This window comes from Uloborus diversus, chromosome 3, assembly GCF_026930045.1.
Source record: "Uloborus diversus isolate 005 chromosome 3, Udiv.v.3.1, whole genome shotgun sequence".
Classification (NCBI taxonomy): domain Eukaryota; kingdom Metazoa; phylum Arthropoda; class Arachnida; order Araneae; family Uloboridae; genus Uloborus; species Uloborus diversus.
Window position 1 is genome coordinate 163,304,520 of NC_072733.1, and position 120,109 is coordinate 163,424,628.

At 32.6% G+C, this 120,109-nt stretch overlaps 1 protein-coding gene across 1 annotated transcript; it reads left to right on the forward strand.

Annotated features, from left to right (window-relative positions):
- The first annotated feature begins 33,955 nt into the window (after window positions 1-33,955).
- Window positions 33,956-103,411, forward strand: LOC129218329 (uncharacterized). Its single transcript, XM_054852564.1, has 3 exons — window positions 33,956-34,042; window positions 92,174-92,396; window positions 98,700-103,411. The coding sequence occupies exons 1-3, from the start codon at window positions 33,979-33,981 to the stop codon at window positions 100,267-100,269; spliced, it is 1,857 nt and encodes a 618-aa protein (XP_054708539.1). The 5' UTR covers window positions 33,956-33,978; the 3' UTR covers window positions 100,270-103,411.
- Window positions 103,412-120,109: the final 16,698 nt, after the last annotated feature.

Sequence of the window (120,109 nt, forward strand, 5' to 3'; positions counted from 1 at the left end):
CAGAACATACAAAGACCCCACTGACTTAAAAATAAGAGTTGTTATAAATGATAAAATTTTATCATTTTACATACCTTAAATTAAAACTGTTATGCACATCAAGAAGAAACTTAATCCACTTTTCTTTCTATACTAAGAACAAAACGCATTCTATGAGAAAAAATATCTGCGCTTTTCTGTAGCAAAAAAGTTCGCCTGAGCAACAACAACAAAAAAAATAAAATAAAATAAAATAAAATAAAATAAATAGAATCATTCTATTTATTTCATTTAATATTTTGTTTCGACTACATTTTTCATTTATCGTTTGCCAAATTTAGCTTATGTTTAATCCGAATGTTATTTTCTTGCAATGCATTGGAAACAAAATAATATTCACCTTTTTGCTTTTAGAACACTGATGAGAAAAATCAAGTATGTACTTAAAAGTTGAAAGTTGGTGTTATACGGGGAAACCAAACTTTTGAGCCCAAAACAGACAATTTTTCGTAAAAGTAATAAGTAAAAACTTATTACAGTTGTTATCATACATTTTTTAACAGTGTATTGAACAAAAATTGAATTCTTTCCTTTAAAATTCGTGTTCCATCAAAACCGTGTAGTTATAAATTAAAGTTTTGTACCGTGTAATATCGAAACCGTGTTATAATAATCGCAAATTTGGTACCGTGTAATATTGAAACCGTGCTGTAGAAGTACCGTGTTATACGATGGACGCCTATACATCATAGTTTTATCAAAACTTTTTATAACATCAACCTCTGAAGTACATCAGTCTTTGGGACAAACGTGAACAGTGGTGAGAATGCCTAGAAGATTTCGTCTTTTTGCTGTTGGGGCAGATGCGTATCAAATCAAGAATTAAAAAAAAATTTTTAGTCTTAAGAAATTTGTGGCTTGTCCAAGGACGAAATATGCATTTGAAACTCAAAGAACCTGTTCTTCCAGCGGTTGAATCTGGAAGCTTGGTTTTCAAGTCCACACGATCCATTTTATTGACATCATCTCACTGAGGGTAAAAAGAAATGTGTGTCTCCATATTTCTTTACACATATTTAACAATAGGAGTTTACCCATGAAATTCTGTTAATTTTCCAATATGACCAAAGAACCTTTAATCTAACCTCTACTACCCTTAAGCCTACTGTACTAAGTCTTTAAACCCATTGAACTTTGTGTGCAATCATAAGATCTACGCGTCTTAAAGGGTCTGTTTCAATAAAGCAGTGCTATACCTACGCTGAATGTTCTTTTTAAAATGATTTCAAGGCATTTTCCCTTCTGAAAAGAAAAAAAAAGTTTCTTGGTATGGAAACTGCGAAACACTTTTAGGAGGAACATCGAACGCAAGAGTTAAGAATGTAGGAACCACAACATCATTAGGGTAAACGTGTACTATCATACCGATTTTCCCCGAAAATGTACACAATAGCCTCTCGACATGCAAATATGCGGGGTAATTGTGTATTCAAAAATTATTTAAACATACAATTGCTGGTAAAAAAAATTGCATCACCCTCGCATTTTCACAACAATGGGATTATGTGAGAAGTTTTGGTCGACCGATTAACGATGAATGTACGTGAAATTCTGCAAAACTTATGAAATAAACATTTAACAGCAGGAATCCGATAATTGTTTACGTAGATCGGGGCTGTTTCCGGGCTAAGGTAAACTGCTAAACTCATGCTCATTTTTCCATTTTTGAACCTGCGTGTGAATTTAGAGAAAAAAAAAATACTTAACCCCATATCAATTTAAGTCTAATGGCAAAATAAAGGTTTTTAAATTGTTACTTACCAGTCTTGCCCTATGGCACGGATAAGAATCGTCCGGGAAAATGACGTTTGGAGTTGAAGTAAAGTGATCCCGGATAGTAGGAAGCAATTTCTCCTCCAAAATGCCAATATACACCTAAGCGTTTACTGTTCCTTGCACAAAGTGAAGCCCACCAACTCCTTAATCAGAAATACATTCCCAAATCATCTGGAATACGGGATGCTTAACTGTGTGTTGAATGCAGTCGGGATGATATTCCTCTCCTTTGCGGGGCGAGTGATGCAATTTTTTTTTTACCACCACTGTAGATAAAAATTTAAACTGTTTGATACCTAAAGATAAATAGAGCTACTCACCTTGAAGTGATTTCGTCAAGTACACACACACACACACACACACACACACACACACACACACACACACAAAAAAAAAAAAAAAAAAAAAAAAAAAAAAAAAAAAAAACGAAATTTAACTAACCAGAAACAGCTTGACAAATTTCTAATCACTGCTAAATTCAAAGCTATAGAAACAAAAAAAGGTTGTGTAGCCTTTTTACCTGAATGAACAGTACTGCCATCTGAGACGTGCTCTTAGTACTACCAAGCACTTACAAGACAAATACTAAAGGAAGTCATCATATTTTCGCACTTTTCCAGATGAGAACACATTTACCCTTAGTATTTATTTACCTCACTCCACCCTACATACGAAAGTAAAATTATGTTTCGAAAAGTAAAAGTTCAAATTTATTCACCTGATAGAAATTAAAGAAATATGCTCTATTTTTTTTTTTTTTTTTTTGAAATGAGAGCGCACAGCATTTTAGCGTCTCCATTATCCTAGCTGTTTTTAAAAGCAAGGGGACAGGTAGGTTGATGAACTGATTATAAAATGATACTTTTTTTTTGAAACTAAAAAAAAGTTTCACACTTTTATTTTAACTTAAATTATCTATCCGTGACGGAAAGTGAACTCAGCAGTGTTTCTTTACACATTGCTTTTGCCAGTTTAGTATTTTGTTTCGGCAATGTGATTACATTATATCGCCAACTTCTTTCTTTACCTAAAAAATCCTTTTAGCCTCCATCCGTTTGTTTTTAAAGTAGGCAATTAAGAGGAGATATTTATCTAGTTGATGATACTGCAGTATAGTGGTTCGCAACATTGTAACGGAAAAACTTGCCTCATTAAGGAATAAGATATTTTTTCTAGCTGTCATTTTTATTTACATGAAGGTTTGAGAAGGTATCCCGCTCGCTTCTGAATAATGAATAAGACGTAAGAATACAGTTTGTATTCCCTTATTATTCTAAGAAGCTGATTTATATACAGGACGGGCAGATTAGACCGAGTAATAAGGGTTTTAGTGCTTGAATTTACTTTCCACCTGAAAATAAAACCATGAACTGTTTAAAAATGAGTTATATAAAACAATGTTTCGCTTTCTTTTCAGCATACATTTTAATCGCAGCTTTGCTCTTGTGACAAATGAAAATTATCCAGAAAAGTTGACATTGAAAAAGATTAAAAATAGCTTGAGAAAATCTCTAAAAAGATTTTAAAAAATTTTAAGTTAGTCTCTATTTTCACTTTTTATAGTCATCGACAAATAAATAAATAAATAAATAAGTAAATAAAAATTTACGAATATTAAAAAAAAAACACTAAAACACTATTAAGATGATTATTATTAAGACGCATCAAGATGGTATCAGATATAACCAGAACTTGCGAATTATGAGATTTCATTAGATATTAACAGATCTTTGTTTTAAGAATTAAAAATAATATTTTTTTATTACTAAATGACGTGTTTGCTATTTACAGAAGAAAAAGCTGGCCGATATTTTGAAGCAGGTGTATGAAATTAATTGCTACAGTTTGTACCGATAGGTGTTTTGTTTTCTGTTTTAACACATTTTTACTTGCGAATATTTTACGTTTAAGTATTGATCTTCATGAGTTTTCCTCGTAGAACGGTAGTTTATGCTGAGTTTCCCACTGAGGTAACGTGGTTCCACGAAAATAATTCAAAGTTACTCAAAGCACGTTATTCAGTTATTAATAAAATAACTTAAAGCAATTTCGTAAAATGTGTGTAAGTGAAACTATTAATCTGTACTGACCAATATGTTTCAAACAGAATTTTCACTAAACGAGACTCAATTATAGTTTTCAACCTCTCCTATTTCATCTGTCCAAGCTGTCGAAGGAACACAACGTCAAACGTCAATCTTTATGTCAGTTTTTAACGACCTAAATTTAAAAAAAAAGTGCAATTTTTATTACCTAGGTAATTCTTTTTTTTAAATTTTAGTCTTAATAACATATATATATATATATATATATATATATATATATATATTTTTTTTTTTCCGGGTTTTTAAGACATATCATATATTTATACCTTAAAGAAGTTATTTGTAATACTTTATTTCGCATTCTTTAAATACCTGTTTCTAGATGGTGAAAATGTAATTCAGATTTCTAGTCTGTTGAACATGTGAGCGTTATTTGCTGAAATACATTTCAAAATAATATACTGTCACCTCCGAAATTTGGGGGGTTTATTAAAAGAAACACATTATCAATACAACAGCAACTTCGACTCTACGGGAGTTATATAATGAAGAGTAAAAATGTCATATTTCGCTTCCCTTAAGGTTTTGGCTTCAGAGTACCAGATGTTACAGTAAATACCCCCCCCCCCCCCCCAAAAAAAAGAAAAGAAATACTTGAACCGATTATTTCAGAAAGGGCATATGTCCCAATTTTTCCCAAAATTGAGTTAGTTGTGGTTTTACCATATTTTTAGGAAGCGACTATTGTAAAAGGGAAGTGAATCCTTGTACAACAAAGCACTTTATTAAAGGACCAAAAACTCTTTTTAGAGCAGAAAGGTCACAAGTCCCGGACTTGCCGTTTCTGTTCGCAACGCGAATGGAGGAATGGTAAGACGCAATGTAAATATGGCATGATCATTGAAGGACTAAATTTTTTGGCGTAATGAAGTAAAAGCAAGTAACAGCTTTATTTTAGCATTATCACAGTAGAGGCACAGATCAGCCATTAAAGGGGTAAGGGGGAATGCTCTTTCCCCTGACTTTGAAAAGTTAATTCTTTTTCCTATAAGTGGGCGTCGTTTTCATTGCTTTTCCATAAAATTTACGCCTTTTTCGTGGAATGGCCCGGCAGGATGAAAGCATCTTCTAAATGTTTCCCATATACCTTACTTTCTGCAATTATTTTCCGTTTTGCTGCTGAAAACTACTATATCATTTTTCTCCAACGACACCTTGGACTCTTCTTTGATCTTTTCTTATCTCTTTACCCAATACAGCACTTTAGTGGTCCATCTTTTGTCATTTATTCTGGTATGGTGCTCCGCCAAGTTTCATTTTTAACCGACTTCAAAAAGGAGGCGGTTATCAGTTCATACCGTATGTTTTTTTTTTTTTTTTTGTTCATTCATAGCGTCTTACCTAGTGAACCGATTTTGATGATACTTTTTTAATGGTTAGGGTATGATCTAACTTAGGTACCATATCTTTGATTGACCATATTTGTTCTTTAAAAAATAAGTTATGGGCAAAAAATGTAAATTTCATGTAATTTCTCTATTTACGGAACTCTATTCATGGATGGCGCTGACGATTAAACGTCAGCGCCATCTAGTGGGGCTTTTGCTATAGTGCCTAGAAAAAGTAGTGTGCCATTCGCTTATGTTTTCCCATTCTATTCTTGAAGTCAAAGCTGTGGAATTCCGCTAAAGGGCAATGCGACCATAGAGCACGTTACTTTTGACGGAGTTTAGATTAAAAGATGCGGGATTTACCTGTAGTTATAATTCAAAAGAGCTTTAAAAGAAATTAATGGATTTATGAAAGTTAAAATTTAAGAGAAGAATTGTGTTTCATACCTGAGTGCAAAAGTGGGTGGATCAGGCAAAGAAAACATTTCGCTTTTCAAAGCTGTGGAAGATAAGGAAAAACTAAAGATATGGAACTCTTTAATTCCTTTTCTAAAAATGTCAACGATATAGTTTGGAGAGGTAGGGGTCTCCACGTAATAAATAACATGGCCAAAGTAAGAAGAAATGGGATTTTTATCACGAGTAACTTGTATTGCTGTGAAATATAAATTAGTTAAGGAAACCATTGAGGAAACCAATAATACTTAAACGGTTATAGTTACATTGGCATATTTTTTTTAAGTATAGGGCATTTAGATACATGACGCTTAGATGTTACATGACGTTTCGTAACATCACACTATTTCTGAAATACATTTACACTAAAAAGAGTAAAAAAAAATAAAATAAAAAAAATAAAACCGACTTCAAAACTGCAGCTGGAAATTGCTCTAAAAAGTGAAAAATAATTTTATTTTTTGAACTCCATAGACACTACTTTTAAACATATATTTTTATGCCGGTGAAAAAACAATCGATAAAATCATGTTTAACCAACCTATGTGTGTAGTGGTATAAATGTTACGTTCTTAATTTTGACTGGTTTTCATGAAAAATGCAAACGTAAAATGGTTGTACATCGTTTTCATTTTCGTTTTTGCGCCGACTTCAAAATATATGTTTAAAAGTAGTATCCATGGTGTTCGAAGACTAAAATTATTTTTTACTTTTTAGAGCAATTTCCTGCTGCAGTTTTGAAGTCGGTTCTATTTTTTATTTAATTTTTTTTTTTTATCTTTTACTTTGAGTTAAGAAAAAAATCTCTGAGATCGTGTTTACCATTCCACTTTTAAATACAGAGAACCACATCCGATTACAAAACATCGAAGTCAAGGCAGGTGTTTCAATGAAAATATTGAACTAATTTTACTGCGATAGTTACGGCTGCCCTGACATACATTTCATGAAACCTTAGATCAGAACAATGCTTTTTTTCTGTGATTTGATTCTTCAACATATGCTTACGACTTAATATCAAGGACTTTGCCGTGATTCTTTCAGATAAAATTTTTCGTGCTATAATTTAAGTTTACTTTCTGTAGCATTGAACTTACTCCAAATACATAAATAAGTTCTTACTTTATTTCTTTTGTTCTAATCTTTGTAATTGGTGAATAATATGTTTATTTTCTAGTACGTGCTCATAAAATAAAATTTCAAAATGTATCAGACGCAAAACATCATATTCCTCTTCTACGCACCATTTACGTCGCATTACCCATTTATATAAAACGTCGAAAGCTTTTAAATACTAAGTTGAGTTTAAATATGATAATTACTACAATATCAGATGCAAAAGTACACTCTCTGTAGTTAAAACTACAAATCTGTACCTAGGGAGTAAAAGGGTAATGTGTCCATTTTTTAAAACAAAATCGAGACCGCCACCTTACTCCAGTTATTTTACTCTATTCAGATGCGTTAAGCACCTAGATTTTGATTCAAAAAATTTCATTTTATTATCCCGTAAATACTAATCTAGAAATACAAATAACCATAAAAGAAAAAGTTAAAACTAATCTCCTGGCTAACTTTGCTTTTGTGACTTACAAGGAGAGGTTACGGTCTCGGAAATTCAGATCGGGATGAGATTTGGTAGATTAGTAGTATCCCTTAAGGGTACTGTCAGGGCAAAGTAATAAAGCGCACTAGCCATAAAATTCCGAGAAAACAGCCTTTAAAGATTTACGCGTAACTTATAAACTAGTAGAGATTGTTCGTAAACAAGCGCCCGGTGGTCATGTGGGCAGCGCGCTGGGGTTCCATGCGGCCGATCCGAGTTCAAATCCACTGCAAGTTTCTTTTTTTTTTTTTATAAAGTGACTGTTACCGCTGTTTGCAGTTTGAATTGAAGGTAATACTTAATTTTAAAAATATGATATATTTTTAATGTGTGATAGTACATTAAATTTCTATTTACTATTCTCACAAACAAGTGATAACACATTTTTAGATATTATAAACTTTGACGAAGTAAATGATTTTCGCAATAAAATCATAATCAGTTTCTTTGTGGATGAGTAAGAATGTTGTTTTATTGCATATAAGCAGGTAGTCAAATTTTAAAAACCCTAACCGCACTTATCGAGCAATGGTTTTGCTTCTTGATTCTGTTATTTGTAAATTTGTCGTCTGCTGTATTTTACATTGAATATTCAACTCTTTATTTTCCATCTATTATCGTCTGCAATGTTCATGTTTGTTTTCATCATTAAATTTATTTATCGTCTGTGCTGTATATTAGACTGGAAAATTCTATACCGTGAAAAAGGATTTGAGGTTTTTAAATATTCTGAATCGAAATGGTCGGTTATTGAATTACTTCAATTGAAACAAACGTTGAAACGAATAAAATCTATTAACAAAATGGATAAAAATTCATTGCACTGTGAAATGTTGAAGCAGAGATTAAAAGATGCTGTCGTTTAATACGAGAGCTTGCTTACTGAAAATCATTTGATTGCATCAGAATCATATCAAGTTCAATTTCTCGCGTCCATTTTTATAGACAGGTAAATAATTTAATAAAACGTATACAAAATTGCGCGTATCTCGTTGAAAATAGAGAAATGAATACCCGTGAAGACTGCATAAAATACAATCAATTGTCCATCATCAACTGTCATCGCCAATTTTTGATAAAATGATTCGATATGCCTGGTATACTTCTAAACTTTCTGACAAAAGAGAAATTTTCCTGAATGTAAATGAAGTATGTTCCAACGTCTCTTTTACAAAGAAGTTGCTCCTGTAAGCAATCTTCCTTTATAAATTGTGCGAGATGTCAAAACAGTTTTTGTTTTCCATGTTTTTATGATAAATATCATTCTGGTGTATGTATATAAATAACTATATTGTTAAAAATCATCTATAAATTAAGCTCTACAGTGATTTTGTAGCCGTTGTAATTCAAATATTAACCTGTATCGATTTAATTTATCTCCATTTTCTCTATTAAAGTGCTTTACGTGTTCAAAAATTTCGCATTATCTTGAATTCAAATTGCACAAAGCTGTAACAGTTACTTTATAAATGCACAAAAAAGAATCTTGCAGTGGATTTGAACTCGGATCGGCCGCATGGAACCCCAGAGCGCTGCCCACATGACCACCGGGCGCTTGTTCACGAACAATCTCTACTAGTTTATAAGTTGCGAGTAAATCTTTAAAGGCTGTTTTCTCGGAATTTTATGGCTAGTGCGCTTTATTACTTTGCCCTGACAGTACCCTTAAGGGATACTACTAATCTACCAAATCTCATCCCGATCTGAATTTCCGAGACCGTAACCTCTCCTTGTTAGTGCCCTTTACCTCCCACATACAGAAATGAAAATGACAGAAATTAGCAGTGTTTCTCATTTATTGTTAATCAAAGACATTAAGTATCTTTTTTCAATTAATTTTCTTCTTCTGCAGCTATGAATGAAAACTTGCTAGATGTGGGATTTAAAAAATATGATATACAATTGCATACAAATAAATAATTTAATTCTGCATACAGATTATTCTTATAATTTAAGAACAACGCAAAAAAGCATTTAAAAAAGTTTTTAAACAGCTAAATTTCTATTCAGAACATGATCAGGAATCGCTATGGCGATGTAAAGTTAGATATATTTAAAATAAAAAAATATCGTAAATTACTTGCTCAATTACATATCTATCCTTTGTATATCGTTGAAAGATCATGTTGACTGTTCAAAATGTAACTAAAAAGAACTGACATTTTTATAAGTGACACAGATAAACAAAAACACTTAAAAATAAAAAGCAAAGAAAGTTCAATCACATCTGTAACAATTACGGCATTTATTGTAAGGAACTTATAAGACTGCTAATACAACAGCTAATACATAGTTAATTCTGGATGGTCTTATGCCAGAGTGAACTACGTTATTTTCTTAAAGTAAGACTTTAACATATAAATACGTGGCTAATGTTGCTTTCCGTCTTAAATTAATTAAATATAGACATGTCAAGTATTACTTGGTAGTACTGCCTTCCTAGTTTTTTAAATAGAAATCCGTTTTGTGTGAAATTTTCTATATTAATTTAAATTTCTTCTTATTGAAAAACAAACATTATGGTTCATGGTTCATTCTGGTATAAGATCCTCCATATATCTTCCTATGTCCATGACTAGTTACAATTATAACGAACCCTGAATTTATGATCACTCCAATGAGGAAATCAAAAATACTTGGTTGGTACGAGGTTAGGTGTACGGAAGCACAACTCGCTTTTAACGAGTAAATTTTTCCCGAATATAGCGAGCAATTTTTTTGTGATTCTTAGAATTTTTATTGACTTCCATCCTTCCAGCACAATTAATAATTCCTTGGGGAAATTCTAAGTGAAATGACAGTTTGTGGTAAGTAATAAATTCGGAGAGCAAGTGATGACGACCTTTACTTTTGCTTTGTGGAGTAGAGAAATGAAAAATTGAAGTTACGCGTAGCGGTAGCCATATACTCTCAAAGATTCTAGGGGCTGAAATTCTATCTAACAGGTGAAAAAAATAATGAAAAGGACGGTTATAACGGCGAAAGTGTAACGAGTTTCAAGCTGATCACCCGTCGCCTAGTGGAGAGCAGGGCATGTTGTAATATTTTTTACTCTTTGTTCTATAACTTAGTAAATTAAAAGTATTGGTATATAAACATAGGCTTATCCTATACCTGCGAATGTCTGCTAAAAGTTTAAATGAAATGTGGAAAAAAAGCCATATGAAGGAGAATAATGAACGCAAATGAAACAGTAGACAATCTGTTTCAAGACCCCATGGCGATGCATGTTGGAACAGTGCATAGTTGGAGCACAAGGCAAGCCTTCTTTAATAATATCAATATGGTTTTTGAGAGATATATCTGTTATTTGGTGTAAAAAATACCATGCAACATTACTTTCACTCACTTATATTTCATGAAACTCTCTTCTTTAGTTTAAACATAACTAAATAAACAGTTATATATATTTTAGTTAGTTTTATAACAGTTTTTTTTTCCTTTTAAAGCAATTGATTTAAATCAGGTTGATTTAAAGCAGCGAATCCCAAGAGCTAATATTAATTCAATACACCATCCTAAGTAAGAAGGGATAAGAGAAGGGGCATGATAAACACAGTTTCAACATGTTTCTTTTAGAGTGTTTCAACACGACCCATGCTATACTGTAGTGTTGCTTTTATTTTAAGTCTAACATAACTGTGGCAAGATAAAAGTCTCTTCTGACTGATTTTCAAGAAAAATGACAGCATAACTTCGGATCAGGCTAATAACTTCCTTTAGAAGTAAATCAATACTTGAAGGATTATGAACAGTTTATTTAAAGTGTGACCTCGAAGAGTTGACTCTCGACTTTGCCTTTTTTCAAAATGTCCCTTTTTGTGAAATGGCGATATAGAGAGGAAAGTTGAAACGGAATTTGCAAGTGCATCATTGATTCTAAAGTTTGACTGCGTCACCTTGAAATTTTAGAAATTAGCCAAAGAGGTAAAACATTTTAATTTTGTGGGTCAAGGCAGATTTCTCATTGGACAAGTCAAATCCTACGTCAGTGGAAGGGTCTTGGTTTCACTTCCGTCATCAGCTATTGGTCAGAGATAACAACGCATTCTGTAATTAATTTCAATTGACAATTAGCGAGAGTAGGGTAGCAATAAAGAATCCAAAGCTTGTCATTTTTACGTTTTCGCCAACTCAATGCAGTTATTGCTGCAACTTAATTTTTCATATCGCCAAAACGTTGCTCAACTCCAAATTATGGCAAGCGTCATTTCTTCCTTCTCTACCTACTTTAAGGGTTGGACTCGTTTTCCAAAATGATTGACAAGGGTCATTTGTTCGTGGTCGAACTATACACTGTTAAAACTACAGGATGCGTTCGGCACCTTTCAGGGGTGAAACGCTTGTTCACCGGCGGCACCCAATACGGAGCCGAATTGGCACCTCTAAATAGGGTGAAAAACAGGCACCTTTTAAAAAATAGGAAGCCGAGGTGAAAAAAAAGGAACCTTCAGAGAGAGAAATGGCACCCTTACTGTAGATCCTCCTCCCCCTTTTCCCGTATTGTGTGCGTTTTTGAATACAGTTGTGTATTTCTTTTAAATAGTTTCCTTTCGATTTATGATATTCTACGTTTTGGACATTTTTCACATTGAACTTAGTACTTGAAATGATCAAAACTTGTAATTACAGCATTACATCATGTTTCAGAATTTTCAACATATAGTTAAGAAAAGCTCATTGCATTAATTCATCTGAGCGTGCTCTAACTCAGTGTTTCTCAACCTCTTTTGACCCACGGGCCGGTAAAAGCAAATGAAAAACCTTTCAGATCAGTGAAATCTTAATCGTTTTCTTAAAAAATCATAAAATAAATAATAATAATAACTCGGTGGCCGATAAAAACGTGTGGAAAAATTCGGCGTTCTGATGGTTTTTTTTTACTAAGTAACGTTAAAAATCAATAAAAATTAATATCTACCCCTTCACTTGGTATCAAAGAGCTGTCACAAATATGTTATAATTTAAAGACGAGTAATTATTTAAATAATGTGAGAAATTATACATTTACTAAAACATGACCGTGTCGAAAATGAAGTATAGAGGTACTTATGGATTTTTTACATGAAGAGCCAAAAATATTCTGGGATATTACAGTTATCGAAAAACAAAATCGTTTCATAAACTTTAATCAAGATTATGAAGTTTTTCCATAGTTTAAAAACCAAAAGAAACTTATAACGCTATCGAGACATTAACCGCTAACAGGAAATGATTCAAACACTTGAATGAAAAAGGAAAAGAAAGCCAGACGGAGAAAGATTTTTTTTTGCTGTTTACTTTTTCGCATGCTATTCTGTTATATCCTACGAAGTACAAGAATCATTTTTGTTCTGGTCCTCACTTGTTGATTATTGATAATCTTAGCTGGTTATTTTGGTGATTAAATGCTGCTTATCGAGTGCTCAAGAAAATAATGATAGATATTTTTGGTAGCGTTTTGAATGATGGAAATTTCACGAAAGTAACAATAAACTGAAACTAAACGACAGTAACGGTAACTGAAAAGTAGTAAATGCACTTTTATATGCTTTTAACTATGTTTGAAAGCCCTAAAAGCTACAAAGTGATCAAAAGCTGTACTTACTTGTTATTTCGGATAATTAATCCTAGAAAAGTTGTGTTTTAATCCAATAGTGTACTTCATTCAAAGTGAAAAACACATAGATGCAACCATCATTTGTCCGCCATATTGAAGTGGTTAAATGCATGTCTAAGGCAAAAGCGCATGCGCAGCAAGTCTTTCTGTGATTGCATGTTGTTTTGGCTCCTCTGCTCTATTTCCTGTCCAGTATTGCACCTTAGGGCACCATGCTTTCACCTTAGAGGGAATATATTCACTCGTCTGGAACCTCTGGTTATAGCAGTGTACTTTGCTTTAAATTATAAATACCTATCTTACCGCAAAGATTGAATATCTAGAGTTCTGAAAACAATATGAAAAATAGCTGTATTTATGATATTTCAGATAAATATTACCAGAGCTTTCTCCTTCTTAAAATTACTTACCATCTTAACTGTTCCAACACATCCCATATTTCAACACGCTCCACTCTCCCCTACTCAATGGGTTTTTGAGGAAGCAGGTTTTTTTTTTCTTCGAAGTTTATTTTTCGGAGCAGATGTGCAAATGACGCTATTTTTTGAGCCTTGAGTAGTCACTAACCTTGAGCAATGATTTAACTAACTTCTTCTAAGCTGTCCAAAAAACCCCCCAGATAAAGTGGATGTGTGGATTTTTCATGATTTTTTTTTACGAACCCGTTTTTTTTTTATGAACTCCCGAATACAACGATCAGAAAGCACCGCACCGTCCCTTTTTTCCTCATTATAAGCGAGTTCAACTGTACTGTGCTTGAATCACAGCTAGAACTTTGAGTCTCGATGATCTTTAACTTGCATTTTTTATTATATTACACGAAGCTCGCTTGAATAAAATAAATACTGTTTTACACATTTTATGCTGGAAAAAATCGCGGACAGCAACAATACGTCGTTATGTTTTATTTCAGTTGCTAGCACAAATTGTCCTTGTAGATGCATTGAAAAAGCGATAAAAATATTTATTTTAAAAACAGTAAAATAACACCCCAACTTTATTTTTAGTAGTATTTTTGAAATCTCATACAAGTCGTGAAATGTTGCTGTACTGAAGTTAGTTTTAGCTAATAAAACTTAAAACTTCAACTCAGAGGGTGTAAAGTAAGTCCCTTTACATTTATACTTTTAAACTGTAAACTGAAAGCTTCCACGTTTTTTTTTCATATCTAGTTCTGATATTAGTCATTTATTCTACAAAGAGCGGTGTTAGAATTGAAACATGAGAACCAAACTCTTATGTTTTTGTCCAGGACTTACGTATTGCAAAACTGCTTCCCTGAGCTTGATGGGATAGCCAAAGAAAAAAAAATATATATAATTTACCTGCATATACTTCTCACTGGAATACCTGACTGTGCGTCACACCTTGAAGTTTTCCTGGTACACATCAAGAAAAAATGTGGGACTAATATTAAAATTAAAACACATGATGAACACACGTAACTGTTAACATACGTGCTGAACATACTCATTTGTTTTAATTTACATGATTGGCACTAATAAGATCCAGGTTTTACCAACGAATTAAACGAACATAAATGTAAAAACGATAATAGGTAAATAGGTAACTGCTTGGGAAAATCCCTTTTATAATAGAGTCATAACCTTAAGATTAATAAGTTCTGAATTTGAAAACTAACATTAATTAATCGACAATTGATTAAAATTATTTTGCATGATCACTGAAAAAGAAGATGAATCAAAGACAACGGAAAATGGAAAATACTCTTTTGAAGTAAAAAAAGAACTTTCGGAAATAAAATTAAGTCAAACAAACAAATCTTAGCAGTAAGTTACCGCCCCTAAGCCAGGGCTAAGGTAGAAACACATGTTCATAACCGAATCATGCATTCTGTCTCAAACCATCTCCCTCACTCAACGTATTAACACCGAAAATAATTCAGATCACAAAAATATGTTCATGCAGATAACAAAAATCATGCATTAAAAAATCATTTTGCTATTCCGAAAACGCGGCAGAAGTGCTAAATAATTTTTACAACAATTGGGTTCAACATTGTATTAATTTTATTAAATGTATGCCAGTGAGATTTGAAAAAATACGTTCAGTTGATTTTCCCGAAGAGCGGTAAAAATTAGTGATGTTCTGGACATCCGTATGCGTAACCGCGGATATCCGAGGGAAAATAAAGACCTGTATCGGTATTCGTATCCGTTACTTTTTTGACGGATCTTAAACGGATCTTTTCTATTCTCAAAATTCTTAAATATTTGAATAAAATACTCTTAAATTACGTTTAAATTAGGTTTTATTCCTGATTTAAATAATAAGGTATCATTTCAGAAGCTACTTTGCACCCTCTGTCGCAAAATGGAAGGGGTAATAAGTTTTAAAAGTGTGTTTCTGGGTGTCTTTTTGTGGCATTGAAGCTCCTAAACAGATGAACCGATTTTCTTTTTTCGTTCAAAAGGGGCTTGGATCGAAAGTGTTCTTAGCTTGGCCTCGTTTTTGTAGAACTTTAATTGTCAGAGATATCAATTAAAAACCGGCTTAAACATTTTTCAGAATTATGGTAGTAAAAACTTATCCGTACATTAAAAATATTGGCCCTAATTGAAAGAACGAAGTTTTCTGCGTTTAATATTTGTTTGGAACTTCCGAGTTATATGCAGTAGGGGCTATAATTTTGTTAAGTAAATTTTAAATGTAATTCTAAGCCTTTGTACGCATGATTGGTAACGACTTCATAGTCGGAAGATAAATAGAAAAAGCTCAATGATTTAAAATTTTTAACTGTTGTCATTTCATATTTGTTAACAATGTGTGTTCTGACCCGCGAAATTCATCTTTATATCTTCCTTCTGGGACATATTTTTTTTAATGTTACATTTAATATTAGTTTTTGTTACTGATTTGGGGTTTTGAATTCTAAATTTATTATTTGTAAAGGGGTTGCCGCCTCTGTTATTTCGTCGGTCGGCGTATGTTGGGTGGAATGGGTCAGCGCTGCATTTTTGCTGAAATAAAATGCGAAAAATTATTTCTAACCTGTCTAGTAGCAGCTTTGCACTCTTGCTCCGGTATCCTGTATGTTATATTCACATTCTAAGCATCAATACAGAGCTGACCCATTCCTTCCAACTCTCCCTCAATTTTAACGGAGATTTCTTTAATGAGTAAATCATAGTCTTGATTATATTTTCGCCGTAGATGACATTTTTTGAAGAAACAGTGCCATTACTCTGACGGGAATACCTTTCGTAACAAATTTTACTCTTTGATAGTTGAATCGGGTATAAAAATTTTGAGATCCGTATCCGCGGATCTTGACGCTAGTGATCCGTATCCGTATCCGCGGATCTATTTTTTTTAACGATCCGGCACATCACTAGCAAAAACAATGACTTTTAAATTATAAAAAAGCAAATTGTTCGAACGTAAGTTCATCTTCAATGTGAAATAGTGCTACATCAGTCCAATAAAAATTGCCTGTTAAATAACACGTGAGAACTGTTATCCAAGAAATAGCAATCTTTGAGGCATTTTTCGGAGTTTTCTATCCGCGAAAGAAAAGAAAAGGAGCGAAAAAGAATTAAGATCAATGTGACCTGATTTGACTTCGATGGTTGTTGTGCGGAAGCGTTCGGCAAAACGAAGCTGCTAATTACTTCTAGAAGCAATAACGCTGCGCTAAATTGGAAATCCTTTGAGAAATAAATTATTTTAAATGCTTCACTTGAATTCTTTTTTCTTTGTAATTAGCATCAACATTTCTTTTTAAATGAGAGAGCTAGCGACATTTCGCTCACATCAACAACGGTCATACCTCAAAAAACGTGATTTTTCAGGAAAACGATTTTAAGATATCATGAAGAAAAATATATGTATTTCCAGTGATTGAATTTATTTGTCATGCATAAGGTCTTTTCCAATGAAATATTATGTTTTTTGTGTTTCAAGACGATTAAGTGTAAAAAGTGTAAGTTTTAAAAAGTTGCATTTCACATATTGCGTTCTTGCTCTAAATTTCAAAAATAATGCTTGAAATATCTCAAAATATGTCGTTGTTGTTACTAATTGTTCGCCTTACAATACCGACAATAATGACATAAAAGCAAATAGTGAGTTCTTGATTAAAAAATAAGAATGAAAAATGCTCTTTTTTGTGTGCAGTTCTGTTTTTGGAATAAATAATATCATTTTTCACAAAACGACACAGATATTTCATGCCTAATGGATCAAGCACAACCCAAGATGTGACATACTTGAAATGAACGTTCCGAAAATAATTGAAAATGCAAATACGACACTTTTGCTCTCTAACGGCGAAATATTAAGTTATAGAAATACAGGCCTTGCAGAGGTGTGCTACTCATTTATGGCCGTTAAAAAAAAAGGCATAACTCAAAATCGCTAATTTTTGAGAGATGATGTTTTTGAAAGAAGTGATTGATTTGTTCTATCAAAAAATAAAAGTAGGATAAAACTAAACATATTTTAATTTTTGGACGCGTGGTGTGAGCCAAATGCCACAATACTTGAAGAAACTAAACAAAACGAAGCATTTTGGCTGTTATTTAGCTTAGTCCTTTATGTTTTAATAGTACACCAATTTTTTTCTGCAGAAATATTACAAAAAAGTGAATATCTCTTTCATGTTACGTAAGGAATCCGTCAAATAACTGCGGGTCAAGTGTCTTGATAGCAGCTTCATTGAAACTTATCTTTTCTCGTCCTGTAAATAATTTCGGTAAAAATACAGAAAAACAGAGCGATTCTTTATTAAATTACGTAAGTGCTCATTCAAAAGCTTTGATTCTAGCTAAAAATGCCAATTTTTCCTTGCACTTACCCGTACAGACATATGTTTCAAAATTTTAATATTCATTTTGCATGAGGATAAAATTTTAACTTTAAACAATTTAAAAAACTTTCTTAAATTAAACTAATTACTTTCTAGTCGCCCAGTATTGTAGGCGGTAAATTCGTGCATAAGACTCCCGGGCCGGGTTCTTTTTCCGACTGCGGTAAACATGTCATCGATTGGTTTAACTCTTCTTCCATCATGTCCTAGTGGTTCGGAATCCACTTTAACTTACAGGGCCTAGGGATTCTTAAGGGCATTTCGTACTCGGTTTGCTTCGCCACATATTGCAGTACAAGATGTTTGGTAGTTCGGTTGCCACCAAGCACTGAGGAAGGCCTAACACCTGAAAAGGCTCAGGAAGCTTGAACTTTCCCTCAGAATTTTCAGAGGGGCCTAAAAATGACTGAAAAACAAGGACTAAAAATCCCCTTTTCAGCTTTTAAATGCATTTTTAAAGAAGATGCAGACTTTAAAACCTGTTCAATAAAATGCTTTGGAAGAATTTTAAAAACAGGGACAAATGGTAACACATTTCATAAAACGTGGCACACACAAGCTCTTGTTAAATGTAGAATATGGTTGAACTTTGTAACAATGTACTGTTTTAAAATTAAATTACTTCTGTGAAGGGCATTGTGAGATCGTTATGAATCTGATTCAACTACTAGCTGTAGAATTGCAATGTAACCCTTTACGGATGATGACATAGTGTACAAAATTTCTATTTAACAGTGGGGGGGGGGGGGGTCTTGAGATTTGGCTGAGCTTCCCTACCTACAAAGGTTAATCAAGACCTGGAATTAAAGGTACACTTTCATTCAAGGATGGCAAAAAAAAAAAAAAAAAAAAAAAACGATTATATAATGTGATATGAAAATAATCTGAATGGGAAATGTGTAGATGTCGAATTAATGAAACTGCTTTATGTGCACAAGTTCCGAGTTTGTAGGAAACGAGTTCCTCACTTCCCATTTGCGAGTTCCTAACTTTTCTCATGTTGATCTTTGTAATTGACCCCTAAAAATACATTAAATTCCGACTAAAAGGGAGCATAAGATCGACTACTATCTTCCTCACAGTCAATTTGTATTTGAAATATTTTTGTATTTTCAAAATGTGAGCCAAAACCTTCTTTTATTTCCCTTTTTCTCTTTGACTCTTTTTGAATAAATTTCTGTAAGTATTGTATCGAAAGCAATGTCTTGAATGCCTGAAATTGAATGACAGTTTAGCAGCTGAAAACGCTGTAAGAGTAGGAAATAGCTGTGTCACTGAACCTGTTCTATTTTAATACTTTTGAAAGCAAAATTTCATTGTAGTAAATAAGTATAGGGTTGTAAAGATTAAACTTTTGTGTCGCCTAAATACAGTTTTTACAAGCAATTATCTTTTTTTTTTCGTAACAAACCTCGTAAGTTTTATACTGTTGTATTTTAAGTGATAAATATTTGTCTCCCTAAATTGTTTTAAAATACTGAAAATCAAGATTTTCTGTGTTTCAGGAAACATTGGAACAAGAAATATTCGACAATCTTTTAAGCAGAAGTAGTACACATTTGTTTAAAAGTTAAATGCTATAAACGAATCGCATTTAATATTTTTTCCCCAACATTATGAATTTAGAAAACGAATCTACCATGAAAATTGAGGTTAATACGTTGCAATAATATTAAGCACAAATATATTTCTTTCTAAGGGGGGGGGGGCATCGACATTTGCAGGCAAGTATGATGCGTTCTCCGAAATCTGATACCAAGAGCTCAGTAATTTGACCGATTTTACTTTGAGTTACATATTCATTTTTTTTCTTTGGTATTGAGAATCCAGGAAATGAAATCTGGTTCACTAACGTTTAAAATTAAAAATTTTGTCACCTCTTTAAAGTCAAATCGTTTAGAAACGAGGAAAGATTCCAAAAATATTCCCTGTATTGTACCAGTATCCCCTTTATTTTGCCATGATTGTGGTCTTCTATTCCAGGAAAACGGTGGAGTCTTCTATACATATAATAAAATAAGATGTTTGTGTGTGTGTGTGTGTGTGGCGCGCATCCCGAGAAAACGGTAAGGCCTAGAAAGATGAAATTTGGTATACAGGTGCAGTTTTTGCTGAAGATGTGCACCTCAGGCTTCGATTTTTGATATTTTAATTAGAAAAAAAGTTATTTAATGTTTTATGTGTTTTTTTGCACTTTTTACCTCACAGACCCCGAACCAATCGCACCACACAAATATTTTTTGCACTATAAGGTAGGAGATTTAATTTTAAATATGATGAATGAAAAAAAATTGAAGATGGAGCAATTTTTGTATTTTTAATGAATTTTTCAAAAAACCTTTAATTTACATTTTTCCTGGGTTTTTTTTTTTTTTTTTAAATATCATCCTGCGAGAAGTATCAAAGCCCCATTTCTAAAATTTAAGTTGGTAATAGTAAAACCATTTCGCCCTCTTCAGAAGAAAAAAGTTCTTAAAAATACGCATTAGTTTTTTTTTTTAAACAATTTTTTAATGCTGAACACATTATCTCTTTCCACGCATCGGTCGAAAAAACCGTTCTTCAATCTTCTATGCCTTTGATGTCACTACTTGGATTTCGATTCGGTATTTACGATGGAATCTTAATCGCAAACAATGTTTATCTTTTGTTTTTACTATGCAGCTTACTTCTACATTTTATGACATGATGACCGCGTGTTTTTCCGGCAGAGCTTGTTTTTTTCTTTCCTTTTTTTGTTTTATTTAGGGATTGCATTTATTTCTTTTTCCGTTCCCCCTCCCCCCCTAAGCTGCAACGTTTTGCTGCATCTATATTACGTTACATTTCATAGTTATGCACATTTAATTCAATAATAACAGAGATTTTTTTTTTCTTTGTCAAACGCTACTTTTTGCACACTATGGGGAATTTTGAACATAACTTCTTTTTTTTTTTTGCTCTACTTAAATAAAAAAAAAAGGTGTTTTTTTTTTTGAGTGATCTTTATTTTTATCAGGAAATGGGCGGGGAGGTTAAAATAAATAGAGATGGATAAGAAAATTTAGAGATAGATAGTAAAGGTAGATAGCCGCCGAAGGCGGCAATCTTGGCGTAAAAATGTGAATGGCACAACAAAAGATAGAGATATATTGATTAATACCGCTGCCAAATTTATTTAAACAGCCGCCGAAGTCGGCAAACTTCAAGTAAAAATTTAAATGACAAGTTAGCCAAACAGCCGCCGTAGGTGGCTGCCTGCATAGAAAGGCGAATGGCGTAAGAAAGCGGACCGGCTGGTCGCCGCAGGCGGCTAGTTTCAAATATAACGATACAAATAATGTTTGAAAAATCCTACCTTTTGGTTGCAGCTGGAAAAACAGCGTAAAAGACGTCTAATTAAAACATTTTCCTATTGTTAGTAAGGAATCCAATACGCGTTTCTTCAAGTATCTCGAAAACTCATTTCTGCAGATACTGCCGTTTACCTGCCCACTGCAGAATTGTCCTTCAAAACTATGACACTGAAGAACCACTTAGTATTCTTATAAGATTACCAAAAGAAAGATTTTAATTTTAGTGAAGTAATTAATCAATTTGTAAATAAGACCTTTTGCTTTTGGTTTGATATTGCCAACGACAATTTGCTCCTGATTAATAATTTAAACTAAACCAGCTTTGATTCCTCATATTACGTTTTGTTTTTGCTTAAGAATTTCCAGTTAAATGATATTGAGTGTTGATGTGTATTTTCTCTTTACTCATCGACTCACTAAGCTCGAACTGTGAATCAATGCTCCCGAGGTAAGAACTTCTAAAACTCTTTGGTAAACTGTCTCCCCTTTGAACATTAGCTGTCGAATCAAAGACGAGAAACAACACTCGATACCGAGTAACATCGGTATCTCATGATACTCACAATACTCATGATATACACAAGTATTTCGAACCTTAGGTTATGAAACAGTACAAAACATGTACTGACATGCAGCATGCATTTCCAAGTTAAATTAAAAAATACCTCCATTATTAGCAACAATTTCTCAAAGTGAATAAATAAATGAACGAAACATAGAAAACAGGCGGAAGAATTCCTTCCAAGCAAGATTCTGTTTTCTTTTATCTTCACCCTATGTATATGAAGTTTTCCAAAGACAGAAAAAACTCAACCCTATTGAACTGGTAAAAGCGCGAGTAAAATTTTCCAAGAGACCTGCTCTATTTCAGTTTTTTAAATCTACTTTCACATACCTCCTACACATAGAAGATATAACGGACTGGTAAATCGTGTTTCCCCTCATCCTCTAAGAACATGATACAAATTGCTCAAAATCCGGTCATATTTATTGCATTGACTTCAGCAGATTGGAATGTGTGATTAAAAGGTAGAACACTTTGAGCGTGAAGAAAGGTTTGATATTTTTCGCATTATTGCACGCTGGAAAATCCGTAATTGCTAAAGGGTAGAATTTTGAATACAGTATTTAAATTATTTATGCAGTGCCAAAATGACGTTTCTACTTCTTTCACATCGAACTGATTTTTCATGAATGTGGTGACATTTTCAATTTCAGTTTAATTTAAATATCTAAGGATTTTTAAAAAAATTTTTTTATTGTACGTCGAATTCGAGTTTCTCAAACTTTTCTAGGAGATCAGAGCTTCAAAAGAAAAAAATATATATATTATTAAAATTATGTGAAAAGAATAATTACAAACTGCTTAGTTGAAAATAAAAAAAGAAAAAAAATGTCTCTTTTTTTACATTTGTCTCAGAATTTCAGCTCCTGTTCTTGAAACCGATAATTTGAGTTCATATATTAACATCAATTAATTTAGTCCCTCTATTTTATAGAACCAATTATTCATGTTTAGTATTTCATGTTGAGTAAGAGTTTTTTCATGTGTCATAACACTTGTTTTACCCTAACCCCTTGGTTTACCCTAAAAAGAAAAAAAATGTATAGATAAGCATAAAAACGTAAGAAAACACTTATTAAAAACTAAATTAAGAATAAAAGAAATAATTTTATGTTTTAGCATTATACTTGTATTTTTAACTCCTATTTTTGATATCTACAATTTCAGTTCATATAGTAGCGTAAATCATTTGAGTACCTTTATTTGATACCAATTACCAGTTTTAATACTTCGCACTGATTGAAAAGCGTTTTCATTCGCTTCAACACTTGTTTTTTTTTTTTTTTTTTTTTTTTTTTTTTCACAATGTATTTTACAATGTATGTTTTTCAATTTCCTCTCTTAGATGTTTTATCTGCTAGAAAAACATGCATATCTACAAATATTTGATCTCAATTTAAATGAAGAGTATCTTAGTTTCTACTAATTCGTTAGTTTCCCTCAAAGATGATTTTCAAATACATCGAACCATTTTGGATGATACTGAGGGAAAAAGATGACAGAAAGAAAAATTCCACAGTTCAGATTTGATGTTTGAAAATTCAAAAGTTTGAATAATGGGACGGGCGATGTAAAAGGTAATTATAACCAATAGATGAATTTATCAAAAAGAAAAAAAAAGAAATGTTTTTGAGTGGTACAAAAAAAAAAAAAAAAAAAAATCAATTTACAGTCAAGTTAATATTTGAGATCTGCAAATTTAATGTTAGACATTTTAAGAAAATGACAAGAGTATGTAAATGGGTTTTATAATGCTTTATTTTAATACTTTTGTAAAAAATACGGATACGGATACGGATCATGATTTAACTTCGGTGGACAGCGTCAGCTCTTTTGCCGGGTGTGAGAGGATTGAGTCATTGTTGGAACAGATCATTGATGGTATGATCAGTGGCGTAGCTAGGGAGGGGCGGAGGGGGCAATCCGCCCCGGGCGGCACATTTCGAGGGGCGGCAAATTAACCCCTTTGATGTGGAAAAGAACGTATTTTTCAAATAAATAAATTAATAGTTTTAATCTGTTACTGCAGGCAAAAAGAAAATCTTCAAATTGTAAGTCTTTTGTGTCACTACCAGATTAAAATTATATTCTGATTTCTTTAAAAAGACTTTCAAAAGTCTCCCTTGATAACGTATCAGTACAATTCCTCGTTTTGTTTCTGAGGGGGCGGCAGTGGACAGTCATGGGACCAATGTTTCTTTAGACTGTAGAAGTTAACTCGAGGAGGAAGAAAACAATGAAGTTTTTCACTTTTCACTGTAAGAAAAAATTAACACTGAGTTTTAAGAGAGATTTTTGAAAACATCCTAGTGGAACGTAACCTTTTTTTTAACTTTAAGAAAATGGTGTCAAGAGTATGAAAGGGGGGGAATGAAAAATGGTACACGAAACAATTTATTGCTTATCACACGGGTGGCTTTATATGTTGCAGGGTTTATTTAGATTTCTCATTCATTATAAGAGTTCTCTATTTCGAAAGAAGTAAAAGGGATTTCTGTTTTTCGCTTTTGAGAGTAGAAAATCTATCCGACAAATTTGAATCACATATAGTCTGTTTCTTATGGAAGGTGAGCGAATTTCATTTTTTAACATTTGGTTTGGTCCCTCAACTTGGCCAAGCATAGTCTAAAATTGTTTTTTAGCGTATTCAGTTTCAAATAATTCCGGTTGGAAACCTCTCCTAGCTCCACTCTGTAGTCTAACTACTTGAAAGATAGCTTCAAAATGTTTTTAGGCGGGAGAGCTCTTTAATCTTTCATCTCTTTTCCTGATGTCACCAAAAACTGCTTAGAAATACAGTTTTCGACCTCAACGTTTAAAAATTTCTGGGGTTGAACCACACTGTTAAAAAATTTTCCTGAAAATAACGGATAAAGTACCGGCAGCAAAGTTGCCGTAAATATTACGTTTCCGTTAAATTATTTTCTGTGACTTAACAGAAGTTCCATTTCTCATTTCTCCGTTTAGTTCTGTTCTTCCATTTATAAATTTTCCGTGATTTAACGAAAATTTCATTTCTCTTCTTTCCGTTGATCTATTTTTCCGTTTTTAAATTTTCTGTATCTTTACAGAACTTTCGGATCTTGATTTTTCGTTGCGCTATTTTTTCGTTTCTCATTTTTACATATTTTACTGAAGTTTCATTCTCGTTTTTCTATCCTATGTTTAAAATAATATATATTATAAAAATAGTTAACCATTCAAAAACTATTATTTTTTGAATTTGTATTTATTACTTAAATATATTTTAAGTGAAATTTTTGCTTGATAACTTACCTTTCAAGCATCTATCTTGAAATTTGCACCTTCAGATGAATAATAATAATAGAAAAGTACCAGCAAGGAAATTAGTGGATTTGAATATAACACCAATTTTTGATGCTGATACTGCTCGATATTTCCTTCCACATCTCCTCGTACATATTCTGGCATGGCATGGAAAAGCATACATGAAAAATAGAATATTTTTATTTGCAGAATGAGTCAAATAAAATACCATTAAAAACCGGTTGACTTTATCTTGGAATAATATACCTGATGGAGGGTACCGCATACCAATTTACTGTGTTTAAAAGCAGAATCATTGACATACACGTGAAGAATTTTTTGCTCAGATGACGTATACCCCCTCCCCCCCCCCCCCCCCGGTTTCAGCATTTTTCACTCATTGGAATAGCAACATAGATTTTTAGTGCATAAGCATTATACTTAGGCTAAACATATCAATCAGTTCGTTTTACCCGAAATGTTTTAACAAGAAACTTGCAATAATCTCAAATGAGTTGTTGGATGAGATCCTAAGGAAATAACTTAAATAATTTATATTTTTTATATTATAAATGAAACATTAATTATAAATGATTATCTCGAAAAGAGTAATGAATGTTTCCAGATTTCTAAGTAGTCAAGAAAACTTATTCTTGTCAAAATTGTAATTGTATTTTCAAAGATTAACAATCTGCTATGCCTTTTTGCAAAAAATATAACAGCAAGACATACTTTTATTTAGAGATTCAAAATGTTTACTTTCAATCTGTCAAAAAAAAACAAAAAAAAAAAAAAAACTGAGTGACTTTTTCCTGTCTTGCTCGCACACCACGATAATCTCCGGTTGATACGAAATGTTGGCATTTAACGTTTTAATGACTTTCAAGAATACAACCCGTTAGAGCAAAAACAGTAACTTTATAATAGTTCTATAAATTCTAAATCATCTATCATCGGAATTCTATCAAATGCATATTAACAAGAAAAATACATTTGTATATTAACATGTACAAAGATATTCTACAATACTTACATGTGACCAGCGGTGCTAAATTTAAGTGTCTCCATTGCATCTGGATACAAGTAATCCAATAGCTTTTATCTTAAATGGATAACACGAGATCCTAAAACTATTCTCACCGCTAGAATACACAATATGACTAACGAACAGATTTGTTCGAAGTATTGATCAAACTAATACACCGCAATAATATTCTAATACTGACTCAGTAAATCTCACATCAAATCACCAGGGCGATCAAAACACAGCTGCCTGTCTGAAAATGGCGCAAACATTTTTCCAAACTTACAAAGTCCAAAGGCGTAAAAACAATTTCGACATACGAGTATATTACTTTCCAGACATGAAATAGCAAGCTATCTATTTTGTCTTCGACATCTGAGTTGTTATTCTAAATAAGCTTTTAATTAAAAAATGTAACAGTGCGATTTAATAAGCACTATCAAAAAGCGATGTTTATCATAACTTGAAGGCTAATCAGGATACTAACAAAGTACAGCACAGCGGCAACCCTAGAAATGGAAAAATTCTGTTTTCGTTACTTCCTTTCGTGATATTTCTGTTTTTGGAAGGAAAAAATACGTTTTGAAGCATTACGGAAATATTCTGTTAAAATCAGTCAGAAAACTACCTGAACTTTCAGGTTTTTTTAACAGTGCACGAATCCTGTCTTTTCCTCTAACGTAGCAAACACAACCAAAAGGTGCATGTTTAGGACTTTAATTCTGAAAATTTTCCTGGAGAAAACTCCTCTCTCTCTCTTCTAAGGTCTCAACATATAGCCTAAAATTACGTTTTTAAAACTTTGATCCTTCAATATCAATTTTTGAAAACAGCATTTGAACCTTGACTATGCTTTTTCTCCTAACGTGATCAATAATAGCTTTAAATACGTTTTTAGGACTTCAGTTTCGAAATTTTTCCGAGAAAGATGCCTTATTCAGCCCTCCTCCCCCCCTTGTCTAACATCTCCAAAGATTAAAACTGCGTTTTGGAAACTTCAATTTTGAAAATTTTCCGAGGAAGGAAAGCCGAACTCCTCAGAACTTTTACTAACGTCCCCAAAGATAGCCTAAAATTTCGCTCATAAAAATGTGCGTGGGTGAGAGAGCTCGCTAATTCTTCCTTTTCAAAGATAGCCTAAAATGAACTTCAGTACGAAGAAAGTTTTTGGGAGGGACGCTTCTCTTTGCCTCCTTTTGCTCCTAACATTATCAATATCAAACAAAGTCTAAAGTTTGGCGTCAATTATGAAAAGTTTCCATTAGAGAGCCACCTGGTTTCACAACATTTTTATGCCATTATATATTAGGCAACCCTTTAACGTCACGAAATGTAACCTAGAATTGCGTTTTTGAGACTTTGGTGCTGAACAAATTTCAAAGAAAGAAGCCGAACCTTCCTTAATCCAGTAAATCACCAAAGATGCCGTTAAAATTGACTTCAATTAAAAAAAATATTTCAGTAAGGAGCCTCAGCGCCTCTCACTAACGCTTACAACTGTCTTAGAATAAATACACCATGCAATTGCGTTGCCAAAGAAAGCGTAAAATTGCATATTTCAGAGCTGAAAGTTTTCGAATTGTGTATGCGATCATTCCCGATTTTCTTAACCTTTCCACAAAGTAGCCTAAGCTGCATTTTAAAACATTGATTTCGGAACATTTCCTTGCGGTGCCCACCGATCCCCTAACGTCAACAAAAAAACACTAAAGAGACTTCAGTTTTGAAAAAAAATCGAAAGCAAACCCAACTTGCCCTTTCACTACACTTTCCCAAAAACTGCCTCAATATTCGAAATTTTTTGCGCAAATTTAACAATTTTCTCCAAGTGTGGCCCCCTTCCCCCATCTTTTTTTTTTTTGTAAGTAGAGTGAAACCTGTCTATAACAATACTGTCTATAACAATAAACTTGTCTATAACGATATTTTCCATGGTCCCAGCAAAATGTTAATAATAATGTGCATAAATAATCAACCTTTCTATAGTGATAACCTGTCTATAACAATATTTTTTTTTAGATCCCTACAGTATCGTTGTAGACAGGTTTTACTGTATGTAGAAAATAATTACGCCTTTTTTTTCTTTAATTAAATTTCTAGTTTTAATTTCAACACTCTTGACAATTTCAAGTGTTAGCTATTCACAACAAAAGGGCGAAAAATTAAGGAACCGCCCCGGGCGGCAAACACTGTAGCTACGCCACTGGGTATGATTGTAAAAAATCCGGCTCCCTCACAATAAATAAATAACTAAATTCAAAAGATGAAAAATTGCTGTAAAAATAATGAATAAATAAATAAAGAAGAGGGAAATGTGAGTATGGTATCTGAAGCTTTAAAAAGAATTTTTAAAAATTGTTCAGAAACTTAGATCGTTCAGTAAACTTGAATTCAGTTCATAAACTCTAGAAGTAAACAGTGTTTGAAAGCACTGATCTTTAAAGCACGGTTTTCTTCGTGATTTTTAAAAAAAATCGCCATTTTTATATATCGAACAGTGATTGATGCAAGATTTATAAACCGAATAATTACACAGATAATAAAAGATATATTTGAAGCTCTTATGTGAAATATCCAAGTTTGTGTTTCAGTCACACAAAAATACCTTTTGTCATTCCAGTCAAATTTTAAATTTACCAATCGAGGCAGTGAAAAGCAAATGGATGTAAGGGAAAAATAAAAAATTTGGAGATAACCAGTATAAATGATGGTGAAACCTCTCCTCTGTCTTGGAGCAAGAGATAGTACTAGTAGCTCTGATAGGTGCTGCTATCCAGCTTGATTTAGAAACTCTTTTCAATGAAAGCATACCTAGGACCTTAATTTTCAACGCGTTGAAAATACCCACTTACATCCCTTTGCTTCTCACTGCCTCAAATGTTGTAAAACCGTAAAACAGGATGGCTTTGCCCACCGGGGTGACTTTGCCCGATTTTAATTCTAAGTTTTCTCCTCATAAAAGTAGTGCTTTAAAATTCCGCTTTGAGACTCTAAGACTGTCTAATACGATCTCTGCTTTGTATATAATGCACCAGGAATAGGCAGAATCATTCCTGATAAGTTATCAGTCAAACAGGTTGTTTTGTTGTCTGTAAGGCTATACAAGGAATTTTAGTGTGCTCCAAATTACATCTGTGATGTCCACGTGTTGAGTCAGTGAGTACTGTCTGTTATATTTCCCTGTTGCTCTTATAATAAGGAAGAAGTAGCTTTTTAATTTTTTTTCAAAACCATACCCAGTAGTTATAATCCTTGTAGGCAATTTCACCCTGGCTTTTACAAGAAATTTGGGGTCACTTTGCCCACATGATCTGTACAAAAAATGGATCCTTACATAAAAATATATGAATGAATAATGATTATTATTAATATATTTCAGTATTATTATTTGTTTCAAACAATTTTAGCGAAATGCCACTCACATATAAAGGAAACTTGAGACACCGCCAATATGTCATATACACAAATGCTGCGCTTGACAAGGCAATTTGAGATGTTGTTGAGCTGTGTTTGTCGATTTGGCAAGGTTGTGTAATTGGCTGGAAAGCAAGGGATTCACCGAATATCTTTTGCGGGCTCTTAAGGTAAAGACAGTAAACAACCTAGGGGAAAACATGTATATCAGTGCCGAGGAAAGCGAACTGATCAAACACATTTTGGTGTGCGCTGATTAGGAAATGCCTCTGCTATCAATGGATATACGGCTCATTGCTAAAGATTACTTGTGTCCAGCTGATAGAGTGTGTGAAGTTCAAGAATAATCATCCATGGGAAGATTGGTTTAAGTCATTTCTGAATCGTCTTAAAAAAAAGAGCTGTCACAAAGTAAATGTCAAAATCTATCCCGATCAAGAGCCGAGTGGAGGCCCTTATAATCTATATCTTCTTATTTCAATCATCAGTATTAATAATTGCGTACCGTTCCACCCGAAAACAACCTGAGCTACGATGAAATTGATCTTTCTGATGAACCGGGTTCCAAATTAATGATATTTGGACGTAGAGTGGATCCTGAAAGCAGTATGAATATCTCCAAAGGTAGTATCTCCTAATATTTGCTAATGTTATTGCTGATCGTACTTAGCTACTATTGCTGGTGGTACCTTGCTTTGTAATGATTTTCTTTTTTTCCCGATTTTCCAGTACTTTTCAATGTTTATATTCATTACCTGCACTTCTTTGTTCAATAAATATTTTTAATTAATAGACAGTATGGTTTTATTTACCCCTGATAAAGTTGACTTCGTCCAACAAAATATTTGGAGGCGTTTTCCTCACTCCTTTTAGCAGGTTGACTTCACCCACGTAGTTTTTCATTTTTTAAATATACATCAAATGAATCAAAAATTAAATGCACTAGTGATCTCGATTCCTTTTGCCTTCCCCCAAACCACAAAATGTTCATTATTCCAATGTTCATGCAGCAAGTACGAAAATATTGACTCTAAACTCGAAAATTGGGCAATGTCACCCCGTTTTACGGAACTAATATTTTTGTCAAATGTCTATGTTAAGATTAACACATCAAGTAAGATGCACTAAGTAAATTTTAAATATTTTTAGTTGTGCTTTTATTTTTTTGATTTAAGTTAAAAAAAAAAAAAAAAAAAAAAAAAAAAAAAACGAAAAAAAAACATTAAAAAACGAAGGATGTCAATTAAATGTTTTTGTCTGAAAAAAAAAAAAAAAAAAAACTAGTAATTAATCGTGTAATAGAGCTGCTCGGTAAATTCAAACTCGGATATTTGGTTTTGGCTGATATTTGAAAGTAGTTTTTTAAGAAATGGTTCTCTTAAAAAAAAAAAAAACACACACACACACAATTTTTCATCGTTTTGGTAGATTTTGATAAAAAAGTGATGTAACATGCACGTGGTCACATTGGTTTTGCGCATGCGTGGCATGCGCTAAACCAATGAATTTCTCATTGTTGTTTCTGAAAACACGAAATCATGTCTAACTGACATTTCATTTTACGCATTATCTTTTAATTAAGTAAAAAAAAAAACAACTATGCATCTGTAAGAGAGCGTTGTTTGTTTTCATTTATTTTCTCAAATAAACTTTTCTAATGCAGTTTCCAGTAAAGCGCAATGTTCAAGACCCCATTGTCTTATATAAAGAAAACGTACATCACTGTAAATGATCAGGTATAAGTTAAAGGAAATTTAAATTATAAGTGATACTTAGCATTTATTTTACTACGTAACTACCTACAATGACGAATTGGAAGAAACATGTGACTTTTAGAAACATTGTTCAAGGCACAAATACGATTGCAGTAATCTATTTAGTACACGATTATGAAGATTATATTAAACAAGCAACTCATTTATATTCAATACATCTGCATTTGAAATCTGAAGTAAATAATTTAAAGCGGAATTTGATTCGTAACAAATTAAAAAATTGACATTTTAACTCTTTTTTCAAAAAATGTCACTAATAGTGACTAATTTTAAAACAAAAGGATTGATTTTGAACTCTTAATAACTCACCCTGACCTGTGAAAGATGAATGAGAAAAATGTGCACAAGTACTCTTCATCTGAATTGTTCTTCATTCAGTTTTTTTTTTTAACGGAAAAAGGTGTTTGTCTGTTTTTTTTTTTTTTTTGAATTTACAGTAAGACTTTCAGAATTCTCGCATTCTTCGTATCCGTGAATAAAAAACTCAGGGCTATGAACGAAAGATCATACTCGCAAAAATGACTCTAACTGGTCTTGATGTAGATATTAAGGATCGATGTTAAAATTAATAAAGTAATTATTAAAGTAAAAAAAAAAAGAAAAAAAAGTTTTGAAGTAGATTTTGACATCATGCTGTCCATGAATGTCAGTAACTCAACAAAGGTTCAACTGCATCATCACATTTTTATTGCATTTCTGTCTACAGGGTGTTCCGTTTTAACCTGCAAGACCTTTATTTTCGCAACCGTTAGTCCTAAATGTATAATACTTCCCATTGAAAAAAATGTTCAAAATCAGATGCAGAGTTAAAATATTGAAAGTTTGAAGCAAAAATAAAAACTGGTCAAATAAAACAAACTTTAATTTTTTATACGGGTCCTAGATCCCCCAAACTTTTTTTTTAGAGAAATAATCTCCATTAAGAACAATTACTGACACAAAAAACTTGACATTTGTGTGACCAAAACTCAAGGAGATATTCCAGTTCAAAGTTTTAAGGGACATACTGAAGATGAGATTGGAACTTATCGCCCTTTCAGAAGAATGACAGGTCGTCAAAGTAAGAAAAACAAGGTATTTATATTTTTCATTGCTATTCAAAGATAAATACAAATGCTATGCCGTGATACGCAAAAAAACATTACAAAACCTCGAAGAACTTGAAAACCCACTCTATGCACATATATAATTTTTAACACTTATTAACGTCTATATTTTCCCCCAAAAAGTGTTATTGACAGCGAGTGAAAAATGGTGTAAGTCACAAAACGCTGCGTTTCACATCTCGGTGAATATTGGTCGTACTAGTTTCAAACTTTTTATGTTGGAATTATTTTTCAACGGAGATAACTTCCCAAACTATACGTTAAGGGACCTGGGGCCCGTATAAAAAGTTAAATTTTGTATTTTTGATTTATTTTTATTTTTATTTCAAACTTTTAATGTCTTCACTCTGCATCTGATTTTGAACATTTTTGCAATTGGAAGTATACATCTAGGATTAACGGTTGCGGAAATAAAGGTCTTGCAGGTTAAAACGGAACACCCTGTATATCACCTGCTAACCAATCACTCAATCTTACAAGCTTACACCAAAGTAACGAGATACTTTCGACTGATGAGCATGAGCATATCTTCGGCGTTCAGGCAAAAGTCACTTAGTCTAAGACAGTGTCAATTTAAACTTTCAAACCTCTGCAAAAAATAGGAAAAAATATCTTATAGACCACAAACTATTACTGTATACTTATCCATGTAACTTTTAAATTGAGGCGGTGAAAAGAAAAAGGATGTAATTGGATATTTTAAAGTTTTGAGCAAAACGCGCTTAAAGATAAGGTCCTAGGTAGGCTTTCATTGATTTTTTTTTCCTAAATCATGCTGTACAGCAGGGGTATCTCTTTCCTCAAAACAGAGTAGAGATTCCCCTATATTTGTACTGGTTATTTCCAAATTTTTAATTTTGCCACTTATATCCCTTTGCTTGTCACTGCCTCAATTCTGTCATTGGTTTACACGATGAAACTAGTAACTGCAAAGTCATTCATTGCAGAGATTCTTCATTTTGCTTTGTGTGCATTCAACTTTAACAGAATTCGATCGAATCGAATTCGATCAATTACGTCTATCAATTGTTCAGCCAGGAATTTTCTTTGCTCCACCCAAAAGAAAATTTCTCCTTACGCTACTGGTAGATCGACTTCGATCGAATCGAACAAAATTGAGTTGAATGATACCCTTAATGGCTTTTGCAAAAACACCGAAGGTATTTCATTTTCACCACTCCTGATCAGGGGGTGCACGGGGGAAAGGAGAAGGGACACCTGCTGGCCTGGGCGCGAGCTTGAAGGGGGCCCGAGATTTTCAAAATGAGGGTGAAGGATATGTAAAAACGTAGGGGTAAACAGTATGGGAGGGGGCGTAAAAGTAATTTGTGACAAGCCCCAAAATTTCTGTGCACGCCCCTGCTCCTGATACGCTTCTCCAAGCCGTTCAATGATCTCACAGTACATTCTGAGGCAATACCGTTATACTCGCTAATCGCCAGATCAGTCAAAGTCTCAGATACCATAACAATAGTGAGAAAGTTAAAAAGTAATTTTAAAAAACAAACTAAAAATAGTAATAAACATCGAAACAACATTCTTCCCTGCTTGCCTACACAATAAGAATAAAACAAACAGCCAATCTCGATAAAGCTCTGAATACTTAACAGAACGAAGCAGCGAGAGTGGAAACGAATCTGCGGAGAACTCGATTCTGGTCCGACAGGTTCGAGTTGCGAACGTCGGTAGCTCCAAGACCCCGATTCTTAATGTGCCAAAGTTGTATCTTTCAGACTTCTTATTCCTATCGCGATGGATCGTTCAAGGATAGCTTTGACGGTTCTGCTTGCTCTGCAACTGCTCTGGGATGTTACAGGTAACTAATTTCTTGTGCTATGGAGAAGAAAAAAAAAGACTTTAATGTTAGATTTTAGTTGATGAATGCATCTGTTCGTTGGCTTGCTTATCAATTAAAACATTCTTAATCGTGTAAATGGCAAAATCAATGCGTTGTTTTGATAAATATTTTTCTCCAAAACATGGCTTTCATTAGTTTTCTCTAAAACAGCTGATTGCTGCTTAAGATGTTATAATTACAGAAATCCAATGCTGTAAGACACATATTTGTAAGTTTGAGCATGCAATTGCAAAACTGAAAAAAAAAAAAAAAAAAAAAAAAATGCTTATTAGGATTATGAAAGTTAAGTGCGTTCTGTTTAAATAGAGATCCTTCTGAACTAATGCCATTTTGGTTTGCTACTTGTTAGTACATCAAAACAAAAAAGGTTTGTAAATTATTAGTTATAATTAAGTACCTTTGTGCCAGCTGTGGTGTCAAAGAAGTCCAATGCGATATTTAGAAAAAAAAAGAAAAGAAAACTTTCACTACAATTAAGTCAACTATTTGTTGTTAAGTTTAAAAAATCGAATTAAAAATGCAACTTATAAGTGCTATTTACTGAAATAAAGAATTTATCTCATTATCCGGCACTACTACCCTCACACGAAAAGATAAAACATTAGTATTTAAATGCTTTCAGGAGGCGAGTATGAAATCTCCCATTTATCGGAAAATGATGTTAATCAGAAACATAAGCAGTAGGTCGATAGGAGAGAAAAAAGTTAATGTTCTAAAAGAAAAAGAAAAGTTTAAAGTAGAACGTCTGGAGGATGCTTCTTGTTTGTGCATGTATTTCTTCAAGCTCAAAAGAATCAACAGTTACTTTAAAAAAAATATTCTCTTCAACTAAGTATGTCTTAACACATTTTCCAATCCAATATTTTAAATGTCTGTTGGACAAGTTTGCTCATTATTCAAGCATTTATGCGTTCACTGTTGTTTGATGTACGCAATGTTCCAAAAGAAAAAAAGTATTTGATGTACTTAAAACATGCATTTTTTTGTACGAAGGAGATGTACTAATAGTTTATTCAAACATATTTCAATATTACTTTCACAGCTCAAATTAAAAACTCATAACATCCATTTTAACTTGCGCTTCATAACCCATTCATAACTGTAACCGATGCCCTTCGATGTTTGCAATGGTTTTGTAAAAGAAATTGCATATTAAGCATACATCTCTTTAAGTGCAGAAATAACGACACTATAGTTAAAGAGTTCAAATTCATTTTCTGAAGGTCTTTGTTATGCTTTCAGCAATTCGAAAAATTATAGAAAAAAAATGCTCACTAGGAGCACCAGTAGTTAGTGAATATATTTTTCATATTACGGTGTTCATTTGATGACGATTCTATGTGTCAAATTTGCGCCATTAAATGTTATGTTTAAAATGCAAAGCACACTTTCTTTTGATCATTTAGTGATCATTAAAATAACTGCAATATTTTGAGTTTTAAACATTTATATTCCTTCCTAATTACAGAGCGTTTCGTTTTTACAATAACATAGAAAAGTTTATTTAATAAAATAGTTTTCTTTAGAGCTTGATCGAAGTACTACACATGTTTTTCATTTGTGTAAGACCTGAATGTGAATTTCGATTTTCATTTGTTGAAATAATCAATACACATAGACAAAAATTCCCTATATTGCTCAACCCCTGTATTAATCTTAATTGCTCATTTACACATTTTTTTCTTTGTGTTTTAAGTCCAATAAGAATAATTTAATTTTCATAACTCTTATAAATTATATAAAACTGGGGTAAAAAGAAAATCTAATTTTGAGCTAGTTGATCTATGTTTTTTTTTTATCCTTTCTTTTTGTTAAGAAAGTATACATAATAATTTGTGCCTTAACTTTAAATTCTTAAATAACTTAACTTATTTACTTGATTTTTCGATGTGTTTTCAAAGTTTTATTTTCATTTATCGCATGTTTTAAACTATATTCCTGTATATAAAAAATAACAAGTTATCAGAGTTTAATTTTTGTTAAAATTTTGACATCAACTGCATGTGTGTAAATTAATTCTTATTACTTCACTATACAAATCAAAAACTAAAGGAAAAGTATTTATTTTTTTGTTGCCTTTGAGTTTAATAAATACACATAAACTATTTATGAATTAATTGATTTTAGTGCAAGCTATAATTTTCAACGCTCATAATATCTATTCGAGACTTTTAAGATAAAGTTTAATACTTTGTTTCTACAAATACTAAATTAGGAATACTGGAGAATACGTTGTCTATTTATTGAAATTAATTGTTTACTGTTACTACATAACATATTTTGTTCTTATGCTCAAAACGTCTAGCCTAACTATTAATTTTCCCTTCTTATATTTAGTTTTAATGCTGTTTGTATTGCCTTTTATCTAAGACGATGCAATTATTTTACGCCTCACGAGTTTTACTTCAACTATTATTTAATTTAAGTAGGATTAAGTCAAAAGCACACGCAGAAAAATCATTCCGAAGTGAAGAGGTGCAGGTGCGCAAAAGTGCGCAGCAATTACAGAAATGCTTTTAAAAATTTATAATGGTTTTAAAAAAGCTTATGTCGTGTTAAAGAGGGTTGAGAATTTACAAAACACTTTGTTATATTGTGAGAGCGTAATATGATGTGTAAAATTGAAACTAGTACTGAACTTAATGATGTTACATTAAGCAAATTCATATGCATTTTTTAAAAATGCATTTAAAATGAATTGTAAAAAAATGAATAAATGATGTGCAAGTTTCTATCTGTTCAAAGAGTAAGTCATAGTCCTAACAGGAAATAGTTTATATGTAGTGAACAAATTCAGACAATAATTTCTGAAAATGCTTAGCGAATTCTGAAAAAAAAAAAGAAAAAAAAAATCCAATCACAAAGTTGAAAGCATGTAAGAAACTATAAAGATGAAATTATGCAAAAAGCAAATCAAGTCTTAGCATATGTTAATCGAAGTAAATCAATAGATCTAACGTTAACGTAATATGTTTATCGTATAATACGAATGATTATAACGATGTAGTATTGAACAAAAAAAATCAAAAAGGACAATCATTGCATTTATACAGTAAAAAAGGCTTGCAAGAATGATGAAGAAGGTGTCATTTTTAAAAATTATTCTCGTCACAATAGACGTAAAATGATCAAATATTCCCAACAAGATACCAAAATGTTTTTTTCGTGCGAAGAATTATTGTTTCTCTCTTTAAAGATATTTACTAGTTATAACTATTTCTGTTACCTACAGTATGTATTTACTTGGTATTATGAAAATTGAAAATATTATGAACTGAATCAGTTTACGTTTTTGTTCTGGCTAATTCAATAATCAGCATTCACATTAGATATCAGTTTTAAACATGGAAGAGAAGAATATTTTTTGCTTGATTTTGCTAAACTATTGCCAAAAAATGAACGGAACCAAATAATTGTATTACCTAATGCACATTTTGCAATTTCGTCTGTATAAAGGTAACAAAAAAAGTTTTTCTCTTCCATTCTGACAGAGCAGTGAAGTTATTTCTTTGAGCAGTTTTGGATCAGCTGAACTTTTTGACAGTTTAAGTACAATTAATTGATAAACAAAAAATACCATAATGGATAATATGTTCTAGCTATAAAAAATTCGAAGTTTCGATTACAGTTTTATTGAATTGAAACAAGATACATTTCTAAAGTGATTAAATTTCGAAACAACATTAAAAGTAAATTTTACGAAGAAAAAAATAAACTTGAATGTATTACGGCAATTTTTGTTGAACTAACAAACGTTTCACAAGCGTTTTAAGAATAAAATACAGTTATTAACGAAGATCTATTTCGCTTGACAAGCACGCTTTAAACTGAAATAACGTGCACGTGACAAACGGAAGAACACGCGAAGGCGATGAAGCATTTCAAGAGCTGACAAAGAAAGTAACCATTACGGATATTACACCGTGCACGTAACTTACGTTCCGCTGGTAAACCTCACTGGCATGGAACAAACACTGTCAGCCAATCCCGCTTGTCATACAAGCATAAATGATGAGAAGAAGATGTTTACGGTATGTACGCTGGTTTAAAGGATTTGATTTTCGTATTGATATGAAATACTACATTAGGGTGATTCCTCCGTCACGTATGAGCAAGCCCATCATTTCGAATTTTTCCTGGGAGGCTGGAGGGGGGGGCGAAGGGTGCAAGCTCGATGCATGTTTATTCGGAAAATGACAGAAACCACGTCTACTTAGATTTAAAAATATTTATATTTTCAAAAAGATGGGGCAGGCAATTGACCCCCTAAATGGCGAACTTGCGTGTGAGGCAAATTGGACTAAATTTTCCGGTCATTAAACTTATTTGCTGACTGAGTGACAGCACCTTTTTTTTTACATGATTTGTTAAGTAAAAAAAAGTTTCCTAGCGTCTTTTTAAATTGCTATTTTTTAAATTGCTATTTTTAAAATGAAGTTTGCTAGTCGCTTGCAGGACACTCTTTTGTGCATCAAATTTAGACTTTTCAACTTCAGAAAATGTTGCCAATTTAATTTTGACTTCTTTTAAAAATGTATATACTTCGCTTTCTTTTTAGTTATTTTTTTGCAATTAAATAATTGGTCATTCCGCACAAAATCAGGCATTTTTTCCGGAACGTAGTATCTCTATATTTTATTTCAAAATAAATATTAAAAAAAATGCCATAAACAAAAGTTTTTTGAATTTGAAATCGCTTGACTTGCTTGATTATTGAGGCAAAACCGTTTTCTTTATTACAGCTATTGAAATAAAGTATTGAGATGTCACGGGCATGACAAAATGTCTAATTTTCTGCATTACGACACATTATTCCGGTTTCTGCTGATCATATTAATTTGACGTTTAGCTATCACAAGCATAATTTTGGTTAATATTGTGCATTATGTTATTGCAATACATTGATAAGCTTTGCAGTAAAAATATATCTTAGTGGGCTATGATTCATTGGAAAGAGAAAATTATCTCAGCACTTAAGACAGCCCTAATAGTAATAATAATAATTTAAAAAAAAGCTAAGGAATCATATATTAGCACCCAGAATTTTCATTCCGGATTTTTTGTCTTACATGAAAAGTTCCATAAATTTCAATCCTCCAAATAGTAAAACATTGCCTGGAGGGAAAAAAATCTTGGTTTTGAAATACCCGTTACTTGTTTTGCTGATGATGGGGCTGAAACCAAGAATAACGGATGAAAGCGGATATTTTTCATTTTTATAAGAACTTCACAAAGTGTAACTACCAAAACAACTAAAGTGTTGACGATTTTTGAAAATTACGTTAGTATTTACTGCCGTCAGTAACTTATTTTTTTCCTCAATAATAATGATGAGAATAATTGGTTAACTTACAACGCTTAGATCTAAACGCTCATGAGCTCTTTTACGAATGATCATTAAAGAAGTAAAGATCTTCCTGAAACTTTCTCACAACAAGAAACTTTTAATGGACAAACTTTTTAGAATCGATACCAAATACCATACTTATGCGTGTGGTTCTGCAAAATGTTAAAAGTACTTTAACGAAATAAATTTAATAAATTTCTGACGAGAATTCCGAAGTTTACCAGTCGGTTTTTTTTTTTGGATAAATTTTAATGTTTGCATTAATTACACATTATACTCAAATACAATGTGCTGACGAAACTTTAAAACCATACTAATCAATCTAAGTTATAATGAGAAAACATAATTGATAAATTGAAAAAAGAAAAGTTTAATCCTGTTTTAATACTGCATTTGCTTTGGTGTTCGTTATGAACACCCATCTACGCAATCAGAGGTTTTCAAACAGACAGAGAAAAAATATTCTGATAATTGTTATTTATTTTCTTTTGTTTCATACGTGAAATGACGTTTTTTGAAAAAATATTCCCTCGATTGAAATGAATTAAATTGAAATGAATTGAATTCATATCATAATCTGATTGATGATATTCTGACCCCCAGATATTCCAAAATAAGAAAGCTTACGAAATATCCGTCATAGTCAAACAAAGTCATTTATTTTTTGCCCGGTATTGTAAAACCGGTTTATACAAATAAAAAAACTAAGCTAATAAATAAACAAATTATCAATTAAATAACTAAGCACATTGTATTTTAGGTACATTTGAATGCATGATTGCGCAATGTGTAACATAATGAAAAATTGCTGCACACCGTATGTGTCAAGTGCCATATGTGCTATTTATACTGTACGTGTAATCGTTTTGAGTCTGCGAAAACTTCTAATTGAGAGATAAACTTTTGCTAATTGTTCAAAAATATTTATAATGTATTATCATTATTATTTTTGCAATTATTATTATTATTGTTTGATAGCTATGAAAAAATGTGTTCTAACAAAGTCTTTAAAAAAATTTTAGAATTTTTTTATAACTGTATCTAAGCTGCGTTCCTAGACAATTTTTTTTCCTATTGAAAGCAGTTTTAATAGTAATATAATTTTAATTACGCAAATAATTGAACTTGAATGCTTAAGTCGAGAATGTATTTCATTAAGTACTTTTCGAAGGAAATTCTTGAATATTTAACGTTTTTCTTTCTGAAAACTATTTTGAGTGGCATATCAGCTAAAAATGATTGCATACATTCTTTAAATTTAACTGAATCGCTTAACGAAACGAATGTTTTGTCAATTTCAATATAAAAAGTAAAATGCAATTTCGTGCGCATTTCGTCAACAATCCGTGTATTGTAAAAAAAGTCTAATGTCATTGAGAAAAGAAGGATTTTCTCAAATTTCATACATTATATTGAGAGAAGTTATGTACTGGTAGTTAAAGAAAGTTGTTGAAATTATATCTGTACGAATGAAAGAGTAATAATTACTCAAAGGTGCCTAACTAAGTTTCCAATCTGTTCTCAAATGTGTCCCCAATCTGTTATGAAAAGTAGTCCCAAGTTTAAATTTAGCAAATATCTTGCGCAAGACACATTCGGAACAGATTTGAAGCACATTTCAGTGCACTTTTTTTTTTTTTTTTTTTTTAACGGAGCACACACAGAACACATTTTAGCGCACATTCAGGTAACAGGAACAACCTTCTGAATTAAAGTTTTCCAAGCGTGTTCCCAAAGTGTGCTGGGTATCTGAAGTGTATTCGTGCCTATGAAAAGCTGAAACATAAATGAATTTACAAGCGAAGATTTGGGCTGCGAATGGTATGTTCTTGATGGAGCTATAGTGAATGCTGCCAATAAAAAAATTCAATGGAGGAGTGATCAAAATGCAGGGGTTAGAAAGAGAAGGAAAATTTAGTGTAAGCATTTTGATATCTTATACTTTGTTTTTTGTTTTTATGCTATCTTTATCTAGTATTTTATCTTTAAAATCTTGAAATATGGGAAATATATATCCTTGAGTATAAATCCCCTTGAAATATATATCCTTGAAATATGCAATAATAGGTATGAAATGTGTTTCAAACAGATTTTTTTTGGTAGTATTCAGTTTTTATGTTTCTGAAAAATTTAGCTTCAATTTTAATGCAGGTATGAAATTAAATATATAAAAATTTTTATCTCTTATTTATTGCAAAGAAAAAAAAAAGGTTGAGTTCATTGTGAGACATTTCTTGTAATTTCATAAGAATAGCGGTAATTGTTGCATTGAATCACAGCCCTCTTTTTCTTTGCACCAAACACGAAACTCGCAGAATGATGATATTTAAAATTGATGATGCCTTCTTACGAAAAAGGAAAAACTTTCATTGTTAACCTCTGGCAAAATAAGGGCATTATGTCTTAGTAATAGATTTTCTCCGGATGAATCAGGTGCTAAAGGGAAGGGAGGTCTTTAAGGGTGACAGGGAGGATGACATCACGATCTGGAACCAGTGGGTGGAGAAAGTAACCAAACCGCAAGCCCAAACTAAAAAACATGCTTCAGGTTCAGCAAGTTTTTTAGAGGTCAGCAGTTAGTAGACTTTCTTCCTTTTGCCTGGTGACCTACTCCTAGACTGGAACTACTTTCGCATTCTACTCATGATCTTCCAAAGGGAAATCGTGGATTGAGATTGAATGCAATTAGCGAATACTCAAAGGTTAATCTTTTAAAGAAGCTGAGAAAGCCCAACTCTTTCTTTTCAATTAAAATATGCTTGTAAAAATATCTAGGTTACATGATCAGGATGTTTTAGGGTGTTCCTCACCTTTATAAGTTTCGTATAATAATCGGGTGAGCTATCATTGTTATTTTTCAGATGTTCAAAGGGCAATTTTCTTAGCCTTTTTATTTGAGCAAAAAGGGAGAGAGCTGGTGTAATATGGGGAGTATTATGGATTTTATATTTCCAAATAAAAATTCACGATGTTAAAATTGAACTGTCAAACTTCATTGTAAACGACTAAATGTATGAAATAAAAATTACGTATTAATTACAATACGTAATTAAATTAATTACAATACATAATTAATTACAATACGTAATAACTTAATTTCAATATATATATATAACTCAAAATTATTTTGGAAATAAATAGATCGCAGGTGATCTGTGAGCAGAAATAAAGTTAAGAGCATATTTCAGTTTTTTACAAATATGTTGCATAATATCCGAGGAACCAAAAAGAAATTTCATTTTTGCGCTTTTTTACTGTAGTGTAAACGTGTTTATTACGTTTTTCTTATACACGATATCCTTCATGCCGCCCAAAGGAAGAAATCGATGGTTGTAGCTTTTGGAAAGCTAAGTAGTCGTAGTTCTGGGTTTCCACTTTCAGTACGATGTACTGAAATTTTTTGAGCTGAAAGGACTAGTGACTCGTTGTTAAATATTGCCATAAAAAATCGTAATACAGTTTCAGTAAAATTAATGGCGTTCAATCCTGAAAAAAAAGAAGAAAACGTTGAGCACATGAAATTTTTTTAAAATCAACTAATGAAGACGCAAATAAACAAAATATGCGCAATTTTACTTTTAAATATGTTCACGCATTAGTAACTTTGAATTTCACGTGATCAAAAGAAACTTATAGATTTAATTCACAGAAGAATATTGAATACATGACTGCTAAATAGTTACATAACATACAACGAACAACTTCCGCCAACTCCAAACTCAAATATCAGCAAAATTAATGCCACTAGAATGAATAATTATACTCGTCACTTAGTTTAAACAATTTCCTTTTTCTTTATTTTTTACTAACAAGATAAAACTATGTCCGCTTCTTTCAGAAAACAGTCACGCGTCTATAAACTTTAAGCTAAGAAAAAGGAGGATATAAAACTTTGAACAGAAATACATCCATTAACAGTCTGTAAATATTACTTTTGTTAACTTAACAATCGTTAATATGATATTAGTTGGTTTTTAATAGCACAAATATTCTCGATTTTTCTTGCAACCTTTTTTTTACAACGTCTATGTTTCTGCCTTAACCATTAATCCATGGTAACTTGAGCTGCCAGCACCACCACTACTATTTTGCTTCATTAAACGATTGGAAATCCCCAGAAAAAGGTTTTCTTTAAGCTCGTAGTTCATTATGCTAGAACTCCAACTTGTTCGCTATAATAAAAGGAAAAAAAAGCGTATAAAAAGCTTTCCATTGTGAAGCTTATTCCGCTACACAAGGGATTAATTTTAGCACCACAAGTCCACCTTCATCGAACTAAGATATCAAAGTTTGAATAGGTCAAGGTGAAGAACATAATTTTGTTCACAGTACGAGTTCTACTGTCTTAGTGATTTTTTTTTTCTCTTACGTTGCTCAAAAAACTGATGCACGATTAATATGAAAATTGCATTTTCTTTTCTTTTAATTTTCTAAAGCAAAACCGTAAATAATGATTCATGCAAAACAAAATTTGGTAAAATTCTAGATCTTACAGTAGGGATATTTTTTGCGACTGATCAAGATAGAGACGTCTGTAAATGTTTCAAGGGCATCAAGGTTTGAAAAAGCTTCATGACCTTAATTTGAATAACGACTTCCTTTCCAAATGCAACTCTTTAGCATTCAGGCAATTAAATTCTGACCTTTGATAGGGCACTAGATGTAGTTAAACAATTCATGAAGTTGTTGACATACTTCATTAATCAAGTGAACTATTTTACACTTTGTAAATACTAGTTGTTTTTGGTTGTTACCAATTGTTTTCATAGGATCGATTTTCATCGAGCCCGAACGATGGAACGTCATTTTCTTTGATCAAGACACTTATTATTTCATTTAAAATTTAAACAGTTAATGTAAAAATAATTTTCTCTACTTTGCATTGGAGAATGCGAAGTATTGGATATGGAAATTTATTAATCAATTTCTCATTATAGAAACAAGATTTATTTATTGAAGTTCTGTGCAAAATACATAAAAGTTGACTGAAATTTGTTTTTTAATTATTGAAATGTTTGAGTTTTCCTCAAACGTGCAAAAATATTTTTATTAACCCAAATGGTTTTTATTTGAATGAGCTTTATCAACTTTCTGCTATTTTGTTGAATTATTATTTATGTATTTATACTGTGTTTTACTATTACTTTGATTTTTATTCCTTTGCTCTTTTTTAAAGTTAACTTTGTAAGCTACGTCCAACTCTTTTATTGGATTAACTAAATAATATATACCCCGAGAGAATTAATCGAAGCTACTTCCCTGTAAAACATCGACTCAGTGTTATATTTTCTAACTTCGTTTTCTTTACCAAACTTTAATCATAGTTTAAAATAATTAATTATAACTTCTTTTCCGGTAGGAAAAAAGAAACAAATTAATTTTTCAAACTTATCTAGTTTATTTCCTTTATTTCATAAGAATTAGATTACCGTATGATGTAAATGAAAAGACTTTTTCATCAAAGGAAATACTCGCCAAGCAATAAATTATGCGATAAATTTTTAGTTCATCTTATTCTTGACAAAGGGTTTTCTTAATGTAATGAAGCAAGAAGTTTTAAGAGACATATATGAGTTACTCGGCCAGAAATCTTTTTCGAAATTGAATTTGTAATTGGGTAAAAAAACGTTTACATATTTTTGCATTTTCCACACATTTTCACACATTTTTGCATTTATTTTTGAACTTTTAGTGCTCTATTTTAATTCTCCTTTCTGAGATCCCAAAAAAGGAAAGAAACTTTTTTGTTGAATGAAAAAAGATTTTTTTTTGTCTTTTCCCCCAAAAATTCAATTGGTAGTAATGCAGAAAAGTTACCTTTGTACCTTCGAATTTTTGTGCATGTTTAAAAGTCAATGCTCGATTTTTTTTTTTCATTTCATACTTGAATGATAAGTAAAGAAACAACACAATTATTTTTTATAAAATAAGTTATAAATATTACATAAACATTATTAGGTTTTTATTAATTTTTATCATAGATTTTTCCCCATCATTCAAGGGATAGTATTTCTCTTTTGGATTGTAGTTTTGTTTAATTACTCCTTTGTCATTAAACCTGTCATGCTAATGAAGTTAGTTTTTTTTTCAAAATACAGTACCGTCAGAGATAATATGCTTAACTGTTTAGCTTTTAGTTTCAAAGGCTTTGAGGACTTCTTCCCTGGAAAGTCACTAAAATTGGGTTAAAATCAGCAGTCATTAAATTTAAATTTTGGTATTGCTCCGTTGTTTTCGAAACACTCCAGAGAATCTCCGCTAGTAAATGGCTGAGCAATCAAGAAAATTAAACAAATGTCACGAGAAATGATCTTTAGCCTTAAGTTGATAAATTAATCTTTGTAGTGTGCTCTTCAGTTGGTTCTCTGATTGAGATATAATACCATTTTTTAATCCATTATGAACTCTTTTTCACCTACCCTGTACTTTTAATTAATCACTGCGAATTTAACTAGATATTGTATCCTGGGCAGTGTTAAAAATTAAAAACAGTCTTTTCTCGTTATTTTGTATTAAATTCAATAGAATTATTTTTATAGAAAGTTATAAAGAAATACATATTTTTCAAATTCAACCTCGTTTAGAAAGTGGTGTTACTCAGAAGATAGTGATTGAATTTAGAAACATTTATTGGATTGTTAATTACGGACTATAAACTTGAAAGTAAAAAAAAAAAAAATCACCGACATATTTTTATTCGCACTGTATCCTTTTTAAAGGATGGCAGAGGCTGAGGATCTTAATCTATAGAAACAATATTTAAGTTGATATTGCTTAACCGTTAACACACCGTTTTCTCTCTAGAACTAAAAATTTGAAAGTTTAAAAAGAAATCTTAATTTTTTGCTCTGTAACTTTTTTTCATAGTTTCCTTCCTTTTGGGAGTGGAAGAGGGTAAAATATATTCGTTTACAAAAAATATTAAAAAAATAATATTGAGTTATTTAAAAAAAAATAAAGACTATTTTTTCTCGCTAATACATATTGAGAATCTAAAGTAGGTAATACGAAAAGTTTTGTTACAGGCCCGTACAAAATAAAAGGTAAAAGATTTCCAGAAAGCGTAGCGGAAGTGGACGGGGGGAGGGGAGGGGGCTGTTATTTTCTCTTTCTCTCTTTGTGACTCCTGTCAAGTGATTTACCATTTCAATACAAAAGTATTCCACTTTGAACATAGTATGCTCAAAATTCTAACTTTGAACTCCGCTTGATGCAAAAATGTTATGCTATGAAGCTTTTAAACTCCGTAAAGTTTTGAATGGCATTCAAATCATACGATGAATGTTTACACTTATAATGAAAGTGTGTTTAGTTCTTTAAGTATTTCGTTACTCTAAACCCACAATTTTTCCTTCTGAATGCAACTTAATATTTTTTTTATCACATAATATTCTTCTTACAAGTACTTTGAAAAATAGTTTTATACCTAAAAAGCGCACTTGCCTTACTTTAAATAGTATAACATCTGAAACTCTATTTAACAGTTTGTTAGAACTTTTTCAGTTTCACAGCGTGGAACTATCAAAAACTTTGCATTCATTGAAATATTATTACTAATATGACTTCGCAAACCTTTTCATTTTAAGTTAGTTGCAGATAATTTACCTTAAAATAGCACTGTTACTTTCTCAATTTAAACAAAACATTGTATAATCTTTTCATATAATAATACTAAGTTTTACATGTCACAAGGCTTATCTTAATGATTTAATAGATATTTTACCTATAAATAGAATTACTCTGCATAAAAGGAAACATTTAATAATTAATTTTAATTTTTCATAAATTTTACTATGGCCAATTACAATAGTATTATACTTAAGTATAATACATTTTATAATACCTTTAACTGAATTATAAATGGCTAAAATTGAAAGAGAACACTGTTTAAATTTTAGAGTATTCTAAACAAATAAGTACTTTAATAAATGAAATGAATAAAACATTTAATAAAAAAATGCACAATGCACTAAAAAGCAAGAAATATATTGCTAAAGTTTCCAACTTCTGTGGAAAAAAGCAAGTAAGTCAATTAAAAAAAAAAGGACATACAATTCATTCTTTCACCCAGTCAGACTTAGACAGCATGTATCTGACTTTCAACCATTATTATTATTATATTTATAATTATTATATTTATAACTATTACATTTAAACATGAGTATTGTAAATTCAATTTTTTTTTTCAATGCGTAAGCGGATATAAATAGGTGGAAAAAAACTATGAATAACAATTTTTTTGGGTTATTCATAGTGTAAAATAAAATTTTAAATTATAATTGATTTTCAAAAAGAAAAAAAAAGAAAGAAAGAAAAAAAATGTACAAAAGGAATATTTTTTAATCAAATTAAGTAAGCAATTTCTGTACAGTACTTTGCAAAGATACAATTTTATTCATATATCAAAAAATATTTTTCCCCCTTCAGCTTTAACATAAATAAATAAGTATGGATTAAAATAGTCCAGATAAACTTTTACTTTAACTTTATGGTCGTTTCCGAAAACGAAAATAATTTTAATAGTAATTGTAAAAATTATCGGGAAAATCAAGATGTTTTAACATCAGTTAATATTCCTACCAAAAATTAAATCGTTTGTAGAGTTCTCGTGCTATGAGCTCACTTTGAACAATCAATTTTCCAGCTTTTGCCATTATAAAGATTACGAGAAACTGCACTTGGATTTTTCCTTCATGAAAAAAGGAAAATACTTATTTAATAATAATAATAATAATAATAATAATATAATAATAATAACAACAACAACAACAACAACAATAATAATAATATAATAACAACAACAACAACAATAATAATAACAATGATGATGATGATAATGATAATAATATTGATAATATTAATAATAATAATAATTTGTGTTTTCCTTAACAAATTTGAATTTCCCCCTTATGCTTTAATGTTAAAAATTTTTAATTTTTAAAAAAATACTCGTAAAGTATTTTTTAACATTCAAAAATCATCTCGTACATGTTCTTTGTCAAGTCCTTCATTCAACTAAGAAATTTTGAAGAAAATTCGCTTTTTATAGTTCATAAATGTATATGTGTCTTAAATTTCCCCGCAAAATTAAATATTGAGTTTCTCTTTTTATTAATTGCTCAAAATTGGACGAAAAATTTTTTAAATCTAAAAATGAATTGTCGGTATGAAATTTCCTGGCCGAGATCTTCGAATCAGAAATAATTTGTTCGACTATTCTGTTGGACTTGTCGAACTATTCCCTCAAAAGTTATTAAAGGAAAAACAGATAGATATACAAGCAGATTACAATGTTTTAAACCAGCAACAATGAACTAAAAAAATGAGCAGTATATATTTGTTCTTTCATGAAAAGAAAATTGCCTTTGGTTTTTCTAAATGATTAGTTGTAGCGATCTAAAGGGCCTTCTTCGTTCTTATTCTCCCTCCCCCCCACCCCGAAGAAGGTTTTTTATTGAAAAATATTCAAGCAAGTAAGACTTTTTACCATTATAACAACAGCGACAATAATAATAATGATGAAGAAAGCCATCTAAATGAAATTCGCTTCATAAGATCAAAAACCTCAGAAAAAATGTTTTTTTTTTTTTTTTTTTAATAAAAAAATGCACCATGCCGAGTTTTCCTTCCCGTCCCAACTTTGCAGCATTTCCTTAACTATAAATAAACTCCATGCATAAAATTCATTTTAAATTTATACTCTTTTATGTTATATCATACACAACTTAAGTGTTAAAAGCTTACAGTTATCTTTTGCGACCAATTTAATTAATTTGCGCATTTTTTAACCCATGTTGATATGTTTGAATCATTAGTCACATCGAATGTGTTCATATCAATGTCCGATTTTAAATGGAACAGTATTGATTTTCAACACTTAGCAAAAGAAAAATAGGTTGTTGATTATTTAAAAATTAGATTTCTCTCATAATCTCATAGCTGAAATTATTTATTAAAGCTTTAAAAAACGTACTAAAAACGAAACTGGAAATATTAGCAAATTTTTTAAAGTAAGGAATTTTAGCCACTGGAATGCCTTTAATGTGAGTACTGAAATTTTGCATATGTGTCAAAATACCTAATTCCCTGTTTCAAGCAAATAACGTTTTAATTTTAAATTTAAAATTCATTGGCATGTCTGTTATAGGACGTAAGTACCGTTTTCTTCATTAACTGCATTCACTAAGGCAAGCTCAGTCAGAAAACAGTTAATCTACTTCTGGAATTAAATAATTAAGTCTTACACACAAAATCACATAAAACAGTATTTTTTGAAACAGCTCTGTATTTTTGAAGTCAATCTATACTATTTTAAATTTGTTCGCGTCCGTCTGTCTGTCTGTTGTCTGTCCATCTGAAGCTAGGTTTTCTCGAGAATCGCTGCGAGTCGAGAGTCGAACGGGGTACCGATCGATTCGAAAATTTCCAAAGGAAACAAAAAGGCCAATCTCGTACTTGTAAGACTTTAATTAACGGATATATTAATTAAAACGTCAATTAGCATCACGTGTTCAAGAATTTTTATTTATTCCTGTTGCATTTTGCATATGGGTTAGTAAATAAATTTCTAATAATTGTTTTAAAAGCGGAGTTTTTGGCTGTTATCCAAATCTTGAAACAACTTTTCTATCTAGAATTTTGTTTTAAATTAGCTTCATTTCTCTTTTATTCTGATGCATAAATTCATAAACTGCTTTTTAAAACAATTTTTTCTTTTATAATTCTGTTTCAAATTAGCTTATTTTCTCTTTTATTCTAAGTAATGATTTTTATTTCTTTCTGTTTGCTATTTTACATAAGTGTTAACAAAAATCATTTTAATAATTGTCTCAGTAGGACTGAAGTCATCAAAAAGGTCAATCGGGTTAACCGGTTGCTCTATATGATTATAACCTTTATTTATCGTCTACGTTTTAGTTGGAAGCTGATTACTCGATATTAAAGGATTGCAACTATTATTGGTACTTTATGCGTCCTGATGTTTAATTTCGTGTAATCAGCCAAGCAACATGTGTGATTTTATGTAAAAAGTTTATTGTTATTTTACATAAATACTTTGGATATAGTCTACCATGTGTAACTCAGTTTGACGTGAGCACAGGCTATAGTTGATAATGCATACATTTTCATCTTCTGATCTAATTGAAAATACTCATAAATTGTATGATTAACAACTATTATTAACGTTAATGAGATTTTTGCCAAAAATATATTTTACTGGTGCTTTGCAAACCCTGCATTACACGCATTTATTTAATTCTTAACATGTTAGAAACTGATGTCAAATTGTTACAAAAATATCAACTTGAAATCTCTCCAATTTTTGAGGCAGCCGGGCGGCGCAGCTAGAAAAATATAATTTTCTGCATTTCCTCTAAACGATAAACTGTAATTTTTAGGAATGTTAACTTCAGCAGACTTTTTTCCAATCTTTCTTCATAAAATTATTTGTGCTTTTTTATTGACTATTTGTACAAAGATGTTGATCTGTAGACTTAAGTAGTTTGACTTAAAAAATTTATACATTTTATTTGAAAGAAAGAAAGAAGTATCATAAATTAGTAATTTTCAGCAAGTTTGTGGTCTACCTTTCGGTACAACATTTGTGCTGGTAAGCAAATTAGTAGATGATTAAAAATTAAATGAATAAAACAAAATAATGAAAACGAAAGAATATACGAAAACCCAAAATAATGTCAATACAAAAACAGTGAAAAAAATATGAGTCATGCAGATCAACTAATCTTGAGGATCTGCGAAAAGTCACAAAACCACGATATCTCTATCACCTACGAAATCTTAAACCATTTCCTTCCGCCTACGAACACTGGTAAATATTTGAATAAAATGTATCGAAGAAATGAATTCATAAATTTTGAGAAAAAGAAAATCTTTCGCCTTTTCTGCATTTTCGTTAAAACCGTGTTATTTAGATTTTACGTTATCAATACAATTTTGAGAAAAAAAAATGAGGTAATTAATGGAATAAATATGCAAAATGCTCGCGAGGAATAAAATTTCGCTTATAACATATTCCTTTATTTTTGTACTACATGTTTTTTAAAAATATAATTTGTCAAAGATTATGAAATATTTTCTTAAATTATAAACGTGTGCTTTGAAAAATGCTAAAAATTCTGTCTCTTAAATGGTAAATTTGCGGAAATTCCTTTAATCTTGTTTGGATTGCTGGCATAACACTTAGCATTTCAACGCTCATCGGCTGTTCATCATCAGTCAAAACTTCTTACAGCACACATTTTCTAGGTCAGTAATCCTCTAAAAAAAGATGTCAACCAACTCAACCGCAGATCCTTACCATGCTATTTTCTTACTGCCCTTTGCACAAATTTTTTTCTTCATTTGAAATAGATGCGCTTTTCTGGTCTCGTGACGTTTCACACGTCAGAGAATTTAGGTTTGTTTCTTGGCTATGCTCGAAGGTTTAGATCTCGGAAAATTCAGCTTTATATCAATAAGAATACTAGTATGCGTTTTTTAGCAATTTGAGCAGTGATATTTAAAGTTGAAAACGTATGTCTTTGCTTAAACTGAAAGCAGAGAGAATAAGCAATCGTAAGATTCAATTTTGTAGCGAATATTGTGCACGTGTTTCAAAGATACCAGGAATCATTCCTTCAATAAAGAAAAAAGAATCTAAATGTTATGAATAGAAGAACCACCTGCAGAGAGCAACTCATGATGAATACGGAACAAGAGTCATGCAAGTTGCCTTAATACGTAATTGTTTTCTACTAGAATACTGTAAATCTAAATTTTAATAAGCGATTAGAAAAATAGTAATAATACAATAAAAATCGGTTGTTTTTTAAAACTCTGACTCCAGGTCAGAAAACTAAAGCATAATGTAAGCAAACATATAAGTATCAGATATAAGATTTCAGGCTACAATGGACTAATTTTTTGTTCAGAAAAAAAATCGTATACTGAAATATAGATTCTTCTATGAAAGTTTTTGACCCTTTGTACAAATAAAAAAAATACTACCCCAAATTGAAATTACGCTTTTCATTTAGTTAAAGTATGAATATTTATTAGAATACGAAGTAAAACATTAAAATTACTTAGAACTTGATGGGTAAATATCATTTTTTTTTCTTCTTTCGGCAAAAAACAACTAGACAGTTATATGTTTACTACATTTGAAAAGCTACTCTTAAAAAACGAACTTAGTTCAACTGATTTTGTATTTTAACCGTTCGGTTTAATGATGAACACGTGCTGCCATCTAAGCCATAACGGTTCAAGCAGCCTGCGCTAACAAATTGTATAAATTTCAAAAATAAAAACACTGCAATATCTTATCTTACATATTATTTCTGTGGATTATTTTTCTGTCGGTATGCAAGTATTTTTTTATTTCTTGAAGAATTTCCCCCTTCATTTTAAAGCTTTCCGGGCCGGCTAATGACGGAAAATAGACTTACGGTCTAAAAATCAATTTTTCGGAAACGCCCCTTGCTGTTGCAAAACCTTGATGCAGCCTGAAGTTCTTATGCTGATTTTTTAAAGCGAAATTCTAATAAATTTTTCCAAATTTTTGCTTCGTTTTCGGCGAAAAAAAAAATTACAATTAATCTGCTTTTTTTTATTTTTTATAAAGCTTATAAGCACTAGACTTAGTTGTTCGGTTAAATTTATAAGCTTTTTTTCGGAACAGCATGCGGTTATAAACTAGCTAAACTACAGTTAGGGCCCTGCATGGGATGTCCGACATTACAGTTAATTTAGATTAATATTACGCATAGCATGTACTCATAACATACCGCAGATAACACACGTAAGGCAATAAAATAAATGCGACGGGAATGCTACTTGGCGTTTTGACACCTTTATGCAGGCTACAGTTATTATTCAGATAAGTTGACTAATCGAAGGGTGTTCTTTCTTTTTTTTAAAGCTTTGATTCCATTCAGATCACTAAGCATAATGTAAGCATAAAAATGTACTAGATTTAAAAATTCAGGCCTCAAGGGAATCCTTTTTGTGCAGAAAACCTCTTTCATTGTATGCTGAAATGTAGATTTTTCTAATAGCAGTGTTCGACCTTTTGTATAAAGGAAAAAATACTACGCCAAATTGAAATTACTAGCTGCACTCAGTAAACCTTTAACTATTTATTCGAGTACGATTTAAAACATTAAATTGTTATCAACTTCATTAGTAATCCTACTCCTCTGCTTTCGGTGGGAAAAAAAATGATTTTGTCTAAGCTCGAAAAAATTACACTTTGAAAACGGACTCAGTTCAACTGGTTTTGGTTTGTAATTTTAAATGTTCGATTAAAAGAAAATCATGTGCTGTCAGTCAAGCCGTAACGGGCTGCTACGCAATATTGTATCAATTTTCAAAAATAAAAACACTTATTTTTAATCTAATTTATTATTTCTCTAGACTGTTTGTTTCAAATGCTACGCGAGCTCTTCCTCATTCATTAATCAAATTCCATAATTCCATGTTTTGGGAATAATTTTAAAGCGTATCATGCTGGCTAATGACAAAACATAAAACATGGTCTTTTTTTCTTTTTTTGGCAAAAAGCTTTTCTGTTGTTTTTTATTACACATTGCTTCAATGAATAGCATTCGAAAACGGAGGCGCAACTACTCGGTTGTTTGGAGTGTCGTGCTGTTAATCAGAATGGCTCCAGTTCGAATCTGTTATTATAAATATCTCTTTAATTGTTCTTTTTTTCTGTCAGATACTCACATATTACCACAACCCGCTTTTTTACATGCACAATTACTGCTTTTTCACGAGTCACTCTGTCACACTTTTAATGATATTTATGTTTGCATTGAAAATACGTACAGCTAAAAGGTTAGCGATGATCACATTATCACAACGTTGTATTTAACGAGTTTTTGTTTCTGATGTCTTTAAATTACATGCCTTCTTTTGTGCATTTATTTTTTTCTCGTTTACTTTAATCCGTTTACTGTTTTCGATTCTTCTTCATAATGTTCTGTCTTTGAAATATTTCAAGAGCGAAATGCCACATGAAATGATTTGAAGCACAGTGCGGAGTTCCGCACGAGTCGTCTAGTTTTATTAGAAGTTTCCCTTATTCTGTCGTCTTTTTCTTACTAGTATTACAATTTTTATTTCTTAAGATTCAAAAAAATCCATTATTTTTTCCAAGAGAATAAAATAAGAAGAACCCATAGTTTTTTTTTTTTTTCTCTCTCATGTATTTTTAAAATTCCCGCTTCGAGAATTTTACTTCCCATGTTAGGGGAGAAACATATCTTTTTTTTTTCCTTTTGAAGAAGTGCACATACATACAAGTGTATTTAAAAAGATATACACCAAATGCATTTATATAATTCGTAAACGATAGCTGAAGGACATTTACATTCTATAGCAAATTACATTGTACGAATAATAAAAGCAAAATTTTGTCTGATAAAATAAAGGAATTTTCTAACAAGAAAGCGTGTGAACCTTATTGCTAAATAATTTTTTTCAAAACACTTTAAAATATACATTTTCGCAGACTACATAGATGACTGAATATTATATTTTTTCCCCTTTATGGTCTACGTGCTGGGAAAACAGTTAGCCTCAATTTAGCAAACAGGTGTTGCTTCTGTCAAAGTTGAGCGCCTCTCTCCCTCCCCCCCCCCCCATACTTTCGAAGTTTTAATAAATTAATGTTAAAAAAATGTTTCGTGTTTTAGGTGACTTTGAATAATTTTTTCCTCACAAATCCTCAAACTAGTTAGCCACAGAAATGTTTTTTCACCCGACAGGAGAAGGTTTTATTTTGAGCATGATTGGAAAGAAAGTTTTGGAAACGGACTAATTTTCTTTCTTATTTTTTGCATTCCTTATATTTTTATGAATTTTTAAAAATACCGTTTAAAACACTATGTTTACGCAATTTTAGAGCAGTTGATGTCAAATTTGGTGCGAACAAAGCTGTCACAAAATGTGCGCTAAGTCCGACTTCAAATGCCAATACAGCAGCGTAGTATGCAAGTACTTTCAGGAAAAGTGACATGGATGTAGCGAAAGAATGGGGGGGGGGGGGGTTGCAACTAGAGCCTAAATCTCACATTATAATTTCGAAAAAAAAGAAAAAAAAATCATAGAAATAGAAAATATAAATACGTTTTCCAAAAACATTTACTTTTTATGCGTATCTTGAGGATGTTTTGTAAAATGCATTTAGACAAAAAGTGCTCCTCAAAAAATCAACAAAAATTGACATTGACCACTTTTACGTTTTTCATATTTCACCCTTGTGCCGAATTTAGTGATAAATTTAATAGCGAAAAGTTTGCAACAATTCGTTAGACGAGTGAGACACAAATGTCCCACTAAGTTCCTTCACCAAATTAGTCAGCGTTACTAAGAAATTTCTGAACAGGTTGAGGTTGATTTTAGTAAAAACTGTTTTTTAAGGATCGAATAAATAGAGGATTTTGCATGATTAACCTTTAGCGAAAAGTGTTGAAGTTTTATTTATTTATAAATTTTATAACACTTATGTGTTGCAGTCTTCATTATGTGACAAATCACCAGTGTCTGTCGCTTTGCTATGTCAACCATTCTTCACGGCGTGAGCACGCTGAACTGTTTTTGAAGCAAATATTATAAGCTCAAAGAGGTCGTTAGTTTGTTTTAACATATATTTTAAGTATTTTTTGAACAGGAAAACTTACTTTACACGAGAAAAACTGCGTATTAGCAAGAGCTCGATGAAGTGTCTGAAAAAATACTTTGATCGGTTGTGTGATTATTGTCCTTTTTGCGGCTAAATAGTTATTGATCTACATTTTATATCAATTAAGAATTTAATACTTAAACGTGATTGTGAAGATTATGAGGATTAATAGATCACTACTCTATTCATTAAGACTATTAAATTTATCATTTAAACATGATCATGTAGATTAAACGGTTGGGTGTTTTTATTCAGTATCTTTAACGGTGTTACAGCCATTAAAATCGTTTCTTAAATACCAGCTATAAATCATTTGAAATAATTGAGTGGTGTATAAAAACTGAGTTTTAATGTTCATCTGCTTCTAATGAAATAGTTCAAGGTCAGCTGAAGTCTGGATTCACATAATAAAAAAAATGGAAAAGAATTGAAAGAGACAAATTGCCTTTCTTTTGAAGTTAGCTTAAACCCGTGAAGCATCATCCGTTTACAGTATGCAAATCGGTGAGGTATGAAACATTTTCTTTCCTTGGTTGGTTATTTATTAAACACAGAGAAATGAGAGTAGTTCACTGATGCTTTAAAAGATAAGTTAAAACGTGACATGAATTAAACCTAGAAGCATTTTTCCCCCTTAAAAATGATTGAAACTATTTGTGAATGATGGTTATAGAATACTTTTTTAAAAAATGCATAAAAGTTTTTTTTTCTCTAAAAAATCAAACTATTTGTGAATGATGGTTATTTTATGCTTTAAAAAAAAAAAAAACTCAAGAGATTGCATAAAATTGTGGCAGGGATTTCAAAACTTTTAAACGCTGCGACTCATTTTTCAGGAGCATACGCTACAGAGACCCAATGCACGAACAAAGGCGATGTTCTGATTTGTTGTTTTCAATGTAGAATAAACAAAATATAAGTAATTCAATACGCGAACTCAAACAGCTTTCGATACAGTTATAATTTGTTTAAATACCATTGGTATTTGTAGAGTTGTACGGTTACCAAAATTTTTTCCTCGCCGGAAATATTTTCACATCTTCAAATTTAAAAACCAAGATTGAAAGATACATTTCCAGTAAATGCAAATTTAATTTTCCTCCTTATTAGAATTTTTTTTAATAGTTTACGAGTAATTCATTTAGCGGAGCTCGAATTTGGTGTTATTTCCTTCATAAAATAATGTAAATCGCTTTCATTTAGAAAAAAAAATCCCGATTGGACACACTATTCACAGAACCACTTTATGTTAATATCCAGATACTCACAAAAATCACAGAATAAGATTCATTATTTTAATATTTTTATAATATAATTAATGGAAGACCGCCTACATTGAACCCCCTAAGAACAAGAGGCCCGTGTCGCTAAATGTGAAGCAAAACAAAAGTAAAAAATAGAGCATCTGAAGCCAAATTTAATTAGAAACCGCAACCGCCATAGGTACTTACATTTTTTTTTTAAATATGATGATAATTTTTAAAAAAAATATTTTTGACAAAGTTGCAAAAGTCCAATTTAGGAATATATGCGCCTATATTGAACCATGCGCTTCCTAAATTGGACCTAAATTGGAGTAAATGGTATAATAACTTGCATTTGAACTGTACAGTCTTTTTACAGGATTTTCAATGGAATTCCCTTTGCTTTGGGCTAACTTGGCGCAGTGTTAATGAATCCACTGATGGTATTTCATACACTAAATTTTTCTTTGCACTTCATCTCTATGGCAAATATTGCAAGTCCAGTTGTTTTGTGCGCTCTTTTGCTCCTTCTTTTGCGGCCTTTTTGTTCTGTGTCCTTTTTCTGCGGCAATGACGTTATAACGTTTGCCGAAGTAGGTATCTTTTTCTTCCTTCCATTTTTTATGCAAAGGTAATATGTGTGCCACCTTAACAAAATCATCAATAGAACCGACGATCATAAACTTGATGAGAACTAACCACTGATTCTTCGAACTTGTGTTAATTTTATCAGTACATTGTTCTTATGCTTCTTGAACAGCTGACACCGAACATGTAGCATGTTTACTTTGGTAGTCTCATCTCCTGTTATAGAGATTCCATTCACAAAATATTGGCCACACTTGCAGTTTGTTCATAAGACATAAGAATCACTGTTCTCTTATTTTATATTGGAACTTCATTGGATGTTCCCGTATCCACGTATCTCAGATTCGATTGAAATAGGTGGACAGAGGCAGGGCCCGATCAAGCCAAACTGGTGCCCAGGTCCTGAGTAGAATTTGGTGCCCCTCCCCCCCCCCCCCATGAAAAAATTCTTACAATTTTAAAGTCAATGTTTTATACTAGAAGCCTAATGTACTAGAAACTACATTTTAAAGGAACAATACTAGATTTAAAAGGAAACCTGGGATTTGAATACCAAACACTTGATAGTCACCAAACTAATCACAGTTAAAATTGCCTCTTAAGGCGAAAAAGAGTTAAAAAACAATTTAAAACTGAAAAAAAAATCTTACTAATTCTGACATCAAGTTTTAAAAAGGCTTCTTTCTGGCTTTAACAGAGGCAAATGTGTCTGTCAAATAATCAAAACCTATGTTTGATGTCACAGCATTTTCAATGGTCAATAAGGAAAACACCTAGAAATTATAATGAGAAACGCAGCTTCTCAAATGATTCTTGATTCTTTTCAAAAATGAAAAGTAATGTTCACTGGAACAGCTGCGGATAGGCAAAGTAAGAAGAAGCTGCAGGGGTGAATTCTTATTCGGAAATGTATGTGTAATGTTTAGTGATCTTATCCTTTTAAAACATTCTCCAGCAGAAGGGTTACCTTTTGCAAACATTTGAAAGTGTTAATTCTTCTGGAAAATGTTCATCTATGTCATCCGAGTAATTTTTTTGGAATTCCAGAGCTAAGGGACAACGACTTCTTTACGCGAAATTTTTTTAACTTTATGAGTTTTTGAGCTGATTTTTAAAAAATTTTGAGCCCCCGCTCCCTTAAAGTTGAGAAAAATAAAATGAGCTTTTTTTTTTTAAAAAAAAGGAAGTAAGTAAGTGAATTTAGGCTAGGCTATTTTGGTGCCGCTAAATTTGTGGTGCCCAGGTCCGAGGACCCGCCGGACCGTGCGTTAATCAGGCCCTGGACAGGGGCTTGAACAAGTCCACGTCAAAGGGCTGTAAACAATGCTTAGTGTGTGATGGAAGAGGAAGCATTATTACACCGTTGTCGCTAGCCAAGTTTATAGCATAGCCCCATATCATCATTCCTACAAACAGCTAAGGCTCTTTCCATTATTTTTCCCGCCTATGGACCACATTTCCCCTTTTAAACAACTTCTAAAACCAAGAATGATGGAAAATTAACGTAGCTTGTAATTAATAAAGAAATTAGCTTAAAAAATGTTAAAGAGCACAAATTTCAATCAAATTTAAAAAAAAGGAATTTTATCTAACAAAACTGAAATTGAAGCTTCTCTGGCTAGAAAAGAAAAGAAGAAAAAAAATCGATTTTATGAGGTTGCTTCTATGCAACTTACTAAATAAAAACCAGTGTGAATGCTTTAATAAGCCTTTATTTATATTTTAAGTAATCCTAAAATTTAGTAGCCCATTTAAATGTTTTCACTAAATTATTTTCTATATTAAAAAAAAATTAAATGTTTGTTTGAATTTCATGCTCTTAAACTGGACTACCGGTCCTTGTAATTAATATAATAACCAGTCAACAAATAACGTGAACGAGCACAAATTTCAGTCAAATTGAAAAACTATATTTAACAAAACTGAAATTGAATTTTACTGGATAAACACCTAGTTTTATGGATCGCAGCTTCTAGAAATTGTGCTTATAAAAAAAAAAAGTCAAAGAGAATTTCCTTAATCTGTGCTAAAATATGTTAAAAATAATCCTAACTACGTTATTAAGTTACACTAATCACTTATTTTATAACGTGATAAGTAAAACGCTTGCTTAATTATGTATTCTTAAATTGGACCACCGGTCCAATATAGGAAAATGTTTTCGGCCCAATAAAGGAAAACACGCCATTTTTTATTCTTTTATTTATTCCTTGTCAACAAGTTTCCCAATCGGGCATTTAAACACATAGCATTAAACACATTCATAGCATCCCCATTAAATACTGTTTGTAATACTATAAATACAATTTCCTCAGTTCACAAATTTTAGTATTATTCTACTAAATACAAGTTCTCAAAATAAGATCGAACACGTTTTCAACACAAATCACATCATAACTCAAGCTATGCAAATCGAAATGAGATGAAACTTCATCCTCAAAGGCTTCAGACACAAATCTTTGTATTTACACCGGCAGAGTGTAGCACAGAACTCTACGCTAGATTTTAAGCCCCCGGTCCAATTTAAGCAGTGGTTCAATATAAGCGGTCTTTCCCTACTCTTATAAGATTTTTTAAAATCCAAAGATTCCATAATTTTTATGATAGCTCATGGGAGCTTCTCTCCTGTACTTCATTTGCGCAAATTTTCACATACCGGACGAAATTCAAGTTATTTAGATATGGGAAATAGTTCTGAAGACTATAGAGAAACGGAAATGCTTTTTTTACTAACGTATCCTTGCATAAATAAGCATTTGAAAATTAATGATCATTTGTCTAACTATGGGCAATGTCGATAACCGGTCGTATCTAGCCTAACTTTGCAGGAAAACATCTTCTGAGAGTTCAGTTTTCACTGCGCCAATCTTATGTGGCTGAGAATAAAATAACATCTTATGCGACTTATAAATATATAAATACGGTAATTAGTCAATAAATATTGAAGAAAGGAGAAACAGGCAGGAACAGTGCTAAACATAAGTCTCTCTGCGCAAGATTTTTAATAAAAACAACGGTTATCAGAGGTTGATGACTCAGACAGTGTGAACAGAACGAGCAGTTCGTAGTTAAAGTACGGCTATTTCTCGTTCAGCTTCAAATCTACCTTTTTAGTGCTGGCTGGTGATATAGTTGAAAAGAAAGTTTAATGGAATTAAACTCAGAGCACGCAGATCAATTTATTCACGCTGTATCCACACTTTCCATCATTTTATCCTCAACATGTGGTCGATGTGATTTTTCATCATCATTCACAGAAAGGAAATCGTCATCCACTTCGGAACAAATATTTTCCAAAAAAATTACTTGTTGGCGACAGCCTGCTCCAATCACAGTTCCTAGAAAAGTATGAAGTTCGGTTCTGCCAGCAACAATAATGCTATTGTGCACGGGAACACCAGGATTACCCAAATAATATTTTAAAATCGTACTGAGAGTTAAAATTTGATTATCGGTTTTCATCAAATCGGTTAAAATCCAAATTCGTCCATGTACTGTAAAATCAGATCTATTGCTAATGTGTCTTATCCCTATGTCTCATATCATAACAGCATAAAGTGCGTCGCAAATGATCTAGGTGTAACGGTACTGACTTTGGGAGGACGGTTTAGGAGATAGTTTTCATGAAAGCTGCTTGTTCACATTTTGAGGGCAAATCTTGGTGTTCGTCTGCCTCTCACGGCTATAAACAATTTTTTTTTCTCTCACTCATTTTCCAACCCTTTTTTTAGCCTGTATTCATGCGGGAAAAATAATTTTAAAATACACCAAAAACACTGTAACTCATTTTCAGAACGCGCGCGCGTATATGCATTTCAGTTTCATATATAACTTGAATAATTTTCGAAATGTTTTTTTCACAAAAATTAAAATTTTCAAAATTCTAAAAGACTGCGTCCTTCAAAAAGTATGAAAAAATCTATTTCCTATGATATGCTTATGATTACATTCCACAACTTTCAGAGTGGGACAATGAATGGATCACTAGTTGCAGCAAATACTGTGGGAAAATTGTCACTTTTTTTTCTTTAAAATGTTATAATTCAAGTTTTGTGGAATCTACTAATTTTTATAATAGCTCATTTTAAAGAGAGTTACATGCACTGTAATTTGATATGTAACTTAATAATATGACGTATAACACATATATTTGTTTTACAGAATATTAACAACTTAAAATTTTAAGGCTTTCTGAGATAGTGTTCCATAGAAATTTTGAAATAAATATGACATTATGCATCCAACATTTTCAGAATGGGACCGCATAACTCTTGTGTGACGTAAGTGATGTAATTGGTTTTTGTGTAACGAAAAGTCATTCTCGCTTTCTTTCTTTCTCGTTGTCTGTGGTTGCGTGTTCTGCTCTGCAAGTATCGTTCAGTGTTCTCGTTGTTTATAATATTTTTTCTTCCACAAACTATACGCAAGTTTGTTGTGAATATGCCTGAACCCTCTTGGCCAAAACTCGTTCCGGGGTTAAATGAGTTTGAGGCTTAGCGCTCTACCGATTAAAACACTGTGATTGTCAGTCAAATTGCGCTGTGAGGCAATATAAGTATGTGTACGAAGATGATAATTTATCTTTTTAAGAAAATGGAAGATGGATCTATGCTATTCAAAAGTTATTGATAATTAATTAAAATGTTTCCCTGTAATACAAAAGTTTCAATTCTATCGTGTATCTTTACGACATATCCTGCTTTTTTTTTAGGTATGTACCTTTTTTGATGAAAAACATATTAAATATTATAAAGTTGTCTTGTTAACCCTGAGAGAACTGCATTTGCTCTGAATTAACTGCTTAACCGATTGTAAGCAGGGCCGTCCCAATGGGGGGGGGGGGGGGGGGGCAAGCAGGGCAATCGCCCTGGGCACCACGAAATGAGGGGGCGCCGCAAGGTGCCTCTCGTTTTCACGGAACACGACAGCATTCACACGAAAACGACATTTTCAGGAGGGGCGCCTTGCGGCGCCCCTCATCGTATAAAATGCCCCGATTGCATAACATTAAGGGCACCTTGCGGCGGTTTCAGTGTTAAGTGTTACTTTTAAGTGTTTGTTTTTTATCTAGTGCGATAACATTTTAATAGATAAATATTTGGATTTTCAACATTTCCATTTTCGAAAAGTTTTTCTGGCATTAATGTTTTACAAATATTTGAAACAGATTCATTGCTTAAGTTTAATTTGTATTATGCATAGTCCTCTGAATGTTCTGTTCATTAATATGTAAAAATGTAAAAATAAATAAGTATATATTATGCATTGATGTTACGACTAACTTGATTTTTTTGTGTGTATGGGGGGGGGGGGCGCCAGGAAACTTTCGTCCCGGGTGCCGCCACCTCTTCGGACGACCGTGATTGTAAAAACTATTAAAATAGCTTAGAGGTAAGCATAACTATTTCTCAAAAGTTGTTGATAGTGTCTGGGAAAGTCGGCCCATTTTGTTACAAATAAACTGCCTGTTGTACGTGTATAAAGCGCATACACAATACACATAAGCGTATCACACAAATTAGGGCAAGCAGATTAAATTCCTTCATACGATCTGAGGCTTGCTAACCCTCTATTAACCCTCTATTTACCGAATTAAATCTTTTGTTGTCCTCTTAAATGCCTCATTTCGAAATGACACAGCTAAGTGGAAAAAATGCAGTTCTCTCTTTAAATTTTGCACACCAGTGCAGTTTTCTGCTGAGTCAAGAAGGTTTTATTTTCTTATTCATTAAATATAATATATTCTTGTCATCTGCAGCAGGCTTTCAATTTAATTCTTTGCTTTTGTTTGTAAGCTTTTCCAACTAGAGGCAGGGACTTATTCTAATATTTAATTAGATTAACATGCTTCACAACAAGCTTCATCAAGGATGCAGAATGAAAACAACGTTCATTTCAAAACAAGGATCAAGCGGCTAGGCCAATTGATTTGCGCAACGCATTTTTATTACAAAAGGTATTACGTAACATTTTTTTATTAGCTTAATTGACAATTAATAAAATAAAATATTCTCAATATATTTAACATGAAAAGATATGCAGTATTTTTACGCTAAGAAATCTCGTATAGGAGCAATTGATATTAATGAAATAAATGTACCAATAATAGTGTAATGTATGTTCTAGCTCAGAAATGATTATCCTTTGTACACAAATCCGAAACAGTTTATCTTCCACTAATATAACAGTTTGTTTCAAAACCTATATTGTTTTTGTCAGCGATAACTTCCATGGATTAACAGGCGTTGAAGTATAAGCGATGTTATTTTCAAAGCTGATACTTTTCCGTTATGCAAGCCGTTGAGGGATTTCAAGTTCAACAACAAGATTTTGAGTGAACAAGATTTTCAGTAATTTTCCCCAGTGGTTTAGAAGGAATGCAGCTCAAAATCGAATATTTAACAAATTTGCTTCATACTACAGAAGCAGCCAAGCAACACACTCAATTTTACACCACATTCGCATGAATTGGATTGATGTTAAAACTAATTTCTGAAGGTGTGATTACATATTATAAGAAAAAAAAATGAATTGCACTACACTTTAGATCTCAACGGCTCATATTAAGGACAAGGTCTTCATGGTATAGCATTTTTGTTAGTAATCCTACGTTAGCAGCATTAACAATACAAGCGATAAACTGAGTTAAAACAGATTTAAATTCCTTAAAACCATATGTTATGCATGTGTACATCTTGAATAAAAAAGTGTAGAAAGCTCAGTACTTGTTAAAGTTAAAGAAAGATCAGTATATATATATATACACACACACACACACACACACATATATATATATATATATATATATATATATTATTCATTATTGGGAAAAAAATCTTACTAGAAAAGAAAACTGTTGTGATACCCTTGAAATTTAAATTTAAATCTGGATGTAGGTATTGATTTGAAAACGAGAAAATCAGAAATGTCCTATAATATGAAACTTTCATGCAAATAATGTAACACTAATGCCTGAAATATTTAATAAAAATACTTAAGTATGCGAATATAATCATAAATCATCACCAACAGCGATAAAGGAATGCAAATTTTGCACTGAAAGCAATTACTCACTAAAGGATTAACTCGGTTGTTTAAGTTAAGGAGATTTTAAAACAAATGCAAAAGCTGCATTTATTAGTGGAACGAATTACGCTTCGGGACTTGTTTTTCAACACCTTTATATTTTTTTACTATAAAGTAAATAAAAAAATAATTACTTACTTATATAATAAAACTAAACAAGCAGTCATGAGAATAAATAATACTGTTTTAATGTTTAAATAATGGGGTGCTTTAAAAATGAGAAAAAGAATATTTTCCATCTGAAGCACGTAGACATATATGTTTAAATGTTTAAATATAAGATGGTTTTAAAAAAATAAGAGAAAAATAATATTTTCCGTTTGAAGCACGTAGACGTATATGATAACAAAAACCCTTAGTTTAAATTAAATGATAATTTTGATGATACAGTGCACTTAAAAAATTCTGTAAATAAGTGTTAATAACTCTTCTGAAAAAACGTTTTATACTTCAAACAAATGTGCATAAATGCATTTAAGCCCTAAAAATTTTAAGTCCTTATTAATTGTAAATTCAGATGTTAAATTACACCTTCATTGCTGAGGTAGCAAGAAAGGCCTGAAGACTGAAACATCAAAGCTGATGTAAAAGTAGTTCATGAACAGAGAGCATTTAATCTGAGCTTAAAGAGTTAGAGGCGGACCCTTGGCTGAAGATGTCTCGACTTCTGTCAAAGGGCATTGCAGATTCCTGAAAGTAAATAGGAAATCTTAGACACAACACAGCTTGAAAGCAGTATTCACACACTTAACCTACATCGTACCTTGTAGCAGTGATCGCAAGGTTCATCGTTCCAATTTCTCCCAAAATAAATAGGACTTTCTATACTTCCTAATCTCCCTGCATCTCCTCATTTTCGAGCTTTTCAGCTTGCCAGTCCGCTGATGTGATTTTTGTCTTAACCATTTGGGTGGTATGCTCATAGTCTGGCGGGCTGATGGAAGGATAATCAATCAAAATGTGTGTCTCTGCCGCTTGTTCATTCTTACGCAAGAGACCGTAACTCTGATGATGCTATCAATAGCAGATTTTCAGGGATTAATTCTTTATCCGATTACACGCCTTATCGGTTCGAGCTGCATATCATCAATACCAGAAGCGACGGATTGGAATTAGTCGTTCGGCGACTTTTGGGTTGTGTTTTGATTTTATTTCTGCTCCCAATGAGTGTTTACATTTAAAACGATCGTTTCCTTCAAAAGTGGCACCTGAAATTTGGTAAACAATCTACCTAATCTTTGAATGATATATTTACATTTTGATCAGGACGGGAAAATAATTTAAACTGCAATTATTTACATTTTTTAACATATATATATATATATATATATATATATATATATATATATATATATATATATATATATATGAGAGCAGAGTAAAATATTACTAGGATAAGACCATTCAAAGTCATGCGATTAACTAATGATGCCATTGTGACCTTTAGTTACTTTGTGTTTCAAGGTCAATTACAAACAATAAAAATATGAATCAAAAATAAAAGTTCCAACTCTAAGTTTCGAGTTTTGTCCCAATAAATTTCGTTTTTTGACTGAAAGAAATATTATTCTCGTCTTAAGATACTGTTTTTTATTTTATTTATTTATTTTTATTTTACTTAAAAATTATTTCAAACGAAAAAACATGACTTGATACAAAAAAAAAAAAAAATCAGTAAATTTCAATTTTCTACACAAGCGTCATTTTCCAGTAGTTTTCAGTTTTATTTTATTCATTGTTCAGTGAGAACTTCTTTTATTGTTTTATTAGATATCCAAAATGATTTGAGGCTCTTGAATCCAAGTATTTTTTTTTTTTTTTTTTGAGTCATCAAACTCTTCTTTTTACACTCAAAATCAAAGGATTTGAAACTTTAGGTTTTTACTTTCACAGTAAGAGAAGTGGTCAAAATTACGTTCATCCGAGATGTTGAAAACACTTAATACCAGATTTCTAATTTTAGATGTTTCAAGGAGCGGTAAAAACTGTCCAGAAACTAAAATTAGATTATTTAAGTTAGTATATACAAAAATAATCTTTCTTCCTACAAGACGGCAATAGTTACTTATTTATGTATGAAAAAAGTTAAATAAATTAAGATAAATATTGTGTCAAAATGATACTCATTCGCTAATAGTTGAAGAACCAAAAAACAGAACAGAAGACTACAAAATTCAATTTTTCGTGAATAAGAGTTCTTAGAATTAAAATCAAGGGAAATACGTAACTTAATAAATAAGTTTTAAACTAGCACTCTCCTTCTGTGCGTTAAAAACATCTTACCTTAAATTTAAAAGCTGATGGACGACAAAAAAAAGAAAATCCAGTTGCAAAAAATAGCACAGAATATATTAATAACTCTTGGCAAATCTCGCTTTGCTCTTCCACGCCAAATGTGACAGCATTCTGATGTAAGAAAAATGACGTCTTTAAAGCTGCTGTGTGAGGATTTTTTTATTATATTTTCTTTGCTTTATAGATAGTAAGTCAGTGTTAAAATAATGCTTTCTCTAACGACAATTCCACAAATGACGGAATGTCCTTTTGAAATTTGAAACAATTATTTACGTAATTACAATGAAGTAATTTACGTAATACATGATATATATATATATATATATATATATATTTAAATTTTCTGCTTAATTTAAGTTTTTCGAAGAAAATACTTTGGTTACTCTTACTCTTGAGATAGTTTGTACGACAGGACCTTTATATGAATTATGAATTTGTTTACTTTTCCGACTTAGCATTTCTTTTTAGGTTAATGAGCGAAACAATGAAATTATCAATTTGGATGACTTATCTCGCATTGAAATTTTATGATTGCATCAGGGGCACCCCGAACTTAAATTTTTGGGAGGGCAGAAATTATCACTTTGTCAAATGGAATTCCAAATTTCGCCGAATGACGATATTTTTGCCTGATGGTGATGATTTTGCCGAATCGTCAAACAAAATATTCCGAATAAAGAAATTTTGGAGAGCTCACACTGATCTCTCGTGATCAACCATTGTGCATCCCTGGATTATATTTACAATATTTAAACTATTCCTTCTTGTTGATGTATTATCTTAACATAATTAAATAGCCCCTAAAATTTAGCACGTTTTTTTTTTTTTTTTTTTTTTTCAAAAATTCAGTTGATGTCATTAAGAAGTAGGCAGAATAGCAGAAGGAACTATTTGCTTCAACTAAATTGTTATAAATCTCTTTTTCTGTTTTGTAAAAGAAAATCTGTAGTGAAAGTTCTACATCTAGAGAGAATTCTGTTATAGGTATTTTTATAGGTATTTTTTATGCTTCTACAAGTATATTTCACGCATTAAACAAAATGGGAAATACATCTAAAAAATTTGGTCTTGCGTTTTCACGCTTTGGATAGTGTATAAAAGTTTTGCATCATGGAATGACGAAGCAACTATATTTCTGAAAATAATACATTTTGATACTATTTTTTTTAAACTACAAATGTCAAAGCGTGTGATGCAGTTGCTCTTTTTTTGGCCATGACTCACTTCTAACACGTGGTTGCCCTCTTATAGTCAGCTATACAGGGTGACACAAAAAACGAAACCTTTTTAACAATCCAATAAAACGAAGAATGATGGAAGAAGAATGTTCCATTAATATTAATTGAAACCTTAAAACTTGTCAGTTGAGAAGCATTTTAATTACGTCCTTTTGATGGCGTCCTTGTGTACGAATAAATTTTTGAAATTTGCTTTTGCTGATAAGATTCCTCATCGACCGGTGCGAAATGTCAGCTAGGATATTGTGAATTTCAGCCTGAATTTTCTGTTGTACCCCATCCATAGGGTTATTTTTTCATAAAACAGAGAATTCAGGATGGAATTCACAGTATCCCAGCTGAGATATTGCTCTGGTCAATGAGGAATCTCAACAGTAGAAGCAGATTTCAAGAAATTATTCGTACAGGAGGACGCCCTCTAAAGGACGTAATTTAAAAAATAAGGAAATTCTATTAATGTTTCTTAAATGGCAAGCTATAAGGTTTCAATAACTATGAATAAAAAAATTTTCCCCATCAATTTCGGTTTTAAGTTCTTAAAAAGTTCCGTTCCCCCTGAAGTGGGGTTCCGTGCTCAACCGTTTTGGGAAATACTGTTTCGTAGCTTCTTCTTTATCATTTCCATTTTATCAATGGAAATTACCCCAAAAACATTCGAACTTCGAAGGCAACAATTTCACCGCCGGCTAGTGTTACCTGTAAAAAGGTTATCTTGATCCTACAAAAATATTCTCTAGTTACATTATTCTTAAAAACACTGCTTCAAAAATTTTTTTCTTGCTTTCTTGACGTAAATATTTAAATTAGTTCTAACTGCAAAGCTACTAAATTTATGATGAACGGCATGGTTAATTTTCTGGTTACTAACTTACGAAACTGGTGTTCTCGCCTCATTAAAATAATTTAAGTTGGTGCTGTTGCTTCTCTATCTATTATTAGAATTTAAGAAATTTGTGCCTCTAGATGTGCTTTCATTACTGAAATACTAATGTTGGCAAAAATAAAAATTTTGATGATTCTTAAGTATATTTTTATTTCAAAAACTTCACTTTTAAATGGTAATTTTCTTCCTGTAATAGTTAATTGGTGTAGTTTATAGAATAATTTATCCCCATCCATTCATTTGGCGGTAGATTTTAAAAACGTGTGTAGCGTTCATACTTGTTACGCAATTTTTTGCTCCTAATTTAAATTTGACTCAAATTTTCTCAGAAGTAAAAGTTACTTAATACTTTTGCTTTTTAGTAAAGTTTCTGAAATATTTTGTCTTAATATAGAGAAAACTATTACGTTTTCACAAAATTATGTTTCTTAATTTTCATAAGATGACTAAAATTAATCATTTTTTCTCAATACATTGTTTTTAAATTCCTAATTAGCTTAACAAATGCTTATGTATTAGCTTAATATATGCTAATTGCACATTATCCCAACAAGTGATAAGCTAGTTAAACATTGCTTTAAGTCCAGTATGTTTCAATGCTTAAACAACAATATCTTAATCTGACAGATTATCATTTATGATTTATAAAGTGATAAATTTTTGGCGAGCTTACGCAAAGAAATGCATTCTTACCATCAACTGATGACAAAACTCATATTTCTTTTAAAGAAAACGTGATGAAGCATAAAAAATGACAAACAAAGCTGCATTAAAATAGAAGAAGCATTAAACAAAGAGGTCAGAAGGAAAAGAAGATTAAAAAGCAGGAAGTAGTCATTTAATAAATTCCAAGACAGTGAAAAGACAAACAATTGAATACAACGCGAAAGTTTTAAGTTTTTAACTTTCTACTTCTTTTGTCTTGAAGAAAGAGATTTTTTAACTCTTAGTATTGAGGGAGAAATCAGTTTTTCAGACTTTCATCTCGCATATCCTCATATTATTTAATGGTCAAACGCTGCCATTCGTGATTAATATTCTGTATCACTGAATTTTTTTTTTTTCAATGTTAGACTAATATTGTGGTTTAAATATGTGCAGCATTTAGTGGTGTTTACGGAAATGGTTAAATATGAGGAAAAAACTGAGGGGTGACATTATTTTTAGTTGGTTATCAAAACAACGAGAAATATGTGTCGGTTGGTTTCATTATGTTGCTACCTAATATAGTGTCAGGTTGCAAGTTCGGCCTCCATCGTAAAATAAGTTTTTGTTTGATTTTCTCATTATATTACATTCTAGCTGAATTTCAGTTTAATTAGAATATTATTTATCTTTTTTTGGATGAGATATGTGTTGTGAAGCTTCAGTTGACATTAGGGATGTGCCGATAAGCAAATTGGCTTATTACCGATTACCGATTAATCGGAAGGACCGATTAATGACCATGGAAATTTTTAATGGTACAATTTCTCCATTACCGTTTTTCTTAAAATAATGTTTCAAACTTTCGTTCAATTTCTTGCAGCACATTTTCATATTATTGTTAATACAGTTTTATTACGTTAACTATACATGAAAATACAAACATATTAAGAGCCAGTTTTTATAAGAACCGAACAGAAATGGGGTGTTCGGATATACACCATTTTTGATTTTGCTCAAATTTTTATGGTGGATTCTTTCAACGATTTTAGAAGACACGTATTTTTACTTTTCCTCCAAAACATTTTTTGGGGACCTGTAAAAATTCGTAAAGTGGAGCCAGAGGTAGAGGTTTTCCAAATCGGCGTTTTTTAAAATGCGCTTATTTCTGTGCATTAAGCATCAGCCAAAAAAATTCTTGTGTTGACAATATCACATTTAGTACCTAAATTGAAATACATCGTAAACTTTGTGACTGACCTTCAGCACAGCCTTTCAGGGGTAACCACACTTTGTCGAAAAAAAAAATGAAAAAGTGCCATGTTTCAGGCCCTTTGGTTTCCTGCATTCAGGCTCAACCATGGATTTTGTGCTTAATTTGTGTAAGAATATATATAAATTATTCTTTACCCTCGTTAGTTGCATAGCTCACCCTCTGCGCTGCCAAAAAATGACAGTTTTTGTATCGAAAAATGCTAAAAAGTGCAGTTTTCATGAGCCTTTATCTCAGTGCACTGAGGATTAGTGTAGAATTGGATTTCTGCATTTCAAACTAGAGTATGTGTATTTTCACAAACAAGTGACAGAACTGTGGGCAAATTCATTTAAGAACACAATACGTATTTCAAAACAGTAAAATGAACTATTCAGTTTTCAATCTAGTCAACATATCCCGGTTTTAACTTTCCTCCAGGGACTTGAGAAGAGGGTTGAGAACACTAACAATTGACACATTCGCGAGGACTTTAAAAATTCGAACAACCAAGAACGTATCCAGCTCAACCATGAAAGGAAAGGGGGGGGGGGGGGCAGCCGTAGGAAAGCCCTGATGGGCTAATTCGGGAAATTTTATTTGACGATAGGTCAAAAATATCATCATTCGGAAAGTTTTGCATGACGATATGATAAAAATATCCTTCGGCAAAATTCGGAGTTCCATTAGGCGAATTATCATCATTCGGGGAAATCTGGAGTACCATTCGGCCTATTGAGAGTTTCCATCCTGGTAATATTTTAAGTTCGGAGCGCACCTGAAAAATCCCATCATTTGGGAGGTTAGAAGACTGGTTTTTAGCCCCCCCCTCCCCCTACCTTTTTTACTTCAAGATTTTGGAAGCAATGAAATTCCAAAATGAGTGCGGTATTAACCCAACTAAACACCAATTACTTTCCCTTTTCAATGAGCTCCCAAAGAAGATGTATAACACACTTTCAAACTCAGAAACAAGTTACTACATATGAACTCTTTGATAAATTTAGAAATTGAAACAACCGTCAATTTAATTGTTTTTAAAATTCTAAATATTTTTTATTTTTGAAGCTGGGGGGGGGGGGAGTCGCCCAACTTTGCCCCCTCTGGATACGCCCATGCGTGGAGCTAGCTGGCTATCGCCTTCCCTGTCAAACAAATATTGTAAAGCACTAACTCTTTCATTCTAAGCAATCTTAAACAGATGGCAACCCCCACTTGCGGCCATTTTTGCATGAGCAACCTTAGTTTATCACGTTCAGAAAAAAATAGCTTTAATTTGATATATAAATGACGACTATACTTTATGAGTGCATAAATGTGTACCAATAGTACCCGTTTACATTTGGCTGCGAATAGGTTACGGCCAGTTGCGCAACGGCAACCATAACTTTTCAAGTTCTTTAGGTATCTTTCTTTGAAGTAGAGTATAGTTTATTTTAATAACAAATGCGTCATTTTTACCCCAAAATGTCAAACAATATTAATTTGATAAAAAAATACTTGCGGGCACTTCTTGCTAGACAACCTAGCCAAAACACATTGCCCCTTTTATTATGTAATATAAAAATTTGATTTTGACTTTATACTCGATGGGTTCAAAATTTTGCAGCCGGATCATAGATTATAAATGACATGATTAAACTAAATATAATCACTTAGCTGGTCCGCGTGAAGCTTTCGTAATCGATAACGGTAATTTCAAAATATGCAATGGGAATGAATAAATTTAATGATCAGAATACCACTTTTCAAACAAATGTGCTGTGTTAATGCTTCTTTGTTCATTAATAACATTCAACAATAGCAAACTTCAATCAGTTGCCCAATTCAATAAATCTGGATTACAAAATAAGAGGAAGTATCTTTTAATGCTTGCTGCTACAAATTGAAATGAGTCAACGTCAATAGTAAATTTCAGTAGCTGCCATTCACATCACGCATCCAGATACCATTTTCGTTGAACTAATCCAAGCTCTTACTCAAAAAAAAGTATGCAAACAGATTTTTTCGTATTCTGCAGTGCTTTTCTTCTCCTTCTACCAGCAGTATCATATGTTTCAACTGATTATATAGAGAAGAGTGAATTTCGTTCGTTAAAAAAAGAGGTACATCGCTACTATGGTGTGACAATAATCAAATTGGCAATTCCGCCGAAATTAACATTATGAATATATTTTATTGTAATTACAAAGGAACGGTACGGACTTGTTTAAAAAAATAAAATTGAAACATGGTTGTTACATAATTTGAGAACTCGGAATCCGACGGAGGGTGGAGGGGGTGGGGAGTCTAACTTTCCGCAGGGTCTTTTTTTTTTTTGCTTTTTTTTGTTAATTGCTATTTCGCTACTGAAGCTGTGTGCTGCCCATTTTCTTTTCTTTTACCGAATGTCTTCACAAAAAAAAAGCTAACAACTTTGAATTGATATGGGGGTTCTTCAAAGCCCTGAAACACGTGTATTCAGTAATTTGTTTATTTGTCTTCCCCTATTATTTTACTCCCTCCACAACGAGATATTGATGATTGCAAATTAGCATATTATAATACGTGAGTCTCGTTGTATCCAACAAAAATCGCTAAAAAATCATGGTATTATTTTTTAAATAAAAATTTGGGAACAAGATTGGCACTCTATTATGCATAGACTCCAAATCTGTGTTGCAACTGAAAACTAATAAAGTATTTAAGAGAGATCGGCTACCGAACAGTTATAAGTCCCACGCAGTTACTAATTCATTACCAAATGCAGAAGCGTTACGTTAGTAGTTCACCTACATCATCCTCTTTTAAAGACTGTTTAGCTGTCAAAATATATTTAGATAGTCTCTTTCTTGATAAAAGACTTTGGTTATTTTTTTTAATCAGCTCAGAATTACTGTTTGATATTATAGGGAAGAAATTAATTGAAAAAAAAAAAAAGAGCGTAAGAAAAGAAACATTAAGTCATACGCCTCGGTACTGGTTTTCGTGTGCTAATTTCACACGGCCAAGGAACAACATACACTATTTTAAAAGAAGCATTAAACAACATATTTTGGTAAATACGACTTAGTAAGCTGTAAATTTAACTCAGTCAAATTTAACGAGACATAGATGAGGAATTTTAATACTTTCTTAAAAAATTGTTTTCCAAATGAAACTTGTAAGGAAGGGGTTACGCAAAAGATTTTGGTGAAAAATACAATTGCACAGCTACAGCAACTTCACGCTTGCACGTATGCGTCTTATTGTCAATTAGCCATTCAATGTTTACGAGAATAAATTAATATTTGACATTTTCCGGTTTCTGTTTGATCACGAGACTTAACTAGCATTAAATGCTAACTTTTAATCTCGTATGTCTTGAATACGGGGAAGTTGTGAAAATTTAGACCGTAACAATCGTATTCAGCGGTCTTAATACATACAACAAGAACTTGTAAAATAAATTTCTGTAAAAACAAGTTCGGACTTTCTGCTTGAGTACATGGCGCACAAACTGCATTTGTATTTTTCAAGAGAATAATCCCACTAAAAGGTGCCGTGGTTGAATTTTCAAAAAATAACTTACCTACATTTTTCAGTTTCACCAAGTTTTATCTGCTTTGCCTCTGTTTTCAAGGTGCAGATGACATTTATACTTCTGAGTTAGAGTTATTGTTATTGCGTACTTCGGCTCTCCCATTATTGCTAAAATACTTCTTCGTGACACGAACTTTTTTTTTTTGCTTATTAATACCTTCATTTGATTTAATTTTTCAGTATTCATTTTAATTTTTATAACCAATTCTTTTACTTGATGGAATAAAATAAATCTTTCTTTCTTGTCACTTCTAGTCTCAGAGAATATTCAGCATGTTTTCCAGTTGGGTTTAGGATAGGAGCTCTACATTTCAAGGTTGTCTGCTAATGCCTAGAACTTTGAGGCGAAATAAGCGTCTGCTCTGATTTTGACTATGATTCAAGAGTTTTCCCGTACAGTAGCGTAACTAGGGTTGGCAGGAGTGGCTCTCGCCAGGGGAGCGGCATTTCGACTAAATTTTTTAAGAGTTTTTTTTTTTAAATTATAGAATTTGAAAAATGCTTTAAATTAAAAAAAAACTCGCAAGAAAAAGAGTGAGCAAGAAAATGTATATATAATATACTGAGAAGGAACACACACATTGGGCATCATTGAAAGCAATTATAAAAATAAAATAAGAAAAAAAATATAATGCTGCCTTCTATTTGTCGAATCAATAAATCAAAATATTCCACAAAAAAAAGGGGGGGGGGGGAGGGGGAGGTCACAACGGTGACTTCCTATAAGGGCGACCATGGGGGGGGGGCAATTTCTTTAGTTCACCAGGGGTGCTAGACATCCATAGTTATGCCACGGTTCTCGTGCCTAATTGTAATTTTTACGGGTCTAGTAAGAGTTAACAAATTTTAACACGAATGAGTTACAATGGCGTTCTTTTACATGCAAAATAATTTCACTCGGCGAAACATGTCTGAGTGCTTGGCTTCTTGGTAAGTTTTAGGGGCCGAGAATCTATGATCTTTAGAGCAAAGGAGATTTCTGATAAGCTTTATAGTAGCTAACACAACGTATCGGCTATTAAGGATAAGCCCAAAATGCTTGTAGCCATTGTCTTTTGACAGGCGTTTTTTTGGTTTTCGCCTGTTGATGAGCAAATGCAAGGAAATGCATCTTTCCTTCTAAGATTCAGTTTTCGTTACCGGAAAAAATAATGAAATAAACAATGTATAGAAGAAAAATCAGGAGAAAAGAACAACGATAATGAGAGCGCAATGGGTTGAGACGAACTATGATGATTGTATGGAAGATCAAACCTATAGTAAAATGAGAAAATTCGAAAGAAAAATAACTACAGTAAAATTAGGCCAAAAAATGGCCAAACCCAAACATCCAAAAAAAAAAGGTAAAACATGTTGCAAATTACTTACCCTTCCAGCAAGAAGGGGTAAAAAGTCCCAGTACTTTGCGTGTCGGGTTTTGGGGGGAAGGGGGGGGACGAAATAATCCTCTATTTAAATAAAAAATAATTTCTATTACTTAAAAAAAATTCTCAAACCTCGCAGAAACCACTCTATGATAGTAAAATGATAAACTCTCACAGAAAAAAAATTCCAATTAACAGGGGTGCACAGGCGGGGGGGAGAATGGGGGGGTCATGGAGCAGCTTTGCGTCATTGGAATTTTTAACACAGTTTTTTCAAGGGGTATTTCTTTCTTTTTTGAGGGCTTTTATTCTGAATGGATGCTCCGTCACACTTAAGGGGTGCGCCATCTCTTTTTTTTTGGGGGGGGGGTCCCTGAATTTACATTCTAAAATAAACTATTGCAGTGAAGTTCACGAAAAAATTTCCCTGATTTAAACTTTTCCGAAGTACAAAATGCCACTCAATGATATGATAATGTCAGAATGATAATTATAAAAGATCTAAGCGAGCTTAGTAACCAAACTATTTGTGACTGGAGTAATTAAACTGTTTAGAGCGCTGGAAAACAAAACTCCTGTGCAGCATAAAAAAAGTCCAAACTGACCAAAGTTTCCCTACTTCTTCTTGATTAACTTACTTCAACTTTTCTAAAATCTTTTGCCATCATCGTAAGGGGGGACAAACCGAAATTGCCAACAGTGAGACGGGCAATGCTGCAATTCTGCATCCTCTAAGTTGGTGGGGGTTATCATTTGCAAACATCGAGCTGCCTCTCTTTTGCGCAGGTAGTTATGTGAATTATGCTAAATATGCAGACATATACTTGCAACACTATCTCAAACTTTTGAGTACATTATGCAATAAAAAAAATTTGATCATATCAATATCAGCTAAAACCTCAGCTATCCAACGATGTAACGCAGTGACAAATTCAGGTGGTCTAGAACCTGTAGTGATTCAACGATAGAACAAGTCTTGATGAGAGCAATCAGTAATACAACAATAGAATGCTAAATATTTACACCTTTTTGTCTCCCAGTTTGGAAATCACAATCCGTTTCTAAAGCCCCAGAAGTTTCCTATCTCTCAAGTTGGTATTGTGCGTTCATGAGGAGAAGAGACTTCGGAACGCCTTCCCGAAAGCAAAGCTAAGTTTAGCGCGGGGGTGATCGCTACAGCTTTCAATTGAGACAACCCTAAATTTGGCGGGGGCATTTAAATTTGTAAAAATGTCTTTGTGTTTTTTCCTTTCGTTTCTAGCTTCGCGTAATTGTCGTCTACGGGGAATCTATACTTTTTAAACTGAAAATTTCAGAACAAAAATATTGTATTTACAAAAAAAAGTAAGGTATTTTGTTTTCCGAATGAAACATTTCTATTAAGGATAGGCTTTCTGAATTTTGAACGATATCCTTTTAAACACTAACGTCCTATATTCGAAATTGCAAGTGCGCTGATGAAAAAAAAAGGGGGGGGGACAGGAAAACTTCGTTGCCACACAGACTGTGGCATTGAAATGCTTAAGGGTTGCGTTCGTTTTGAAGACTTAATATCTCTCTCCGTCTCCCTCTCCCTTTTCTTGAGGGGGGGGGGAGGTGACTCAGTAGCTCTTACGGGTTGGGTCTTTTTGATGCATCTGTATGGATTGTACAAAATTTCAGATCATATAGAGCGGATATACAGTCAGTAGATCTACAGTAGCAGTTATTTTTGAAAAATGATGAAAACATTATTCGAACAAAAGTTGCCCCCCCTCTCCCCCCCAAAAAAAACTTGGTTGAACTAAAGGCGGGGACTGGGCAATTGTTCCGGAAGGGATTTACATGTGAGAAATAAAAGTAAATGAGAAAACAATAAAAAATCAATCTGAAATATTTAAAGCAATTGACTATTAAAATCAAGGCTATTTCTCTAAGCACTGCATGAATATTAATGTTTAGAAATATGTAATAATTTGCGATGCGTTATAAAAAGTGTCTTTGGTTTGAATACTGTTTTAAAATTATAGGTTCATCGGTTGGGCCGGCTTAAGAGATGACGACTACCCCCAGGGCGAGTATTTTCAAGGCGGGGGGGGGGGGGGGGAAGGTAACCAACTTCGTTTCTGGGGGGGGGGCAGAAACGAAGTTAGTTATAACACTTCAGTACACAGTAGCCTAACGTAAACACGGATTGTCCATAAAGGACGTTACACTTCACCTTAGCTTATCCCCTCGTCATATCTCACGCAATGTTCGATGAATATATTGCTATAACGAACGCTTTTATTTGGACCAAAATATGTGAAGTCATATTTCTTATAATCCCCTCCTTCCCCCTTGAGACTAACTGTCCGAAGTTCATGAACCCCGAACCCTCTCTCCCTACCCCTTTCAAGCGTGACATCATTTGTAAACGACTCCTTAGGTTTGCTCTAAGTCACCAAAATCGCAGTAACAATTGTTTTAAGGGAAAAGATCGGCTCCCCCCCCCCCATCCGGCAAGGAAAGTGACACAATTCAAAATCTGAGAAAACCGTACCGGCTATTGATTTAAAATCTAAATTTAGTGCTTTTTCTCGACACAAAAACCGCAAAGTTAGCTCACCTAAATGGTGCGGGGGGGGGGGGCGTAGAAACGATTTCATCAATAATGACACATCATTAAAATTTCATAATTTGGAAGAATATTTTTCGAGCTTAAAGTATGCATTATGTATCTATACTTCAAAAACTAATTAATAAACATCACATAATAAGTTGACTGCGTATATTGTAATGTTTGAGACTAAATCATTTAAAATTACTATTGCGTCAAACCTTGATTTTCTTCATTGCTGTTTTTTTTTCTTGTGGTTGAGTCAGTTTCCTTGCCAGTGTGGGATATGTTGAACAACTGAATAGGTTGACTATAGCAACGTTTCTTGATAAAAATAACGCATTTTACATTCAGAGCCAAGGACGGATCCAGAAACTATTCAAGGAGGGGGCGATTGATTTCACACCCTTACTCTTTTATAAATTCGCAAACCTCCGCCCCCCCCCTTTCCAAACACCATGAAATATCGTCTCATTTCAGTTATTTTGGGAAGGGGAGGGACTTCCCTTTCTACAAAATTGCGGAGGAGTGTACCAAACCCCATCCCTTACCTTAACGCCATCAAAGGTGTCCCATTAAAGTTCCTCTTTTTTTTTGGGGGGGGGGGGGGTGGGGAGACTTCAATTTTCCAAACTTTCCTGAGAAGAGCCCTTGAACCTATAACCCTATTTAATGTCATCTAAAGTCTTCTAAAATTGAGTTTTTGGAACTTTGAAATACTTCCTATACAAAGTTCTGATCTCTGTAATGTGTTAAGAATAAGATATGTGCTACACTTTCATTTTCTAGACAGCAAGAGCTTCGTCAAACTATTGAAGATAGGCTAAAACAATTTTCAACTTCAGTATCAAAGACATGCCGTGGAAGAGTTCTGCATCTCGACTCAAGGAAGGGGCGGTCGCCCCATTGCCCCTCCCTTGTGTCCGTCCTTGTTCGGATCTGTATTAGAATACGGGCAACAAACTTTTGCCTATTTTATGATCCCCACACGTAACGCTGTTCCGTAAAAGTACTGGAAGAACTGAATTACTTTTAGAGTAATCGAAAAGCTTGAATAAAAAAAGCATGTATATTTTTTCGTATTTACAAAAATAAATAGGTTAAAACAGTAACATAAAACGTTGTTTCATGCACTTATTCAATTATTCTGTAGATAACCATATTGACATGTGAAAAGCTTTAATTTTTGTTTTGTTCCTTTTTTCATTTCTGAAGAATAAAAGCCATATTGGAAAAAAAAAAAAAATAGTACTAAAGTATTGAAATGTGTCACACAGAGTGCAACTTACCTACTGAGGCTTCCAAAATTGCTCATAGGCTTTAAATGTGTATGGTTAAAAATGAAGTGCCTAGGAATCGAAATAGTAGTTCAATACTTTTTCATACTGTCTCTACCTGATTACATCAATTCAACATTTTTTTTTACAAAATATTGACTGTTTGAAATGGGCCAAAAATGAGGTGACAGAGAAATATTTTCAGAAAAATTCGAAATTAAAGTTATCGTCTGTCGTTTTCTTTCTTTCTTTTTTTGTTATTTTTTCAATGCGGTGATAGTTAAAAAATCTTTTGGCGTTAATTTTTGCTTGTTCACTTTACAAATCTACGTATTATTTTAAAAATGACTCGCATTCGCAAAGTAACAACAAACACAATTCGTAAACGCATTAATTCTTCATTATATTCGAAGTAAAACAGTTCGAAATATTGCAAAAGTAGTTCATTTATCCCTAAGCACTGTGTAATATTTAATAAACGCTTTAAAGAAGAAAATCGGATCGAAAATAAGGTGAGAAATGGTTGACCAGCAAGTTAACAATATGCGATTAGAGGTTTATAATTAGAATACCTGTGAAAAACCCACTTTTGAGAGCTGTGAAAGTTTTAGCAGAATAGAAGGAAAAATTTTCCTTCCAATTTCACCTGCAACTGTTCACCGTGTTTTCAGAAAATGTTTACTTAGCGTGAAAGACAGAAAGTTTAGGATTTCCTTCGCAAAATCAATGATAAATTAACCCAAAACGTATAGAAATACACAGCAAATCTTAAAATACTTTTAAGTCGAACAATTGTCTTAGTAGCACACCTTTTTTTCGGGAAAGAAGCTGGGAGGTAATTTCTTAGAAAATTATAGAACACTCGTCTTCTTACAGCGCGATAACGATGGCCAATTGCAACCTTTCTCAGTGTTGGTCTGAAGCCTCATCCCCAAAAGACGCATATAGAATCTTCCGATACCACGTGTTGGGGGCGTGGCCAAGTCTCAACTAGTGAGAAACGGACAATAGTGGTATTGCTCGCTGATGATAAGGTGAGTTGCGATGAGAACTTTAACGTTCGGGTAGTATAACATTAAAGGATATTGAAGGCAAACAATTTTGTGGCATTTCTTTGCAAAGGAGGTAAGCAGTTATGTCATTAGCATCTGTTACGATAGTAGTTACTATCTGTAAAGATGTGTAAGCCCAAACCATCTTTTACACCGAATGGTATGAACAGTAAAGATGGAATAACAAATTGTTAAAAACTTCTGGTGCGAGTTATGCGTTGATCCTCCATCAGTTTCCGATGAATCTGGTTTCTGAAGGAAAGAAATCTTGTATCGTTAAAGTGCTATTATCTGAAACAAAAGGTTCATCCACCATCACAGAACGAACAGCTGGTGTCATATATGAGGCAGTGAGAAGCAAAGGGATGTAAATGTACATTTTCAAGTTTTGAATAAAACGCGTTTAAAGATAAAATCCCAGGTAGGCTTTCATTGATTTTCTTTTCTAAATCATGCTGTATAGAAGCAACTACCAGGTCTACTAGTACCATCTCTTGCCCCAAGATAGAGGAGAGGTTCACCAACCATTTGTACTGGTTATCTCCAAATTTTTAATTTTGCCACTTTCATCCCTTTGCTTCTCACTGCCTTATATGTAATAGATGGAAGATACCTGCTTGATCATATTTTTGGTAATGATTTGTAAGCTTCAAGGAAATATGCCAGCAATGCAGGGTTAGGTAACTTGTAAGTATGGGAAAGCTAGTATCATTTTTGATGGGTGCAAAGAAAGCACCACAGAAATATAGTGTGCGTCCTCTTACAACAGCCAAGCCTTCTGCTCTAGAAGACTTTCTGCGACTCAAATCTTGTGCTTGCTCTGAGGGGTTCATTGGATATAGTGAATATTTGAAAAGTCTGAAAGTGGACTGAAGTGCTCAATTATATGCACAAACTGTGTTAGACATATCTGCAACAATAACGATTTTGCTGAGGATCTAGATTCCTAAAAACATCTTGATAACGAAGACTTTGTTACAAGCTTAGAAGAAATCACTTGAAAGCAAAACACAGTTCAGCGTAATTTTTCTGGCCATTTAATCAAATGTGCACCATCAGAGGGGGTGGGGGGGGAAGGATAATGTTTTAGTATATAATTTCGTTTTGGGAGGTGAGCTACTGTTCTTATGGGGTGGACAGTCCTGATTTAATGCATTTTAGATTTGCATGAAATAATACTTCTACTTGAAATAAAAGGGGGAGGGGTGAGGATTTATTTTATTTGGCGGATTGGGGATGCTGTAGCTTTGAGAGGAGGTGCACCATCGATCTTGGAGGATGGACACACTCGATTTCTAACTTTAACTTAGCATAAAATAATGTTTCCATATGAAATTTATGGAGGGGGTTCTGGGGGTAATGCTTCGTTTTACGGGGATAGGGGGGCTCTGTAGCACTGGCGAGTTATATCATCCCTCTTGGGGATCAAACGCCTTTAATTTCATGCTTTAGAATTTAGTATGATATAATATTCTCGCTTTAAATTTACTCTAAAAATTCTGGAAAAATACCCAAAACGGCAATTTTTAGATGCCCCCCCATTCCAAAACCCGACGCACAATGGGGTGGGACTTTTTACCCGTACTTATTGGGAGGGTAATAAACAATTTGCACCAGGTTTAGCTTTTTTTTTTTTTGGATGTTTGGGTCTGATCCCTATTTTTACTGTACTATAATGAAAGCACGTCGTGAAGAAGAAAGTTTTATTTCATTTACATTTATTTACTTGTAATTTTCCTGCGAAGAGGGAGAAAATACCAGAATATGCAATCCTCGATATTACGATACATTATCTGCATTCTACAATACTGTGCAAATTAATTAGGACAAACATATTTTTAAAGAACATTATTCCTTTCTCGGGGGATTTTCCGCCTCAAACAAGTTTCAACTGCATTTTCTCAGAACTCGAGACTGCCCTAGACAAATCTAAATCGATTTCTTTATCTGATCATGACATGTCAAAAAATTTCCCTTCAGGTTGCTGTGAGAAGTGGTCGATTGTATGAATTGTCTGCTTCTGATGTTTATCTTAAGAATGAATATCACTCCAAGGAAAAGGACTAAAATTGTTAATCTTAGCATGTGACGGAGGGATGTTGATGCAGCAGTTTTATTTGGAAAATCCAGTATTTCTAGGATTACTAATCAGCAAAAGAATTACAGGACAGTGTCCCCAAAACAGAAGAGTAAATGTGAACCACAACGCAAGACCACACCCCTAACAGACTAATTTCTTGTACGAGTTAGTAAAATGCATCCATAAAAACAAGTACCGATCTTCAGAGAGAATTATTCACTACTAGTGTGAGCATGGGTTCATCGACAGTTCGACGAAGGCTTATTGAATGTGGGGAGATTTTTATTAACACCTGCAACAGAGAGAAAACTTTTTGATTGGACCAGGAAATATCAATCTTGGACTGAACAAGACTAGAAGAAGGTTGTATTTCGTGACGAAATGCATTTTATTGTGTAAGGGTTTCGACCAAGATTTGTCACAGAAAGAGATGTTTGGAATTATTTTACTTCTGGAGGACCTGGCAGCTTAGTACTAGTTGAAGGAATGAGGAAATCTAATAAAAACATTTCTAATAATAAAAGGATAAAATTGTGCGTATGATACAAACGTTTGCTGGAAATGGTGGTATCTCTCACCAAGATCTTCCAAAGTTACTTTTTCAAGAACAGAAATCAACAGTTTTGGGTTGCAATGATATTTCCCCTGAAGTAAACACTAAAGAAAATTTGTGGAGCATGCTAAAGGAACGTGTGAGTAAAGTAGACTGCTCGACCAAGAGAAAAATGATTGAGAAACTTATAAAAGTTTCGTTTGGTGAGGACGAGATCAAAAATTAATGCTCTAATTTAGTGAAATCCATGCCAAACTGTGGACAGGATCTCATTCAAGCTAGAGGAGTATTAGATTGCTTCACCGTGCATGTAAATTAGCCTATACCCATTGAACAACAATTGTGAATTTTTTTGAGCTTGTCCCAATTAATTTGCACAGTACTGTACAATCAAGTCTACACTACGTATTAACGCACTAAGCTCTTCAAAATATTGAAGGTTAAGTTAAAGGAAAAGTCGTATAAATATTCCGTTTGTGTTGCATACTTTATTACGCCGAAAACTAGAAGAACCAGGAAGGTAATATTGCAACACAAACAAGGTGCATCGAGCGCTATTTCGCGAGAATTTAGTCAAGAAAAGGTTACCGGGGGGGGGGGATGAGAGTTGAGAATTATTAGTAATAGAACTAAGAAAAAAAGAATTAATACATATTATTATAAAATTGATGCGAATAATTGCTTCATCATCCGTTTGGATTCAAGCCAACATAATAAGATAAGATGTTAACCTTCATAATCTATAATTATGTGAGTTATTTTTTCCTATTTCTGTTCATATTTGGCAACTGAGAGAAATTTGTAAGATGCATATAAATATATCAGTTATCGGTGACAATATGAGCCCATTTAAATTAAAAATTAAAAAAAAACATGATAATTACTGATTTAAAATCTGAATTTAATGCTTTTTCTAGTCGAAACTCTTGCAAAGTTGTTTACATTTCTGGTTGGTGGCGGTGATGTATAAGCAGTATAATAAACAGATTACTGAATATATTTTCACTCTGAGTTCTATTTTGCCTTGTTTTTTATTTATTTATTTGTTTTGCTATTTAAGCTGTGTGCTGTTCATTTTCTTTGCTTTTAACGGTTGTCTTTACAAAAAACTTACAACTTTGAATTGAAAAATGGGTTCTTGGAAGCCCTGAAACAAGTGTATTCAGTAATTTGTTTATTTTTGCTAAACAAAATTGGATATTTTCTGTTTTTTCTCAGCACAAAGGTATCTATTTATTTCTCAGTACAAACTAGATTCACAACTTTTAAACTTTCCTATTTGAAAGGAAAATTTGCAAGTTTTAAATTTTAACTTCCTCTACAATACATAACCAGACCAGCAAACCCGACACAGGGGATTGTGAGACAAAAAGAAATAGTTACGATAACTTATGTTCTTCAAAATGAATAAATTGGATCTTTGGAGATAACTTTTTCCTAACTGGAATATACTATACTTATATTACTACATAGTTAATATAACATCGGATCGTTGACGATGAAAACAGGGTTAATATTTAATCCTTTCACTTTTTCCTGCTATTTCACTTTGCTGCATATTCCTCTCCTTTTAATTTTGAAGTATATTGTAGTATTTCAGTATGAATCAGTCAAAAGTTGCAAAATTTTAAACCTTGATATCTTTTTTTTTGTAATATTGTTTTTTCTTCTGCGGTTACAACTGTCACCTGCGAGCGATATGCTGGCTATCCATTCATTTATAAATGTGATAAGTTTCATAACTTCTTTCTAAGTTGCTGTCGGCCCTAATCATAGTGAAAATTTAGCCCTGTAAAACCAAGGGCACTACTTTTGTTGTTACCAACTAAAATATTAGCAATCAAACATAGTTCTTATTCAAACAACAACTTTTTCACACGTTTTAGACCAAACTTGAAGTACTACTTAAACCCTTTCGCTTCTCATTAGGCCCGCCACTGGAATTTTTTGCAAAATCCAAGATGATGAAAATGAAATTCTCAGAATTGAAGAAGAAAACCCAACATCATGTAAAAAAATTCTTTTCCCTTTTTTTGTAATTCCTGCAATTGTCGTTGGTCAATTATTAATCTTAAAACTTATAAAGTGAAGAGTTGTGACAGTTAAACTAAAATTGACCACTGCTTAGTTATTTATTTGGAACAATGTCTTCAACGCATTTCAACATGGCGTATAAATTGTTTACGCCAAAAAAACAAAACAAGTTTTGTTAATATCTTGACTTGATGGAATTATGCATTTGGTACAAGATTTGCAGTAATATTGTACAGCATAAAGAGTGAAATAATAGTCAGGATTTGAACGAAGAAGTTTTTTTTTGTACCTTTTTTTTTGTATTGTGGTGAAAATATTATATTTTATGGGTAAAATATTTAATAAATATATCGTTTTGAATAAACCCAGAACACGAAATTTTTAAACAAAATCCCAAGAACTTGCGATCTCTATTAAAAACCCGAAAACATTGGGGAATCCCCCCCCCCTTCTCTCAAGCCCTTCTTCTTATTACCTCATACTAAGATATAACTCAAACCACTCTAATTTTGACCGGTATAGCATTTGAAGATATTTTCCTCCTAGCAAAAGTTCACACGTGTCTGTAGCAAGTTTGAGAGGCCTTTATCGAGATTACGCATTGCTGAACTTTTCGAAATTTCCTTGATTTTGAAGATTAAGTCAAATCGTCTTCCTTTTAAAAGGGGAAGGGAAAAGGTGTGCAAAGGGCAGGTCGGAAGGAGAGGAATGCAGCAGCAAAAGCAGGTTACATCTGTTTTGACACAAAAGTCACGAAGTAACAGAGATAGATGTGGCAACGTTTTATTGCTATTGCGAGGCATAAATTTGTTCTTTATTGATCAAGTATTTTCCTTACTCTTAATTTTTTTTTATCTCCTAAAAATTATGCAATTCCATAGCACTTAATCTTGAGTCAAGAATTTCTGTTGCCGTCAACTAAAAATTACCAAGAGAAAAAAATTTTTTTTTGCTTTAAGTATTTTTTAAAACCCAGTTTTGAGGAAGTATTCTATTTCATCACATTTCGTTATTGTAAATCAAGTTTTTGATGATGGTTGTTAGAAAATAATGAAGTAATTAAAATTAATACTCGTTTTAAATAATTTTGTGGTGCAGAACTTTTTTATATTTATTTTGGCCGTTGGTTTTACCATCCTGTTTTAGGCTGGAGTAATTTCCTCATCAAACATGCATATAGACGCTTTATAATACAATCATTATGCTCAAATAATTTTAAGACTTGCTTTGGAGAAAAAATTATTCAACTTAAGTAGCTTTTTTTAACTGTCAGCCGCAGTGAGCAAATCAATATTCTTTCGCTCATCCAGGGTTCATCCCAGGTTTTATAAAAATTCGGTAAAAAAAGAAAAAAAAAGAAGAAGAAGAAATGACATCAAGTTAACAATAGCAAGCAATAACTGATATTTTTGCGATCTTAGCTTTGAAGTGTAAAGATATGCTTTGCCAAACTGTTTTGAAAATGTTAAAAGCATGCCAATTGAAAAGCTTATAAAAATTTATTATTAAAGATTCTAAAGAAGTAAAGTTCATATTTTTATAATATAAAGGTTTGTGAGGGAAACAAATAATTAATTGAAGCAGTGAGAAGCAAAGGGATGTAAGTGGACATTTTCAAGTTTTGAGTAAAACGCGTTTAAAGTTCTGGTCCTTGGTAAGCTTTCATTGAAAACTAAATCACGTTGTATAGTAGCACCTACCAGGGCTACTAGTTCTATATTTCCCCCAAAAACAGAGGAGTGATTCACCTACCATTTGTACGGGTTTCCTAATTTTTAGTTTGGACGCTTACATCCCTTTGCTTCTCACTGCCTCAATGGTAAGGCTCGTCCTCTTGAAGAAGGTAGCATACATCCAAACCTAAATATACGTGTTTGTTATTTTCTCTTGCATTTTTCTGCGCTTTTGTTCCTTTTTATGATTTTCAAAATTCATAATTGGGTTGAAGAAAAACAACGTGCTAAAGCAGAAATTTTCAATGAAACTTGCTTTTAAGTTTTAGTTACTAGAAATCGCTTTTTCGGTGCGTTAACAAGAAGCTAAGTGAATCAAGTTCAACAGCATTTACTTAACGCGCAAAGCTCTGTTCTCTTTCAGTAAAACAACGCGACAGTTTTCGCAGCGAATTTTCAGGGTGTTGAACGTGTTTTTTGGTCAAACATGTGACGTATTTTCAACGTTCTGCATAACGTGATATCGTGGTGCTGACAGTCACAGGATTAAAAGAAATGAACGCTTCATTGAAAATTTGAGCACAAAAAAAAAAAAAAATATATATATATATATAATTTTCTTAACTAAAATACATTAAGCGCAAAGATGAAGTTTTTAATTTATGTGTCATATGAGGCAGTGAGAAGCAGAGGGGTGTACGTGCCAAAACTAAAAATTTCGAGATAACTAGTGCAACTGTTAAGAGAATCACTTCTCTGTTATGGGACAAGAGATGGTACTAGTATTTTTGATAAGTGCGGCTATGCAGCAAGATGTGGTACAAAAATTCAATTCAATTCTACCTATTATCTTAACTTTTTACTCAAAACTTTTAAAAGTCCACTTACATCCCTTTGCATCTCACTACCTCATATGTTAATATTTTTTAACTCACATTCTTGAAATAAAAACACCTTAATGCCCAGATGTACTTGTATGAAAATTCTATAGATTCAGGGGCGCTAAATAGGGAATTCCTATCATAGAAGTAACGAGACATAAATATGTAAAACATGAAGTAAATATATTTTTATAAAAACTTCTGGTCTCCTTTCACGTTCAAAAGCTGGGTGATTTTGAAAATCATGTAAGGAAAAGAATCTGCTTAAACAAGTTCAGATACAAATGTATTCCTCTTATACGTACACTATGACGTTGTGCAGAATTTCCTGCTGCAAGCATATTTCTAAGTTAGCTATTACGAGATTTCGTATGAAAAACACCATTAAGTTATAAAAATAACGAAAAATATATCCTTATGGTAAGCAGAATGCTATTGTTGTGCAAATTTGATGAAAATAAGTCATCAAAATGACAAAAAGCCTGCTCCTTCAAGTGCCAAATTATCTTAAGTAACACTTTAATATATTGAGCTAACACTGCTTCTCTTGAATTCGTAATATTTATCAATCAATATATAGGGCACACAGGTTTTGCTATTTTCTTCCTCATAACGCGACACAGATTTTACTTTTTTTTATTTCATTGTTCCGAAACCTTGCGGCTCATTCTTCTTATTTCCTGGTGAAAAAAAAATGATCTGCAACCATTTTCTTGTTTAGTGACATAACTGTTTTCTGTTTCTTCCTTTTATTTGTCAGCAGTTATGTTGGCAATGATTTTGCCAGAAGGAATACCTAAGGACTCATAAATAGGCATAATTTGATAAAAAAGAAAACGAAATCAATCATTTTGAATTAGAATCAAGTCATTCAATAGGATTGGGCTGTGATTAAATGTTTATCTTTTGGCCAGCGCACAGTCGTTTTTCCTCTTATAAGTTCGTCTAAACCCTTAGAGAAAAAGAGAATGTGGTTCAAAGCGAATGTTTTCATTGTTATTATTTTCATTTTTATAAGAAAGGGTTTTTTCGAGATGTATCATTTAGGGAAATTTTGTTGGATATAGTATCAAATAATAAAATTCTAAAGAGAAAAAAAGCACGAATGCAACTACCTCAAACCAGCCACAAGTAAAAAACATTTTATATGCATTATTAAGTCCTTTTACTTCAGAAAAGCTTGAGTACTATATATTTCTCACTTGCCCACGAAAGTCTTTTAAAATCCCAAAGGCTATGAAAGAAAACTGCACAGCTCATCACAACCTTTGTGCTTATCCTAAGGATGACTTCGGAGGAGCCACATCGTATACAGACATTTGGAGTAGGAGAAAAACAGTAAAACATATTTTTAAAACCCTTCATCTTTTCAAATAAAAACACAGAGTTTCCAATGGCAAAAACGAGCCCTGAACCTTCTATTACTAAGCCACATACGCTACTGTTCGTCACAAAACAAAATGTTAAAAAAAATAATAAAATTATCATTCTGAAAAAATATTAATAAATATCAAATATAGGTACCAACAAAAATTGTGTTTTTTTTTTTTTTTTTCATTTTTGTTGAGGACAGTGATAAGCAAGGCCCTTTAAAGTAAATTTATCGATATGAACGTTAAATTTGCTTTGATGTTTAAAGAATATATTCAACCCGTGCTGCACATTTTTTTTTTTGTAACAAATATATTGTGTAAAATAAATGAATTCATACCCAGTCCTTTGTAAGTTTTAAAGCAATTTTTTTTTTAAGAAATCAGATTTTTTGTATCTGAAAGCTGCGAATGCATTTTCTTTTCATATTTTTCATATAAATATAATTTTTTCATTAATACAGGTTGGTCTGCTTTCAATCAGTGCAGAAGAAATTGTGTGACGAATTACTTATACGTGCAAATTATGAAAAATAAAAGTGCTTCAGATGAATTAGTCACACGTCAGCAAAACGATCCAAAAAGTAAAATATACAGTCCAAGGTAAAAACTGGAAAAGTAGAATATTCTGAAGGATCAGTGCGCAAAGTGGCTGAAAGTAAATTACGAGCAAAACGTGATGTGAAACCATGCAAAGCCTTCATAATGCACCAAACTTCGTTTAAAACTCTAGTTTCTTTTTACTTCTGTTATTGTTTAAGGATTTCTTTCTATGGATTATTTTTGGAATATGCTGGAAAGTAGCATAACCTTACAGAGTTTAATGAACAGTATCAAAGTCCGTTCGCCGTGTGGATGACTTTGGTTAACGTTGACTTACTTGTGTTGTTTCGCTGTTTTTTGTGAATTTTGGCGTAAATTCTGCTCTTTTATTTTATTTTATTTTATTTTTTTTTTTTGTAAATTCTGTTCGAAATAAAACATGTTCTCTTCTGAATAAACAATACTGGTAAATGATAAAACTAACATTACTGAAACACAAACTTGTAAAGATAATGTATGTAGTTGATTTAGGAGTACAAGGTACTACTTGTTGACGATGTTGAAAAAGTTTGAATTTCCGAAAGCAAAGCAGAAGTACCAATTTCGACCCGGAAACCTGTGCATGAAATATTTCTACAATTTTTACACTTATACATCTCTAATCAATCATTATATTCGCTATGTGTCATTTATAAAATTTTTCATTACATTAATAATACGTGTTTCTCGAGAGTAATCGTTTTTATTTACTAAATGCTTTGAAGCAGTTTTATTTGCTGTTTTTGCAATTAGTGAGAGCAGTGCCGCAGCGAAAGGGGGGGAGTCAAAACACCGCCCAGAGGCATTGATTTTAACATAAATGCGTATAATAATACAGTAGTTTAAACGTATGAAAAGACTGTTTGGATCAAGAAACCCCCTCTAGAAGGTATTTCTGATCAAAAGACCCCTTCCCTGAAGGTATTTTCGATCAAAAAAGCCACATCCAGGAGTTATTTTTACCAAAAAACTCCCTGAAGAAGGTTTTTCTGACTGCGCTAGGGAGTGAGATTAATTAAAACTCATCATGGATCGAGATAACATTTAGTTAAAGAAATATTGAAGTAATATATTACATTTCCAAATGCTAAAGTTTTTAGAAAATATTAAAGATTAGGGGAAATATTAATGTAAATTAGAAGAATAAAAATATTTTAAAGTCCAATCCGAGGGACTAGTACTCAAATAGCAATGTGACTAAAATGGCACCCTCAAATAAAAGTCGCTTGAAGGTTTCACAAAGGTCCCCATCTTGTAACGAATATGAAACTTCACGTCATCTGCTGATTGCAACAACTTACGAATATCAGTCAGCGGTACATAATACGGTGACACCGTAATGAAGGTTTACCAACTTCACAAAGTGACTGGTCGCTAGTTCATTGCTGGAGTTACATCGCAATGAGGTCACACGAAACATGCCACAAATGAAGTCAAAAGTGTGACTTCAGTGGGATACCACAAAAGTGTCAACAGCGTGATTTCTTTGAGATGTCATAAATGTGTCACTTTGTGACTGTGACCATTGTGACCCACAGTGACGTCCCTGCTACTTTGCCGTGAAATGTTGTGCTATCAGATCAGGCTTAATATCATGCAAAGGTTTTAATATACTCGTATATGAAAGTGACTTAAAAATAAACAGGAAGAGGTGACGTTTTTATACGACCCAAGTAATGTGAATGTATAGAAATATGGATTAATAGTTGTAGATTTAATTCTGAGTGAGTATTGAAAACTAGTAGTTAAAAAGGTTTTCAAACCATTTGTGCTTAAAAAACTGTGTAAAATATATTAAAAAATTCTTTTTCCGCAGAATCTCAAGTTGTATCAGCAAGCAGTAGCAATGGTCTAGTAGCGAGCATCAATTCTGGTGGACTGCAAGGCAATGTTGAATTTTTAGATGATCCTAAAGGAACGGCAATTCGAGTATTTCTGAGAGGAGGAACATACGGAGAAAAATTTCGATGGAAAATTCATGAATTCCCAGCAGTTCCTGGAACCTCTAACCCCTGCAGCGATGAAAAAATTGGAAGAACGTTAGTAAGAATTTGCTATTGTATTAATGTTGTGCAGTAGTGTACAAAAAAAAAAAAAAAAAAAAAATAACTTCGCAGTTAAATACATACAGTAACGCTCAGAAGGTTTTAAACGATTTGTTTTTCTGAGCTTACTTTTTCTGTAAGCTAAATTTCTGAATGATATAAATTAGTAATTTGTAGCTTTGGTTATCGTACATGGAGCACAATTGATAATTTGTGCGTACATGGTTAATTTAAAAAATATTAGTTATAAATTTGAAAGATTGAAACCATCGTTTAGAAAATTCAGTTTTTCTTAACTTTTACTGATTTCAGTCACCTTAATGAAGCGTTATGTATCAGTATTTAATGTTACATTGCCTATCATCTCGGATTGAGTGGTACAGCAAATCGTCGAAACATATAGTTAATAATGCTCTGTAATAAGGTGGAATTAGAGTTTTTTCTACTCCAATGGAAGATCTTGAAAGAGTGCATTGAATAATGCTGAAATGTCCAATTTTTCCTCCGATATGTTCTCAAACGTGTTGAATTGGATTGAGGTCAGGTGATTCACCCGGTCAGTCTAGTGTAACTTTATTTATTTATTTATTTTTCATTTGTAAACCAATATGTCACCATTTTGACGGAATGCTCGGGATCAATATCCCACTGAAACATCCATCTACATGAATCGTCTTGCATAAATAACGCAGCCGGTAATGTTCTAAGATGTTTTGATAAACATTTTGATCTATAATCCCATTGATTTGGAGCCGACGCCAGCATGATGGAAAGCTTCTCCAACTATTTCTGATCCGTTTCCATGCTTCACTCTTGGATGTTGGTACATAGGATCCATTCTTGTGTCTTTTTCACAAAGAATATAGCGTCAGCCATCATTCCAAACAAATTAGTTTGGATCCATCACGTCAAAATTCCTTTCTTCGACATTTACTTGTTATAAGTTTCGAGCTCGATTGCAACTTTTATTCGGCTCTTCCTACTTTTGCTCAGAATTTGCTTCGGGCACCATTGCAGACCATCCAGCGACATCTAAACAACCTATTTCGTTCACTGTCTGTTTTCCTTAGCCGCGACCTAGCGCCAATTTGCGCATGTCTCAAGTCTACTCTTATTTTATCAAAACAGGGAGGGAAACCCGGAAGTAAAAGGCGCAAAGTAACGTGTTTAGCAGTTCTTCTAAACTAGTGTTGAAAAAGACAGAGATAGCAAGCGCAAGCAGAAATTGCCCATCCTCAACATATCGCCCCTTTTTAAAATGGAATCTATCCTGAGTGGTAATCTTTGCTTTCGAGAAGGGACAGTACCTTTCACCGAAGTTGGACAGTGTGAGTCTATATACGCAGAGAAACTGCTTGCTTCTTTGAACAGTTTTCTTGTTTGAGTCAGATATTGACTTACTTTGGAAAGAAAACATGTTATATAATTTTCTGGGGACACGAATAAGCAATAATATTTTGCATATATGCGCAAGATGATCGACATTCAAAAGTCATTTGCATAACGCTCGTACAGAAAGAAAATAAATTGAAATCTAACAGCTAATGCGTGGATGTTTAAACCCGCATTTTTTGCGTGTAATACTTCTGCTTCAGCTATTTAGAAAGCGGATCCTGTGTTCGAATGACATAATCCCATATATTTAATAAAAGTACTTATAAATTAAATTTTTGTCATATCGTCTCAAAACTTATGATTTCAAATTTATATTTGGTATTTTTTAATTAGCAATTTTGACACATATCATTAGTTATGCTCTATGTAAGATAACGAAAGCTACAAATTACTTATTTACATCAGTAAGGAGCTAAGCTTTTAGAACAATTTCGGTCTGAAAAATGTATCGTTTTAAAACCACTACAGAAATAGAAGTTACAACAATATTAGCTCGCTGTTTTCAAAATATATGCCGCACACAAACAAAACCTATTAACTGGAACTTTTTTCAAATGAGCCTACTGAAACTATCAGGCACTGAAACATGGACGTTGTTCGGTGTCGTCCATGTTTCAGTGCCTGATAGTTTAAGTAGGCTCATTTGAAAATTACGTCGTAATTACGTGATAGCGTAATTAGGCTGATATGAAAAAAGTTCCAATTAGTTGATGCATGAGAAAGTTCAAGATAAACATTTTCCAAAAAATACAGCAAAAGCTAAAAACGTTTTTATTTACTGGAAACTGAATACTTCGTTGAAAAAAGGTTTTCACGCACGGCACTTACAATAGTCAAAGCAAGCGAGCTCCCCCTCCTCCCCCGATGCGACGAAAGCCATATTCCAGGCGAAAAAACTAAGCATCCAGTCTAATAAAAAGAAAACCTTACTATATTTCTTAGTCGTGGGGCAGTGTTGGATCATAAAGAATAATTAAGCTTATTAATAAATGTTTGACGTCTGTTTAAAGCTAAAAGAAAACAATTTTGAAATCTGTTTATGAAAGATTTTATGTGAAACCTTTCAACGTATCATCAATAATGTGTATAAGGTGTAATAACATAAGTACTCATGTTTGAAGTTGCTTCAATATGTTTGAATTGCTTTTGTGTGACAATTACTTGTTTTTCCCTCAAACACCGTAACTTTCATGCAAGGCAGGCCCGAAAATGGATATTGCGGTTTGCACGCAAATTGAAAACTGTTAAGTAATGTAAATAATTTTAATGATATATTAAAAGAGCTATATAAATTCGAATATAATTATAGAATAAGTTGAACTTTTTATGCCTTTTTTTTTAAATTTTGACGATTTTAGACCCACATGTTCTCGCGATTTATTACGACATTTTTGTCTAAAGTCACGATCACGCTCGATTTCAGACATAAATATTCTTTTTTTCCATGCGTAGGATGCCAAATTGCAAATTTTTTGCTACTAGATGTCACATACCGATCATCCCCTTTGAGTTTTCCATTAGGCTTCCACATTCATACTATTCCAGTCGTCCACTTTCAGAATATATTATATATCATATCCAGAGTCCCGATTCTTGAAAAAGACCAAATTGTATAAAATTATAAGTATTTTTTATTTCCAAATTGCTAAAATTAGGAAATGAGTCTTAGCTGTCGGATGCCTACGTTAGAAATTTGAGATTAAATTGTCTTATATGCAAAGAATTACCTTAAAAAGGTATTATCAATGTCAGATCTAATAACAAGTTTTTTTTCAAACATTTTCGTATAAACTGGAATGGAAAACTGCCAAATGAGCAAACGTTGGGCGCCTTAGAAATGACCGCATTCAAGGCTGCCAGAACTTGTGGACTTCCAAACTTGCTCAACATGAATAAAATACGACTTGTTACGCTATGTTTTAACTAGCTAAAATACGTAATGTTAAAATACGATCATGCATTAATGCTGTATTCTCATATTAAATATTTCTCGATAACAGTTGAATCCAAAAGCATATCTTACCGTTATGAAGCACTGAGATGGGTTATTTAATAATTGTTAGTTATCACTGTAAGAAATATTATTAATAATGCAGATAAAGAAAATTTTTCTTCTAGAATACTTATCTCGCTTTAGGATATTTTAGAAAAATATATCAATAATTAATTACTTTTAAATTAAAAAAACACCGCCTTCAAAAAATACCCAGGAACTAAAAAGCAAAAAATAACTGATTACACTTACATTCTATTTCCTACCCAAACATAGAAATGAAAATTATTTTACAATTCCAGTACAAAATCAACTAAACTAAACACCGAATTATAAAATAAACACTGATTTAAATTACTATTCGATGAATTATTTTAAATACCTAACTAATTATATACGATCTCTTAATTTTTAATAACCTTTTGAAGTCGGGGCCTCCTATAAACAACTACATAACGTAACTGACAACCCACCGAATCCTGAATTAAACACTAATTTAACTATACGCGAAATTAGTCTTTAAAACTAAACCTACTCATTTACGTTAGGTAGTAGTTTGTAGGAGACCTCGACTTCAAAAGGTTATTAAAAATTAAGAGATGGTATATAATTAGTTAGGTATTTAAAATAATTCATTGTATAGTAATTTAAATCAGTGTTTACTTTATAATTCGGTGTTTAGTTTAGTTGATTTTTGTGCTGGAATTGTAAAATAAATTTAATTTCTATGTTTGGGTAGGAAATAGAATGTAAGTGTAATCAGTTATTTTTGCCTTTTAGTTAATGGGTATTTTTTGAAGGCGGTTTTTTTTATTTAAATGTAATTTATCTTTTGCTTTTTAGTGGTGTAAATAACACGACGAGCGTCTCGGAGACTTCCGACGACTGTGAAGAAAGGCTTTTTCAAATGCGTAACTATGTACAAAAAAAATTGTCCTTCATTATTTGTTCAACTTTATCAAAAATTGCTTTCCGAAAGCAAATGCGCGAGTCACTAAAAAAAAAACCCGAAATCGCTTTAAGTTTAAATTTGTAAAATTGTAAATTTTAAAATTGTAATGTTGTAAATTGTAATTTATGTTTCGCAATTAGTGTTATGTAACTCGTGATAAAATTCGCATGTTTCTTCACATCGCCCCTATATAGATGAAGATTAAAAATTCCACTAGAATGAATTTTATGTTTGCTTCAGAGAATCCTTAATTCAAAATTTTCATTATCATTACTCTTAATAATACATATTTTTAGTACTTTCTTTAACTATAGGTAAAGAAAGTATAAATCTTTGTTTTATGGCCTTTGTTTATCAATGGGTTTTATATATAATCGTTTGTGAGGGAAATTGCATGACATTTATTGTTTTACCCTTAATTTTTCCCTAAAGAACAAATAGGGTAATTCAAAGATTTGGAACCTAAGTTAGACCATCCCTAAACAAAACCACCACTAAACAAAAAAAAAGCATAAAATCCGGTTCACTAAGTGAGACGATATACACAGTTAATAAAGTACAAATCGATTTAAATGTGAGTATGATATTTGAAGAGTTCCCTCAATTTCATCAAACCTGAACTTGATTAACATTAGACCGCCGAGGAACTATGCTGTTTCAAACAAAAAAAGACTTTTCCTTATCGGTACAGGCAGAGGCGTGCACAGAAATTTTGAAGCCCATCACAAATGACTTTTCCGGGCTCCTCTCCATATTGTTTACCCCTATATTTCACTGTTAGTTACAAAAATATTGGGTCCCCTCCAGGCTCGGACCCGGGTCAACAGGTGTCCCTCCCCCCTCCCTGTTCACGCCCCTGGGTACAGGTGTCTTCGAATATTTATGGAACATAAGCCTGCTAATTAATATAATCCTAATTTCAAATTGAAGTGGCGGCATCGTGAAATAGTAAATCTAGAATATTGGTCAAACTTCAGAAATCATACACAGTTATAATGTATATTATTAAAGAATATTAATTAAATCGTGGGGGAGGGGTGTTCTGTATTCATTTCTTCCTCAATTGAACACTAAATATATTAAAAAATTGGAATATTAAATAAAGAACTTTATATTTTAGTGCCTAAATAAAGTTATTTATTAGTAAATAAAATATTAAGGTAATTGATACAGCTATTAAAGTAGCAAAATATATTTAATTTACTGCTTTGCTACGCAGTAATAAATACATTAGTAACACCTATAATAAAAAATTACCATGCGGCACAGCGTTGAGAAAATTAATCATCCATGTACCGCGAGAATTAAATATCGTTCAAGAGAAAGCCAAAACCTTAGGTGTGAAAATACACCGATCACAGCAACACCACGTGACCATGACGTATGAAATTTAAAGTTTCTTGGATTTTTCCGGGACCCCTTAGCAGATCCAGACCAAATTACAATGGGACCATCTGGGAAGTGTACCCTTCCAAAAAAAAAAAAAAAATTCAAATCGGTCCAGTAGTGTTGGAATAATTCGAAAACACACATAAAAAGTCGCAATACGAAATCATAACCTCCTTTTTTAAAGTCGGTTAAAAATCGATAATCGTGTCTTAAATACAAGCAATATTCGTTCAAACTAAATTCTTGTAATGATAAATGAGCGATTCAAACGCAAATGTAACACATTTTGTTCAATGGGCTCACTCATTGCACATTTTTGTAAATGAGCTTGGTATATTTCTCTTTAAAATCTTGTGCCGTTTATTGTAATATGTGCAATAGTCTTAAAAAATATGAGTTCTTGAAATCGAGTCCATCATTTGTACTCACACTGTGTATGTATGTATATATGTATATAAAAATATATAATGTATATGGGGTTAGATATTAATGAATTAGAAGTTTGTATTTCCAAAATTTGTTTTTGTTGCATAATTTCTGTAGCTTCTGAATAATTTCCATTTTCTAGGTATGTTGATTTTACTGAAACTCATGGACCTGTTATCATTGGACAAGACATGATCCTTCTATCAAATTTAAAACTGGTATCGAACGCTTCCATATTAGGGAGAACGCTTGTTCTTAGAAGTCCTGAAACCGGACGATTATCCTGCGCTGTCATTCAACCGACTTCCAGAATACGGACATATCAAGCAAAGCTTTCGACTCCATTGGGAGGAACAGTCATCATTCGGCAGAGTGGATTCGGAACCGGAATTTTGTCACAGTTATGGTATGTTAATGGTACTCGTCGAGATAGCATACATCGTTGGGCTATTTTACAAACTCTCACTGGACCTACAGAAACACCAACGTCAGTATTTCAAAATGAAATTACCCGTTGTCATAATTTACAAGCAACACCATTCTTTTACATAGCAGAAAAGGTAGGCTATGCCGCTGTTGGGCGTGAACCAAATTCGATCACTGGCCGCACTTATCATGCTGTAGCATCTGCGCCTGTATTAGAAAGAGTTCCTAATAGCCTTTACTTAGTAGTCTATTCTGATATTGATCCATCTGAAATTCTCGCCTGTGGACATCTCGTTCCGGTGGAACCGAGACAAGCCATTGCTAAGTTTGATTCCGAGGTTGCTGGTGAAATCTCTTTCCGCCAAGAATCACCATTTGATCCAACGTTAGTAACTATTAACCTTGCAGATCTGAACAGAAAAGCTTATAGTTATGGTATTGATGAATTACCATTAATCTTCAGAGGTGATAAAACAGAGGTGTGTCCAAATGTCAAGACTACTATTTACAACCCACAAAAAAAATCTCCAGATGCTGTGCCTGAACCTAACAAAGGAAGTGCTGATCAATATGCTGTTGGAGATTTGAGTGGAAAATATGGACCACTACAGAATAAAGAAAAGCATTTTCAACAGGTATACGATCCTCAGTTGTCCTTATTTGGTGTACACAGTGTTATTGGCCGAGCTATCGTTGTGTATGTTCCCGATGGAAGGCCTCTTGCTTGTGCCAATATAGAGCTATCTGGTAGGCGTGTCATCACGGCATTTGCCACATTTGATTATCCTTTGCAAGGACAGCTAATTTTGCGACAAGATAGAGATGATCCTTCAGCAGATACGTCAGTATACTTGGAGCTGTCTTACCCTTCTGGTGCGTCGCATACCAAAACCTATCACCATCCATGGCATGTTAATGATAGAGCCATTCCAACTGGCCAGAGATTCAGTTTAAGTGGCATTGACTGTCTTCAAGCGGGATCTACTTTTAATCCTTACAATGTTAGCGTAGACGGATTTTATTATGCTCACTGTTCCGGTCTAGCTTCACAAAGGTGCCAAATTGGAGACTTTTCAGGAAAACTGGGTTACTTGGATATTCTACCGTTTGGTGTTCAAGGAAACAAACAGCAAATAGCTCGTTACTACTTCACAGATCCTTCGTTACCTCTAGCTGGTCCTGCGAGTGTCATAGGAAGATCAGTAATTATCAATGAACCAGATTTTTCAGCTGGTCGTCTTGCTTGTGCCAACATATTTGAACATTACAGCGATTATGGAAAATAATCAAAGATAGCTCCAACTATTCCAAACACATTATTTCGAATATTAGTCTATTCGGGGGCTTGAAAAAAGAAATGATATTTGTCTGCGCTATTCATATTCAAAACTTATTATTTCATTCTACAAAAAGCAAATTTAGTCAAAAACGAACTCTTATAAAGTTAATCAATTTCATTAAATTGTAACCTCACGCAACGCAAAGTACTACACGCTGCAAAACGAATATGTAATAGGCATTGACAATGTTCTTTCATTTTTCGAGACGTTATACATGAAAGGTATAGATTCTCATACGTGACATGAATCTGTATCAAAGGAATTTATGTTTAACCGTTATGTCTATCGTAATCGAAGTTGTTGTTTCTTTTAAACATATTATATTTAATTCATTTCCATAAATGAACATTCCATTCTAAAAGTTTTCTGAAGTTTCAGTTATAGTAAATTCGTCTCATTTGTCGAAATGAAAATTCATAGTTTCACTGAATGTATGGAGCGTTTTATATTTTAATGCAAATATATTTGCTTGCTATCCATGAAGTTCACACAAGCGTATTGTACAATGAAGGATAAAGTTTTCTGTTAAACTAAACGCATGTGATTATGCCAAAGAGAAAAAAGAAAGAAAAAAAAAATCATTCAGTTTGTTAGATATTTTGAACTATATTAATAAATAACTTTATGCTCTAAATTTCACATAACTTCAAACCTGGTCAGTTACATTGAAAAATTATCTTGCAAAATATTACCCGTGGTTAAGGCAATTGATAAGGAATCAATGTCCCTGTATAAATTTTCGAGATCTAAAATAAAGCTCTACATATTTCGAGGCAAATATTACTTATGATAGCCTTTTGCTTTATAGTAGGTATTTATTAACTGTGGAAGGCATTTAAAATAATATATTCATGCACATCAGTAACACCGAAGCGAAAAAAGATTTGCATTGAAATTATTTTAAAAAATAATGAGTTTAATAGATATTTTTATTATTAATGAAATAGTTTAAAGTGCTTGTTATTGCAATAGCAATAAATCATTATTTTTGCACAAAAAGTAAGAAGTTTTGGAGAAAATAAATTCAGAAACTGAAACACTTTAGCACTGTTAGCAATTTCTTATTGCTTTACTATTGTGAAACATAGCACTATTCCTAACAACGTCATAGCAACATCCTAACAATTATCAAACCATACAGTCAAAATATCGACATTTTCAAAGTTTTACATTCTTCAAAATACTGAACAAATAATTGTCGAATTGTTTTGTAACTTTAGTCATACATATTAGTCTTTAACTGTCACGTTTCTGTAAAATTCTGTCACACATGCATGTAGGGAACCAACAACAAATTGAAGAAATATGAAAGTTTTTTTTTATTTTCTGGATCTTAAAGAGTTAGGAATAAGCTGTAAATTTCAAAGAAACTTTGCTTGTTACGTACAAATATACCATATCATTTTCATAAAATATCACATATGTTCAAAGACATAAACGTTTTTTTTTCTAAAATACTAATTTCATTTGTAAGTTTTTGACTCATAACAGGCAAAGTCGACTTTTAAACTTTAGGAAAACTTGACAACATGCAATAGAAACAATGCAATGACATTTGGAGAAAAAAACGTTAAAAATTTGATGGAAGATAATGAGCATTAAAAAAATGTAATTTTTCACTAAGCAAAAAAAATCATTTTATAATTCTTATAATTTCGTAGCCAGGTGTACTTGGCTACTTATTTCTTTCAAATATCGAAAAGATTTGGTCAAACATTGGCAGTGTATTGAGCTGTATTTTTATGATTCTTAGGTATTTGAGGAATGGTAAAAGGCTGCAAATAATCTATTTTTGTCTCGAATCGTCACATAGCAACTGAAGGATTGCGAACAAGAATTACTGATTTGGGAACAACGCCTTACAACGCATCGCCCATCCAAGAATCATTAAAAAACAGCTGATTATACTGCTAAGGTCTTTCTATTTTTTTTTCAAAATTCAACTAGATTTTTTAAATTAGTTACCACATACACCTAGCTACGAACTTAGGAAATTTATAAGTTGCTATGTTCCGTGCGGTCACTGCAAAAACAAAAAACAAAACAAAAAAAAAAAAATAATAATAATTCCTTTAAATGCTCATATCTTGTTAAGTTTTCATTGTTTCTATTTCAAGTTTCAATGATAGCCTTGTGTGCTGTCAAGCGTTTTGAAAATCTGGTCAAGTTAGAAGGAAAGCACTGCCGGTTATGAGCCAAAAACTTTCAAATGAAATTGGCATTTTTGAAAGAATTACTTACATCTTTGAAAGTAAGTGATATTTTAATGAAAATCATTTTTGTGCATAGCAACTAAACTAATTTGTAATGAAGCTTTTTTCCAGCTTCCTACAATCTAAGATGATCAAAAAACGTTTCTGCTTCTTCAATTTGTGGTTGGTTCCCTAAATGCATGCCTGGTCGAATTTTTTATGGTGTGGGGTGAAGCGTACTTTTTATGTGATAAAATTTATAAATTAATTCGACAGATATTTCACTAAAAATTCGGAAAACTCACTTGTCCATAACAAAGTGTCCATATACATTTGGTCTAGTAGTGTTGTTCAGACATACGCGACTACTATGTAATTTTCACGAGTGGTATGCCAAAAACTATGTGAACTGTTGTTTTATACTGTATTTTTGATATTGTTGCCTCCAAAATATAATTGTATGGATTTTAAAATTCAGTGACAAATGATAGTTTTCTTACATTAGGGTCATCTTTCAGTATTTAACAGGGAAATGATTCCTGTACGTAACGCTAAGTCTCGAATTATTTATTTCACTGTAAAAATAAAAAAGCGAGATGACAATAATAGAAAACTTTGTTCAGTGTATTTTTACAGTGAAAAATAGATAAATATTTCGAGATTTAGCTTAAAATGGGAGACATTTCATATCCAAATTCTATGGAATGACTCATCAGCTAATTTTTCAATGTGAGTTCATTTTTTTTTCATGCTTGTAATACTTTTTTTCTACTATTTTCATTACGAGCAATAATTTCGATTATCGATTTGTCTTGCAGTTTTGTCCCAAATTTGCCATTAATATTCTTTTACCTACTTGTATCTATATTTATTTCTAATCAAAATAAAGTTACTAATAACCTACTGTGATCGATTTCTTTTAAAATTTCGATACATGCAAATAGAAATACTTTTACGCAAACTAAATTAAGTTTTAGATATCTTGCAGCGAAAAGCCACTGATTGAGCTTTCTTGCTGTTACCCGGACAAATCTTCGGAGCTCATATACATATAATTTAAAATGAGCAAATATATATTGAAAGCTGTAAAGCCGTTGAGTCCAAATGAGCAGTTAAATTGCACACACGTGCTTTGGAGTTGCAAAGACACCTTCTTCAATGCGTGCTTGGAATTTCACAAATTGGAGTTCTGCGAGAGAAATCGCAAACATAAATTGAATTTTTAACATAATCGTAATATGTTTCTGTACCATGGCTTTGCTATTTCTCTATACGCTTTCTCGCTCTGAAGAAATAATTCCCCACAACATTTCTAGCTAATTTTCATTGCAAATTTTTGCGCAGCAACTTCAGAGTTGCTCCAAGCCGAACTAATCAGTTAAAATGATTCACTTTTACAGTAGAAACGGTGGGAAAGTACGTGGTACATAGAAACTCTGTTCATAAACAGTGGAAAAACCAGGTAAATGCTAAGCATCTTTGGGCACAAATAGGTGATGGTTCAGAAAAAAGAAATGTTGTTTAGAAAACTTTTGTTCTTGTCTTGGATTTACTATGCATCGGTAGAATTCTGATTAACTTAAGTTCGGATTATAAATTTTTAATTTGAAGATATACTCTTAGAGTCAAAATTTTTCTTCAACAAATGAAACAGTAAGCTCGAAATTTTACGGTGTCAGGATCCTTTCTCTGTTTTTTCCCCAACCCCAATTCTGAGTTGGATCGAAGTGACAAAAATCGGTTTGATTTTTCACAGAATTGGGATCCTTTCTCGGGTTTTCCAGAAAGCAGAAATTTACAGTGAACTAAATGTGTCTCTTCCACAAAATGGGCCTGCATGTTCAATAGAATTCAGATACACAATGTTAGAAATTACCCGAAATGTTCCACTTTTACTTTTTCAAATTAAGGTTACGTACGATACTGTCTTTAAGTATTGAATCATAATCATAGAAATAGCAAACAACCATAAAAACTGGCTTTTCCTAATTTCACGTAAATCAATCTCTGTGGAAATACCCATAGGACGCAAGAGTGGAATATTGGTAAAAGTATCTGGAAATAAATAAATAAATGAATAAATAAAAAGCGGCATGATTTCAATTCATCTCCCACTGATTACCCAGAAAAACTAAACTAATTTTAATGTTTTCTTTCTTTAAGGGCTACGCAGTATTTGTAGTTATGTAGTTCGGAAAAAATAATTTGAGAATCAATGTAGTATTTAATGCAAATTTTTATTAAATAAACTTATATGTAAGTTATTTTTTCTTATCTCCTACCGAAGTTAGTTTTGGAAGTGATCATTAGGTTTGTAAAAAGAATTTTTTTTTAATATGTGACAGAAAAAACGTTTTAACGAATATAGTGTCAAATCTGTACTTCAAAGCCAGAACAACGTAAGTCACATAATCGCAACTTTAGATGAGAGAGGAAAAACTTTTGTCTCGCGCATGCAAAAGATTGGATGCGCGCTCTAATAGAAAAAAAAAGAATAGAATTGCGTTCATATGGCTCGATGCGGAAAATAGGATTCTATATACCATGCACTAATACAGCGTTTATTAATTTGTTTGATAAGTGGAACCCTTTTGTACGTTCACTTTCTTCGTGGACCCCTGTGTTATCCTTAATAGTATAGCTTGCATGCAACATTCTTGAAATGGTTTATTTTCAGTAAAAGTGCTTTTTTTTTTGTTGCATAAAAATAGTTTTCGACTTAAAACACTTAATTAAAAATTAACTCGAATTTCTCTGAATACTATCTACAACTCGTTTCAAAGAAAATTTTAAAGTTTTTATTTAAATGATATGAGTAATTCCTATTTTTACTATGACAGATAAATCCTTAACATCTGGCTTTCTGGAAAAAAGTGGAATTCTCAGATGAGGTTCAGCACTATGTGGTGATATTTAGTTTTTGTTGACAGATAAGTTGAAAACATAAATTTAGTTACGAGTAGTAAAAAAGTCCACAAGAAATTTGTGAATATTGAGGACATTCATCTTTAAAATTGCATCAGAATTCCACTGGATGGTATTATTTTAAATTTCTGGTGCAAGAAAGGATCATTTGCCATTTAAATAAAAGAGTCATTTTATAGAGCTGACATAATTGAAGGCCATACATTGAAAATAAATTAGCTTTTTAATCCACGATTGATAATTTCTCAGTGGAAAATACTCATTAGACACTTAACTCGAACCTAATTTTGAAGTGATTAATTGGACCGTTTTAAAAAAAAAGTTTCGAGGAACCCTTGAGTGGTCTCAACAAAACCTTGGGGAACCGCGGAACACAATTTAAGAAACGCTGCACTAATAAACAGAAAATCGCAATTTTTGGACTTAAGTCAGTCTGCCTCTAAAAAGGTACAGAGATATTCGCTCATTTTTGACAAAATAACATTCCCCGTTCATACCGCTGTACTATTTAATAAGCCAAATCGTTTCTGCAGCTGAAAGAGGATCGTTTAGTTATCTCTAAACGAATTGAAGTGAAAATTCCAAATGATCTAAAGGAACAAGTTACCCCAACTTCATTAGAAAGAAGCGAATGTTAGATCAGTATAGATTTCTAAATTTCTTGAAATCATCATCCTATGCAGCACAATGTACGATATCTAGTTTTCTTTCAAAGCTTAAATGGTTTCTTTATCTTAAAACTAGTTTCAGAAAGTGAAAGATAGGGCTTTCGTTTCCGCCTTTCCAAAGCTTTTTAACTATGAAAAATTCACTTGATGCAGGCGTATAGGCGTATAAAGATATCTAATGTAGGTCAAGAAACAATTCATCGTTTTGCTTTGGAAATAGTTTCAATAGTACTTTTACTTGGTTCTTTTATGGTTAAAACAGGAAAGTGTTTTTCTGTGTACAAAAAGTTTTACTGTAGATATTCTTAAAGAATATTTTCTAGAATGAAAGAAGATGTGCACGAGGTCTCAGTATAAGTGGCCTGAAGGTAACTTCCTGAATGTAAATCTGTAATATTTGATTTGAAAACTAATACATTGAATTTGTGCAAATTTTGTTGGAAATAGTTGGAAACTGCATAAAGTTTAACAAAAGAACTTAGAAATATTTTCCGTTCTGTATGTCACAACAAAAAAATTCTGATTATCTATGGCAATTTTTTTTTTAAACAGCTCAAAAAAAAAAAAAAAAAAAAAAAAAAAGCAGAAAAAGAAAAAAATCGCAGTATGGTTTGTTATATTTCTGGATTAAGTTTGTTTGAATAGAATCCGACAATTTGGTTTAAATTTGCAACAGAATCTTAATGTTCAGTTTTCTGCTACCCTTTAAGCTCGGACAAAAACTGCTTAGATTTTTTCTTTTTACGTAGCCTTGGAGGGGAAGGGGGGGGGGGGGATTTCGCTGAAGAAAGTCGAACAAAAAAGAAAAAAAAATCAGTGGCAAATGATGGAGGAAAATTTGCATTGCACACATATGCTTTATGTGAAATGCTGTGGTTTTTGAGTGACGTACGTAAATATAAGCAATACCATATACATTAGTTTAAAAAGACGACGAAAATGAATGATATGTAGAAGATGAAAACGACATTCAGAACTTCCTTCTGCATTTTGGATTGTGAGCAGAGCGTTTTGAGAGTAGCTGATTGATTTTTAAAACATACTTGTGGTGCTCAATAGATGCTAGTTCAATACATGCAGACACTTAAAAGAAGTTTGTATAATTATACGTTTTATAAGGTTAACTTTACAATGATGTATCAAGAACTGCTTTCTCATATTTATTAAAATTTTAATGTTACTATTTCGCTGCAAACATGAATTATTATTTTTTTTATTTGTCACTTGACGCCTTATTTCAAATTTTAATATAGTTAGACTTAGAGCGGCAATTTTTTATTGTATAACTCGGTTAGACTTAATTGCACCAATAATAACCAATAATCGCCAATGAATTACAGCAACATTAGGATTGAGAATGCCTGTCACGTGACAACGAACAAATTGACATGTTTTTCGTCAAAAAGGGCTCGCCGGTTGCACTAGAATACTTCAGGAAACTTTGCTCTGATTGCAATAATACACTCAATAAAAAAAAATGGTTAGAAGTGTCAAGTTTTTTAAACGAATGTGTAATTTCAATAATTCTGATAAAAATACAGTGAAACCTCTGTTTACAACGATACTGTTGGGGCCAAAAAAAAAATGTTATAGACAGGTTATCGTTATAGACAGTTTGGTTGTTTATATTGACCTTTTGCTGGGATCAAGGAAAATATCGTTATAGACAGGTTTATTGTTCTAAACAGTATCGTTGTACACAGGTTCACTGTAATTTCAAAGTAAACAGAAGTTTAAACTAAAAAATGTTAACCACTTTGAGATTGCGAACGGGAAATTACAGTCTTTCAATTAAAACAGCTTTTAGTTGGGAAACGTAAACTTGGCTCGTACACTTGGCATGAGTGACCCTCCATGCGAGGCCTTCGCTTCATGCGAAAAACTCTAACGTTATTTCAATAATAAATAGATTTCTTTTTTTTAAACTTTTTAAATAAAAAAGTTTAGTGTCGCCATCTATGAGTTTAAAACTGAAGTATTTGTATATAGGACTTTATTTTATTTACATTTATATTTTACTTATTTAACAATCAATTAATTTCGTGATGGAAAATCAAAGAGCAGATATGCATTTAACCGATAGAGCATCTCATTACGAAAATATGGCGCTGTCGTTCTAAAAATAGAATGATTGCCTTGAAAACTTCTGTAAAGTTCTCGCAAAGTAATTGAAAATTCACTGGAAAGTTTTAGTTTCATGTGTTACAGCATACTACACTATGCTTCACATGTGGAAAAATTTCAAATTGCTAGCGTCGATACGAATGTAATTTGTTTTTACATAATTTAAGCTTCATAAAAAAAATTATAATAAATAAAAAATCTTATTCAAATGAGGAAATACGTTGGAATGTAAAAAAAGGATTAAATTAGTACAAGGATGTTTCTATTGAATTATCAGTTTGAATTCATACTAAAACTGTTTACGAAAATTTTAAAACATAGCAGTTTGAAAATTCAAACCTTACTTTATGATGAATGAAGCAATGACAATAAGAACATTTCCTAGACGCGCACCAAACTTTCAGTTGTACAAATCTCAAAAAATACATGAAGTTTAATACCAACATTTTATGGCGTCTTTTCTAGATAATTTTTGCATCTGAAAATTTATAGCACACTTGTTACCAGTCTTTAAAGATAGCATTTATAGTATATCCCGCCAGCGATAGATGGCGACACAGTTCGATGCAAAGATAGCGTAATTTTCATGTATTTTCTTTATTTAGAACTAGCAGTTCCCGCAGGGCTTTGCCCGTAGAAGAAAATTAAAAAGTTATTTTGTTCGCCTGTATATTTACAAATTATGGGTGATGAATTTCTCCCCAATTTGCTATGTTAATCTGCTCGCATATGTTACTTTTCCACGTTATAAATAACTTCGTAATTTACTCGTCCACGTTATGATAATTTGATCGGTAAAATGTTCTTAAAAATTGGAATAGAAAAAGAACAAAATCGAATTTTCGAAAAATCGCTTCGAAGTGCTCACCCCTCTGCTACGAACTGTGCAAAATTTCATGGAAATCGGCCGAACGGCGCTATGTGCGTAACAGACATACAGAAATTCCGACATCCAGACATCCAGAGACACAGAATTTCAGCTTAATTATTAGTAAAGAAAAATGTAGTTGTGCAGTGGCGGATCTAGCGGGGGGGGGGGGGGGCATGGGGGCCATGGAGGGCCATGAAGGTGCTTAGAATCCTTCCGGGAGGGAAGGATTCTAAGCACCTTCACACTTCTTTTAATATAAGCAAACATTACCTAAAGGTGCATTTTAAGGCTGGATAGCTGAAGAGTTAGAAGAGCACCCTTCCTCTTCTAACTTCTAAATGTATAATGATAGAATATTTTGGTTTCTAAGCTTTATTTTCAAAAAGTATTTTGGGGCCAGTGCCCAAAACCTGTCCTTTCTCCGTACATCAACAAAAATAGACAAAATGCGTTTTTAGTTTCCAAATTTTCAAAAATTACTCGGAAATTTAAATTTTGAAACATTTTCGAGGGACATTCCTAAATCCACTCCCTCACCGAATGTCTCGATACCCCGAAAATTGAGTTTTTAAAACTTCATTTTAATAAAATTTCTGGGGAGTTATCAGGGCCCAATCTCCCAATAGGCAGAGTAGGCAGCTGCCTAGGGCGGCAAACTTTTTAGTGGCGGCAAATTTGCTATTAGAATGCACATTTTTTGAATTAAATTGTTATTCTTGAAAGTAAAATATTAGCATTCTTTCATTTTCCACAGAGACAATTTTTTCTTGTAATTTAATAATGATTACATTCACACATCTTCTGAAAGTCAAATGTTTTTCAGTCATGGTTTTTGCCGAATCTTTAGCAAAATTTACCGAATAAAAAAATTTTCTGGAGATCACTGTGATCATTTCATCGGGGCGCCTCAGAATGTGAAATGCTATCATTTCTTCATAAATGTGATCGTTTGAACCTGGGGAACACTTTTTTACGTTTTTTTTAATCAAGGATATTTTGCTTCTTTTAGGGGGGGGGGGAGGGGACGGCAGATTTCAAATTTGCCTAGGGGCAGCATATGGAGCTAAATTCGGTCCTGGTGACTTTGTTCAAAAATTTCGGATGGCCCCTCCCAAAACAAATCAGCTGGATCCGCCACTGAGTTGTGGGTGATAGAAATGGGCGAAGAATTTGGAGTGGAGTTGGGAAAGAAATACGCTCGGTCTCCCAGATCTCAGCTACGACGTATCAAAGAAATAGTTTCCAAACTGTTTCATGACTCTATGAAATAAACTTAGAATTAATCTGTTTGGTTACATGGTCCGATAAGAATCTACACAGGGAATTTTTCGGGCCTCCCTATGCATTACAATTTTACAAACATTACACTTTTAGCCTCTTTAGATTATTGGCTAAAACAATTTGGGTGGCCCAAGAAAATGGGGGCCCTAGGTCACGGCCTTGTTGGTCTAGATTTAATCAGGTTCTGGTTATTTATCATCACAATTCCATGTCTTGGTCCAGGGGCAAACTGGATCCTTCGAGAGGGCATCACCAACCTTGGGGGGAAAAAGTACAAAAAGGAAAAAATAGGTGCAAAAGAAATAAAAAACAGAAAGAAAGGGGAAATTAAAAGCTAGGGGAAATTCAGCAACTAAAAATAATAATAATATTAATAATGATAATAATAATTAAAAAAACAGAAAAAGGTGTCAGGCTTGAGAGCCGGCGGGCCAGTCTGCCCCTGCCATGGTCTTTCACAAGTGGGCCAACGTTTTTGATCAAAAGGGGATGGGGATCAATCCCAGGCAGGCCCTTCATTTAGGGAGGTCACAGTCAGGAAAGGGCAATCGACCCCTCCCCCGACCCCTGGCTGTGAAAAATTATGGCGTGGTTTTTGCGGTTTGTCAGTTTATAATATGCATTAAAGTTTTAAAGTTATACAGAAATAATAAATGATTGTCACATCGTTAACAACCATTTTCAAACATTTATGAAACGAAATATGCTTACCTGAGGTGGCGCAAACAGAGGAGATTACGAGGGGGGAGGAGGGCACCTTTGATCGTGCCTTCCCTAGAATATTGAGCTGAATGTTTTTCAAAGAAAGAATGATACCGCAGTGTAAGAGCATATTTAAATGACACAGCATGTCACTTAATCTGCAAAAAAAAAAGGGTAAACTTGCATTTCTTTCAATTTGTATTATTCTGCCTAATTTCTTTTTCTTAGCGTTCATTATTGTTGCAATTAGTTAAATTGTCTTTCAATGAGGATATTTTTCAAAGACACATATTTTTCATGAAATAAGAACACTAAGCATCTAGTATTCAATTCAGTCATGACTAGAGATGTAAAATTTCCGGAAATTTTGAAGTAGTGGAAAAAAAAACCGGTTTTTTCCGGGTTTTTTTCAGGAAAAATTGGAAAAAAATGGAAAAATTGATTTTTAATGAATGAAAATAGAGTTTCTTAATAATATTGTTTTTCTTAGAACTAGAGCAAAAAAAAAAAATAAATAAATAAATAAATAAATAAAAATAAAATAAAATAATATATATATATATATTAGGGTGGTCCTTATTTATATGGGAAATTTTTTTTTAGGAATTCAACAAGTGACGTCCCCTAGTTTTGTGACACTATAATAAAAAATAACGTGTGCAAAATTTGAACTCGATTGGTCAATAATAACACGTGCCCCCAGGCCGTTGAACTTTAACACTTTCGATAATTTTCTCACAAATCTTCGAGTTTTTACTTCAGACCCAGTACATCGTTTCTCCTAGGTATGCAAAATATTTTTACAGTGAGGTAGCACTAAAATTAATCTTTTTAATTACTTTATATCATCTAAGGATTTTACGTTGAATAAGAATGAAATAATGCTTTAGAAACGTTCCTAAATCGTATGCTTTTCTCAATGTATCTCGATAGTGTGTATTTTTTTCCGATAGTCTCGGACGGTCTGTAAGATGAATTGTTTTTGTGACTCATATTTGGTAAATTAGTTGTGAAATTCTTCGATTAATTGTGCTCCTCTTTCAATTGTATCATTACAATTTTCAGTATTTTAACAATCTATCTTCCCTTTAAATAGCTTCCTTCATTTTGCTGTGAATCAGGATCAAATAGGAAAAAATATTTTAGTATTTGTAACTTATCAAACAGTTTTATTGACTCGTAGTTGATTCTATAAAGAGGAAGATCTTTACTAAAAAAAGTATTCCTAATCATCTACTGTTATCTGAAATTTGTTAAACAGTCATCAGACACGTCTTCCTTATCACAAGCATTTTTTAAACTACTCATTTCCTATCTTCAAAGTTAATTCCTTCATCCAATACGGACAAAGCTACTAGTTTATCCCCTATATACCATAAGTGATTTATGAATTTTAAATCACTGCTTCTGCTGCATATTTGTCATCATTTTGTACGCTGCTAGTTTTTCAGACATATATTATTCAAAGGAGCCTCGATTGGGTTGCTGCGAAAAACCATATCTTCATACAGCATTTAATAGTAAAACAGCTTTGAACGGCTTTCTTTTCATGTAAGGTCAATTTAAATTGTTTCCTAAACATAAAAATTTTCAAACAAAAATTCCTTTTGCCACCCATGTGGCTCAGGGATAAGCTCCAGATTGCCGAAAACATATCCCTGTAGGAGGAAATTCACCAGGAAATATTATTACAAGTTACGAGAATTCTTTGTAATCTTTCTCAATACCGCTTTTTACGAACAATAATATGTCATCAACTTCGTCTTTTAGAATTTAAGTGGTATGTGTACTTGATTGAAATGTTATAAGTTCTGAATGATGGAGATCTTTCCACAAAGTTTTGAAGCGCTTAAATAATTGAATATCTGATCTAGAACTAAGAAATGCAAGAACTTCTTTAAGGACAATCCTTAATGGCAATCCAAATGTAGTATATCACCGTTCAGTTTTTTCTCTAAAAAATTGCATGCACAATTTATACGACTGGTATTGCAAGGCGTTGTATCAAACACTACAGCTAGAGCAGTTAGCAATAAAGAGCTATCATCTAAGATATCATATACAACTGAAAAAATATCTAAGGAATTCCGAGTAGCTGTTCAATATTAGGACCTGAAGCTATCACGGTAATCCTGTCGGCGTTCGTTTTCCAGTTACATCTGAAAGTATAGCTTTGTATCCCAGTGAATAACTACAAAATCTAAATTTAATTTTATCTCTCGAAGATTTTCTCTTGCTCTCTTAAGAAATGTACGATTGATCACTAGGTCATTTGGATTTAAATTTATTGCATCTACATAGGCTGTAAATAAATGAACAACATCTTTATCCCTAATATGGCATTTGTCTAACAGTGATGAAAGGCGAGATGATATCAATAGTTGGCAAGCTTTTTTGCGTTGTGGTAGACCAGCTGTAGAAAACAAAAGTTCAGCAGGTTAGGATAGACACCCATTTCGGTTTCTAAATCTTGTAAATCACAAGAATGTGATGATAATAAAGGACTATGTACTGAAATAGAAGAAAATTAATTTATAGATTTCTACATTGTTCCGATCAGGATATTTTTTTTATTTATATTTTAGCTATGTAAAATACAGTATATTTTTACATTAGGAGTAATCGAGGATTTTCCGAAATCTATACTTTAAAAAATAAAAATTGCATAAGCATTTAGGTATGTTTATAACTAAAGAACAGCGAATTAAAATATGATTGCAATTACTTACATTTATAGCATTGAAACCTTGAGACTCTATTTGCCACACCTATTACATACACAGGGAATTTTGTAAATCAACACCCCCAAAGCCTGGAGGAGGCAATTTGTTGCTGTCAAAGATCATTCATTAATTGCCTAGGCCATTCATTAATGGCCTATAGAATCTCTTCTGTTCATTTTGGTGGGAGGAAACGTTCCCCTGCTGCTTGGTTGGAACAAGCGCAGAAAAGTGGTACGCTTGACCCAAGGCCATTGGTGTACATGTACCCTCTGTAACATGTTAAATTTTATAGAATGATAGTGAGAGAATGGTCAGTCTGGAAGTAGCAGCACCTACTGAGGTTCAAAATTACTTTAAATATAAAACGTTAGAATATTTTTACATAAAAATATTAAAATCTGCAATTTTTTCTTCGAAACTCAAGAAAGTGGGCCCTAGGGGCACTTGTTAATATTCGTGGATTGACTTAAAATTTTGCAAGGATCATATATTTGTATAATGGAACAAACTGAAGGGGCGTCGCGTAAAATATCTGCAACTTCAAAATTACGGACCACCCTAATAATATATATATATATATATATATATATATATATATTAGGGTGGTCCTTATTTATATGGGGGAAAAAATTTTTTGGAATTCAACAAGTGACGCCCCCTAGTTTTGTGACACTATTATAAAAAATAATCGGTGCAAAATTTGAACTCGATCGGTCAATAATAACACGTGCCCCTAGGACGTTGAACTTTAACACTTTTGATAATTTTCTCACAAATGTTCGAGTTTTTACTTCAGACCCCGTACATCGTTTCTGATATGTTCTATATATTTTTACAGCGAGGTAGCACTAAAATTAATCTTTCTAATTACTTTATATCGTCTAAAGATTTTACATTGAATAAGAATGAAATATTGCTTTATAAAATTTACCTTAATCGTACGCTTTTCTCAATGTATCTCAATCGTGTGCATTTTTTTTCTGATAGTCTTGGAGTGTCTGTAAAGTACTAAATTGCTTTTGTGACTCATATTTGGTAAATTGATTGTGAAATTCTTCGATTAATTGTGCTCCTCTTTCAATTGTATCATTCACAACTTTCAGCATTTTAACGACATCTCTTCCCTTTAAATAACTTCCTTCATTTTGCCATGAATCAGGGTCAAATAGGAAACATCTTTTGGTGTTTGTAACTTATCAAACAGTTTTATTGACTTGTAATTGATTCTATAAGAGGAAGATCTTTACTAAGAAAGTATTCCAAATCATCTACTGTTATTTGAATTTTTTTATACAATCATCAGACACGTCTTCCTATTCAGCAAGCATTTTTTTGAAGTAGTCTTTTCCTATCTTCAAAGTTAATTCCTTCATTCAATACGGACAAAGCTACTAGTTCATCCCCTAAGTACCATAAATGATTTATGAATTTTTCAATCACTGCTTCTGCTGCATGTTTGTCATCATTTTGTACGCTGCAGGTTTTTTAGACACTAGACTTTATATTAATTTAAAAGGCCTAGAAAGGGTTGCTGCGAAAAACTATACCTTCATACAACATTTAACTGTAAACAGCATTTACGGGCAATCTCTTCATGTAAGGTCAATTTAAATTGTTTCCTAAGTATATAAATATTCAAACAATAAATTCCCTTTGCCACCCATCTGGCTCACAGATAAGCTCCAGGTTGTCGAAAACATGTCCCTGTAGGAGCGAGGACTTCACCAAGAAATATGATTACACGTTATGAGAACAATAATATGTCATCAAATTCTTCTTTTAGAATTTAAGTGGTATGTGTAATTTATGAATTTTGAAGCGTTAAAATAATGGAATATCGAGTCTAGAACTAAGAAAAGCAAGAACTTCTTTAAAGACACTCTGCAGTACGATTTCAAGTGCATGATGATGGAATTTTTTTAAATGTATATTTTAGATATGGAAAATCGAGTTTATTTTTATGGTAGGGTAATCGAGGATTTTTCAAAATTTAAATTATAAGAATGTATAAACATTTAAGTTTATAACTAAAGAACAGCGAACTAAAATATAATTGTCATTACTTATATTTATAGCATGGAAACCTAGTGACCCTATTTGCCACACCCATTACATACACAGAACATTTTCTAAATCAACACACCCAAAGCCTGGAGGAGGCAATTTGTTGTTGTCAAAAATCATTCATAAATGGCCTATGCCATTCATTAATGTCCTTTAGAATCCCTTGTGTCCATCTTGGTGGAAAGAAATGTTCCCCTGCCGCTTGGTTTGAAACGAGCGCGAATAGCTGTATGCCTGTCCCAAGGCCATTGGTGTACTTGTACCCTATGTAATATGTAAAATTTTACAGAATGAAAGTGACAGAATGGTTGGTCTGGAAGTAGCAACATCTATTGCTGTTCAAAATTACTTTAAATATGAAACCTACGAATATTTTTACATAAAAATGAGAAAATCCGCAATTTTTTCTTCAAAACTCAAAAAAAGGGGCCCTAGGGGCACGTGTTAATATTCATGGATTGACTTAAAATTTTGCATGGATCATTTATTTGTATAATGGAACAAATTGAGGGGGCGTCGTATAAAATATCTACAACTTCAAAAATAAGGACCACCCTAATATATATATATATATATATATATATATATATATATATATATATATATATATATATATATATATATATATATATATATATATATATATATATATATATATATATATATATATATATATATATATATATATATATATATATATATATATATATATGCAGTTCACACATCTTCTTTTTCTACTTGACACATACATGTAAGTTTAAATAGAAAATAATTGCCTTTTTGTTTTAAAACCGAGAACTTTCTTCGTCAATCACCAGAAATAAGTCAAATCGTCGTTCAACCAATAATATTATGTAAGGTGTGTCGTATCCTAACAATTACATTTTCTATTTTAGATTGCCTTTGAAACTTGAAATAACAATAGTAATTGTAGATTTTTAAACATGATTGCTATTTTTTGAAAAAAAAAAGTATGATTTCTTTTCCTTGCAACGTAATTTTACTGTTTGAAAATGAAAGCTACTGAGTTTTAATTTTTTCCAATCCAGTCTAAGTCAAAATCAAAATTAAATTGGTTAAATTGGCCGAATAAAAGTCAAAGAAAGATGAAAAAGGCATTCAAGAAGGCTTTATGCATCTTGAAATGTCGCTAAAAACAAAAAATGTCAAAAATAATTAAATAAATATCTAAAAAATAGAAATTGAAAAGTAGGGTATTGGAAATAAAGTAGATATGGGAAAATGTATGTCGTTCTGTCCGCCCCCCCCCCATAATAATTTTTGAGTGAATAGTCCGATTCGAACAACTTTTTTTTTTGTTCGAAAGATCTCGGCGAGGACATCTCATTCTATATTTTACTTTTTGATTTGAACTATTTTTCGTTCCATTTAAGAACAGTTCAAAAAAACTTAACATTAGCGCCTACGGGGAAAATAAAGGCAATTCCGAACTTAGAGGCGGATTTGCTTCAAACAAACTTTGTAGGAAAAAGCTTTTGATGAAAAACATGCATACAAAATATCTTTTTGATTTGTACAATTTTCCGTTCAATTTTGTACAGTTCAAATCCCTTAACATTAGCGCTCACTGGGAAACGGAAAGTCAATGTAGATTCCGCACATGAAGGTGGGGCGTTACTTCAAATAAATTTTGTTGGAAATTGCTCTTGACGGCAAACTTCCGACTCCGACTCCGAGAATTTTGGGGCACCTGACTCCGACACCAGCTTCTGTGCCCGACGATTAGTCGGACTCCGACTCCCCGACTTCAACTCTGACTACGTAGCTTTGGCAAAAATTTATACATGGAGGAAAAATGACTGACACCGATTCTTGGATATTCGACTCCAACTCGTTTATCCCAAAATAAGTCCGACTCCCACTCCACAAACATTGGCAGAGTTGCGGACTCTAAGGGAAATGACCGATTCCATCACCGAGTCTTTGAATTAAATAACTTCGGTTCCCGAATCTGACTCTTTCATCCTCAAAATGAGATTGACTTCGACTCCGACTCCGCAGCCGTGGTTTTAACTGTGAAATAATTATTGTTTATATGACTATTTTTTTTTTCACTCTAAAGTTTTATAGAGAAATGTGTGGGCATAACTTAGTGAATGAATATTTTACAGAGACTGCAAACGTAAAGCATCAATTAAGGAGGAAAACCCCGCCCGTCTCCTCATGATGTAATTGCACTACAAATCCTCATATTCTTTTTGAACACTGAGTTCGGACACTTGTCCATACCTTATAACACTTTGAAGTACACTTCTCATAACACTCCTGAAAACACTCATAACCTTTCTCATAACACTCCTGAAAACACTCATAACCTTTCTCATAACACTCCTGAAAACACTTATTTAATTCATTACAATTTTTCATCACTTTTGCAAACATTTTTTGAAATGTTCCAACACATGTTCCTTCTTTTAGTATACTTTGTAGCATACTTTTTACAGCACTTATGGAAGACTCCATTATTGTACTAATATCTTTTGCTTGCCGTTAATTTTACAGAAATCTCGTGGAACAGGAGTCAACTGCTGCTGGGCAATCGACGGTCTCCCATCAGACCATCATTTTTGACGGTATTCGCGACACCAACCGACTGCAATTCATTGCAACAAAATTTCTAGTAGTAGCACATTGAGAGATTTTATTAACTGGTAGTCAAAAAAAGTTGTTGAAATTATATTTGTGCGAAAGAAATGGGTAATTTCATAAGTGCACCCAAATGTGTTCTTAATCTGTTTTCAAGTTTAAACGTAATAAATATCTTGAGCGGGACACATTCTGAGCAAATTTGGAGGCCATTTCAGTACTTTTTTTTTTTTTTTTTTTTTTTAACGGAGCACATTCGGAACACATTTTAGTGCTCATTCAGGCAACCGGGACAGTTTTTCTGAGCTAAAGTACTCCAAACGTGTTTACAATGTTAACTTGGAATTTGCAGTGTAGAAATATAAAGGTACTAAACAAAAGGCGTGCGTTTTGTGGCAAAGGGCAGACATAAATATGAGAAGAAGACACTATAGTGATTTAGCGTGCTTCGTTGACTAACAACAAAGCAGGTGAAATAACAAGAACTAGGGGAGAATATGCATCTAATCAGGAAACGGTTTCGGCTGTAAAATATCGTATATAAATGCGTAAGTACTTAAGTAGTAAAATCAGCGATATTGCTAGGTTCTCTATTCAAGGAGTGGAATTAATCCAATAATCCTAGACGTTTTTAGAAGAGTAAAAAATACGAAAGCAGCAAAGACCAAAAGAAAAGAAAAAAAGAAAAAAAAAAGACTTTTTAAGGAAAGATGAAAGATGAGAGAGAAATCTGAAAAAGAAAGAAATACGAAGGCAATTAAAAAAGTAACAAAACAATTAAATGTAAGTTGTTAATTTCCAATTCCTTTTTTTCTCTATTTACCGCAATGCTAACTTTTTCTTTAAAGCACAACGCGTGAAAATATGCTTGACTCCTACTTCAAAGCAGGTTTTCAACTTTCACGGCGTGAAATACGCTTGTGGAGGCGTTAAAAATGTCTTTATAGGAAACACCAATTTCATTTTCGGCATCGAGTAACAATCCGGTATCCTCTACGAAACGGAGTATAAGTACTTAAATGAGAGGAGGGAGTAATGGAACAGGTGTATTGGTATATCGAAATTATTTCTAACTTATAAAGTAGGAGTGAGAGCTTAAAGGTGCTACGTCTACTGGAAAAGCGAGAAATAATTTTCGCATTTTAAATTGACATATAAATACATTTGTCCCATGACTCCCGACCGAGAGTTTTTCACTTCTATCAGTGTCACCAAATTTGACTAAAATAGGCTATAGAACACTAAGTGGTGTGCTTCTGATTCATTGTATACTATAATATTATACTATACGAAAAAAGACTGAACTCTGGAATAACGAACCACGGAAGGCTTCGATTCAGGGACACAAATAATGAGTTTCAAATAAAGTAAGACTAATTTTATATTAATATTGTTTCATATACAGCCATACTATCACAAAATATGCTTAAACAATTCATCGACATTCTTCATAAAAATTATCACAAACTGAAGAATTTTCTATTAATGAAACACTATAGAAACACATGATATAAGTTCCTATAGAATGGTAAAGTCATCAAAGTAACAACTTTCTACACAGTTAAAAAGGACATGATGACAGTGAATACTTCAACAGTTTTATGACAACTCATGCTGATTCTGTTGTAT

Bases quoted from the DNA above. Each gene is read 5' to 3' on its own strand.
- LOC129218329 (XM_054852564.1), top strand. From the start codon at position 33,979: ATGGATCGTTCAAGGATAGCTTTGACGGTTCTGCTTGCTCTGCAACTG. The intron at 34,043-92,173 runs GTAACTAATTTC...CTTTTTCCGCAG, and splicing joins ACTGCTCTGGGATGTTACAG to AATCTCAAGTTGTATCAGCA. The intron at 92,397-98,699 runs GTTAGTAAGAAT...TCCATTTTCTAG, and splicing joins GATGAAAAAATTGGAAGAAC to GTATGTTGATTTTACTGAAA.